The 144,179-nt window shown below is 41.7% G+C and overlaps 3 protein-coding genes and 2 pseudogenes across 6 annotated transcripts in view; 2 read left to right on the forward strand and 3 right to left on the reverse strand.

Moving 5' to 3' along the window:
* Positions 1–10,549: 10,549 nt before the first annotated feature.
* LOC138199805 (cytochrome P450 1B1 pseudogene) lies at positions 10,550–13,269 on the reverse strand (annotated as a pseudogene).
* A 1,064-nt stretch (positions 13,270–14,333) lies between these two features.
* LOC138199806 (cytochrome P450 1B1 pseudogene) lies at positions 14,334–17,338 on the reverse strand (annotated as a pseudogene).
* A 17,143-nt stretch (positions 17,339–34,481) lies between these two features.
* On the reverse strand, positions 34,482–35,638 carry LOC138199650 (adhesion G-protein coupled receptor G2-like). Its single transcript, XM_069151787.1, has 3 exons — positions 35,601–35,638; positions 35,212–35,495; positions 34,482–35,099 (listed from the first exon to the last, which is right to left on the reverse strand). Coding segments are annotated over exons 1-3 (390 nt in total). The 5' UTR covers positions 35,603–35,638; the 3' UTR covers positions 34,482–34,995.
* Positions 35,639–54,680: 19,042 nt separating this feature from the next.
* Positions 54,681–68,676, forward strand: LOC138199807 (bcl-2-modifying factor-like). 4 transcript variants are annotated; one of them, XM_069152020.1, is made up of 5 exons: positions 54,681–54,858; positions 56,791–56,971; positions 57,586–57,788; positions 62,571–62,683; positions 68,615–68,676. In XM_069152020.1, exons 2-5 carry the CDS (start codon positions 56,800–56,802, stop codon positions 68,616–68,618), a joined length of 492 nt encoding a protein of 163 aa, XP_069008121.1. In that variant the 5' UTR covers positions 54,681–54,858; positions 56,791–56,799; the 3' UTR covers positions 68,619–68,676. The 4 variants fall into 4 exon arrangements, with proteins under 4 accessions (XP_069008121.1, XP_069008123.1, XP_069008120.1 ...); XM_069152022.1 differs by lacking the exon at positions 68,615–68,676 and adding an exon at positions 58,544–58,639 and having other exon boundaries at positions 62,571–62,649; XM_069152019.1 differs by lacking the exon at positions 68,615–68,676 and having other exon boundaries at positions 54,682–54,858; positions 62,571–67,609.
* Positions 68,677–136,023: 67,347 nt separating this feature from the next.
* crim1 (cysteine rich transmembrane BMP regulator 1 (chordin-like)) overlaps positions 136,024–144,179 on the forward strand; it is a 31,369-nt gene continuing 23,213 nt past the window's right edge. Inside the window, exons 1-3 of the mRNA XM_069152026.1 lie at positions 136,024–136,701; positions 140,679–140,840; positions 141,075–141,248. Coding sequence (XP_069008127.1) covers positions 136,404–136,701; positions 140,679–140,840; positions 141,075–141,248 — 634 coding nt within the window. The 5' untranslated portion in view covers positions 136,024–136,403. The remainder of the gene's footprint in view (positions 136,702–140,678; positions 140,841–141,074; positions 141,249–144,179) is intronic.

Here is a 144,179-nt window from a genome sequence, read left to right on the forward strand (position 1 = left end):
AGCGGTTAACTCATAAACACGATTGCAACATGTTGATTCTGTCGCAGCGTTTTTTTGGAGCTTCTATCTGTTTTATCTTTTAGGTCCACAGCAAACAAGTCAATTTAAATACATTAATAAATGCAGCTTTAATATTTTTTATATTTTCTATTGACTCGTACATGGTGGAGTCTAGCTTGGTATGAGATCCCAAAGTTTCTTCTGTCACGTACTGTTGAGTTTTCAAGTTGGTTGTACGGTAATACACCCGAATGCATTTTCCCATGTCATCTCGTGTACATGGTGGAACTGACTATGACTACGTTGCAGTTTTAAGTATATTTCTTTCCTCTAAAAAAAAATCACCCGGCGAGCAGAATCTGCACTACTTTTCTTGACTTGTGATAAATCAGCCCGTGATGACCCGCGTGTTGAACCGTCTCCTGGCGGTATGTTATGAAATGAGTAGTAGGTGTGATGTCAGCTCCAGGCCAGATGAAATGGGTGTCCTGGGATGTGAGCGATGGAATTTCGCTTGTTTTTTTTATGTAGTTTTTATGTTGCTGAGTGTGTAGCGACGAGAGTTTTGTCAGCTGGTCGGCCGTCCCTCTGCGCTCAGATGTCCAGGCTGGACCTGAAATACAGATGTGTCCATTACGTCAGTCAGCTTTCACGCATTCATACATTCAATTTGGTCTGCACCGATATTGCCGACCCACCGCAAGTGCAAAGACAGATGTCGAATCCTCATACATGTCTGTGAGCTGTACCCGCTAACCGCTTTATAGTTTGTCCTGGCTGCGTGATAGTTGTCAGATATGCAAGTGCTTTTAGATCTTTTATTAGAAACTTACTCCCTGTAAAAGTCTGTAAAATTTGCAGACATTAAAAGACATGATGCTGAACTAATTATAGGTTAGTCGTGGTGGCTAAGATCATTTAAAAGCAAAAGCAATGAAGCGTTGAGGTTGCAGGACGTCCAGTGTTCTCCTCACAGGACCATAATGACATTAATGTGATGTTTTTGTTCTTTTTAAATTCTTTTAATCATTAAATGTCCCCCTAAAAGACTAAAAGCATTATTCTCTAAAATTAGAAAGTCATATCATTATTTTGAAAAGGAGGCTGCTAAGGGGATAAAGGGATTGGAACAAAGTTATAAATAGACCTGGGTGAAGGTTGGGGTGAGTATTAGGCTAGTTCAGTGTTGCAGTTACAGTTTTTGCCTTTGGGTCACAGCATGAGCATCTGCCAATCACTGTCCATTTCTTTTACCCTCATCTCTGAACAGATATTAGCTGGTCCTCTCTTTTTTTTTTTTGTTCTTTTTTTTTTTAAAGGCTTGCTCTGTTTTGAAAGTCCAGGCACTCTACAGTCCATGTAATTCCCAATTTCCAACCTAACAGCAATAAACAACGAGCGCACATCGTAACCGATCTCAGAAAGCACACATGACCTCTCAAACGCAGGTCTGCATAAACTGTAGGTGGATTTCTCTCAGAACCAGAGGGGGAGGGGGGAGGGGGGTATCTGGGGGAGGGGGGTGTGTAGCTGTTGGCTGCAGCTCCTGGCAGCTCTCTGACCACTGTGTTGTGGAGGGACTGTTGCTGAGACATGAGGGAGAGAAAGCAAGAGAGAGCAGAATGTCTTATTTTTGCTGGCAGTGTAGAGATGTGCTACCTTGGAGGCGGTTCTCTGCAGAGGCCTACATCTTAGTTCCTGGCAGCCGAGCTAGCGGGGGGGGAGGGGAGAGAGGGGGTAAAAGGTGGGGGTGGTATGATGAGGGGGAGTCCGCTGCTGGTGGAGTCATCCAAAGTCCAGACTGGCTTAATGGGTTCTCCTCTGCTATACGATCCCAGTTTGGAGAATTGGAGCAGACACCCCGACTCTGGCTCGTGGACGGCGGCGGCGAGGTGTGAGATGAGGGGCGCTTGTTGGATACTTCTCGCGCTGCTAGTCACAGGTTGTCAAAACCAAACCCACCTGTGTTCGTGCACAGCAATCTGAGTCACCGGTGGTCATTCATACCAAAGCTCTCCCTTCCTCTGACTCATCAAATGGCACTTTTACACCTCTCAAGTGAGACTGCACTTGCAACCGGATGAGAGTGTTTTCCTTTAGATGCAAAGAGCTGCACTGGGCTTCGAACTTAATCCAAGCAAACGGATGATCAAACAGTCTTGATCATAAATTTGAATGTCAGTTGTGTCTTGGTTTAAGTAGCTACTTGGACTCCTCTAAATTTGTTTAGGTGTAACGTTTCTCACTCTTACCAGAGATACTTTTCCTTACTTTCATGAACAAAACCCTTTCTGTCTTTCACCACCACAGTAACGAGAGGAAATTCATAATTAACCCTTCAGCACAAAATTATGAATCCCAACCAAGTCATTTATCTTCATCTAAAGCAGTCGGGATCCAATATTTCTGATGTGATTCTACCAAGTAAAAGTTTGGGCAAGTGGGTACAATTTGCACGAACATGTAATTGTGTCTGAAAGCTGAACTGCAGCCCTGAGAGACCCCACAGCCGTGGTTCACGCAGAGGTAGCTCACTGCAGATGTGTTAACTCCTTCTGTGCCTGAACTGAATTATGTAATCAGCCGGAGCTTCTGCTGTGATGCAGGAGACTTTAGTGGTTTTAAATTATTTGAAGTTTTGTTGCATTGTAAACAAGAAAGCTGTATTTATTCCAAAAATATTTGATCACCACAGCATTTTCAAAGTTCTTGGATTAGGATGATTGTCGGAGTACTGAAGTTGAGCAAGTCAAACCGACTATCTCCAAGTATGGCAAGCAAAGAAGAGAGCTGCGTGCTGAGCTTCATGCACCTGGATGTCTCAGGGTCTGGCACGGGCACCGCTGTCTTACATAATGCTATGAGATCACCCACCAAAAGATTTAATTCTGTAATACATATTTGTTGTCATCAGTCGCACTTGCATGGCTTCACACTCCAGTAAACTCAGCCGCTTTCTCCACATATCCGATCAAGTGTGATCTCGAGACAATGTGCAGAAAATCCTCCTGTTTTTCCGCAAATCTAAAATATTGCCAACCCAAGACTTGGACAGCTCAGATTTATTTCTCTCTGGATTGGCTGTGATGCCGCCGCTGTGTGAACACACTCTGCTGCTGTGTCCTCTCACTTCTTCCTTCTCTGGGACTGAACATGGCTCCTCGCGTTGGAGGAGGACAGGAAAAGCTTGCCAAGTCTTCTAATGCTGGCAGGCTGAGTAAACGGTGTCTCCGGAACCTTGTGTTAGCCCCTGCGTTTCCATAAGTACCCTTCATCCCCACTGTGTTTTTCTTCATGATCCACACCTCCACTCCAGCTCAAGCCGCTCTTCCGGCACCTCTCGTTCCGTCCCGAGCGGCCCCGTGCACCCGTGCAGATGCCTGCATGCTGCACGGAGTCACACACACCAGGGTCCTCCGGATGTATTGTCCTGCACACTAGCTCATAGTGTGATGAGAAAAAAAAAACCTCTCTGAGTTGAGGCATCAAGGCCCGCACATGTGACATCCTGTGGACATCTGTTTTCTGGGAACCGTTGGATGCTCGTCCAACTGAATATTAGTGACGCCTGTGTGTGTCCTTCAGAAATAGGCTGTCGATGTACGATTTAATCATTGGAGGCTGTTTGCCCCTGATGAAAATGTTATGCTTGATTTCCAGTTTCAGCAGGAACAAATGTTTATATAATATTTGACCCACTCACACTCAGAGTGGGAGAGCAGCTTCAGAGAGATGCACAGGCAGATGGAGACAAACTGTCTGATGGGTGTTGAGCTCTCCTGCTCCACCAGTGGTGCTTTCTGATACCCGTATCTACCATACTATTTAGAGCGCCAGAGGAAGAGGAAGTATGTCCCAATACATAGTATCTGAAATGTAGTATGCTGGCCAGCATGCATGTCTGACTGTTCTGACCCTCAACCGCCTCCGCGGCAGAAGGAAGAAGAAAGAAGAAAGAAGAAGAAGAAGAAGAAGAAGAAGAAGAAGAAGAAGAAGAAGAAGAAGAAGAAGAAGAAGCAGGAGGAGGAAGAGGAGGAAGAGGAGGAGAAGAAGAAAAGTGCATACTCCATGCACCAGTACACACTCCCCGAGGGCAGCTGCAGTACATGCTAAAAAGAAAAAGCATGCAATTTGGATCCCAGCTCACATTTGAACTGTTGTCATGACGACGTGTGAAGTCCAGGTAGTTCCTCCTGAGGATTTGTCAGCCGCATCAGGAAAGTGGTTTTGATCATTTATTTACATACGAGTCCTCAACCAACAAGGGCTGTTTGTCTAATCACAAGCAGCCGCCTTAAACATGTCAAAATGTGGAGTGAAGATCCTCTTACATTTTCTGTCTCAGCCAAAGTGCATCCTCATGAAATTGGCACAACACGAAGACAATGTGAAACTCATTTAGGATAACAGGAACTGAAATATAACATCTCAAACTGTCAACGAGAATACGACTTCCAAGTCTTATTAGGAGCAACGTATTTTCAGTGGAGCGGTCGGCTCCCACAGACTGTCCTCCCCCCTCAGTGAGTGGGGAAACTCTGACAGGCAATCAGAGCCCACTACAAAAGGAGAATGCAAAAACAACTGAAAACGAATCTGTACAAACGCAAATAGCGTATTGCTAAATTGTTTTGGTCTGGCGTAAAGCGTTGCCAAGAAGAGGGCTCGAAGGGGGATGGCGTGAAAGCGAGGGATGGAAGGAGAGGAGAGAGCTGAATTATGGGAAGCTTGTTTGACACGGCAGCATGTAAAGAGATGGTTACTATATTATTTTGAACCCGAGTTCAACAGCTAGAATTTCCGACGCAGACACCGTCCATTTTTTTTTTTTTGGGGGGGGGGGGATTATGACAGACAGAAGGATCATTACTCTTCCTTCATCCACCATTGTGCACCGCGAATAATGGCAATTACACCAAGACAATGCAGCCTGGCTCTTCTGTTATGTTCCTGCTCTCTCAGGCTTACCAATGATTATAAGATATTACATATTCGTTGTGGATTCAGATGATTACCCCGGCTGCATGGTGCCAATACCAGTTTCAGAACACAGACGCAGACTGGAGGATTGGCACAGACCAAGGCGGTTCAGTTTGAGATTAACTAGTTATTGTCTGTTATACTTTATACGGCCAAAACTATATAAAAACACACTTTCTATTTTTTTACTTGTGCCTTTGGGTTAAGTCACTCAGTTAAAATTGATGGAAATCTTTATACTACAAGATGAATTGATATTAGACCAAGATGCTTCCAAGTTTAAGACAAAAGGCGCTTTCCTTTCTCCTTTCTCCTTTCTCCTTTCCAATGCATAAAAAAAAAGTTCCAACATAATTTTTTTTCTTAGTTTGACAATGATGAACTTGACTTGCCTGCATCAAGCCCCCAACCTCAACCCCGTCCAAAACCCATCAGCTGCCTGCTTCCAAAGTCTTGTGGAGAGCCTTCCTGTAATGTGTTGGTGTGTGCATTCAAACTTATTTTGTTATTGCAGTTGTGGTTGGCTGTCACAATAATGTTGTTCTTTTTGGATTCAAGAAAAGTTGAAGGGTAGTTTTCATTTTGCTAAGTTCAATTCAAGCAAAAGTTTGACGTTTTGTATGCGTTGTGGTTAAAGAGTTTGAGGAGGTTAACTTTGCTTGTTGGAAACGGGGAAAACCCCCGTCGAACAGAGAATTCACCCGAACAACCTTTTTAAAACAAACTGATTCATACAATATTTTTTTATTTGTTTCCTTGGTAAAATTTTTTTTTTTTTTTTAAATTGCAAATGTGTGTGTTTTGCTGCTTCTTGGCTCGGTGACTCCAGGTTGATAAAGTTTGGAAAGCAGTGGATGTCAAATGCTCTGGTATAGAACATGTTTTCAGAAAAGTGCACGATGTAACTGGCAGCACGCTGGAGCAGTATTTAACAGGAACACTGAGGCCGCAAGGCAAAAAGGTTCTGGTTGGCCGGGGTCTTTCTGTGTGGAGTTTATATGTTCTCTCTGTGGATGGATGGATGGACAGATGGATGGATGGATGGACAGATGGATGGATGATGGACAGATGGATGGATGGACAGATGAATGGATGATGGACGGATGGATGGATGGATAGATGGATGGATGGATGGATGGACGGACAGATGGATGTTTAGATAGATGGACGGCACACTGTGACTTCTTCTGTTGATGTCACGCCCCTTTCATACTAAACTATTTCCCATTTTATTTTTGTAGTTGTCAATCCGTGCTGTCACTGATTCTTTACTTCCTGCCTCTGTTTAGTTTCCCACCAGTTTCTACGACCATCTTTTCCCCGTTTATAAATCAGTCGCTCCGTTATATGCAGCTTTACTTTCCCACTTCGTTGCTGCCAGATTGTCTCATTGCTCCACCAACTCCTTGTGTGTCGTCAGCCTTTTGGACTTTGCCTGCTCTGTTTAACTCGCTGAGTGTCTTTTTTAAGAACGAACCTTCACGTAAACGACTTGATTTTGAAGGCTCACCTGCTCTTGAGTCCAATTCCTGAGTGTCATTATTACAGTTGAAGCCTTTACTTTACGTTTCATGCCAATTTTTCTGGCAGGTCTAATTTGATGATGAGCTGTGATGCAAGTGAAAGAATATGTGTTTTGCCGTAAGGATGTAGTTAGACTTTGTCTCACTTTACTATTGTTTTTTTTTCATCTACAGAGGAACATTCATGGTATAAACACCTGTTTACAAATCTGTATCAATATCAAATCTTTGCAAATTGATGTACACTGATAACCTCTGACTGATGAGGTGGATAACACTGACTGAGTGGCAGATCAAAGTCATTGAAAAGAAACAGAGAGAGAGAATGTGTTTGCTTTAATACAAATAAATTAATCTGTTTTTCCAATGTTATTTCCAACTACTCTCATTTGTTCTCTACAAAGACTTTAATTCATCATCATTCCTGTTTTAAACTAGTTTCAAGTAGCGCTTATCTCCACGTCCTCCATTTATCCTGATGTCTCTCCCCCTCATGCATGGGATATTACTCCGTTGGACATTTCCAAAGTTCTCATGTTACTTAAAGAAAATACACAGAGCAATAATCTGATTTATTTCCTCTCTTTTCAAAACAAATCAGATAATTCTGCTTCTCAGAGACACGTCTATGTGCCTCTTGAAGAGGTTTCAGTCTGGGTTGCACAACAGTGGTGCCAGTGGTTTGTTATCGTCGGCGCAGACACCGCTATCTCTGACGCTGCACAAGATTGATGGCCTCTTGAAGGTGCAGGACCTACAGAGAAGTAGCAGATACTCACTCTGACGGTCCACCAGGACGGATTCATCAGGAGATAAATGAGATCATGAGCTATTTGTAGGAGAAATACTATAGTAATCTAATTTGCTTTGTAGGTTTGGCAAATGAAGAGGGAGTTTTTCCTGTTTGTTTTAGTGAAATCTTGCCAAGTCCTTTTGTACTTGACAGAAAGTAAGGACTATTTAGACACTGAAGAATGGGGAAAATTCAGCCCGTTAGCCTTTCTTACCACGTCACCTTGCTGCACAGGAAAAATGGGAAATGTTAACGCAAACCTCAGCCTTCGACATCAGCATGTCTCGGTGATGGAAAACTGCCGACTACAAGGTGCGAGGTGCAAGCTGTTGCCTCCACGCTCTCCTCCACAACGTCTCATTTCACCCCTGTGAACATCCCATTACAGCGCTTCCTTCGTTGGCAGTCAGTGTGGCCATTGAACATGAATCTTAGGAGACAGCGTTGCTCAGTTTCCATACCAAACAAAGTATAAGTGGCAGACTGTGATGTGAACTCCCATCCATGAACAAAAAAACACATGCTTAGCCATGTTCTCATACTGACCAACCCAGATCACTTCCTCCTGCACTTCCTAAAAATAATTGTTTGTTATATGGAAAGAAATGTGGCAAATGGAACAGCACATTGTGTTATTTTCTATCAAAGGTCCTCTCCTGGCCTCGGTTCCAAAACACCATCGTAGCACGGACAAAACAACAAGCACGAGCTGTCCCACCCTATAATAATGAGTTGGGTAATTGTTTATTGAAAAGGGTCACTTCACATGTCTTTATGATGGTTGTATTCCAAAGCACAGCGAAGCGTCACTAGTTGTTAGACTCTGGCAATAATGTGTTAAAACACAGAGTCTATAGGAGGATACCGAACACGAAGGTGACACGACTTGATTATGATGTCAACTGGAACATTATTCTAAATCCTGCTCAGTGTTTATGTCGATGACACAATTCCACAGGAGGTTCAAAAGAATGGAAATATTTATTTTTTTGACCTCACAATGTGAACATCAAACAAAAACTCTGGAAAGTATTACATTGAATCAAAATGCAAATTACAAGTCTTTCCTGTTTTTTTGTTGTTGGACACAATTACATTCTTTACAAATAAATCCAGGATGAGAGTCTTTGAGAACATGGATTGGCCGTTTGAAAGGAGAAATCAGGATTATTTAGGCTATGAGTCTTTCATGAATATGATGCAGTAGAGGAGTGAAACGTGTTGAACTCGTGGTTATTTTACTTGTTGGAAATGTCACCTTTCTCTGGAGAAAATAAGGGGAAAGTTCCTTTCAATGAGCTTCTTTTTTCCCACAGGCTATTTCTACTTGTTATTCTAAGAGAAATATTTACCAGGTTACTGACATTCATTTAAATGATGAATGTTCTGCTCCGATGTTGGATGCTTTGGGTCATTTTGAATAACACGCAGTTTTTTTTATTTTGAATATAGCTGTGGTCAGTGTGCTCGTATTGCAGGTCACGCTATAGGAAACACTGGCTGAATGAGAATATGAGGCCTTTCCAAGAAACTGCTCAGACACAACTTTCTGCTGCGTATCAGACGGTGATGGCAATAGATGAAAGAGGAGATTTTCTGAAGAGCTGCATTTGTCTGCTTCTAAGTAATCCCACCTCACTGTGGGTCATCTTCCAAACAGAGACTGCAATTTGCATGTCAAAGCTCCAGCAGCGAGGAGGTGGTTTTTTGAATACTTGTAGGAGGTCACTGTGTGGCTCGGTGTACGTGCAGAATGTGAACAACCTCAGAGCTGAAAAACAGCCTCTACACTTTTTTTGGTTTTACTTGAAGGAGTCAAACTCGGTGGCTCGGGGGCTGCGGAGTATGTGCGGGTGACTCGGGGTGAAAGGGAGTCTTTCAGCGAGACACATTTCATGGATGTTTTGGGAAGCAGCGATGGAAACGGGGGAGGTCAGGCGGCCCATTCCTTCCTCTGGGGTCCTTGCGGTGTCGGAGCAAAGAGAGAGATTGAGCGGAAAAGGAGCCTGTAGGAGTACAGAATGTCTTCGGCCTGCTCTGTATCAACCTGAGCCAAAACAAGTTTAACCACAGCGCCGCTCCTGCAAGTACGCAGGTAGACGCAAGACCACTCACCGAGGCGACGCTCCCACGGGACGGGGAAGGGCCAATAAAAGGAAGAGGGATGAAAACTCTAAACTGCTCGCCCACACTTAAACTAATATTTATGGACCATACTTATGTTGAACATTGGGTGGTTCTGGTTTTCCCAAAATAAGTGAAGTCAGTCGTGAGGAAGACTTGAGTTGTTGCAATGGATGCAAATCTCGTGTGATTGTCACTTTAAATCTTATGTCACCAAAGGTGATCCACACATTGATATCCAGGTGGGAGAGAATAATGGAAAGCTTAACTAACATGTCAGTCACTATTGCAAACACAGCTTTAATGGTCGTGACAGAAGAGCGCTGATCATTGCTTAGGTATGCGTTTTTATAACCATTTGGCAGCCAGCCGACAGAAGTTAAAACAGTTCAAATGTGAAATCAGCGAAATATAATAAAAGTACTTGTTCTGCAGAAATATGCCCCTCATGACTGATTACTTATGACATGATTAGATTGTTAATATTGCTGCATCAACATTAAAGCAGCATTTTACTGTTGCAACTGGCTGAACATTTAGCTGGAAAGGTAGTTTAGTACAAAGGTTCTCATGCTAAGGGTCGTGCAAAGTGTGTGTGTGTGTGTGTGTGTGTGTGTGTGTGTGTGTGTGTGTGTGTGTGTGTGTGTGTGTGTGTGTGTGTGTGTGTGTGTGTGAGGATCTGCTGCACGAATTTGTTTCCAATTTTGTGACTTTCCTCTAATAATGACAGTTTTTTGGTTAAATATTGGATAATTAAACTACTTTAGACAAATAAACATGTAATTAAAAGACAGACAGAAGTTTTTCTCTCTAAAGCCAAACTTGCATTGTTTTCCTACGACGTAATGGGAGCTAACGTTGACTTGAATTTCAATGTGTTTGTTCAGGGAACAAAACAAAAAAAGGCACACCAGTCAAAAGCACACCGTGGTCCATGTTAAATATTGACGAGTGCAGCTTGTGGCTGCTTACTGTTGCCTGTACTGATTTACCAAGTTTGTTGGGTTTATAGAACACAAGCATGGGGGGGCCTGTAATCCACATTAATCTTTCACAACAACACAGAGACCAGACATCAGGATCTATTATTATCTGTTTGACCTCTCCAGCCCCTAAGAGTCCCAACACTTTGACTGCTGCTGATACACCCCACCGAATCAGTTATGAGACAGTGCAAAATGTTTATTGTACATTGAAGGCTTCAGTCACATTGTAGAGCACAGACTGTTTTACACTGAATTATGTATTATAAAAACATTATTTAGCAATTGCATAGGCTATAGCTTATGATTCAGACAAAAATGTGGAATGGCTAAATTATCTTGCACAGTAATGTATTTTGTGTACTTAAGGATGACGACAGTATAATTTAATTAGTGGCTTGCACATGATCAGGATACATCAGGGTTATGAGTGATCTACGAGTACATGAATTGCACATGACTTGCACGCTGTATTTAGATGAAGCTCTTGCAAGAAAAAGTTCAGGACATACAAAGATAAATGAGTTTCTGGATGAATAATTGTTCAGTTGAAACCACACAGCTGGCACACAATTCCTCCGCATCAGCGAAAAAAACAAAAGACTTTGACAGAGATGTATTTATCACCACCAGTTTATATTGCAATTTAGCGTGACTGCCACTAAACACCCCTGTATAAATAACAACACATACTCAAGGTTTATGATGAATTGTGTTTTTTGGAACGACCACATCAAAGTTGTCTTGACGTCTTTTTTTATATTCTATTTATATACATTTTTTTTTTCACTAAATCACAGCATTTTAGAGTTAAGGGGTAAAATGACTCACGCGCCTAATGACATTTACGAGGTGATTCTTTTTTAACACGTAAACTGATTAAATATTTTGTGTCAAAGTTAAAAATCAGAATTGAATTGATCATTGTCCATAATTAAAGCTTATTACATAAAGAAATTAAACTATAAATGCTTTTCTTTGAACACATACCTTATATTGCATTGCTGTTCTGTAATTGCAGAATCAAAGAGGCTTTTTACTGACTTTTAAGTAATTCTCCTCTGAGTTTGGCAGTGATCTTATGAGCTAAAGGCTTTAGTGTCAAACCGTAAGAATAGTTTAACGGGAAGTCCTCATCTGGGCATTTTTCAAAGCTACATTGGTGGAGTAGAATTGCAAAGAACAAAAATATCTCAACTTTGGCAATCTGGTCCCCGATGCATCTTCTCTTCCCCGCTGAGAAGATCATAACGTTGTTGGTGAGGTCCTTGTCGAGGGAGCCGTTTTCATCCATGAAGCGTGAAGGGTCAAAGATGTGCGGGTCTCTCCACATGAGGGGGTCGTGGTTGACGGACCACTGATTGATGAAGACCACCGTGTCTTTGGGAATGTGGACACCGCTGACGGTAACGTCCGAGGTCGTGGAGTGGGGGATGGTGACGGGGACGAAGCTGGTGAAGCGCATGGTCTCGTAGATGAAGGCGTCCAGGTATGCCATATGTCTCCTGTCCTCGATGGACGGCAGCCTGTCTCGCCCCACCACCTTGTCGACGAGCTCGTGGAGTTTGTTTTGTATTTCGGGGTGTTTGGCCAGCAGAAGGACGATCCAGTGAAGAGCCGTGGAGATGGTATCCAGACCCGCGCCGATCAAATCGGCCACCGTGGCCTCCGTGTGACCTTTGCTGAGCTCGTTGTCGCCTTCAGCCTTGTTGATGACGCCGATAAAGGCATCGCTCATGTCCCTCGTTACCTCTGGGTCAAAGGTCTCTCTATGATCCTCCACTTTGCTCTTGACAAACAAAAAGAACTCCTGATTCAAGTGTTTAAAGTTTCTGAAGATACTGCGGACCGGATTGGGGAAAGACTGAAGCCATGGCATCACATCCACCAAGCTGCCAGCTCCCACTGTCTGTCCAAACTGATATACCCTGTGCAACAAGGTTCTGAACTCAACGTCGTCGTGTCCGTAACGTTTTCCAAAGCACAAGGCACAAATCACATTGGCGGCAGCTACTGTCAGCTCGTGAGCAGGGTTGAAATACTGACCCTGAGTGCTGAGTTTTAGGACAATCTCAACTAGTTCTGTCGCTTCAGCCACAATTTGCTGCTCAAAAGCTTTTTTGGTGTGGCTGTTGGCAGATGAGAATGCTCTGATTGTTGTTTGAGCAATTTTCCTGTGCATCTTCCACTGTTTACTGTAATTTGTGAAAGTCATACTTTTCCCGTCTGCAATAAACTGAAAAGAGACGAAGTTTGGTCTGCCTGCAAACTCTGTGCTGTGCTGAATCAGAGCCTCACGTATCGCCCTGTCTCCATTCAGAACCACGATGTCACTGCAGCCAAGTCGTATCTGGTACACATTTCCATACTTTTTGGCGAGCTTGGTGAAGGTGATGTGAGGCATCTGGCCCAGCTGCATGGCGTTGCCCACCACGGGCCAGGCGAAGGGTCCCGGCAGCCTTCTCTTGAGCCGGAGGTTCCTGACCCACAGACAGGCTTCCAGGCAGAAGAGGAAAACAAAGGAGGCGACCAGAGCAGGATGGACTTGTCCGCTCCATTCTCTGATGATGCTGCTGCTCTTCACACCAAACTCTGCGTCCATTTGAGCCATTATGTTATCCGGCAGGTTGTCTTATCATCCACTAGTGCAGGTTTCACTTCACGTGGGAAAACATTTAAAATGCTTCCTCTTATTGGAGTCCTAGATCAAAATATAAAGGACGTTTTCTGGTCCCATATTAAAATCAAAATGACAAAATATCGAGAAGAATCAGGTCTGTGAGCAGTGTCACCCTCCCTCTTCGGCAGCTGGTGAGAAGTGCTCAATCAGGTTGAGCGGTTAGCGGCGGTGCAGCACGTCTTCAGATGACCACTTTAGAGGAATGCGGATTCAAGCCTTAACACTTCGCTTATATGTATCTCTATGGTGGGAGGGTTCATCGACTCAGGTTTTTTATTATCTCTCCCCTCCCATTATGACCACTCAGGCCTCCTTCCAGCAGCGTCCCTTGTAGGATGATGACGGAAAAGCAGAGCAGCTACTTCATCTGCCATGTTGCCCAAAAATATAGATTCACAGTTTTGCTGCCAAGGAATGTAACACGTATTAGCACGACACAATTAAAAAAAATAAAATAAACAACTCCACATACTGAATGTGGCCTAAAAGATATTTGTCATAAATGATTTCATATTAATTATTGAATTTTGTATAGGAGTGTGATGGAACTTTAAAGTGTTACCATAAAGGGTAAGTAATGATCAGATTTGTTTTCCTCTGGGGATAGGTGACTTTGCCGTTTGCACTTTCCTATGGATTTTCCACCGCCATCTTAAACATGATTTAGTTTGTATTATTTACAACCAAGCTGTTAATTATAACCATACAGGGAAAAAGGCTGGAGGATATCACCATGAGGGCTGTGGGTTTCAAGATCCAAATACTCAACAGATTAAAAAAAAAAAAAAAAAGCACAATTTATTATGCTCCATAAAATATATATACAACATTATCATTGGCATAATAGACCTTTAAATAAAGATGGTATAGCTGTTAATGTTGTGGCTGCATCAAAATAGTTTTAAAGTGGAATTAAGAGCAGAAATCTGTTTATGTGTGTGCTTTTGCAACAAAAAGAACTTTAAAACAAGCATCAGCTTTGGTTTTAGTGATGTTCAGCCAAAAGCCAGAGGTTTCTATTTATGGAACAATGAGTAATGACAGACATCTAAACAATGGTGTCTGTGCCTATAATGTCACACTGCTGCCACATATCTGACAGCCCAATAAGTGGAGGAAAATGCTTTGGGACTGAGGAAGTAGTTTATATGTTTGGGGAAGTACACGGTTTAGCAGGTTTAAAGGGGTATTTTGAGGAGTTTAGTTCAGTCAAACTATTGAGGCTTAATTGACAATTAAATGATACACACTGACCTTTGACAATTCACTTTATTCATTTCAGATACAGCTTATTTTTCCATTATATAAAGCCCCTGCAGGCCCTGAATGCTAAAGTAGCCATCACAGAATAAATGCTTTAATATTCAAGTCCTGCTGAGTTTATTTTTGTTTTTGCCCTGACAGACAGAGAACACCCCCCCCCCCCGCCCCCTCCCGGGCATTATAACATCAATTCCTGAATACAGAGGCTTAAAAGAGAGTGCAGTGACATCCATGTAGCTTTGAAAAAAGTTTGAAACATGTTTTTGAGTATGCCTCATGAGTGAAAGAAATTTGCTGCATGTGTTTTGCTGTAGTGGTGAGACGTGTGTTTGGCACGCGGAGCTGCCGTGCTCGTACAGTAACGGTGAACCGCGGAGGCATGAAGTTTGTGAAGTGTTCACGGTCCACAGTGACGTCTCCTCTTCATCCTTTGACAAGCGATGGACGCTCCTTGATGAAAGACTTCTTTCTCGCGTCCCAGTTTTTATAAACATGCCACTTTTTTCTCCCTTTGATCAGCTTCCTTTGATTATTGTGTTCATTGAGTACAGTAGATAGTGAAACAGAATAGATTTAAATAACTTCATTGTCATACCTGAAATATGAAATTATAAATAAAAACATTTTGCAACTGCCTTATATGGCAAAGGTTAAATCTATTTTTACATATTACAAATGAGCAATAAGTCATCACGTGACTCGATAACATTCACAAGCATTTCATATACACTTATAATAGTTTACATTGACTTTTACAGAATGCAGCTAATTTCTTTGCACACTGTACATGTAGATGCTCAAAAGTGGATGTAAAAGAAGCACACAACTCTGAATTATGTACAAAATATTATCAAGTATCGAGTATTTTGTGAAGCATAACTTTTTTTTTTATCTTTCCACTGATCCCAACAGTCCACAAGCTGGCATTTTATTTGCAGCCAGACATTAGACCTTTGAAATGATATTCTCAGCCCTGCAACAACAACAGTTCAAATACACACCATGATAAGATATCAATTAAATATCCTTGTTAAATATGATAATCTTACAACAATTCTATTTAGTGCAGGTACATGGATACTCACTGCTTAATGTCACTGGCGAAAAAGTGTTTGCTGGAGTCACAGTATCGGGGGCACATGTTCTTCATGCTGGGGAAACTAAGCCAAGCAGCTTTCCCCTGAGCTTGGTGCTGACGGAGAATCGGAGGGGCTTCAGCACGAGCCCGTAGGAGCAGTCCAGAGTGGGGGGCTCGGAGGGGTTGCTCTCAAAGCTGCACTGGTGCAGCAGGATCGCTGTGAATAAAAATACCTGAACCTTGGCGATCTGGGCACCGATGCAGCGTCTTTTACCCGTCGAGAAAATCATCACGCCGTTGGTTCTGTCTTTGTCGAGTGCCCCGTTTTCATCGAGGAAGCGCGTTGGGTCAAACACGTGCGGGTCCTTCCACTTCAGAGGGTCGTGGTTGACGGACCACTGATTGATGAAGACCACGGTGTCTTTGGGGATGTGGAGACCTTCGATGGTGACGTCGGCGGTCGTGGAGTGGGGGATGGTGACGGGGACGAAGCTGGTGAAGCGCATGGTCTCGTAGATGAAGGCGTCCAGGTATGCGAGGCTGCTTCTGTCCTCAATGGATGGCAGTCTGTCTTGACCCACCACTTTGTCAATGAGCTCCTGCAGCTTGGTTTGCATGTCTGGGTATTTGACCAGAAGTAGGACAATCCACTGCATGACGGTTGACATTGTTTCTTGACCCGCTCCGATCAGATCTGTGACGGTTGCTTCGACGAACTCTTTGGTCAGTCCGCTGTCTTCTCCGTGCTCGATCACACTGATGATGGCGTCGCTCATGTCCCGGGTCACCTCGGGGTTGAAGGACTCTCTGTGCTGCACCACTTTATCTTTCACAAAGGAGAAAAACTCCTCGTTGAGGTTCTTGAAGTCCTCGTAGATGGTGCGGACTGGGTTGGGGAAGGACTGAAGCCAGGGCATGACATCGACCAAGCTCCCTGCGCCTACTGTCTCTCCAAACTTGTTCACCCTCTTTAACAAGGTCCTGAACTCGAGGTCATCGTGTCCATATCTTCTCCCGAAGCAGAGAGCACACATGATGTTAGCAGCAGCTACTGTAAATTCATGAGTCGGGTCAGAATATCGTCCATCGGTGCTCTGACGTAAAATCGTCTGCACGAGTTCCATGGCCTCGGCCGTCACGTGCTGCTCGAAGGCTTTCTTGGTCTGACTGTTTGCGGAAGAAAAGGCTCTCAGGCTCGACTGGGCAATTTTCCTGTGTGCTTTCCACTGTTTGCTGTAATTAGTAAATGTCATACTCCTGCCTCCAGAGATCATCTGGAAAGAGACGAAGTTTGGTCTGCCTGCAAACTCTGTGCTGTGCTGTATCAGAGCCTCACGTATCGCCCTGTCTCCATTCAGAACCACGATGTCACTGCAGCCAAGTCGTATCTGGTACACATTTCCATACTTTTTGGCGAGCTTGGTGAAGGTGATGTGAGGCATCTGGCCCAGCTGCATGGCGTTGCCCACCACGGGCCAGGCGAAGGGTCCCGGCAGCCTTCTCTTGAGCCGGAGGTTCCTGACCCACAGACAGGCTTCCAGGCAGAAGAGGAAAACAAAGGAGGCGACCAGAGCAGGATGGACTTGTCCGCTCCATTCTCTGATGATGCTGCTGCTCTTCACACCAAACTCTGCGTCCAGTGCCATCGTGACCAGCTGTCAGCACACTTGTTTCAAAACTGGGGGGAAAAAAATCTTAACTTTTCAGTTCAGTGGTTTGATATTTGGGGAAGAAAAAATTAATGAATCTCTCGTACATCCATATCAGATGAGACAAATATTTCAGATATGATGATCAGATGCCAGTGAGGTCATTATGAAGTTGTTTTGTCATTAGTCTTTTCACCAATATTTTAGGCTTATAAGTGCCTGCTTTTAGCTACACTCCTGCTTCTTATATGTTTTGCAGTTGGTGGGCAGGGCTCAGGATAACTTTCATACTCCTCCCATTGTGGTAGCCCTGCAGACCCCACGATATTATCTCTGTGCTGTCGGTCGCTCTGCGGAGGCGCGCGCTTGAGAGCGTCGAGGGACACCGTGAGCGAGCAGCGTGAACGACCGCTGCACTCCGTCCACTCCACAGAGAGACAAAAAGAGACTCAGCAACTGGTGACCGATTGAGAAGGAGCCGCGTCGAGCCAATTTGATTTACTAATTGGAGGACAGGCAGAGTTTGCACATTTCAAACTGTGTCTTTCTAATATGATTTATTTTCTGACTGCAGAAGACTCAGCGGGCGCACTCTGGCCAAGAAAAAGTGCGCGCGTACGGTTTGTCCAACTTTAGACTCAGTTTGTTAAAATTGTACAAAATGTATTCAGGCTAAAAAAAAAATTAATTCACGTGAACGAGATTTTATTTTTCCGGTTAATTAGCCTTTTATTATAACTTAGTTTGCATGCGTCAGTAGTTTACTAGTTAATCCTTGTAATCTGTGCGTCTTTAATTAAGCTCTTAAATGTATACTTCGTCTTTAACACGCAGTCTTTTTCTTTTGATTCTCTGTCAAATTCAGTGAAAAGCATGAATCTGTCAGTTTGTCATGATATGAAAAAGTTGCACATCACTCTAAAAACTCATCCAAACACATTTTATACTGAACTGCGTGTCCTGAAAATGAGTTTCAGATTTCTAGTATTTACACAGAAGATAGTAAACAGTTTAAAAAAAAAAAAAAACTGCCCACTGTAAAATAGATGAAAGCAGATAAATTTAAAAAGAAAAAAATACTACTCAAACAGATGAAAAAACATCACATAAATTACCTACAATATTACAGTCATATACATAAAATTAGACGTGCTATTCGCCCAAGCCTCAGGAAGGAAAAATAAGTTGACTGAAAGATTACACAACAAGCTATAACTCAATGTGGACGAGTGATGAAATATTAATACTTACATTTTCTACAACATCTTGTTTTCTTCATCACATAAACTTCTGCTCTGAGAGTTCAGATTACATCACAGTTCAACAAACTTCAGGTTCCCTCCTGAGCAGTGATTGCTGCAGCAAAATATGAGGTTAGATCACAGTTATATTTCACTTTATTTAGTTGTTGTTGTTGTTGTTGTTGTTTTAATAAGTCCACAAAATTTCTTGAATATTGATTGCTAGATAAATTTGTAAAATCCTGTTGATTCTATTAAACTTTCATCAAAGTGATGTTATTTCCCAAAGCAAAATGTTTTCCTCTTTTTTTTTTTTTGTGAGGAACACAGAATTAGTTTCTTGCTTTCCCACCAGCCGTGAAGTTTATTTTTGCAGGGCGGTAATGACCCTAATTGAAGGTACTAAGCCATTTCCGAAGTAAGGTACTAAGTTAGAGGGACAGAAACTTCGCTGCCACACGGGCACAGTTGGTCATTATCAGCAGGAGAGGAAGGAGGTGGGGTTGGGGGGGGGGGGGGGGGTGTGAATGGCGTGATGCTGAAAACGATATAAAAATGTGTTTCACAAGAATCCTCAGATATGCACATTATTTTTTGGACCAAGTATAAAAATGACTACAATAAAGTGGGACGATAATTTATTCTTACACAGTTGAAGTCACTAAGCACACATTACTCCCATCAGTCGAATTATCACAAACAATGCACTATTTATTTCACCATAAAGTTTGTGTCACAGATTATGTGACTGAATCTAAACAAATAATTCACAGCTTTGATATATACTGAATGTTTCTTTATTGATACACAGTCACTTTCCAGCCGTACCAATAAAACTAATCTAACAGGCACTGTGTAATGTGTCACTCTTTCACAATAATGGTGCAGAGCGTTGTACAGATGTTGAGTTTTCAGAAATCTGCCTGAGAGCTGTTTGTCTTGAGAAATGCGGTGTGGCCGAGCACCAAAGCCTCCAGAATGATTCCTCGGTTAACCAGAGACATAGCAATGTCTTCGGATACGCTGCCCACACTGGGGATGACTGTTTCTTCTCTGTTCCTATAGGGGGAATCCCCCCCTCCCTCCCTCCCTCTCCCTCCACCACCACCACCACCACCTCCACCTCCTTCTCCTCGCTCGAGCCTGCTCCTCATACACATGTGGCCACTCGCATCCCCATCACGCTAATTAGAGCCAGGTTTGTGGCTGAGGGGTGGTGGTAGTGGTGGTGGTGGTGGTGGGGGGGCTGTAGTTTGTGTGTATGTGTATGGGAGGGGTAGACGACTGGGTTAGAAGGAAGGGGGGGTATCATGTGTGCGTTTTGCGTGTGTCTGCCGTGTTTGCCTGTGATTGTAACCTGGCTGTGAGAGGTTGGCCCTGACCCTGCGGTGACTCTTGCTGAAGGGGGAGTGGGGTGGGGTGGGTGGGGTGGGGTCTGTAGGCTGCTGCATGTCATGTGCTGGCGGGTGGGCGCTCACTGTGTGGAGACAGGACCAATGGTAGACCAGGCTGCCCCGTCTCTGGAGCTAATCATTGTTTACTAGTCTCATTTCCACTTCTCAGTGAGCTACTGTCACGCACAGGGAGGAAGGAAGAGGGGGTGGGAGGTGTGTGTGTGGGGGGGGGGGGGGGGGGGGGGGGGGTTGGGCAGGGGTTCGGGGAGGTGGTGAGGCAGCGGGGAGAGGAAAGCCAGGGGTCCAACAGGCAGTTGGGGAGCTGGTGGTTCTTAGGAAATAAGGAAGAGCAGAGTGGATGCAGGAATTTGAGTGAAGATTTAGAGACACGAGAGAACGAAGGTGAGCCAGAGACCGAAAAAGCTGCGGCCAAAAACAACCGAGACAAACCAGCAAACAGACCAACACAAACATCCTCTGGGCCGACGCCATCTCAGGCAGCCGGGAGGTAACCACCGGACATCGCCAGTTAGAGATGGTGATGTTTGAAATGAGAGCGCTCTCTCCTGCCAGACCGCAACATGGGGAAGAAGAGATATAGTTGGAAAAGCTGTCGCTGATTGTTGTTTGTGTGTGAAGCCTCAGAAAAGTCCAGCAAAGACACAATTCACTTCCGCAGGGTGAAACCAAACAGACCGGTGGTTGAAGTGGTATTGGGAGCATTATCTTGCATACCTCAAAAAAAAAAAAAAAAGGATATTTCCATCCTGTATCCATCATATGTTGAGGTTACAGACGACTGTTTACAAAAAGGATCATCCCAGTTTGAAATTATAACAATATCCAGATGTTATTTGCTGCATTAATGAATCATATTCTTTACAACAGATCAGATGACTGTGTTTATTGTGAAAGATTATGTGTATTTACAAACCCAGATTTGATCTTCTTATCACTTAACCTTCCCTACAGTTTATTCAGAGTATTTTAGCATCTTTCAGCTCATTGTTTTGGTTCGTCCCCTTTACTGTGTTGTTTCAGTTTCAGTGCTCTCATTACCCTTCTGGCTGCTGCAGGCAGCTGTTTTCAGAGACAGACTCAGTGTATGCTGATGATTCAGCACTGAACAACAGCCAGAACAAGATAAGTAGCCGGTAAACACAGTGGAGCATTTAGAGACTGTCTTTCTCCCCAAAAAAAAAAAACCAAAAAAAAAAACCACAGCCCTGTAAGTTTTTGTGCAACTAGCTTATTACAATTCACACCTCTAGAATTAAACGATCTCAGACAGTTGTATAAATAACAACTATCTGGTGTAGATGCACTTCAGATGCCGACTTTATAATGCTTTTTTTTTTCGTGGACTTGTGTGCAGGAGACGACTGTTCGCTTCTCGTTACCCACAACAAGTCGGGACGGTTATTTTTTTAAACTGTGTTTACTGTTGCAATTATGACCAAAGTTGTATAACTTTAAGGAAGTAGTAACTTTAATACACAGTAAGTTATCATTTTAACCTAAACCGTTATCTTTCCCCATAAACCTGACCAAGTGATGTTTGTGCCTGAACCTAACCAATTTAAGAAACACTCCAGCGGGTTGTATTTAGTCGGAACAAATGATCCATTTGGTCGTTTTGGGTTGCAGGGCTTGTTGAGCAGTTAAAGCTCCAGATATTTCCTTCAGGGTTTAATGGAGTCCAAAGCAGAGCGATGAGAATGCTGAGCTTACTGTAGATTTAGGCGGGAAGAAATAGGACTCCAAAAGGAAGATTATAATGTTTCCATGTCCATATTGTCAGTGATGTGTAATTTAAAACGTGTGGAGCTGCTGTAAAGTGCAATTTGACCTCTTTTTAAATTAAATACCAGTAGAGTGGCACAAGCTGTATTAAAAATGTCCGGCTATAATGATACTTCAACAGTAGAACAGATGATTTTATCCACCATTGAAATGTTTAAAATAATCATTTTTATGTATAAGAACAAATATATGTTAGAAAACTGTAAATACATGCTTAGACATTAGTGTGTTAAATACATTCGTCCACATACAGCAACACTGAACTCAGGCACACAAAGAAATTCAAATATCAAGAATTGAATTATTTGTTTATACTTCTGAACACAGGTTTCTGCTTGGCTTGACAGTGGCTCCAATGTCCTTTATACTTTTTCTGTGTAATAAAAGTTAGAAAATCCCAAAGAGTTCTGTCCATCGTGTTGACCCTCTGTAAAACATGTCACTGCTGAGATGTTTTTTGGAGAATACTTTCCTGGAATGATTTAAGGTCTTTGGTTAAACCATGAAAACGTGGTTTGAGACTCTTTCCAGAAGTTTGATTTTTAACCTTAGCACAACATTTTCATCCACATACTGCCCTTTCATGTGGTCCTCACAGCATCATAGTGAAGGTTAGGCCTTTAATTCAGCCTAGTGACCACCCACACTGCACATTTCTCACACTTGTAATATGGTAGGGTACTTAAGAATTAATCAGAGTCTTCTAAACAGTATGAAAAGTTCTTCGCACCGCAATTTGATTCGAGAACTTAAGGAACAGATTTTCTGCACATGCAGCCACGGCGGGATTAAATGGTCAAAACAAACAGAAATGTAACAATAAAAGTTATTTAACATTTTAAATGTTTGTTTAAATTTCTGCTTGAACACAAAGAGCCTACCAGGGAAAAAAAAAGTTTGAAAACAAATGCTGGTATGTCATAAGAAAGTTGAGGTCACACCTTAATTCAAGCCGGTGCCTTTATTATTAATAAAGTAACTTTATTATTATTAGAATAATATATGGCCTATTTTTTTTTTTTCCTCCTCTCAGATTGGATAGTTTCCCTCCTCACTGTGTGCAGGCTGCGTGATAGATCTTCACTTAAGGTGGCACCCAGGACAGGAGCCATGTATTATGTACAGTATATGGATTTTTCTTTCTAATCCCGTAGAGTTTTCGCGTGCTAGGGGGAACGGAGCGGGGATGAGCTTGCGTGCCATGCCGGCCTGGCGTGCGCGGAGCTCGGTCACTGAACTCCGGCTTCCCCGGGGAGCGGGGGAGGACAGGGGAGGGGAAGGGAGGAGGGGAGGGGAGGACGGGAGGGGAGGTGTGGGACTGTACTGAGTGATTAAAATGAGACGAGGGAGAAAGCACAAGTAGAAATGGCTTCCAGATGACCCCGACTCCGTGAGTTCATCGGAGATACGGTGCGTTACGCGCTTACACCTCCTGTTTGATATAGGAAGGACATCAGCATAGAAAAGTGTGTTGGCCTACTGCTGCTGCAATATTATTAGTTAATCTCAGGCTAAGTGTTGACCGGAAAGAAAAAAAAAAAGAGGGAATTTAATGATGATAAATGTTGTCAAATTACAATCCCAAAAGGTATGAAATAACTGCAGTAACCTGGTTGGAGGCCGTGTTACACCGACTTCTGAGTGAAGCTAAATCTGAATTTTGTTCTGAAATTTTCTTCACACACCCATTTTCAAATTTTTACTTTGAACTTTTATTCGTTGCTGCCTTTCCGCCCAGTCATAACTTGATGTGGGCTGTGAATCATGACATTTTGTAGCTACTTTAGGTTGTTTTTATCCACCAAATTCCTTCTGTTTTGGTTTTGGGGAAAAAACTATTTGGTTCAACAGAACTTTGTCTTTGGAAATGTGGCAGCATTGATGTTGGTGACTCCAAAATTATTACAGTGTTTTCAAGGTGCGCAAAATGTGTAAGCTATATGGAGACCGTTATGTTTTTTTAAGTGTTAGAATTAATAAACATCATCTTCTTGGTCACTTCAGAGAAACTTGACATGGAAATCCAGCTTGAAAAACAAATTGCACAAATTCTATATACAGCTAAAAACTAAAGACGACACAATCTGATTGTTTTCTGACGCTCGTTCGGAGTCAGCATTTTAAAAGAGACGAGATGAAATTAGGTTAAAAATTCAGGCATGTTTAAGTGCTTAAGATTGAGACCTCAAACGTCAGCTTGTGTGCAGTGTAGTCATGTTTTTTTTTCCAGGCTGCCAAGCTTACATATTTGGAAGCTATTGAGTTTATTGTTCCAGAGCTTTACAGTCTTTGCCAGGACCAAAGCGCTCAAAGTGGTTTTCCAGAGGCATGGCTACCTGAATACTCTGCTTTACATCCTTTTTAAACAGGTGACATCAGTTATCATCCAAATTTGTTTGAACAAGAACTTTGTATTATGTGACTTCACTAATATCAATTGTATTTCTAAGTATTTTGTTATTGGATATCGTGCACTGCCCCTCTGAATGGACTATTGATAGCAAAAAAAGTGATAGACTTGTGCTTCCACTAGTATCTTACAAATTATTGTTAAGAAAAAGTCGGACATGCTGTCAGACTAAGTTTGTTTTCAGGTAAACCGCATTGATTTGATTTGACAGAAAAATTATTGCCAAACCTCATGAGAAAGCACCCAAATCTCAGGCAGAGGTTTTTTAAATGTAATTTATTCTGTCATTATCCGAAGGTAATTTAAAATTTCAAAATAGACACAGAACAATCTTCAGTATAATTCACCTCAATAAGAATCTGTCAAGAAACACATAAAAAGAAGAGTTATTCCAATTTACCCTTCTCAACACACTGTTCAGGTTATTTAGGTTACAGTTGGTCATATCGCTGCACACCGAAGCCCCGTTGAGAGAACGACCACGTTAGCTGGTATTCTTATGACAGCTGAATATGAGCGGTTGTCATTAAAACTGTTGATACAGTATGTTTACTTGAACTTTGAATGTGCTTTTCCTTCGACATTAAACTCAGAAAAGTTAACCATGACAACATTTTGTCTCTTGATAGCAAAAAAAATGTATAAAGAGAATTTGCTCAGTTTGCTGTGATAGGACATGAAGTGTAGGTTTTTCATCTTCGGATATGGAACAGGATGTTCCTGTTTCTTCTCTTCACTTTTACTGACTCACATATTTATGAACTGTGTTGTCTCTGTCTGTTTTTGAGACAGACTGTCACAGGCTGCGATCCCTGCAGGTGGGGAGGCTGAGCGGGTCTGATCGGGGCTGAGGAGGCCGGTGGCTCAGCCACAGGCACATTCAACATTACGTGCAGTATGGATACGACCAGCGGGTTGCTCTTCTCATTGTGTAATTGGGCGGATAATGTTCCGTGATTCCCTCTCTTTTGCACCTCCATATGTTCCGCTTGAGCAGCTCGGTGCATTTTAGTATCCTGAAAACGAAGCCGGGTCAGCGAGCGGTCGGGTTACCCCCCTTCACTGCTCCAGTTCTGCAGATGAGCTGATGGCATCGCCACAGCGGCGACACACAGTCCTCCGAGGGAAAAGTTCATCCACTGTCCTGTAGACCCTGTGAAGCCCTGCTGTCGTCTCACTGGTGCACATAAAGTACGACTTATACAAATTATTCACAATTTAATTTACCAATACTCTTATTATGTCAGAGGGGGAAGAATACAATCTGCATTATATATAATTATAAAATACCATAATAAAGGAAAAGGGCAAAAACCTAAAGATTTTTCTTATTGGGCTGAATTGAGAGCAAAGTGTGAAATTAGTGTTAGTGGGTGGCCTTATATGAGGCTTATGTGCTTTATGTACCACACGCCCCATTTGCACATGTATCAGGGATTGTAAATTGCGAAGCAATTACTATGGAGCAGAAACTTTTAACAAGACCAGCAAAGTCGCTTGACTCCCTTTAAATCACAACTGCTGAAGACTGAGTTGCAGTTTGGCCAACTTCGTCCAATTTCTGTGAAGGCAATCTTCCTGTTGTGTTTAAAATATGAGGAATCCTTCTGCAACACGTGTTTATATTGATCCATTTTAATATATCTGGTCAATTAATTTCAGATTGGAATAGATTTTTTAGAAAAAAAACAGTTCTGGCTTTTCATAAACTTGAAAGTTATAATAAGATTTAAGTCCCATGTTGTAATATCACTTTGTACATTAAGTATTGAAGCAGTGTGCTTTGAGTCCAGCTCTGGTCTAATTTTGTATAATCTTGCTCTGCCATTAGTTGGTCGGTGGATTTTTTTTTTAGGGTTTTTAATATTACATCTTTAAATAGTAAGCAACTGAAGTTATCAGAGGTCAACTTCAATAGTTAAGTTTTGGTTTAGTTTTTCTGCTGCCCAGCTAGACTGAATCTCTCATATGACTTGCAGACATTCAGTCGAAGCCCAAATCTCAGACATGCTGCTGAAGTGTTTCTGCTTTTGTCCACGAGCACAGAGAAAGTGATTACAGCATCAAATTCCCTCTCAGTTTCCAGGCTTTGTTTCTTCCCTCTGCCGTGTTCGGAGTCCTCCTCGTCCTCTGTCGGACTGCAGCACACCCGTCCCGGCCCACGTGGAAATAACCCGGGACCGTTGAGCTGCTCAGATGTTTGGCTGAAATGAGCTGTACGAGCATACTCATGTATATGTGTTATCACAACGCAAGCAGACATAAAGATGCTTTTAAGCTGTCACTCATGAGCCCGAGTCAGTCCGAGAGTCACAGGAATTTCATGTTAAGTTCAAACACTACACTCAGTGGGTTTTGTCTATATAAGGCGTTTTCTTTCTGCTGCTAGTCGTGTATGGGGGAATGTAAACACTTAGCGGTTCTATTGTTCAAAGAGAGGCGCTCTAAACTGAAGCAGGCAAATATTTTGTATTATTTAGTGTGATGTTATTTTGCTGATTTCATACCAGGAGAAGTGAAACACTACGAATCACTTGTTTTTACTAATTTTGTATTCTCTCTTCTGGAGCTCTCAGGTGGACAGAAGCTCATATTTCACTCGTTCCACCTCTTACTAGTGGACAGATTGGACGGAGGTGGTGGTGAATTACCACTGAGGAGAGTAAAGATGTCCCTATTCTCTAAAAGGATTGTCAGATTCTGAATAAGTTCAGTCAGTTGGGAAGACTGGAGTCCGTATATGTGGTGTTTTAAAGGAGTTGTGCAGGCATAGCTGGAGCTCTGTCACTGTTTGGAAACAATTTCATAGAAATGTGCGATGAAGACCGATATTAACCTCGTATTTCATGCCTTTTCCTCTCCATTCGATACGTGCCTTGGTAAGTCACTGACATTATTATAGGAAGAACATGGAGAAGAGCACGTATGAAGTCTGAATGTATTTTGTGAAATATTCAGCTTGGCCAAAGAAAGGCCAAAGTCATGTTATTATTGTGTAGTAAAGCTCTTTTAATTGTAGGTTACACATACAACATACATTTTTTTAAAGTGTAGGCCAACAGATAACTTGATGAATGGTGTAATCTGAGATGTGAGTCATCAACAACCCTTAAGTTTGACCCTCTTACCCAACACGCTCTGCTGCCTCCTCTTCTTTCGTTGCACCCTTCAATGAACGTGATGCATTTCCAGATCGCACCGTTTCTGTCGGGGGAAAGTCTCACAAACCACCTAGGAGTCGGAGGAGTTCCTCATGTGCAATGTATTCCACATGCTGTCGGAGGCCGCGAGGCACCGAGTGCCTCACATCTGGCACACACCACCTATCTCACATGTTCCTCCTCAGAGCGCCAGACCAGCTCCTCTCAGTGGAAGGAGGCCAGCCTCATCAATGATCTGATCCTGATGTTTGTATACGTTTCCTAACTTTTAGGACATACAGGGTCAACGATTCAATCAGGGAACATGGAGGGGATCATATTTTCACCAAAACTAAACAATTACCGCTCATAAAAAGCTCCGTATCTAGTAATTGTACTTCATGTGTGTATTGTTTAGGCTATCCTTTGTGAAAGTGAGTTTAAAAAGTGAGTCCATACTTTTGTGTAAACGTGTCTGTATAATTTAACTGGACTCCTTGTCAGATATTCGAACAGCGTTTGAACCCTCGCTCTCTTTCTTACAACACATTTTTTATATCAAGAATCAAAAAGCACTTCACAGAGCGACTGGCAAGAAGAAGTCCGGGTTGGAAGTCGTCTCTTTTATGGTGTTTTGTTATGTGAAGACAATGTGTGGAGAATCTGGTCCAGACATTGTGTTGTTCTCACACGTAGAAGACAACGTCCGACGTGTCCTGACCTGAAAGTCTTTGTCTTGATTTAGGCAGCGGGAGGCTGCAGAAATAGCTTTTGTTTTGTTTGCCATAATTTGATCATAAACAACCAAATCCCTTCCTGGAGTTTGTCTGATGATTTTAGCATCGGCATTTTGTGACAGAAGCTCACAAATTTGGTTGTCTCTCCGGTTCAGGTGTAGATGGACACGTCACCAACGGGCCGACTCGCTCTCAGTGAGTTCTCTGATCAACGACTTGCTCTACTCACAACGTGGCCTCGTTACTCGTTACTTAAAGGTGAACAATAAAATCCTCCCTCTCACTTTTATGCTCTCTGAGGAGAAGGAGGGGATCTCTCCTCTCCTGCTCCTTCTTTGCTCCTTCGCTTTATTACCTCCGTCAGCCCTAATTTGGGTTGATGGGGTGGCTGTTGCATGACAAGACACATGTTTGGGCCCCTGCGTGAGAAGGCTGGCTAGCTCTTGCTGGGCTTGTTTTCTTTGCGTGACCATGTCCCTCCCTCTGGTGCTCCTGGCACCTCCCGGCAAGCTCCCCCCCTGACCCCGTTCATGCCCTCGTTAGCTGGCATGTGGCTGGTTTATTTGCTTTGGCCAGTCGCCCGTATGAAAGGCAGGTTTTGACCACGCTCGGGGAGGGGTTATCTCAGAGTGGAGCAATGGCAGCGGTGTTTGGTAGAGGTGTGAGTGTGTGTGTGTGTGTGTGTGTGTGTGTGTGTGTGTGTGTGTGTGTGTGTGTGTGTGTGTGAGTGTGTGAGTGTGTGTGTGAGTGTGTGAGTGTGTGAGAAGACAACTGGAGGGGAGGCGGGTGGAGGAGCAGCTGAAAGAGCTCCGTGCGTTGCATGTGTGGCTGGTATGTCTGAGTGTGACCTCCCTGCTTGGTCAAAGGGAAATACAGCCCACTGTAACTGCTTTTGAGGAATGACATGCAAAGGCGGGTCACTCAGAGTTTACCGTCCCAGTTGCCGTCCACAGAGAGCGCCGGAGAAAAGGGAGCATGAGCATTGTGGTGGTGTGTGGAGAGTTCACTTGTTCCCACTGATGTAATCCAACAACTGCTCACGCTAACATTCATGTGTCTGCACATTCTCTCTCCTGCCAAATTTCCCCTTTTGTGTTCTCACCGGGTCTACAAATACAGATCGGCGAAAGGGGACAGGATTAACACGAATCAGCAAAAAAGGGTTCATACAGGGCACGAGCGACGCTTCTCCTGCAGTCGCCGCTGAACCCGGACAGTTTCTGTGCACGGTACGCACAGTCCACCGTGGTGATACTTGGGGGAGGAGAACTTAACTTTAAAGTTGCGTCATCACATTATGAACAGTTACAAAAGTGGGTCATTTCTGACAGTGAGGCAAGAACAACAGTAGCTCCACTTTGAACATAAAAAAAAAACAAAAAAACATTTCAAACTTTAGTTTTAAGAACTATTTTCATGTGTAGCCTGTCCAGCAAATGTACTGTATGAGGAAACTTTTTGAAATGTTTTTTACTCATACTTGCGATATAATAAAAAGGTTTAGAAAAACTCGAATGAATGAATGAACAATAGCAAATAGTTTGGTCTGCATTCAGCACATCGTTTTAACACAGCCAGTCTTCTGTCTGTTTTTATTCAGCAGTGTTGCTGAAAGGTTAATAATTGCACTACGGCTCATTTAATTCTAATTTATTGTTGAAAACTACTGTCTCATATTGCATTAGTGATGTAAAAATTAGTTTAACGTCACCTCTTATTTTAACAACACTCAATGGGAACAAGGGAGATCAGTTGCTGTAGTTTTGAAAGTTGTTATGATTTGTACATTGCCTGAAATGATTCAAAGCCTTTAAATTGTACAAAAAAAGAGCAGCAAGAGGCAAAATGTGATTTTCTAATATACTGTATGCATCTACTCTGTACACCATGCGTAGAGAAGCAGGGAACTTCCTACGAGTCCTTAAATTCAGAGAATAGAGCCAGTGAACAGCAGCGGGATGAGGCCCATAAATCAAGCAGATTGTTCTCAGGAAAGCAAGATAACAGCCCGACATAGTCTGAAGTATGTTCCAGATTAACCTCTGCCACCACTTCAGTCGGTACCTCTGCTGCGATTGAATCCCCAGAACTGTGGACTTGTATTCCCGACACAGAGCTGTGAATTTCTGAACATATTATTACGGACCGAGTGCTGCGGTAAAACTTGTCTTTCAATACGTGGACACATACAAAGCAGCTTGTTAGGAAGATGTATTTGCTCCAAATGAACCATCATCAAGCCTATATTATGTGGTTTGTCTAATAGAATTTTGTGAAAAGGGCTGCACCACATATTGGGACAATTCACTAATTACTCGGATGAGCCACATCCTTATATGTTCTGAGACTCCCATAAATGACAAACGAGACATTAAAAATGAGCCATGGAGGAGATGAAAAAACAACCTTACTGGGCTCTTCCAGGAAACAAACTGTTCTGGTGGTCCTTCACATTAAGCTGCCACTAACCCAAATGCAAACACACAGATACAAACAAGATTTGATTAGGATTGGCACGCGAGTAGATGCTTTCCGTGTTTGTCTCCTCATGTGATCTTAATTCATTTATTTACCCAGAAGAACATATTCTCACACTTGGACGTGTAGTGGGACGCACAATAGGGTGATTTAGGGCTCCCTGTGGAGGGAGATGAAGGGAACAGATAGAGTATATTGTGCTGGAGAAACATTGAGGCATAACTGGAATTAAATCCGTGGACTCAGAGGGCACATTTACAGCACAGATACAAAACACAAAACACACTCATACACGCCTTACAACACAAGTTAAAAAAAACCTGGCTCACATTGAGGAAACTTTGAACTACCTTTTAGAGCTTCGTAATGAACTGTGTAAACCTACAACAACCAGGAAACACAACAGTGACAGATTTTCTCCCTGATGTTGCTTATTTGCTCAGTAAATAGACACATCAGCATTCATCTGAGGTCACGTGTCAACCATATGGTGAATGAATATCTGCAGTATGTTCACCAGTCTAACTTGGTCTGTCTGTGTTTGGTGTTCGACATGAAGGATTTTCAAGTCATTTAGAGTTTAGTGATAATTTCATGGTAGTTCGTTACTATAAATGACGCCTTTCACGTTATACGAAATTGTTATTTCATTGGTAACACTAAATATTAATGAGTTCGCCTTTAAGTACCTGTTGCACCTGTTTTAGTACCAATCAATGTAGGACTTGTTACCATGACTACGAAGGTCCTGTCGCTGGTTCCTTCTTACGGTCATATGTTGTTGATAACAGCCTTTTGAACCCACTAAAAGGACCGACTGGTCCATACATTGGGGACATTTATGTGACGATAACCACGTATTCAACAGTGCGATGACTCTCAAACCGGTTCAGAGATATTAGTGCACCCACTCTAGAAATCTTAAAAGTGTACGTCGCGTTCAGCAAGCAAACTGAGTGCTCACTTTCTACCTGCGAAGATTTTGTAATTCTGCAGCATTAAACCAGCGGGCGACTCAATCCCTGCAGTTAACTCTTCATCATTGTGGGGAAGCTAGCACCATTTGTGTGCAGCAAATACCACAAATTCACAAAGTGTGAATTTTAAAGGCCCAAACAGCAGCCAAGTCAACAGCAAGCAAACTCGGCGCAGGATGAGTGAATCCAGACAGCTTTAGATTCGTAACCATAAGCTTTCATGTCCCTGAAGTGTGGGACCCGACCGGTGGTTATGAGGTCTGTTTAAATCCTGCCTGAATGAGGAAATACTTCAGAGTGAGATGCTGGCTGCATCAGTTTCAGACGAAGGTTGATATAATGACATATCCTGGAAAACTATGTATTTATCCTGACAATTTACTTGTTCAACCTGTTCTGACTGGAAACTTGTGTGGAAACTGTGAAACACAACGTTTATTGCTGCCACTGAAGGTTCCCGTGCTTGTGGTTTCATTCAAAGAGTGTAAAGTAACAAACAGTACATTTTCATCTGTTCTCTATTATTATTTGCGTGCTCTTATGGCTGAACAAAACATACCAGAGAATTCCTTTTGCATGAAAAGAACAACACAACTTCATACCTTTAAGTGTCAACTGCATAGTTGACTGATTGTGACTAGTCAGTGACATTTGCTGGACAGATCTGAGTGTCTGAGAGCTCCTCAGCTTTCCCGCTTTTTATTACTTATCAGGGTCTCTGCTTCACAAAGCGGCGAGTGAGTGATGAGGAGCCGCTGAGGTCACGGGGAGACAAGGAGAGCCCCGTTATGTGACATGAAGGGGAATGATCCTTCCTGCTGTTGCACATGTCGTGAGAAGGGGAGACGGGAAACTGCAGGGAGGAGAGGCTTAAAACTCAGAGGTCAAGTTTTAAGTCTGAGCGTTGCACCCTCAGTCACCCGCCTCCCTTTTCTTCTACCCTACCGTGATCCATCCATTTTCTCCGCTCTCCATATCGCCCCAAATGATGAAAGATGTTGATGAACATCATAGACGGAGCTAAAAAAAAAAACGACTTCCAGGCAAGACAGTTCATCTCAGTCATGTTCAGGGTACGTGTCTGCAGCCATCTGGCCACCCTTCCTGAATTACAACAAGGCATTGTGCTGTTTGGAGAGTTTTCCCAGTCATGGCCAGTAACCTGAAAGCACCTTGGACCCCCCCCCCCCCCGTTCTCTCCCTGTTTTCCTGACAGAAGAGGCCTCATTTCGTGCTCCCTGCAAAAGTAACACAGTTTCTCTGACACGCTGCAACTGCCCATCATAAATCTGCACACTTAACTACGGGCCCTCGAATCTATCAGCCGGACTGCTTTGAGTCTGGAGGCCACGTTGTGACATGCACGGAGGCATGAAAAGAGCGAAACAGAGGAGCATAAAAAAGACATTTAGCATTTTCATACCCCCGTCAGCAAAGAAGGTCAAGTTTCGATCTGTAAGTGAGATCCAAGTTGATAAAATACCAGTTATATAGTGTAGCCCAACATTATTATTAAATAAATGAAAGCCATTAAGTGCATGCTCGTTGTATTTGACTGATCGTATTTCTTCTCGACACGCAAAGTTCCACGTGCAAGACCTCAGGCTTTATAGGTCATTGGAGATCGACAATTTGGCTTGAACAGGGCAGGATTCAGTCTAGACTCCGTTTAATAAAATGCATGCAACGCTAATGTCTCTTTTCCTGCACATGAAATATGCCAATCATAAATCCAAACCTATTCACACTCTGTGCTGGGATCAGGAACAGTGTAATTATTCCACTTCTACTGCTACTAATGATCTGAAATCAAAAGTTTGGAGGAGATTTTGTACTTTATTTGCTTCGGCAAAAATTGCTTTTTTAATAGTATGAACAATATAATCTGCTCGCAGCTTCCTCTTCCTGCATCTGTATTTCAGAGCGATCGTGTTTTTGTATCATTGACGCAGTGTTACAAAATCTGGAGATGCATTTCTCCAAGCCACTACTGTACATGTGGTTTATGACTGAGAGCAATTAAGCATTTTCTCAGTTTCCTTCTACTAAAGGAAACACATCTACACATGTTAAAATGTTATTCTGGTGGCCACATTTTCACTCTGGTTACAGTTTTATGGGCTAGCGTGAAAATTGAACATTCCTCACCATTCTCATTACGAAATCTTGATGTAAAATCTTCCCAGACGCCTCAACTTCAGGGCGTCCCTTCATTACATTTCTCAGAGATGTCTTGATTAATGGTTTCAGGAAAGCAATTAAAACCACACATTAAATGCGGACGAGACATTTTTTTGATTTTGTATATTAAGAAATAAAAGGCTGTGTTGTTAATCTTTGGCTCAAATAGACCCATTTCCTGGCCTGTCACATGTGTTGCTCTGGAAACTGATATATCTGTTGATATATGTTTCACCATCATTTACCACAGAGCTGTGATTTGTAACTGCAGCTTGCATACTGACCTCAGTTTACAGATGAAGTCTCTGCCGAGGCTTACCGTGTGCACTTGAACGTGTGGACACACTCAGGTAGACCACAGAGGCCCGCTGTGCTCGGCATTAACGGCTTTTTTGGGGGGGCAACACAAATCAGATGTGTATGGTGGTAATTAGCCACGTTCTTGGCTGGCACGCTGTGGTCATTTTAGAAGATTAATCAGTCATAGATAAATAAACAGACCTTCCTCTCTGAATGACACGCCTCGCGTCAACATGCTCAGAGTTCTGCGAGAAAGAATGGTGGTTCATGAAACATAAGCTTTATTACATGACTTTATTTTGCAGACATTTTTTAGTTTTTTTTTTTACAAAAGCATTTGCACAATTGTCTAAAGGTCCCCATGGTTAGTCCTGAGAAGATAGGAAAACGTCCCCAATTTTATCAAATTAAAAGCATCTATGATCACAAATAAGAGATAAAACTGGGTTCCCTAAAGGAAAAGGAAAAATAAAAAGGCGAAACAGCACATATCTAAGATGATTGAATTCTCTTGATGCATGTTATGTACATTTGGAGAGTAGTTTTAAAATAGTGGCAACTTCTCAGGCGTTTTATCACTATAGGTAGCCATGAGCTCATTTCTTGCCAGCCAGTTCAGCTCCCCGCACAGTGGATACTGCTCTCTGTAGGCACAAGGTAATTATGTACAGGCACGCAACGCGCTAACTGGCTCGCCCCCCCCCCCCCCCCCCCCCCTCCCCACACACACACACACACACACACACACACACACCGTGCAGGGGATGTGAGGGACAAGACTTCCCTTCAACTGGTTTGTTGTCATCTTCAGTCCATGTGATAACCACATCAGTCATAAAAGGCTCATATTTATCTCCCCAAGTGTTTTCGCTCTACATTCCAGTGTATGACTGAAGCTTTGATTCAGGAGGTCTGTGATGCAGTCTGAGTGAATCACAGCCTTCTCTGCGAGTGAGTAATAACCGGCTTCTGTAGAAACATGGAGTCATCCTCACAAATGACTCCCAGGAGGCCGCTCCATCTCCTCTGTCAGTGTTAAACTCATTGGAGTATTAGTCTCAGTGACGGGAAACAAGATTTGTCATTTCAGGTCGCTCAGTCGAGAACGTAAGGCATTTCATTGGAGGAAGGAATCATATGCAAAGTTGCCGGTTACCTACCTCACAAATATACACAATGAAATGCTGCCCTCTTGTGTTACAACAATTTAACCCAATATGTAGTGTCTGTTTCAGGAAGTACAACATAAGCAGCTTATCCATCAGGAAATGTTACAACCGTGTTTGATGTCGCTGCTGCTGTACAGGGTGTTGTCCTCCACAACAATCTTGGTGGAATTGTAATAGTAGATGAACAGGAAGAAACCTACACAAATACAGAGAGCTGGTTAAATATATATATCTTTTTTTTTACATAGAAAACAAATTCTGCTGTTTTGCGTGAAGTTGAAATTGCTGTGTGTCAGTTTAAAGTGTACCTTGAAAGGAGTTGAGGATGGTGAAGATGTAGTAGGAGGGAAGGAGCAGAGGTCCGTGGCTGAAGAAAGCGAAGCCCCAGGTGATGCCCAGCAGGAGGAACAGGCCACAAATGGAGGAGATGTTTTTCTTGGTGTAGCTGTCGTCCTGAACTTTCCCCGCTGCATGCTTCAGCTGAGAAATCTTCCACACGGTAATGATGAATATGCCAAAAGTGAAGATGAACACTACGGCATAGTAGCCAATGTTCACCCACTGATGCACAGCAACATCAGACATCCAGCACCTAAAAGTTAGGATTAAAATATGATCAACTTTAGAACATGAATCTCTTTTTGTGTTAAAAACAACAACACAGTTTTCAGATTTACAGCTTCAATTAGTTACTTACATTTTTTCAGAATCCCCATTATTGGTGTAAATGGCTATCAAACCATATTTTTGCAAGGCCAAAAGAGTGATCACCACCACAGCTGGTGTGGCTGAGGAGAAGGAAAACCGTGTGAACATAAATTCTCTTATGGTTATGGTTCATGTATAAACACATTAGCTCTCTTTACCCCATCCTGTGATGCAAATGCTCCTGATGTAATGTTTTCTTTTAGCAGGGACTTTGATCAGATGAAAGAACAAGTGTAAAGCCTGCATGAAAAACCAGGTGAAAGTGGCCAACATGCTGTAGTGCAGAACTGCTGCCGTGACAACGCATGAACTGAAGTCCCCGATGTTGGCAATGCTCTGGTTTACTAAGAAGGACAAGTTCAGGATGAACATGGCAATGAAGAGGTGGATCAGGGTCGTGGTCCCTTGGCTCGCTTTCCCTTTTCTGTGGAGCAAGATGTGTTTGTGTTAACAAAAGCTGACAGCACGATTAAGTTCAAATTGACAGAACGGGCCTGTGATGCCTGACCTGATGAGACAATGCATGAAGAGAGCCACTGCCAGGAAAAACATCGACAGCCCACAGCCGATTGATGTGATGTATGTCAGGGACGTCAAATCGGAGGTGCTGATGTTTCCAGTTGGAGGCGACTGATCTCAAACAGAGGGATGTGTGTGTTATTCCTGTTTGAAATGTCGGCGGTTGCTATGAAAAAACAGAATTACTTATAATACTATTATATTACCATGAGTATGGCAAAAAATGTTAGATGTGAGCATTGGCACGTGATGCTGTCGATGGTCTCCTCAGTTTGACAGCCGTCTGTGATCCAGACTGGTTCCTCCCCTGGTGGACAGTAGGTGCAATTTTTTTAATTATTATTACAATTATTTATTATTATTTAAAGTGTTAAAAGAATATTTTTATATTACCATTGCCATCCCATGATATGCAGGAAGCGATGCTTCCATTCTGTGACAGAATGACAAAGAAAAATCAGCCTACTTACTCCAGCTAAAGATTATCATCAGTCTTCTATAATTTCTCCTTTACCTTGTCCACGTTTCTGTATTGAATGTCTATGGTGTGTGACAGATTGGATATTTCTGCTCCCATTTCAATTCCCACCAGTTGATTGTCAAGAAGGAAACTGTTGGGATCATCCTGTTGAGAGTGCATCGCCGTTAGCAGCTCTTATTTAATCATTATGTTTCATGTGTTAGTTGGTCAACTTCACTTTTACCTGATACATTCCTGGAAAAAGCATAACTCCAGCAAATGAACCGTTTCTCTGTACTGCCTTGGCAACGGCCTCTTTAGGGATTTGCACCAGTCGAGAGTAGCCCGTCTCCGAATCGCTTTCCAAGTTTTTCTCAAGAATCTATGAAGAATGAAGAAACTTTTATTAAAACTAGACTTATTTCACCTTTTTTGACAATGTAGTTTACTCTTGTATCAAACTGCATACATTGACATCACTACTCGCTGTAAAGCCAAAGTTCATGTTGGTCTGGTTTTGTGGGGGGAGTTTAGCCATCACTCCTTTAACATCACCTATAGTGATGGCCGCTGTGATAGAACTGCCCATCTGTTCCAGCAAGGAGGACAGATTCTTCATAATGTCTCTGTAAAAGAAATATTTTTTTCTTTTTACATCACATCTGCCAACAATGTCCCACTAATATACTGTCTGTAGCAGACTCTACTGATGTGCAATGACTGAGATATTTACGCGGCTTTTTGTGGGCTGGTAGCGTTGTTGCTGTCCGAGACGGGAACAGTAATAGAAATATTGGGGGCTTTTCCTGTTCGCTGACATGACACACACTTCTCTTCATCAGAAGAGCTGAAGATGTAGTCTGAACGTTTCACATCTGCAGCTAAAAAGGCAAACACACACACACACACACACACACACACACACACACGGACAAACAGAGCGTTAGATTTTCACCACCATGCCCTGTTTTTGGTATTATAATGCTTACTGAGAGACAAAGCAGCTAATCTAACACATAATACCTTTGCAAGCCTTTTCATCGTAGTGTGACGTTTTTCCACAGAGACCATCTTGGCTCAGTCTAATATTCTTCATACCTTGAATGTGTTAAAACATGACGTTAAGAGTGTTATCACTGCTACCACATTTGTGCTGAGATGGAATTAAAGAGCTTTGTGAATTTACCCTTATCCAAGCAGTTGTGAGTGCTTAAAAGTAAATCTGCAACACAATAAAAGGTGTTATCAGATGACTGTTTAGAAGAGGAGGAAATAAATCACACCAATAGGGGGCAATCTCTCACTGCTCTGCTTTAGTAAGGGCGTTGTCAGCAGTACCTGCTTCTTTCCAGTAGAAGTCCGATGGCATACATGAAAAGTGATCATCTGGCACCTTAATCACGACAATATCTTGCTTGGATAGAATATCTCTGTCCACAATCAATCTGTATGTGTTTCCAGTTTGATACTTCATTTCAAAGTTGCAACTGAAATCTGTACTGTTACAACAACCTAAAAAAAACAAAAAACACGGCAGAGTCACATCCATCAAATGGCCAAGACAAACAGTTGCATGGTCATTTCCATCAGCCTCAAAGAAGGCCAAAAACTGTACCTGCATGTGTTTGGTTTCTCTGGATGTTAAAGCAGAGTTTTTGTCCCTCGGCCTTTTGATAGACAACGTCTGAAACATGATGTGAAACAGTAACTCAGATTTTTCTTTTCATTTTCAGTGTAAAACTAAAAAAAAATTTTTCGATGTTTTTAAGCTTACGTGATGGGAATAAAAATTCACTTTGCATCTGTTTTGCACTGACAAACAGCACATTTTTGAGTCCGCAGGTCTCACTTGTGTCTGCAAAAAAAAACAACAACAACATGACAAATAGAACAGATGCTTTGTTTCAAGTTAGCTCTTGTTAAACTTACTCACCTGAGCTATTACATCTGTGGTTCTCGAGGAACATCCCATAGAACAAAATCCAGACCTCCACAAAAAACATCCAGCGATGATTTACATCCAGCAGTAACATCGTTTTAAGGTGTAAAGACAACCTATGGTGCAAGTTATTTGACCTCAACCTGACAATATTAAAATGTTTAGGTGCAGCTTAAATGTGTCGCAGCTTCTGTCTCCTGAGTAAAATGATAGTCTGCATTGTCACTCCTCACAGCAAGGCTCATCCACAGTCATGTTACTGTCAGATATACCACTGGTTAGTGTTGGATTTACATTGCAAATAATGAGGGCACGCTTTCCGTAAAACATGTTAAATAACATTTTCCAGTAAACAGACATGCCAGGCTTGCCCTTTGGGATGTTGGATGATGCAAATCCAGGTTTGGTAAAAGGGTTCGTATGTTTTCTAAAGGGTTATACCGTGCAAACGCCCTAAACAAATTACCTTCCACAGTGAGGATATAACATTTTTATGTAACTGACCACAGAAACAGTGGTTAATTTCAGTCACAGACCTAGTATGTAAATACGGTGTCCCTGATGTGCGAAGCACTAAAACCTCATCTAAAGCATTTCCATAAATGGGAATGAATTACTCCAAAAGTTATCTTTGTGTGTAACTACACTGGTTCATCTCTGTGAAGCTGCTGCTGTATCTGACCTGATGAGATTTTAACTACAAGTCAGTGAATGTATCTTTACAAGGTTTTTATATTTGAATGTGATGGAAACTAACCTGATAGTCATAATGCAAATAATGTATATTCACTAGCTCAGTATGTTTTGGATTGTTGAAAACAAAGTGAGTTCAACTTCTAGTTTTCTTTGGGTTTCCTGACTGGGTAGCTGGTGCCGTTAAGCTGGTTACAAACTAAGTTTTCAAATGAGTTATAAAATAAATCCCTTTTTTCCCCCCCACATAACTCCATCTGGATCCAGAGCGGATCGGTGGAGCGCGAGGTGGACTCAATGTGAACCTGAAGTCTGAAAAATGTGCTAATGCTGCCTCCTGGTGTAAAGTTGAAAGTCAACACTAACGGTATTTTGTTTTATGACATAATTTAACACTTTGAATATTACTAGCCTTGTTTGTTAATGTTTATATCTCTGGCTGAAATTGTTTTACGCATCATTGCCAACATCTGATTAGTAAAAAAAAAAAAAGAGTGCAAGCCTAAACCATGAGAGACGTCGCCGAATAGCTCTGGTGATAAACACTGCAAACTGACTGTAAATTGATGGATGACAGAGCCTTTAGAGGAACAAGTCAAACTCCTCAGTGGTCGTTAATGAGTTGATAATGTCATTACAGCCGGCCTGCGAGCCTGCTAAGCCAATTACCGCCCAGCCAGCAGCACTAAACACATTTAAGACCCGATCACAGCCCGAATAGGCCTGGTTGGATTCATTGATGGAGTTTTTATTGACAGTTTGGAGTTAAGTCAAGTTATTGAACCTTGTGGCTAGTCTGGTGATGTCATTGTTACCCTCATTAATGGATTGTCAGCCATTAGTTTACTGTTATCGCTGCATAATGTGAGCAGGTGAGAAAACAAGCTTCTGTCCATTAACCTGTCATTTGCCTGCTTTGTCTAATTTCTGCAGATTAGTCAGTCATGATCTTATTAAGTGATTTGTGTATTTCTTTTTGCTCTGCTAGTCATCAATAAGTAAGCGTTGCCTAGTGTTAGGTCAAAGATAATTAAAGGAATTTCTTTTTCTCTGCAGCCTCCTCACTGTGTAGTTGTTGTTGTTGTTTTCAGGAGCAGTATCGTGGTGGTTTGTGGGGAAGCAGCCGAGGGCTCAGCACCGTATGGCAGATGAATATTTGATGGCCCTTAATGGAGCCTTTGCCTTCATGCCCGTAGCTCTGCTGTTCCCGCAACTCGCATCAGAGGACTGTGGTGGAGCTGTGCGGTTGGCATCCATTTTGGAAAACTTCCCCTGGTGAATTTTGGTTGCCTGTCTGGCACACAACAGCTGCAGTAATTTCATCCAAACAGTTTGGTGTGCTTGCTATGAAGAAGCCGACAACTGATGCCGACGCTCCCTGGTAGAACACGGCGTACCAGAACCACGTCCGTTTGCATCCGGCCCAGCTGCACGTCTCTCCCTGCGCCTTGTCCCTGAACTTGTCATCGCCAAAGGTCAGCAGATCACCTGCCATCAATGAGTCAGCCTCAAGTTACACCTCATCCACCACACATCTGGGTACGTGTGTCAATGTTTGCGTCCGCTGGGTTTAAAATGTTGTTGTCATCAATTCAGTGGAGCAGATTAAGATCTTTCCTGAGCAGGGATATGGCCCTGCTTGTCATTCCAATTAGAAAAGTGACAGTGAGGCAGAGCAGCTATTTGCTCAGTGACCTCATCCTCCATGCAGCCCGATCCATAACTATCTGACATAGCAGCGACTCCCACTAATATTTCACGTTTAGCTCCGTAGTGTAAATGGATCTTGTAATCAAAGTGTTTGGGAGTCTTGAGAATTTCCGATGGAGGGTGTGAGGAAGAGGAGGAGCTGGCTCGGCCTCGTGATGGAATCTGGGATTTTTAGAGGTTGTGTGTGAATGTTTCGAGGCACCTGTTTGCATTGTTTTAGCGTGTTTGAGCCCGTGTACACGATGCACAATCACAGGTGCCCTTCACATTACTCAAGTTATTTCTGATCTGCTCAGTCAGCCAGAGGCGTGGGGGGGGAGGGGGGGGGGGGGGTCAGAGGGGCCAACAGTGCACTTTCTCTCTCAACACAAACACAGACTCACAGGCATGTGCAGCAAGCGCACATCGAAGCTCACCCTTTTTGTGGTATATTTAAATGTATAGGGCAGTGGCCGTGCCTGGGCCTGACTCCTGATTCACCCTGGAGTATGTCTGTCAGCCGGCACAATCATAACTGATGTGGTGCAGCGCTGAGCTCACTGCACCACACTGCTTTACAACCTCAGTGTAAAACCTGATCAGCATGCGGCTGAAATATTTCACATCACGGATATAAATCAATTTAATGCAGCTTGGCTCACTCTTTGGTTACCTAACTACGACCTCAAAACCCACATCAGCTCGCTATGCAATTGTTCCACGTATGAGTGCGAAGAAAAGAATATAAAGTAATTTATGAACTGTGGACAAAAGACAAACAAAAGAGACGATCGAATTTCTCCCACACATTTTTCATCACTTCTCTTTTACAAGGTCACAGGTGACAAGCTTTACTGAGCGTCCCGGGACCTCCATCACCCAACCAACCAAATAAACAAACAAAAACATGGACGGAGCAACATAAAGTCTGTCGGAGTGGAACATCTTTGTGATGCATTTGTCATGAAGAACAGTTCACTTCATTGAAGGTCACCTTGGCACGCGGAGAGGCTATTGTGATTTCAGATCTTTACTTTTTGGTTTCGGTGCCACATGAGAACAATCCCTTCCTTTTTTCATGAGTTGCATCTGATTAGATTACTGCATCGACCTACTTTTGAGCGCACTCGTACCCTCCTCATCCTCCATCACCCACCCACCAGATTTTCAGGCATGCTATGACATCACCAGTCTACAGCCCGTCTCTGAGGCATCTCGCCATGACATCAGTGTCTGCAACCAGGCGGTGGGTGTCTTTCTCCTCCTCGTGACCCAATAACACATCTCTTCTTGCGGGTCAGCGACCACTGTCCGAGTAACTTTATCCTGGTCCTCAGGCTTGGACACAAAGGCAGAGCGCTGAGGACACACTAAAGCAAAGTGAGGAGTGAAAAGAAGTCCAGACTTAAAGTAGAGGGAGGGAGGAGGGGGGGTGATGGGGTGATGGTCAGTTAATCTGTATTCAGGTGTAGGGCCACACTGAGGTGTGAAGGGCCCGGGAGGGAGCCAGAAGGGCAAAGATTAGAAACCGTGGACTCGTGTCACAATAGAGATGTAAACGAGGAGAAGAGTCTCACAGGAGTGTGAAAAAGTGCAGAATGAAAAGAAGGGAATGAGGAAGTGCAGGTGATGACCTGCTGATGACGGGTCATTGGGTGGTCCGCTGCAACTGGTAGGGAGGTGAGAAAGATTCATATCTTGGGTGAGGTCAAACACTATTTATTTAGATATGTGAAAGAGTCATTAAGTCGACTGTTTGTTTCTTCCAGTTTTCACCCTGCTGTGAAAATGTCTAGTTTAAAATTTTGCACGAGATCTGCTTCAGAAAGCTGTGAGAAGGAAACACTGGGTCATTCTATTCCCACAGTTTTACCTTAATGTGTTCAAGCACACTTGACCACATGCCTTCACTGTGTTTTTAAAATACACCCCGCAGGGTCTGAAGGGCAAATAAAGAAAGGAGTGATCTCATTTTGGGAAACACCCACAGATCCACTTTCATTGTGAGCTGACAATTTCATCACACCGGGGTCGAGTTACGAACGTGTGGCCGACAGGATACTTCAAGACAATTTGACTGAACTAAAAAGATAGTTTGTGGTGAGGTGCTTCCTTACAAAGCCTTTATTATGAGTACTTTGTGGTTTGTCGCCATCTTTCAAATTAGCCATTTCTTGCAGCCTGTTCTGTTATTAGCAGTAATGTTGACTGGGATGTACCACCGCTGCCAGGCAGGAGACAGCATGACATCATCCTTTTTGTGTTGTGGTGTGAGGTTGGTGACTGTCTGCTATCTGTCTGAAAAGCTGGCAGCAGCTTGATTTGTCTGTCTGCCTGGTGTCTGTAAGGAATCCCTGCCTGGCACAGAGGCAGTCGGCAAAAAGCAGGATGTGTTGTCATTAAGCATATTGAGGCTCGTCTAAATTAATAGTTTCAGTTGTTTGAAAAATTCATATTTGCTCTTTTCCTGAGAGTTAGATCAAATCTTAAACATCCTTCCGGCCGACAAACGTTCTCATCCGCATAAAGACGGGAAGCAGGTGCAATTAGCTGCATATAAAAAAAATTTAAAAGCCACCTCACAAGATCAAGTTGTAGCTTTATGGGAAGAAATATCCCATAAAACCACAACTTTGTTGTTTTTCTTTCTCTCTAAGAAAAACAATTTAATTTCGGTTTCTGCATGAATTATTTAGAGGAAGTATATAATATTAATTAGGATAATTATTCTCCCCTGATTCTCTCGCTGCCTCTACCTTTATACTCTGCATACAGATGAGAGAGTGATATTGACCGTCTCACCTCGTATCTAATGGAATGAAAATTTGGCAGAATACCAAACTATACCTTAAAAGTGGTCGCCTTAAAATAATGTCACATACAACCTGCAGTTTCATAACATCCAGTGAAATAAAGGATGTAACTGATGGAAACTTTATGATATGAATATGAATATAAATCATAATAAGTAAGATTATTTTTTTTTTGATCACTTACTGATTGCCTCACGCTTAGAACCGTCCATCTGTGCACAGCATGAAGTCTGAAACTGATGAAAGGCTTCATCGGTTTAAAGAAAATGTTGATTGATGGCCACCAGCACTTAGTGATAGCACCAATAACACTAACATATCAGCTTGTCATTTTAAATCCAAATATACGTTCTTTATTCTTTCTTAACAAACAGTTTTCCATCTTGTCAAAGTTAGTGTTTCCACTGTAGTTTGAATTTAACTGTGGAAAGATAATGAAAAGGACACACACACACACACACATTGCTTCTCCCCTCCCTGGGATCTTCCCCTGGCTGCTACCCTGTTGTAAGGCAATGCAAAGAGCCATTCCCAGTTTGACCTTAAAGAGGTCCCTTTGTTGAAGGCGATGCCCTCATTCCTGCGCTGTCCTTCAGCCGCAGGTGGCCAGGAGCTCCCGCTGAGTGCTGGAGAATCCCAGAGTCAGCACATTAGCCCGTCAAAAGGAGCAGATTAGGCCACCAGAGAGAGCTGGAGGGAGAAACACCCGCACACCCACTGAGTTACTGCAGCCCCCCTCCCACCTCCACCCCTGCTGCTTTACAGCTGTAAGCATTTACAGTATGTATGCTTACCAGCTGATGTCACGTCAAATATGTTGCACTGCATTATGTCCACTTGATTAATTAAGACATGAATGCGTAGCAAAGGACTATTTAGGCTTCTGGGATTCTCTTCCTTTGTGCTACTTGTTTACTTCGGCATGTGTCAAAGATCATAAGCTACCAAATGAATGTATTTGCCGATCTTTATTTATGTATTATGTACAGAATAATTAATCTCCCCCAAGGAAATTCTAATTAATATCGAGAGAAGAGGTGGAGGAGTTCAGAATCTTCAGCGAAGTTAGGAGGCAAGTAAAAGTGTAATTTCTTTGACCAGCAGGATGGAAACAAACAAGCGTGACCCTCGATCGAGCTCACACCGATTACGGCAGCAGAGGTAGGAGGTAGGAGGCTCGGGGTGGGAGCAGAGAGGAAACTTTACAGTACAATTGTCTGCTTTGAGAAAAATCAATAACACTGCTTTCATGTGAACTTCACGGGATGGAACGACCCAGAAACACTCACACAGGTTCATTAGTTATTATGCTTGTTTTTTTTTTTCTTTCCAGTACAGCAGGGAGCAGGCTGCAAGCCGTTGCCTTGGGGCAAAGTGAAAGGGCAAAAAGGCAAAACAAGATGTTTTTATTGTCAAGCCTATTGGTGTTTTACAGTAGATTTATTTTCACCACGGGAATGTCAACATAAAATATGCATGTAGATCCATATGTTGAGTCTTTTTCCATGAATATTTAACATTGCAGCCATTCACAGCCATTGTTCCATATCGAGGGACATAACATTAAGCTTTGCATTTTCTAATAACAGTGGAGAGGTCCTAAGTGCAGGGCCAGCCTCTATTTTTCCTTGATTATCAGAGGCAGTCTGATCAATAAATTATAGCGACTGACAAGCTGCATCAAAAGATAGGAATTTCAAAGTCAGCGTGGCTGAAGCCCAAACCAGAAAACAACTTTGTTGGCCACCTGAATCAAAACATGAAAGAACAAAGACACTCTGGGGGGGGGGGGGGGGGGGGGGGGGTATTGATCGGCAGCCAGAGTGAGGTGTGGAGAGTTCAGGTGCATGTGAGTATGGATCTGTGCATCCGCAGTTTGGTGGGACAGATGTCGGGGTTGTGTGGAGGTGAAGGTTCGAGGGTCAAACTCGTGGCAGCTGTTGAACGATGTTGTCTGAAGGTTGCAGAAAGGTTCCTTCTTTTGTTGACGCACGAATTCATCTTTTCAAGAACAATCGGGGTTTCATTTTCAAGCAGCATTGCCTACACATGAAATCTTTTGTCTAACATCGGCAGAGATTTAATTTTTCTTAGGATTGCCTTGAGGATGTTATGTGTGGGCGATGGATTTTGTTTGATTTTCATTATCTGAATTCTCTCCCACTTGAAAGGGGACCCTTAGCCTCCATTAATAATTGACATTTTATTACTTATCCTCCTCACCATGGCAGGCGTGCGCTTTGATGTGAGTCGTGTTGTTTTATCAGTGCGGTACTATATATTGATTGCTGTGCAGATAGGAGCACTATCAAAGGGATTCCTCGTGGGGCAGTCAACACCCGGTCACCTCATACTCCTGGAATGTGGTCAAGCATTCGTCCAACTCGCTATCACATCTCTCCGCATCCCTTTACTACTTATTCGGTTCATCCTGCCCGTGTGCTGCTTATCTGGGTTAAATATTCGCAAAGAATAACAAAGCTGTTGAAATGACATCATCTAAAGTGGAAGGAGAGGATGTGTTGCGGCCACCAAGGGGGCTTCCTCCAAAAGAAACTGCTTGTGCTGGGTGGACTGGCTTTTCTCTTTTATCTGTTATGTCTTGTGTTGTGGCTGGAGATTACAGCGGATGATGATCTCATTCATAATGCTCATTACGGTTCAGCGGAGATGCTTATCGTCAGCTGAGTGACAAACAACGGCCGACAGCATGTAAACAGTGTGAATTACAGTGGGCTGCATCTGAAAAAATATGGTCTCTCTCTTGTTGATTGAAAACAATGTGAAAAACAGATATCGGATTAGGATGCACTGGGATTGATTTACTATCATACCACAGCAGCCCACCCAAACAATAACCAGAAAACAAAGTACAGTCACAAGCGAGCGGCGGGGAATGGCGTTGCAAGATAAACACCATCCACATTGCACGTGAGACGAATTATAATTTCAGGAGATTTGTATAATCCATCCATATTGGCAAACACAGGGCTCCTTTGTTTATTCTATTGAACACTCTCCCATCTCAGTACACTTCATACATTAAAGTCCCATATGCAGTTGCAGCTGCTTTAAAGGCCGGCCATTGATTGTTATTCGACACTCAGAGACCAATTGTCAAAAGCACTTACAACATAACACACAGAGCGGCCATAATGAGCATATCCTATTTAACAGAAGAGAAAATACATAGTGCATTTTCACTAGTGAACACTTAGAGACCATTAGCAGTAGCCCAGTAGTGTAAAAAGCCGGGCGTCTTTCCATCATCGATATCCTATAAGTGAACCGCTGCATAGGGGCCGAGCCGGCTGAAATTCTCCCAGGCTGGTGGTGCTCGCGGTTGTTGACGACTTGTCCGGCCTGACTGACAGCACTTTTGTTTTCCGTGGATTAGGCAATCTGACTTCACTGCGGTCCATGAGGGGGTTCACGTAACGCTGCCTGGAGGTCACTACACCCATGTGACCCCTCCTGTCTACTGGCTGCCCCAATGACAGGCTGTCAGCCGTCCAGACCGAGACTAGGCTGTGGACGCGGTGACCCCACCCTCCTCAGACACACACACACACACACACACACACACACACACACACACACACACACACACACACACACACACACACACACAGATTCAGACACGTGCACATACTTGACACACTCTCAGACCAGAGTGTAAATTTTTAATGGAATATACATTAAGGACCATTCATGGACTGATACATGATGTTTCCCCACAGCTAATATTTCAGCCGACTCTGTATCAGATCAGGATTGAATGATTGATTTTCTATCAGGCTGCTTTTCTTGAATGAATAATTCAGGCTTATAGCTTGTGACACTCGCAGGATATTATGTTACATGCTTTTCATCACAAGATTCTGTTTAATTTTGTAAAACATGATTAGAAAATGGTAAAAAATAATAATAAAGAAATCAAGGCTTCAATCTGATTTAAGATAATTCAATCTGCCAACTGAAGCTTCTGTCGTCGTACTGTAACTGTGTATGTACATCTGTGTGCATGTACATGCTGTATGTTTATTTGAATGTGCTTCGGGGAGCTGGGTGCCAAGCGTACGTGCCTCTTGATGACTTTCTCTCTCGACCTCCTGTCTGTGACCAGAAATGAGAGACGGCAGTGTCTGAGGTCACATGCTGATTACTGGTCCCCACATGGGGTCAAATGACTCTGAAATGTTTTGTTTACACTTCTACAACTAAGCCTGGGCTCCCGACAAAGTATAGTCAACTCTATACGCATTATGTGATGAAAATGTAAAACCATAAAATGTTAAGGAAAAAAAGTCTAAATATGTCATGCAGAAATATGGATGTTCCCTGTTTCTACTATCAGTAATTAGAAATAATAGTTATTTACATATTTATTTACAATGCCATCAATTTCATTTTAATTGTGTATTTTCACCTCCAGATTTATTAAATCACAAAGGGGGGAAAAAAGTGTCAGCAGGAGCTACAGATTTATGTGTTGATTCACAGCTTCAAGAAAGAAGATATCGCAGTGTTTTTGTGTTTAATAGCTCCTGCATCTTTCAGGAGCATCTCCTGTTTCAGCTGGCTAGAGTCCTAGAACTCGCCGAACAAGTGCTGGATAATTATCCGCACTAGTGTTAAGTACAAATTGCACTGACCCGCCCTTGAAAGGACTTGCTGAAGCACAGCAGATACAGTAACTCTCCAGCTGGCTGCTAACTCGCACCGATCCTCACATACAAACAAGCGAAACGCATGAGGGACGAGTGAATCCACGCACACCATGCAGCAAAATCCAAAGAAAAACCTGACACTATCACGAAGCCGCCACCGTTGTAAGATAAGTGAAGAGCATGACTCACTATATTCTGTTTCACGTGAGTGACAATAACAAGGACAGGTGGCTTGGGCGGACGAAAGTCATATTTGATGTCCAACATCAGACTACTTGCACCTGAAGCGTGTGACATCATGATGACTCTAAGCTGATAACCCGGCAACAAACCAGCAGTTGTTGTGAGGATAAAGGATTAGCCTCCGTTTGCTTTTGGTGCTCTTTGAACCAGAAAACCCTGAAAAGAAAAGGATCTCACATGAAAGGACCGAGTTGCTGAGAAAGCACAGAATTGGGGCGCTGCCTCTCATCAAAGACACTTCAAGCACCTCTTTCCAAACGCCCGTTCACTGGGGGTGATAACGTGCTGTTGCTATTTGTCTTTGCAGGTGTGTGTGTGTGTGTGTGTGTGTGTGTGTGTGTACAGTTTTCTCTTCTGTCTGTATGTTGACCATGTCTGTCTGGCATATCAGGTAAGGTCTCTGTCTCCTTCCTACATTGTTGGTGGATAATGAGGTGTGATTAAATATGAATGCTAAGTGTTTGGTGGCTGCAGCCCAAAGCTGAAAGCGGATCCAGTCGGGCCCACAGGCAGCATAATTAGTAGCTGATGATAGATGCCGTTAATGTTGCTTTTTTTCCCTTTTTTTTTTTGCACAGGCTGCTTGCAGACCTCTATGCTGGACCTCCACGCAGCAGCCGGCTGCCTTTGAGCTATCCACAGTTAATTAAATCGCAAATAAATAAATCGTGATGCAGCTGTGGTGATTCTGTACTGTTGTAAAAACCAGAGCACTGATTGTAATCAGCTTTATTCAAAATTGTTTAATGATCAGCAGCGATTAAATATTAAGCCATTTGTTACTGTTATTTGATGTCTTTTTGCTATTCCCTCTGGGATTTCATGTTGAAAGCATGACGAAAATCCTGTGGAAAACAATATCAGCATTTCAAAGTGCTGAAGGACCAGTGTGACGCCTTTAATGGTGGAGAAAAGCCCTTTGTGCACGCTTGAAGGGCTGAGTTGGGTTTTGAGGGCTCTTTGGATTGTCATATCCCTGGTGTGAGATTGACTCATTCATGGTGAGCAGTCTCCAAGTCTTCATCCTCTGCTTCTGTGCTCGCATGGCCGTGGACACCGCTGTGCTGCCTCACTTCAGAGGGAGAGACAGAGTCATGTCCACAGCTGTAAGGACATGTCTGCTTTGAGGTGCCGGGGCTTTAATGTGTGCAGCAGATTAAACAGGGGGCCTTTGTGGAGGCTGGATAACTGGTCAGCTCTCCCACACAGTTATCCAATCTTATCAACTGTGTGCGTGTTGGTATGAGTGTTACGGCTGCTGCCACACATACACCCTCACATTCTCCGCAGAGTGAACAGAACAGCTTGACACTCCAGTCCGTCTCATTAATTGAAGCCGCAGAGTTTTGGAGTCGACTGCTGCCCGTGAGTAGCCGAGAGGCAAAATATTGAGAGAGAGAGACGTGAAGACGGGCTTCTCTGTTTCAATTGATTCTTCTCGCTTTACATGAAAGCATCACCTGCAGTCTGTGACTTGCTAGACATCAATGTGTTTTAACAACGATATAAACCGCAATGTACCATGCAGGGCTGAGCAACGTGAGGACAGCAGTCGCCTGCAGTGAGGATCAAATAATGATTGTTTCGACAAAGGGTCAGAAGTTCCACATAATGTCTCAGTTTCTCGGTTCAGAGAGAAATGAAATGAGCATGTGTAAGCTAGTACAGAAATGTCTGTATCTGTGCGCAGCAGAATTAATGTTTAAAAAAAAAAGTCTTTAGAAAGGATGTGAAAAGACATCGTAATTAACAAACATGTCACTCAGTGCCGCGGCGTGTTACTGTCGTGTAACAGGCTCATGTGTTGGCTACACAAACAGTACTTGTTAGCAGGATCCGCTCATTGTGAGTTTTAGTGTTTATTTTTTTTTAAATACAGAAAATCACCAGACATTTCCTGAAAAATAAATTTTAACAGGACGTTTGAGAGTGATGGTGTCATCATCGAGAAGAAAGATGTTCCTTACAGTATGATGCAATGAGCTCATTCACTGAACCTAGAACATGATGCATTTTGATGCATTTTTAAACTCTGCAATGGAAAAAAAAACAACAACAAAGCTTTGGATTTCTGTATTTCTTTTTAGTGTTGTTTTTTTTTAAGTGTGAAACAATCCCCTACAATAACAAAGGCCTTTGTATGTGAGCCACTTAGAGAGTGAGAGGTTTGGCCAGCAGTCTGCAGCCAGACGGGGATGTATGATTACCAGACAGCCCTTACAAAAGGTGGCCATTTGTGTCAGCACTCTCAGTTACAGGCGGTCGGATCAGGTGTCATTGCTTCATAACTAGCCTCACCTCCACAATTTCTAAAAGAGGCTGGGTTGAAGCACAAAATTACCCCACTCCTCCTCTCCACGCCTGCTACATTATTCAATGTGTCTTCACCTGAGAGGACCTGTGAGAGGTCGCTCGCTGACGGAAAATTAACTTTACTTTTACCATTTGTCTTCTTTTCATGCAGCTGTCATCCCTGACTGTGGTGTTACCTTCCATTGCAGATAAAAATCAGATCAGGTAATACGGCCAGAATAAAGGCGCACACTGTACACGTAGTGTATTTCTCTGGGCCATTTGACTTTAGAGAAAAATAGCAGGACTTTGATGGTGATAACAGACCTATAGATATTCCCACAGGAGTTTTACACAAATGCCGACGTGGATGTGTGTGTATGTGTTTGGGTTCTTTTATAAGGACCAGTTTGAGTTTTACACCATCAAAGTGGGGATATTTTAGGAAAGTGACAACATTTTAGCAGGTCATCACTTTTTAAAGGGCTGTTTGAGGGTTAAGACTTGGTTTTAGGCTTAATTTTAGGTTTCAGTTTGGGATTAGGCAGTTAGTCGGTGTTCAAATTAGGATAAGAGGCTATGAAATGCATTATGTCAATACATGTTCTCACAAAAAAAATACCCATACAAACAAATCTGTGTGCTCTTTGGTCCTAACTTTGCTGACTATGTCATCCAATTTAATTCTCAGAAAAATCAGCAAGATATGTGAGTACTAGAGGTCAAAGAAGTCAGAAAAACAAGCCCCCGTGTGTTATCAGGTCACCATCGTTGGGTCAGGGTGCCGCACATGTCTCCTCTAACTGGCTTGCAGTCAGGATGCAGTTGCCATGGAACATGTCCAGTTGGAGCAAATGAAATCCCTCCTTTCTAGTTTCCAGGCAGGGTTCACATTGCTGAGAATGTTTTGGTGGGAGAAAATGTGTGTGTGTGTGTGTGTGTGTGTGTGTGTGTGTGTGTGTGTGTGTGTGTGTGTGTGTGTGTTGTAATAGATGTGTGTGCACACTCATATAAAGAATAAGATATCAAGAGGGAGAATGGGCTTTTGAGGTTACAGAGGAAGTAGGGCATGTGATTGTGCAGCCATGTGTGTGTGTGTGTGTGTGTGTGTGTGTGTGTGTGTGTGTGTGCGCGCGCGTGTGTGTGTGTGTGTGTGTGTGTGTGTGTGTGTGTGTGTGTGTGTGTGTGTGTGTGTGTGTGTGCGCACGCATCACTCTTCAGAAACAGTTTTCTGATGTAACATAAACTGATGCCTGCCTGTTCTCTCCCAGGCTTCTCAAGAGTCTATGGGAACTTGTTTATGAACACTTGCTTCCACAAAGCAAAACACAACTCAATGACACTATTGTTTGAGAAAGAGAGTGACATCACAGGCGCCATATTTTTGACATTTTGACATTGTCATTTCAGTGAGAGGTTCACTAATGTAATTTCTCAGTGTGCACTTCAAAGACGTTGAGACATGTCTTTCATCACTGATAGACATGACTCGCTTAGTTAAACCAACAGTGTTAAATTAAAATTTTATGTTCCTAGATATAGGCAAGAGCTGCTGTGAATTTATCCATATTCATTATTTATGCTTTAGAGGCCTGTTTTTGTGGCCCACTGAGAGCTTCTTTATGGCCTCAGTGATTTCTGCAGCTACTTTCAAACACAATACATCACACACTAATGTTCGATAATGAATAACTTAGTTTGTTTTCTTAAGATATATAAATATATACATATATATTGTCATCAATACTGTACACTCAGGGTTTTCATGAACATTTTATAGGATTCTTTCAAATAATAAATCAGCTCAATAACAAATTACCATGAAAAAGTAATCTGATAACTATCTCTCCCTTTTTCATAAGCGATAGGACAATGAATGGTACATTAACTTTCAATGACCTGTGCTTAAAAGGCTTCTGTAGTAATTACAGGCATTTTCTTGGCTTCTTTTCTTTAAAGTGTATGAGTGTGTGTGTGTGGGGAGGGGGAGGGGAGGGGGTCGCCTTTGTTTGCTGAAAAGCACAAAAGAAAGCTGCAACTAATGCTCCCATGTCTTTGAGCCTTTTGTTGTTTACAGTGGCCACTCATGCAAGAAGTGATCAAGTTTCTGATATCACAGCTCATGAGGAAACCAACCCCACCTCCCAACCCCACCTCCCCACCTCCCCCTCCCTCCGCAGTGCGTCCCCACCTCTCTGGAGAGGCTGCAGGTGGGACAAAGGCCAAACCTACAGATCCATCCAATTTACTACGCAGGACAGCGGAGGCAGGGAGCCGTGACTTCTCACACAGATCAGTGGTGAGACCTGATCGCAGCTGACGGACGGGCCGAGAGAGGGAGAGGAGATGGGGGGCGGGGTGATGATCTGTGAGAGAATGCAGAGGGTTGGTCTCAGCTCCAGCTGTCCCGGGGTTTATTGATCAGTGATAGCCCTGACGGGGTTGGATAGGGGGGTGGGGGTGTCACCAGCACCTGCCCTGCCCTCCACAACAACATGCCTGCAAGAATCAATACAACATGGACTTGGTTAACAATTAGCTCACTGTACATGAATAAAATGAATATTATTATTATTACTGAGCTAAACAGTGTTTTATATAAACAATGCAATCGATGTAAAGGGAAGAGATTCTGATAAGATAGGCCTTTATTCATCCTCACAGGGAAAATTCACTTTTTACAACAGCCAAACATCGCAAGGAGTGATAAAAAAAAAAAAAAGAAACCCTAAATTCAATCTCTCAGAAAATATATACACTTATCAAAATATCAAAAAACGTATTTACTTGTTTACATGCACGTGTGTAGTATTATGTACTGGCATTATACACCGTTTTTCACAATGTCTACCCACCAAAGACAGTTAACAGCTGTCTTTGTAATTCTCTATAATAAACTTTTTCAGTGACGCATTGACATAAAACTTCTGATCGTATTTTTCTGTATTTTTTTCATTCATCCCAAACTGTATTTATTTATTTTTTTAGTTTGATTTAATTTGTTAGATTTTTTGTGTGTGTATAGTCTGTGTGTATTTATTCTAAAATAATTTACTTTTTTTTTTTTTTTAATCTATCTTATTTCTTTTATCTTATACGTATTTGTAATTTTTTGTAAATTGTGTGCACTTTTTGTTTTTTTTCTTGTGGGATTAATAAAGTCAATCTTATCTTATCTTATCTTATCTTATCTTATCCAGATTCTTTACTCAAGTAAAAGTGCCAATACAGCAACGTCAAACTTCAGCATGTTCCTCTGCAGAGTTGTGCATGGAAATTCACACTTGCACAGAAATACAGTGAAGTGGGAGTATGAAGTCGCCTGAATCAAGTGAAAGCACACGAGTATTTCAAGTCAGTACCTCCAAATTTTAACTCTCGTACAGTACTTGAGTAAATGTACTTCGTTACTTTCTCCCGGTACTTTAAAGCATGGCTAAACGAACCCTCCACATGTCAGGCCGATCAGATGAGCACAGTAGTAGCCTGAAAGCCGTCTCGTGCTCTGGGGAATTTCCCGTCCACGTGTCTGAATACGCGACACAGAAGGCGGGATAAAAACAAAGTCGGCCATTGGCCACAGCGCACGAGTGTAAATACGCCTTAAAGGGAAGTGCTCCGCCTCGGCAGGGACGCAGTGCGAGTCGGCAGACGGAAACGCGGCCTGCTTTAAGGAAAGTTTATTTACTAAATGCTGAACACCACGCCCCGGCGGCGGGGCCACAGTGGAGCTGACGTCGGCGAAACTAAATCGGCTTGTTGCAGCTTTCCTCCCAGAATGGAAGCAGTCGTGGAGGTGAAAAGGACTAAACTTGCTTGACTTGGCAGGATATTGAACTTGTTGTCTTTTTTTTTTTCTTTCTTTCTTTTTTCTTTTTCTTTTTTTTCTGGGTATAAGACAGTCCGTTACAAGGAAGCCAATCTTCGTGGTAAGTTCACGAGCCAGAAACCCGCTGTGAAGTGTCCTTTATCCGGCGGACCAGTGCGCGCGGGCTTTAACAGTAAATAACACGCGCGTCTTGAGGAAGAAACGACGCTCTTCAAACTGACGCAACAAATGAAGTGTGGACATGTTGTGCACATCGCTGCTGCGGTGACACGTCAAAACAGACCGACCGAAAAACGGCGTGTCGTTTTAAACTCGGGCTGTCATTCAGCAAACATTTGAATTATACCGGCTTTCCCGGTTTGCAGAGCTCCGAGGGTGAGTGGGCTTCACGCTGCATGGCGGTCATGTTTCGGCACCGTGTTAAAATGTTTTTCTTCATGCACACCAGAAGCCGATTCAACGCGTGTATGTTTGCACATTTCACACTCTGTGTTCTCCCCCCCCCCCCCCCAATCTGTTTGTTTTTTTATTTTAATATTCATCCACACAACTGCATTTTCGCACGTCACGTTTTAATTGTTAGTCGTGAACGAGCGCCACTTCTTGAAATATAAGAAATGTCGCGAGACTCTGCCACTTGCTTTTTGAGCTCGAGGTGGTTATGCGTCATTGAAGGTCCAATTTAAGGTTAATGGCGCGATGTGCTGCCGTGAGTAGAAATAGTTTGAAAACAGAGCTGCCTCCCAGCCTCCCCCCATCTCCCTGAAGCTCCTTCCCTTTTGTTCGGGTTATTTTGTCTGCAGCAGGGGGAGCCACTGTCTGACACAAACACTCCGCTCCCTGCCTGGTCAGGAGGCCAACAGCTCACTATATCTGGAAGTTGAATGTCGTTTTGTTTTCTTCTCCTCCTGAGCTCATGTTCTTACTCTGTGTTTGTCAAAACAAAACATTAAGTGGTTTTACGCACAGAGTTTATTGTGAGCGGCGGTAATATCGTGAGCTCTGGGCATGCTGGAGAAAAAGGACAATCTGCTTATGTTGGGTGAAGAAATGAAAACTCCTTCTCGGGGAGCTGGCAAGCTGACAGACCAGGCTAGGGAGAGTGGCTTAGGATTTTCCTCAAAGACTGTCATTATCCTTTTGCTGCGGACCCTAATTTGGAAGTGTGGTAGTAGTATAACCCTGTATTACAACTCAGTGGTGACTTGGGCTTGTGCTCGCGAGGCAACTTGAATTTCACCCATATTTTGATAACTCTTTGACCCACCAAATGATTCGGGGTTGAGTGAAATGGAAAGATAGCCAAGTGCATCCTTGAGATCTACCACACTGTGGTAAGATTGTTTTAATGAATCATAATGAGGCATTTTATTATTCTTGTCGTTGCATTTCCATGGAAATATCTCTATAAATTGTATTCACACTGAACACTGATACTTGCAATGGTTTGCATTGTACTCTATATTAGACAACTCCTGTCCAGAGGGCTGCTTAACACACACACACACACACACACACACACACACACACACACACACACACACACACACACACACAAAAGACTGAATCAATCTACCTCTCATTTAACCAAGTCAGCCAAACTCCCTTTTATGTAACTGAGTCGCATAACCGCAGCGAATTGTGTGGTTTTTTTCACTGAGTTGAGCCGAGCCATTTGTCTAAATAAGCACTGAGCTCTTTGCCACAAATGAAGGCAAACCGTTTGCTCAATTTCTCCTCCCCGACTCATCCACTGTGGTTTTATTGATTTGAGGGCGCTCATTATAACCCAGACAGGTTGTCTATAATGATAATGAAGGCTTTGGACGAATGAACCAGTAATGAATGTGTCTGAGATCATCCCATCGGCTCTAATCCAGACTTGTCCAAGGTTACTATTATTTGTGAAGGGAACCTGGGACACAATGGATTTATACACTCACTGCTGGACAAGTATTCTATATTTAGATTTAGAAGTAACCTCTCTCTCTCTCTCTCTCTCTCTCTCTCTCTGCTCGCGCTCATTTTATAGTGCCCCCGTATGGACGATGAGGAGGATGATGTGTTTGAGCCAGACCTCCACTGCTGGCGCACAACATTCAGGGAGATAAAGTGTGAAGACCGGGGCACACAGACACCTGGTCCTGCCCTGGTATCGAGCAACGGCATGCTGCCCTATGGAGTCGCAGAGGAGCCCAGACCACTCTTCTACGGTGAGGCTGACGACATACTGTGTTTCCAAAGAGAAAAAGGAACCTTGCCTTGTGCGTGACAACCAGTGTTATAAAACTGAAACCACGAAAGCGTGATGTGAGATTTTCTGTGAGAAATGGCCAACAGTATTCCTGCACTGATCTCACTCCTGGCGCCCGATAGTCGTCATCACGGAGGCTTTTATGGTCTGTATGTAGTGTACCCAGCTGCTTTGCTATTCAAAAGGCGCCAGCCTGGCATTGTGACTGAAAGGACGTGACAGAAGTGCTCACCTGCGCCACAGCTCTTCAGTGAACTGATTATCAGTGACAGCAAAGTCAGATTGGCGCCATATACGAGCAATCATACCAAAGTAGCTCCGCAACAACCGTCTGACCTTCTGAGTCATGTGAGTTCGTTGTGTCAGTGACTTATGAGACTTAAATAAAATGTGAAAACTGTGCTTAAATCCAAACAGTCTGTTTGGTCAGAGGATAATTCAGCAGCATTTGGCTGATCTTTGTATCGGTAGCTAAAAAAAAATAATTAAATATGCATGTCAGGTGTCATTTGATGTATTTGCACTGTTGTGTTGTTTACAAAATAATAAGTAATCAGCTTTGACCCTCAACAGGTAACGCAGGTTTTCGATTGCACTTCCCAGCACGCTTTGAGCTTGTTCGGGATCAAGACGTGAGACAACAAGAAAGAGAGGAGGAGGAAAACGGGATGGAGCGGCTGCCCCGGCAGCAACATGTGGCGCGCAGCGTGGAGGCCTGCATCGGACAGAAACTCCAGCTGATCGGAGACCAGTTTCACCGGGATCACCTACAACTGGTGAGGAGGAAACGATGCATCCTGCTGACTGTACACAGGACAGACACTTCGGCATTCGACGGCAGTAAACAAGCATAACTGAACGGGCACACTTTAGCACCGTGTTGCCGCTCAGGTAGTCAGACCATAATATCCCTTTCATTTTCTAATTTCACTGCTTGCTGTAACTACTACAGGGAAAATTAAACTCTTAATTTTTGGGATCAACTCCAGATGAAACACGGAAAGGCAGTGAAGGCAGGGAGATGGACTTTTATACAAGTTCCTGAAACAACATACCGACAACCATATGAGAAAACAATGCCTTAAAGTCTTTTCTGTAGTTCATGCTGCACGTAAAGTCTGCTGTGATTAAACCCAGGGTAAGTGTGTCAGGTTAAGAGGGTGTTTCTAATGTCATAGCCTTAAAAAGTACAGTCCTCCCATCAGGAACACCATCTGCACACTGTTTTAAAATCAATATTTGGATCTCATGTTGATCTGACAGAGATTAATGGTGGGTCAAAAGTTTGCTCTCTTTTATTGTGCTTGCTCCTTATTTGTTTTGGAGAGGCTGTGCACATGCAGAACTTCAGCCCAGAGTCTCATCCCCCCCCCCCCTCTTTTCCCTCAAGCCAAAGACATTGCAGAACCAGGTCAGCCCTTCCCCCACCTGGCCAACCCCCGCCACCCCTCCTACCCCCCCTCCCCCCCCTCCCAACCTCCATTGCCTCCTCTTCCTGTTTATTTCTCTCTCCTTTCTCCTGTTTCCTCAGTGTGCTGGCAAGTGGCATGGAGGATGCCTGGTCTCAAACAGCACACTGTGGTCCGGGTGACGGTGTCCACTGACTTAGTTTGCTGCTTTCGTGATGGTGTGTTATAAAAGCATGACCTACTGTTACCTCTTTGGCTTCAAAATACACATCAAACCACTGGGAGACTTTCTGTAGAGTGCAAGACTTCTGTTGCACAGGTGGTTAGCAGTCTAACACGCAATATTTATTCACATTTAAACACGCACGCATCCACACATACTGATACATCCAGGAAAAAAGCAGAAGTGGCAGGAGTAGGTAAACATGTTGTAACCCGAAGCTCAGCACGTGAGCCCAGAGGGGAACAGCTGTGGTTCCAGGGAGTCTCCAGTCAGCCCCTTCCCTCGTCAAGGAGTGGCCACAGGAGACACCCAAATAAGAGGTCTACACGGGGGGGGGGGTATCTTTAATAATAGTAAGAGCATGTATATGGGGGGGGGGGGTGGAAATTGAACCTCAAACGATCAAGTAACAACCCTCCTCAGTTATCTTAAAACCTCTCTGCAATACATAATACAAAAGTTTTTATTCTGTGAAGTGCAAAACAGATTCACATTTTCTGGTGCTTATCAAGGAGACGTTATTTATACCCCTGCAGCATAGTACGACTTGTGTATTGTGACACTGCCGATGCACACACACCACCAGACTGTGACAGGTGGGCTGTTGTGATATGTGTGTGTGTGTGCGGCCGGGATCTACTGACGCACAACGGAGGCAGGCCCGGGTCAGGGGATGAGGAAGTGGCTTTTGCTCCCTTTGCGGGTTGAGTAAACAGCAGAGAGGACAGTCAGAGTGAAATCTGAAGTCACATCCTGAAGAAGAGATTCGTGTGAAGCTCCTCAGTGACTGATTCATCTATTATCTACACCGGCTTTATCTCCAACAGGGTCCATTTTTGTAGAATCACCAATTAAGCTGAGATGCATGTTTTTGGACGGTGGGAGGAAGCCGGAGTAGCCGGAGAGAACCCATCGGGGCAAAGAGGGGAGAACGTGCAAACTCCACACAGAAAAGCCTGGAATCGAACCCGTGACCTTTTTGCTGTGAGGATGAGTGACTGAAAGAAATAATAATATTTTTGCCTACGTCACGAGTCAGTCAGGCAGTTAGAGACGAGTACAACTACTGTTGACGCTTGTCCTTTAAGTCGTGTGTGTGTGTGTGTGTGTGTGTGTGTGTGTGCATGTGTGTGTGTGTGTGTGTGTGTGTGTGTGTGTGTGTGCGTGTGTGTGCGTGTGTGTGCGTGTGTGTGCGTGCGTGCGTGTCTGGCTGCTACAGAGGGATGTTTGTACAACCCAAACAGTGATGTAGGGTTTTGGATGCGTGATTCCACTGCAGCCTCTGTAATTACTATTTCTGGCTCTGGTTGTGCAATTCATTGTATTGTGCGTGCATGTGTTCATGCTCATGCATGAATACACCCATACTTGTTTTTCTGCTTTTTGCCATCTCTCACTTCTCGCTATCACACGGTCTGACAGTCAGTACAAAAACTCCCACAGCTTAATGGCGTTACTGTTCATCAGCTGTCATTCTTGCTGCTCCTGTCAGTAGGCGATTTATTAGGCGAGTTATTTAATGCAGACACTTGTCCCGTGTGCCTTTGCTTGCCATCATCTTGATAGATTTTGGAGCAATGTGGCTGCGAGCGTTCGCCATGGGAGCCCGTGGCCCCCAGCGAAAAGAGGGATTAGGTAGCGAAGGAGTGCTGGTGGATGCTGACAGATAAATTGCCCCTCAGTCAAAAGAGGTCTGGAGGGGACTCTGAGGTCCCTGGAGGATGGCTGACATTAGCCGGCCCGCCATTTGAGACAAGGCAATAATGACAGTCACAATGGCAGGAAGACAGCTCCAGCCTGCACAGGGCAGGGAGCAGAGTTAGGTTTCATCCCCATGTTTTTTTAAGAGAGACGACTCCTGGTTTTTTCGATATGAGGTGTTGAAAGCAGGGTTGAATATCTCCTGTGTGTGCGGCTGAGTGTGCATTTGCACGCACTGTTCGTGGCTTTATCTCTTTACTGTTCCAGCGAGGGCACGTCAATCTCTCTTTTCAGCACTCAGTCGGGGGGGGGGGGCGTGGGGGGGGAGAGTGGAGTCGTGCTGGAAAAAAAACAAATATTAAATTTTTATTCATTCTTCTTTGAGGATTTGTGTTGACGGGAATGTCTGTCGGTTAGTTCTGTTCTGGATTATCTAATAACCTCTGTTATTTGTTTGTATTTTTCCTGGGTCCTTCTCTCCTCGCTGATATGACTAATGCAGAGTTTCTTGTTTTGGAGGCTGGCCTGTTTACTCAAGTGATAAGGCAAGGCCTTGACAGACAGCCTGCATGTGACACTGATAAAGCACATCAGGCTTGTGTCAGAGTGACGACACAGACAATCTGGCTAAACTCTGTCTCTCTATCGCTAAATTTAGAGCCTCAGTTTGACAGTTGGTGGCGTGACTCATGACTAAGTCACAACAGGCCTCTGCACATCTCTTTTTGTTACTCTTACTCTTTGTGTTTGTCTAGTTGTCTCTCTCTCTCTCTCAGCCCAACAGAGCAGAGGGCACGTGAACATTGTGTTTCTGACTATAAAGATTAATTGTATCTCACGCAAACTCAAAACACAAAAACTCTAGCATGATAAATCCCTCGGTTGACTCATTTTTAGTCCTGCAGCTTTTACCGTCTAATGTTCAAATGCTGAACACCATTAAATATTACTCATGTTGACCTACAATATACATGTAATTGCACGTATGCTGCCAGTTTGCCTTCCTGTAGTAGACTGTAGTCTCATATGATTTAGTTTGAAATTGAAAAGACTTAAGGCACGGCAGTGTTTACCAAGTCGAGCCCGACTGGCTGCCAAAACTGCAACATAAACGTATCACGGTGAGCTCATCCACTCTGTGCTGCGTAGAAATATTGCTTATGTTTTCTGAAGCAGACATTATTATATTACTATATCCTTATCAAAATATATGCAGGCAAGATTTCATGCAACAGAGAACTTCCCAGAACTCTTTACCTTAAATTATTTGATTATTTATTTTTGTCTTCTATCGAGCAAAAAGTGAGTACGAGTAAGAGACACAGATGCTGGTTGGAACCTGGCAAAGCTTATGCAACACCCTGCAATGTTCACCACAATTAGATAAGAGTATAGAAACACAGATGCTTATTATCACAGTGGCAATTCTTGACTTGTTAACTAGGTCAAGGTTTGGACGCCACGTTAAGTCTTCTAAATGTGGAAATCTAATCTCTGCCTTTAGATATTTGGGCTTTTGTAAACAATAGTACATTGTTGTCAAGAGAGCGTCGTACACTTTCATGCATTGTTGTGAAAAAAAAAAAATCCTCTGGAGTCTCCCTGGTTGTCCTCAGATTACGAGCCTCGTGGTCTGAAAATAGCCGGAGCGTTATCAGGTGTAGTAGAGCCTGTCTTTTGTCTGCAGATGAGCTGCCGGACTACTGTACCTCTCTCATACAGATACGTGTTTTCCAGAGACTCCCTGCCTCTCATCAAGAGCTCCCTAATCCCATTTGGTGCAATTATCTTATCTCAGCTTCTCAATGGCAGAGATAGCATTATCCCCCTAATCGCACACAATCCAATTGGCTCGCAAACCCGAGCGAGTCTCCTCCTGAGCTGCTGGTCTCTGCCAGAAAGATTAAGAGGAAGTGTGACCGTATGATGAACGTGTTTATGGTTTGGAATGTGTGTTGGGATCCCGCTCACAAAGGGAGGCCTCTCTAATAAGTATCGTTGGGGACAGAAGCAGACTGTTGTGAAAATACCGGCGTCGTTCGGGTGTCTGGTTCCGTCTCGTCTCAGTTGACCCTTTTCACCGTGCTCGCTGTCAATCAGCGTACATCACAGCCAACGCAAACTAAACCTCAGACCCAAAACCCAAACTAATGACTGTTTCTAGCACTGCATGTTCAGCTTCTACAGCGTGCAACAACGGCTGTATGTTCTGTCTGTTTTTTCAGTATCATCGAAACCAAAGGAACCGGGGGCCGCTGTGGTGGCGCCTGGCCGCCGCCCTCCTCAGCCTTCTGTTTGACCGGGGGTTCATAGCTGGAGGAGGAGGTGCAGGACAGAGGTGAGGGCATCTTCACCTTGCGCACCCCCCCCCCACCCCGCCACCCCCCTTTTCTCCAACTCTGTGCGGAACTGGACTCCTAACGGCACTGTCAAATCTAACACGGGTCTGTTTGGGGGAGAAAAGAAAGGAGACACAAAGGTCACCGCGGGACGGAGACAACCCACTTTTATACAAGGTCGTGTGTTTTTTTTTCTTTCCAAGAAGATGCCATGATGCTCCGAGATTCCTCTCAAGGACAATGTTCATAATTTGGCGTACATGTGGTGTAGTAGTTTTGTACAGTACATTGTTCTTGTTAAATTTTTTGCACTTCAACATGTATCCATCTTTAATGACCTCCACACACCCTGGGAATGCCTTATTCAGTGTCTTCTGCCAGAATGAGTATTGAGCAATTTTGACAGGCAAAATGAGATGGTTTTGGAAATGAAAGGAAATGTGGTGTGACATTTTCTCCTCTGAAGTTTCCCAGGTGACCAGTCAAGTCGATTTACTAACTTCCAAAGAGGCAACTTCTCAGAACAAAGCATTTTGCACCTCACCTCAATGGAACATTTGATCTTCTCTTATTTTGTTTTACTTTCTATTTTTCTTTTGTCACTCCCTCATTTTCTTTGGTATGGTATTAAGTTTGAACATAATCCCTCGGTATCATTCAAAATATTGGGAACAAACTAAAGTCAGACCCTCTGGGAGTTTCTTTGTAATTGTTGCAATCAAAATGCTTTTTACGGTGCAAGAAAACCCCTGCAATTTAAAAAAAAAAAAAAAAAAAAAACGTACATAAAAACGTTTTAAATTCATTATAAATATTAATTCAATAAATACTGTATGCAGAAAAACTAAACAAAATACATCTGTAAGGGTGTATAAAACCTCATTTAATCCATTCTGAACAATTCAACTGATGCAGGGATAAGTGATGATGATTAGCTTCATTCTCACATTAAGACATTTTCTATAAACTTTGAGAGAAAAGGTTGAAGAGCCTTACTGACTGGAAATGAGTCATTACTTTTGTTTTGATTGAAAGGCTTACGCTGTGCAGTAATACCTTGAGCACAGCTTCTATTGATTATCTTTAATGTGGAAAAATAGCAGGGATTTTGCAACATTGCAAAAGATTGGTTGAATTTGCAAAGTCACAATTTCCGAGAGGGACTGTAAAGTTTCTGCACATGGAAAAGTTGTCACACTGTGAAATCTTATCTAAATACCTTTTCATATGCACAGATAGCTGGAGGCGAGCCTGTCTTTAGTCATGTGCTACATTTCAAACATTTGGGACTTTTTGACGGCCCGAGACGTGTCGAGGTGGAGTTAGCAGTCCTGAACATCGCTGTCTGGTCAAACAAGTCTGGTGACTACACGCAAACCAGCCCAACATCAAAGAAGAAGGAAGCCGCATGTCACGCCGTTAGGTGTTGCATGAACTGACAAGACTGAGCAGTAACAAACAAGCAGTGGAAAACTACCGATAGGCTCACGAGTTTATTGACATGTGGACATGAGTCATCCAATTATTAAGATAAATCTCTTCCGACCAGATCTTGGATGAGATTTGTTTGCCAGTGAATGCATCATTAGGATTCTGTGTTGCCATCTTATTCCTGCCGTAAGAACAGCTGCTGTCCTCATGGTTGAAGAGTGTTTGTTATTGAGCAGCGTGGTGCTCATCGCTCCACTTATTCTAATGGTTATTACTCACAGATATACGCGAGGGGTTAAATGACGTCTGAGATAGCACACTGAAGAGATATCCGTGTTAAAATCACGGGGTGCTGACTTTTGCATGCATGTAGAAAACGATTGAAGTTCTTGCACAGTGCACAATCCTAAAACACAAGAGTCAGTCACATTTTTTTCTGAGCAAAGGAACGCATTTATTCTCACCCACAAATAATCAGGCAAAGTCAAGTCTAGCATTTTATTATTTTTTAATTTCACCAGATATTCAGTTGTTAGTTCTCAACTTCCCTTTGTTTTAGATGTGTTCTTTGGATGTGATTGTTTTCTGACCTCCATGCCCTTGAAGTGGAGCTGTGGATCCACTGTTTTTGCACTAGACCTCCTCCCTTCAAGACTTCAGATCGTTGCCGAGCTAACCTCTCGTCTCGTATGAAGGTTTTCAGTTGTGACTTGTTTTCTTGCCACCACATTTCAGATGTATTCATTCACACGTCCAAGACAAATAATCAGTGTTGAGACCTGACTGAACACAGTCTGGAATCTGGATCGGATATCGGTTCTGGAAAAATTCACTGACCAGTGTTTCAGACGACAGAAGAGTTTTAGAGTTTCGGGCCGGTGCCTCGACTAAACGGTTTTCCTGGTTTGCTTTTCACAGCCTCTGTTTTCTGAACACCAAAACAATACGGTGCAACCAATCTGGGATACAGAATCTCCTCCTCTCAGGCTGCCTTTATGGGGTTTTACATCATCTGATCTTCTGTTGGGTGATCTTGTATTGTCTTTGGTGCACGTAGAAACCACCACTGTCTCAGCAGACAAACAGTCTCTGAATTGAATCAAAAGTGAAAAAGACTGTAATTATTGTTGAAATATGAATATGTTTAAAGACACTGTTGATGCTGTTTATGTTTTTTTTCATTGAAGAACCCAGGCCAACGTTTGGACTCAAGGAGCAGTACATATCAGGGGTCTGTAATTACTTGCTTCTTACAATGTGTCAAGTTTATCACTGCATAATTAGGGGTTTCTCTCATTCTCTCTCAAGATGTCTCAGGGATGGACTTTGTGGGCTACTGGTAACCTTGAGAATCTGCTACGTGGTTAGAAGAAGAGCAGTGGTGTCACCCGTTTATTTATGATGAAACCTCTCCAGGTCTTGTCAAGTCTCTTTATTTTCATTTCATCTAGAAATCACCCAGCACACACAAAGGTACAGTTGGACGGAGGAGTCGGAGGCTGACTCACCGGCTGTGGTGGTGACGGGGGCTACTGAGTATGTAGTCGTAGGCGTGCGAGGTGCACTGAATGTGGTTGTGGTTATAGTTTCCTGCGGATCCTGAACGCTGAGCCAGTCCCCGTAGCGCCCCGTCTCACCATTGGCTCTTGACTTCCTCTTTGTGCTGCTCCTTCATGACATGGTTATTGTTCATCAGTTCATTTTCTTTGTAATTTATTTTTTCCTTCATATTTATTTTTGGTATATTTGCCCATTTCTACTGTATACACCTGTGTGTGCAATCACTTATTTTCCTTTTCTTTCGTTCTTGTTTTTGGTGGTCTTGGACTTGTATATGCTTCAGTTGTTGGACTTGGCCTTCACTGTGCCTGATATCGCTTCTCGTGATACTCGACCCAAATTCTGCTCGTTTAGTGTCACTCATCTCTCGTAGGTTTGAACCGTTTGAAGTCAAGTAACGTAACTGGTGGCAGGTTTGACTGCTAACTGCACGTTCATGAGTTTCACTGCTTCCACCAGAGTGAAACGTGACCGTCGTAACGTACTGAATTCGTGATGACTTCAGCTGTTGCTCTTCTTGGAGCAGAAAACTACAAACCGCCTTTCCAGCCTTCACGGGTGGCTGTTTGATTCTGAAAAAAATAGGATTTGGGTGGAGTATTTCTCTTCAAGAGGTTTTCCAGGGATGGGCCGAACCAATTCAGACCTTTCTCGCGATATTGTCACGCCCCGATTCACCAGTCGTCATCGGTAGATTCACGATATGTGGTTCAGGAAAGCAGCAGCTTCAATGCAGCTCAAAGTTTCAACAGCATACGACCTATTCCTCATGAGTCATCACCCATCCCGCCCCTCACTGAAGACAAACACCACGTTAGAAATACTTAAAAAGGTTGCCTTCATATTCAACTCAAGTCACAGGGCGTTAGTTTATGTTTTCAATCCTGAAATCTTAATCATTGTGTTGTAATCAATATGCACTGGAAAGTACTTTGTTTCTGTAAATCCCATCGGTCTCTGTGTGTTAATGTAAAGTATATACTCTGGATTGTTCTCTTGGGTTAATCTTGCCTCGTGTCAGCCGTATATATCTGTGCATTGACCAAGTAGCCTCTGGTATGATGGCCTGTTTGATTTATTGGAAAGGGAAACAAGCCGCCACGGTGCCCTGTAGAGTTTTGTTAGAATGACGTTCCCAAACTGCACTCATCACATATGGGAGAGCAGAGAGTCCCAAGAGTGGGACATGTATTTTATGGAAACCGTCAGTGTCTTGAATTTTGTAGTCCACTTTATATAAATTTGAAGTTTTTTTGAGGAAGGTTTTGATTTTTGAATTGTTTTTTTTTTACGATAACATTTCTTCATGGTCTTTCTTAACTTTTTAAATTGTATTTTCTTAAGAAAAAGGGTCTGCTTTTTTAAGGACAGTTCATGCTTGTAAGATAATTTTTAATACGAGTAGGATCCTTTTTGAAGTCCAAGAGTCAAGAGCATCTTTTTTTTTTTTTTTAATGAAAATGAACTTGCAACATTCCTTGCACATCTTACTGTGATGGATACGCAAAACCAAGCAAACCAAAATAATCCACGTTTGTGGTTAATTTGGCTCATCAGCTTGTGGCAATGAAATACTGCCCTCTTTTACACAACAGATAACGTGTACATGTATTTCTAAAAACCCTCGAATATGCCTTTAACTGCTCAGTTTCAACGAAGTCTTGATTATCACACGCTCTCTGTATACCAAGAAATGAGACCCAGCGAAAATGTAGCATTTTTGTAAACATTGACTGTGTGTTTTCGAGACTCTACTGTGCACTCATTTTTTTGTTTATATATATTTTTTGGTTGTTGATATAATATGGAAGTAAAGACAATTTGTTATGTAGTGCAATATGCTGTACATACAGAGCTTTGCTCTACGAATCTTTTTCTTGCATTTCTTGTTGTTTATTGGTACTTTTTTTTCAATAAAATTCTATTGAAGGTGACCCGTTGAGTCAAGTTTTTGGTTTTTTTTGGTATGATCAATTTTACATGTAGCATCACAGTTGGCTTTTACTGGACCACAAACTGCAAACAATGGCAGTTCAGCTCTTTTTAAGACAAACAAAACTCCTCATTGTTCTTAATATGGAAAGAATTTGGGAGAAACCATCTGAGGATTTGGAGTAATCACACCTGCAGGTACGAGCATCAGATCAGGGAAGCGTTACAGAGGTGAAATTATTTTATTTTTTTTAAAGTCTTTCATATCCAAAAGCTCTTGTTTTTCTTTTCTCTACATCTTCAATTCAGACCTTCTGCTTCTGGACAAAACAGCTACACAAGAAAAACGAATTCCCCCCCGTTTGCTCTGCTCCCACTCGAGCCTGAGCTTTTATTTTAAAGACTCTTGTATTGTGAAAGTAAGCTGCGATGGATTAGCCAACTGTCTAAAACTAGCCAGGCATGAGAAGCCAGCCAGGCGTTTGGCAGAGACTGTGCCCATCATATCCCCCCTGCTGTTAGGTCATTAATTTGGTGGGAGCAGTGGGGCTCCCAAAACTCTCCAATAACTGCTGTCTGAACTCCACACACACACACACACACACACACACACACACACACACAAGCACAAGCAAGTGTTGCATGACAACCGAATGAACCCGTGTGTTCAGAAAATGAGAAGAGTTACTGTCACATCCTAAAAGGTTACGGCCAATCCTGCTGATCCTGCAGATTAGTTACACTGCGGCATGGATGCCCTGGAGACATGGGAGTGAATGATTATCCCTGACACGTGTAAACATTGAAGTTTAGTGTGTAGTAGTACTGTGTGTTAAGTGGTGCAAAAGAGCCTTCTTTGCACAGTGTTTAGAAATGTATTAATTTTATGGAGGATATATTTTTCCTATGAGACCGAGACAAAGCTTTATGTGAAACTAATCACACCCAAGATTATGTTGCTTTTTTTTTTTCTTCTTCTTCTTCTTCTTCTCCTCTCGACAGAGCAGATAACGTACAGTCTCCTCCCTCGGGGCTGACGCGTGGCACTTCTATTGTCGTACATGCCAGGTAGAGTTTCTCGCTTCGCCGACACCTGACTCACCTGTTTGGCCGCTTGCAGCCAAAGCGCTGGCTTGTCTGCGGCCCCCCGCACCCACCGACACATGCACACAAAGAGCGTGACAGAGGATGTGGTTGAAACACAACAACACCGCCTATCCTAGTCACGGTTGGCTTAGCGTACACAACTGCTCAGCTCTCCCCTCCTAATCCTGCATCTTAGGTGTTATAAGTGTCGAACTTCAAGCCTCAATAGGAGCTAATTAACAGTGCTATTTATACAACTGTCAAAACATGTAACGATCTGCCCTGCAGAGAGGGTTGCTTGCTTTTTTTCTTTTAGTTTTTTTGGGTTAAATATTACCAAATTTGAACCAACAGGCAGCAGTGTGCCGATACGTCCCCCGTCTGTCTCGCGGGTTGTTTACCTCGGCTTCATGGCTCCTACGATTCTCTCTCTAGGATCAGCACTTAAATGGGGAGAGCGTTGGCTTTCCCTGGTCCCAAACAATGGCTCCTCTGTTCCCCTGGCCTGGCCGCCTGCTGAAAGAGACACCCATTAGAGAAGCGTCTATCTCTGGGGTCAGGCCCAGGGGTCACGCACAAGTACGGCTCTTGTTTATGTCTGCGAAGCCAATCAAAACACTGCGAGCCCACGTCGTTAACTCCTACTTGCCCGGCTCGCTGTTGTTCAGCCGGCTGAAGAGCAGCTCGAGTCACAGAGAGCCGTTAATTCACCCGCAGCTTCAGTGTGTCTCCTTCATTTAAGCAAAAGTGATGAATCACTGACTGAATGAAGGAGCTGCACGAGAGAGAAGAACAGCAAATGAGCACCGACGGCACCTGTTCTGCACCGCAGCTCCCCCCCCCCCCACCACCACCACCACCACCTCCACCTCCCCATCGACCCTGAGACCTGCTTCAAGTACCTCTTTACTCCAGCACACACACACACACACACACACACACACACACACACACAGGCAATTACTAAACGATCGCGTGTGCGCTCACCCTTTTCATTGACCTCTAATTAAATGTAGATTTGGGGAATTACATTAAAAAGTCTGCGACTTAATTTGAAAGGGAAATCAAACAGGCTGACCAGAAAAAGTTACAGCTTCATGAAAAGTTTTCATCTTCTCTTTTCATCTTTGTATCTTCTGTCATTAGTGAGGAAGCCTGGTTATGAGTCACGGCCCACTTTATGTCTCCAACTGGAAGTGATGGGCTTCACTGCCCCGGTACCGGTATGGTCGGTGCTACACTGGATCAGCTCTGGGCTGCTGTGATTGGTTATTTAACTGTCAATCAACAGATCCTTAACCTTAGCCCTTCGGCAGCATAGTAACCAAATCACAGGCAGAGCATCTGTCCCGCTGATCTCAGCACTATCAGTGTTGGAGACGGATTTAATTCGTGTAGAATATCTGCTTCATTCACTAATGTCCCATAAATTAAAACAATCATCGCCGTAGCGATCTGTGCACAAGTGACTTTCATGAGAAGTTGATGCTTTTTGAATGGGAGTCAAAGGAGCTGGAGGCTTTTTGGAGCCAACCTCTAGTGGCACTCGGTGGTATTGCACTTCATGCAATTAAAAATACCCCCCCCCCCTCCACACACACACACACACACACACACACACACACACACACACACACACACACAGTACCAGTTGTTATCGTCCTAAATAACCTGAACCAGCGTGGCTGGAAACACTCCAGTCTTGTTGATGTTTGCAACAAAACACATGTTTGAGCTGAGACATCTCTCACTATGGTAAGAAGAATAAAGAAGATATCTGCGGGCTGCGAGCCTCCAGAACACTAAACCACTCCCACCTCACATCTCCCCAACAATAGTGACGGCACCAAAATCACTGCAGGCGCACAACTCCGCCTCGAAAGAAGTGAAATGGCAACAAAACTACTGTGTACTTGAATATTCAGCTTCGTGTCCAAAGGGGAAGAAAAAAAACACAGTATTTAGAAAAATGTTATAAATCTGTAAATACTTGCACAGGAAACATAAAGAATAGAAAAGAATAATATTCCTGTTGGAGGAGGTGGAGGAGCGCCACCTTCTCAGTCCTACATATATCTGTTCCATTCTTCATCCCCCCCCAACCCCACTTTTTCACACATCTGGTGCTCAGGCAGGCAGTTGTCATGGGAATGAGCAGCTAAGCCAACAGTGTTGCATGTTGCTGTGCAAGGGAGGGGGGGGGGGTGTTGAGCTGGGCATGCCGTGGGCGCAGCAACTCAGCAAACCAACTCCGACCCCCTTTTCTTTCAGCTGTGACTGAACACAGCTGACCTCCTCTGACAAAAAAAAACAAAACAAAAACCCTCTAACTACCGGCTACCCCCCCCCCCCTCCAACAACTCTGCCCCTTTATGACGAATGGAAGGACAGCGAGCAAAAAATGATTTCCTGACAGCAGATCATCACATTCACGGTTCCAGGTTTTGTCATTTTCTCCCTTTTGAAACCTCTTTGCGTTTTTACGCTGCGTCCAACTTCTCCTTTAATCTGCTGCGCTCGGCTGCTTCTTTTCTTTACTTTCTCTGTTAGAGGAGCTGTTGGGCAATCACCATACAACACTGCGAGTTCCCTTTGTTTACCAAGAGCAACCCAGCAGAGCGCAGCGCTTTGTTGAGCTGCAGTCACTCCCGGCCTCACAGCTGTGACACACACACACACACACACGCACACGCACACACGCACACACACACACACACACACACACGCGCGCACAGAAATCTCTGACTCACAAACACTAGCAGTATCCTGTGGTCAAGGGGAGGGATTTCAATCCTCGGAGCACAGCTCATGAACCTGCTGAACTCGTCCTCTCCGTCTCCTGCTGGCTATTGTTCTCTCCACTCCACTTTTCCAACTTTATCAAAATCTTCATACGTATCCGGGACCATTTGGACCCAATTAAAAGATACACCCCGTAAGCCTGCACGCAGCGGGCAGCTGTCTCTCCCCACGTGTGAAAATCCATTCACTTGGCATGCGGCTCAGAAAGAAACAAGCCGGCCTAATTATGACGGGGGGTGTCACTCAGTAGACAGTACATAAACAAGCGGGTCATTGTTGGGAACTAATTGGCAGGAAAGAGATTCCTGCAGCCCGATCCAAAATGAGTTCACGGTGGTTTTCAGAGGGCGCGCGAGGAGCCCGGTGCGCCGGCAGGCCTGATGTGTGCAGTAATGAGAGGAGAGCTGCCTCGAGCCCACTTTCCAGCGCGTCTTCGCAACCGGTGCCGGATGGCGCCTCGGAGCTACGGAACCGGCCCGGTTCAGTGGGTGCGCTGCTTTCTGGCCCGGCGGGTTGGCGGGGCGCCAGAGACGTCAAGGCAGGCGGCCTGTCTTGTTAGCACACCTCACCTTGATAACAGGAGTGTGGAGAGAAGGATGAGGCCGGGGAAGAAAAACAAGCAGGGCACCAGGGGTGGGGCTCTGGGACAGTCGTGTGTGTGTGTGTGTGTGTGTGTGTGTGTGCGTGTGTTTGTAGGTTTCAGTGCGTGTGTCGGCTCACACAACGGACCTCCTCCAAACAGTAACAACTGCAAAAACATTGGGTCGAGTGTTAAACTCTGAGCAGTTTTTCCGAGCTCATGTTTCACAACAGAGCACCAGGTCCTCCCTCCCTCCCTCTCTCTCTCTCTCCTCCCTCCCTCCCCCTCTCTCTCCTCCCTCCCCCTCTCTCTCTCTCTCTCCTACTTGCCTCCCTTCCCCCACTTCTCCTCTTCTCTGGCTGATTGGCCTCCTTTTCCAGCACTCCCCCACTATCTGTATGTCTATCACATACACAAACACACACAAAACTTTTCAACCCCATACCCTCCCTCCATCCTTATGTACCCCCCTCCCCGCCCCTCCCACCCTCCCCCCTGTTGTTGCTGACTGACAGTGCTGATTTACAACAGGTTTGGCCGGCTGCCAGCTCATCTCAACAATCGCATGAGCTCCAGAGCCGACTGACAGAGCCAAGTTTAGATGACAATAAACAAAGTCAGCGATCTCCTTCGCTTCTCTTCTTCCTCAAATTTCAGGCAGCAGAGAGAAAAAAAAGAAGCAAATTTATGAAATCTGCGTAAAAGTTTAGCGGGGTTGAAGGAGCCAAGGTGGACCGACTTCTGTGGCCCAGATGTTTCCCCGAAAGGCAGCTGGAGGTGCCTGTTCAAGCTGCCCGTTGAAAAGCGGTGGAGGGTTGTACATGGGACAACAGCTACAAACATACAGAGCACACCTGGATGCACACCTGGATGCACACCTGGATGCACACAGTGTTCCCTCTGCTGCCAGACTCCGACTCTGCTCCACTGATTTGTTCAGCGTCCTCGGCTCTCAGCTCTCGTTGAGCTTTTAAAAAGATGCTTTCTGAGTGTTGGAGAGGACTTTTATTTTTATTTTCGTATTTGGTTCAAAGTATTGAACAAGAAAGAGTGAACGTTTTTATCCGGGTGGAAGACTGCTACTATCAGACGGTGGACCTTCAGGGACAGATGGACTATTGGGGACATTTCATGCTCAGTGGGTGCTGGTGGTCAATTTCTAAGCAGAGACACGTATCGATCATTGTGATTGATTGTTCATTTGTTCTTTGATGCTTTAGTTTGGTTATTTTGTTAAGATTTTCTTTCTTTTCACATTTGTTTCCTTTTTAAATGATGTTTTAGAGTGATTTCTGTTTCCTTGCAATGGTGTTAAAAAACAACAACAACAACCTCCTTCTCTTCTCTCCTCTCCTCTCCTACTCCCTCCCCCACCCACCCCCACGACGCCTCGGTCACACCAGCTAACTGTCGCTATCCCTGTGTGCTGATTGGCTTAATCGATTGCCCAGAGGACTGTGGGTAAACTCCTGAACCCGTTCTGCTCAAAGAGAAAGCTTGAGACATCTGGAATTGAGAACCACCTGGGACCGAAGCTCGGAGAAGGAAACCCGCTCCGATTGTCTGTTTTCTGGCTGCTCATCATTAACCTGAGCTCACCTCCATCCTGCCGTGGGAGGACATGAAAACCCTGTTTAAGATAAACAAAACAACAGATACACTAATAACTTTGGGGAAATGGGACAGTGGATATTTTGTGAAGGGATTATTATAATATCTGTAATGATGCTGTAATTATATTCTTGTTTTCAAAAACTTTTTTTTTATATATCTGCTGTTTTGGCACAATGGCTCCATTAAAAATCTGAATATGTGACAGGCGGTCCCAGCAGAACCGCATCAGGGGAGCGCAGTCGAGCAAAAACAAGACGAGCCACTGCAATGAACAGATTTGCTCATAAATAATTCCCTTCCAAGACAGTTGAATGCATTTCAAATGCAGACAGAGATGAGGGTGGGCTGGAAAACAAACTAACAGCATCATCTGTAGCCGTGTGTACAACATTTGTCTTTGTCCAACCCAACAGTTTAACTGATTTAAAGTGACGATAAAAATAGCTCATCGCTTCTATTCTGCTGCTGGATGTTGTACAATGGTACAAATACTATTATGGCCACAAGGGTTGACCTTAATTCCTTGATCTTTCTCTCGGTGCTACATGCAGAGCGCTGAGGCTCATGCGGTGTGGATGAGTTGGTTCTGTCATGTTTATGTTGATGTCAGATATTTGGCTTTCCAGCAGAGACTTTGCTGTTCAGAGAAACTCGCTCTGAATCGAATCCCAAAGTCTGACACTCTGCGCACGTACTGACATTTCAGCAGCTTCAAGTCAAAGTGAAACTCCTGCAGGGATGTGAAAGGCTGATCGTGGTGTACTTCGGCGTCTCTGTACGCAGACAGACCGAGCAGCGCTGCAGACTCAGGGAGGGGTTTGGTGAGACTGTGGCTGATGCAGTGTTGCGGTGCGGTGAGGTTTGGTGAGGACGGGCCCTGCCTGCAGGAGCGGCTGCGACGCCGGAGAGAGACGGCGGTGATCCTCGTGGTCGCAAGCAGACGAAGTGCGGTCGCCGAAATTCACCACGCCGGGGCCAAAGCAGGCGGGGGCCCCTCAACTGTAGCCTGACCGCTCTGAAAGCCACCGGCACACCATGTCATTACATCTTGTTGAGCATTATAACATGGCTGATTGTTTGAGTTCAGCATGCACGGAGCTGCCAGCGTGTCACAGTTGCAGCGGAGGGACGTCTGAAAGCCACAAGTCTCCTCCTATCTGGTTTATATAAACCCGGCTTGCTTTGCCAATGACAATGCAAAACAGCGAGCGGGTCAGAGTAGAAAACACAGATGTAAATAACTCCTCACCTCCGGCTTCACTGATAAGAAGACGCCCAACGCCGTTGTTTTTCCTCTGACCTGTGGTAGTTGTCTGGATCACAGTCTGTCTCGTACTCGAAAAACAGAGAGAGTTATTCTACCATCTTCACTGTCGTTATCTTACCTCCAGCATGTCCCCTAATGGGTTTACACTGGAAATCAAGCAGATTAAGAGCATTAGGGTTTAATAAATCCAGTCATGGACGTGATAAAGACGGGGCTGGGGAACCTAAGCTGCAGCCAGTCCCTCCCTGCTGGGCTCTAACATGGGAGCGCTGCTCTAATCTGGTTACCAGCGGAGGGATTTCACGCAGGGAAAAATGACATCACCTCTTACACTCTTACTGGTAAAGGTGAAAAACAGATGCAGTCATGGACACGGGGAGCATTTCTATTGTCCAGAGCAGAGCGATGCGCTGAGCGTTTACAGCGGAATCAAACGACGGAAGGAAATCCACATGTCTACGGGGGACGAAACTTAGTAAAGACTTGTAAAATAAAAAAATGTCATATGAATGCTTAAGTATCTGCTAAGTTTGTAGCCATGGCAACGATAATAATGTGGAGCCGTCGTCTTGTTTCATTTAAGCTGGTTGCCCGATTCAACACACTGTCACACTGTCACACTGTATCATTTAGCGAGCCGGTCTCAGACAACTCATTCAAACATGTTGCTCCCTCCAAAACAGATTTCTTGTAAAGGCCATTCCACCTCAGTAAATAGAGAGCGCCGGGGGATGAATGCCGACTGCTCTCTTGGGCCCCCAGACAATACTGACTCCTACAATGGCTTGAGCTGGCACACAGATTTCAGTAATTAGACTGTGACTGTCGCTGGCAGGGGGCCAGGGCCGGAGCCGGAGGAAGGGGGTAAAGCCAATGTCGCCCACGCGCGCGCACGCACACACACACACACACACACACACACACACACACACACACACACACACACACACACACATGAATTCACACACACCCCTGTCCACACACATGCACTGAATGCCCAATGCTTTCCATGTTAGCCTCGATGAGCTACTATCCCACAACCCCTTCAGTCCCCCCCCCCCCCCCCCCCCCCCCCCGTTCTATTTTTGTGCTGTTTTTACGGGCCTGAGTTGGTTTTGTTTACTGTTGGGTAATTTGGGAGAGGGGTTGGGAGGAGGGGGACTGAGGGGGGGTGGCTTTTGGAGTGGGCGGTGGGGGGTAATTACAATGACGGGGAAAACAAACAGGATGGAGGGAAATGGGACTCAGCCATAGTCACATGGGAGCTATTTATTCACTATCGGTCCAATAGGATTCTTTGTTTTCTTTGCTTTAGGATGTTTCGGTGGAGGTACAGACAACAAATATACTGCGGACCAGTAAATCTGCTCAATCATTAGTGGGCAATAAAAAAAAGTGGAGTCCTCTCGGCTCGTGATGTAATGTGAAGTATTACCACGTACGTTTTGCTTATTATTTCAATTCCCAAAAAACAGATCAGTGCGCCACAGTTGAACGGGCGTCTGCAGAGTTGGTTGCACTGCAGCTGGCTTCATATCTGCTCTCCTCTCTCTCAGACTACCTCCATGAACTCGGGCTGAACCGTCCCATTCTGCTGAGGTTTTACGACATACGTATCACGGTCGGTCACCCCAAACCAGCGCCGGTTGGCAGAGTGGCGTCGAGTGGTTAACAACACAAGACAAACTATCCAGATACGATCTTGAACTCTTGAACTTATCGCAAATACACGGCGGGCGAGCGGGCAATCAGTCTCACTCTGTCTCTTTAAATCTGTCTCTGTCTCTTTTTGTCTTCCAGGCTCACGGCAATTCAAGTTGGCAGTGAATTCTCTGGCCCAGACAGACAAATAAAAAAATGAGGAACCTGTATGTCTATGTTGTTACAGTGATGTTTCATTGCAAACATCCTGGCTGTTTTAATGAGTTAAAGTGGGCGAGAGTCTGGACAACGTCTTACCCACTCCAGCCTGGCGTTTTCCCCCGGGGGGGGTGGGGGGGGGGGGGTGGGGGGGGGGTTGTCGGCAATCCCCGGCTCTCACGCACCCCCTGGATTAGAACATTAGACATCACAAGTAGGGAACAAGACAGAAATACGGTCAGTGTGTGCGACCCCTCCTCCACCCCCGCTGACCCCGAGGTCCTCCGCTCAGCGGTGACCTCTGCTCACCCTCAGCTCCGCTCGCAGGGATCGGCTTCTCCTGTCCGTCGCTGACGCACAGAGGCGACGGCTGCAGTTTGTGCAGATAAATATAAACAAGGACAATTAGATTCACAGAGAATTTCTTTGTTGACAAGATTTTACCCAGAATTTCAGATGAAAAGTTGATTCCTGGTTGCCAGGGTAACGGGTGTGGGTAAACTACTTAAGCTAATTGCTGATAGTCCGTTTAACGTGCTGGCAGGAATTGTCAAATGTCACGTCACGTCTTCCCCTGTAGTCTTTCCTCTTTCTCTCCCTTCACAATCACTTCTCTCACCTATTTGCACCACAAACCCAATTAATGTTTGCGGCACAGGCCCTCGTGTAGCAGTGTTGACCAGCGGCTGTATTAATTCAATGTCATGCTGCAGCATTGGAACAATGGAAGCTGTGGCAGCTGGGCCTCTGAGAGCAAGAAACAAGAGACCTTGTCTCTCTTTTTCTCCGACTCTCGTTCTGTTTTTGTCCTCTCGACAACTTGGCTCACGTGGTTCTCACACCCTGAAACCTCATGCTTTCAATCACACCCGTGAGGTTTGAGTACGTTACAATGAGCACCAGCTCCCTGCAGTCTGCAGAGCCAAGTCATGCTGCTGTTGCTGCATCGGGACAAGGAGGTTTGTGTTTGGATTAATGCGATAATCAGCACAGAGAATGCACGTTGGGATTATTTTCATGTTGTATGCACCTCGTGATCTTGTCGGTGTTTGTAAACAAGGCGTAACAAGTATATAATATAAATAGACATCATGCGTAATTTGCTGTAACGCTGCTGAAGTTTTGATGCATAGTTTGTAAACAGTCTGATGTGTTTACACGGATGGTTTTATCCACAGTAAGCCTGTTTATTCAAAGTGCTTTACTGTTTGGTAAAGTGTTGATGCCGGAGGGCTGAACTTCTACGAATTACCAATAAAGGGTTAATGACTTGACCTTTGGCGACTCTCTGGGTAAATCAAGCCTGGCAATCCCCCGCAAAAAGTGGCACTTCATCTGCACAGCTTAGAGTCCTCCCCTTCCCCCAATAACTTCCCGACTACCTCCGTGTAACATCTACCCGACACCCCGCGGCCAGCCTCTTTATCTGCTGCGCTGCTACAAACACCTTTATACTGGTGAGTCCATAAATCGACCCCAATCCCTCAGTGCCCAAAGGCCTGTGAGGAGGTGTCAGCCAGAGTTCAATCACATGCTTAAGCTGCCATGATTTACCTGTCGAAGCAAGAAGCCACCATAAAACAGCTCCTATGCGTTATGTCCATTCCCTGAGACGTCACGATACTCGGCTTTGTGTACATTCAACCCCTTTTGAAAACGGGATCCGAGAGCGCTGAATTCAAGTTTTTCTGAAATTTGAAAGACCTACAGAGCCTTTGCACAGGTTATATTTCTTTTGATTAGTGTAATGCGTTTCATTTGCAGCTGGCAGCATGTCACCAATAGTAAAACGGGTCAAACAAGATTTTCTCTGGCAACTAAGAGGAAACAAGATACAGAGGATGATACGCAAGAGTGTTGCAATGACTTTTGGTTCAAGCAAACACTCCCAGTTCAGAGAGTGCACCTGCCATTCATCAGTTCTACAGCTTTGTCAGATAACATCGAATCTTTATAAGAAAGTAGAATAAACCTGTAATGATTCCAAAATCAATTGTAATCATTTAGACAAGAAACAAGAAAAGAATCTGCTGTAGGGTTTGTTTTGCCTTTGAGGTGATCACTGATAAACTGAAGCCAGAGATGGATGGGATGATGTTGGTTTGGATTTTGGGCTACTGGCTGTCCAAAGCCTTCTGATCGTCCATACTGGAGCCATGCCTGATGATCATCGGATTGCACAGAGAAAAGATCAGTAGATTAGATCCACTATACTCAGACTGACAGGGTTTGTGTAGCGATTGCTGATTTAACCGTGTGCACTGACCTTTTAGCTACGGCTTCTTTTTTTCATAGCCTCCGTATTTAATCAGAGCCTCTGCTTAGTAGAATTACAGTAAAACACATTATGTCTCTTACGCTGCCTGCCTCTCTCTTTCTCTCGTTGTTATCCTCTGGTGCGTCCGAGCTCGATCTGCAGAGTTAAACTAAACAAGCTGATGTCTTCCTGGCCAGCTATTACTGCTGGAGGAAGCCAGCAGAGGCTCCGGTCTGAGGTAATCACGCCACCGGGATAATTGCACTCTGTAAAACACTAACTGGATGTTTATATCCAGGCCCAGAGGGAAGTCATTAATGCCATCTTAATCAAGGGTAATAAAGCTCTTTTCTGCCTTTCGGGATGGAACGACCTTGACTTGATCTCTGACGCGACGCATGGGTCAATTAAAAGACTCTATCGTTGGCCAAACATGTTTTCACAGCCACAAACAGCATTAGGTTTCAGCCTCACCTCTGTGTCTTGATCTTTGGCACAAAGGAAATCAGATGATGGGTATTGTCAAAGTATACTTGCCTGCACTGGCATACATGCAGGATTATGTGTTTTCTTAAACTAGTTAATCATTTCTCTGCCAAACCAAAAACAAACTCCACCCACCTTCCTACCTACTCACACACACACACACACACACACACACACACACACACACACACACACACACACACACAACCACACACACACACAACCACACAACCACAACCCTCTTCTCTTGAGATACTCCTTTCACTGTGGCAACATCTGTAAACAACAAAGTAGAGAACGATGAATAATTCATCAACAGGTCCTCTGTAACTTTTCCATCCGCACAGTGCTACGATAAATAATTCTGGGCACAATGATGGTGGAAAATGATTAAGCGAGACGAGCATTTCTAATTAGTTGCCTCGACCACTGCGGCAGGAAAAACAACCTGCCAGGGTTAGACCAACCCAGTCACACAGTGACTGTAGCTTCGGCTTAGAAAGAATAACAGTGGGTCAGAGAGGGAGCGAAGGAGCGCACACTGATATGAGTAATGGCAAACAGCTGCTCGGGCCAGCCGCTAAAAATACACACACACACACACACACACACACACACACACACACACACACACACACACACACACACACACACACACACACACACACACACACACACACACACACACACACGTGCGTAACAGGCGTGTATGTGCGTGCATGTGGCTGTACTAAAACTACAATTGGCTGCAAGCTTCATTTCATAGATGAAAGTATAGATTGAATTAAATAGATAAGACAGTTTCATAATTAGTGCTGCAGTGTTGCAGTGCACCCTTATGTGGCTCCATTTTCCAATAATGGAAGAAGTACTTTAAGTAAAAGGAGCAAAAATACTTTACTACAAATAAATGTACTGTTTTTGAAATGTTACTCAAACATGTCCTGTGGAGTTTTACTGTAAAGGTACGAACACAATTCTGAATCCATTTTCTTCCTCATAAAACATTTCCAGAGCTATTTTTTTTAGATTTTAAACTCCTGCAGTGTTTACATTGATTTTAACTCCAACCTCTTGCAGCCTCCACTAAAGATCCACTTTCTCCCTTAACAAGAAGTCCGACAAATGTTTCTAATAATGGAAAGTTTACACATCGACATTCGCACGTCATCCGATGTAACTGCTGTCCGTTGGCTAAAAGCGTCGTAGTAAGAAAACCTTGAGCGGAGTTGAAAAGCCTTGAATAAAAGGTTGGTTTTTTTTGTATTTGTATTTAGTGTTATGACTGAACTGTGAGGCTACACGTCGGGACGTTTCCAATGGCCCGAGGGTTGTTATGAATTATTCATACGTACAATTGTTGGCTAAAATATGTGTAAAAAAACTTTCAAAAGATGTGTTAAAGACCTCGAGAAGAGGGCCAACAGAGACCGCAGATGTAGAGGGCCCAGAATCTGGAGCTAAACCTTGTTGTTGGAGAAATGTGGTGCAGTGGAGGTATAAAGATGGAAACAAATGGAAAGTACCACAAAATGACATTGAAATGCAAACCCTGAGTAAATGTAATTAGATCAGACTTTCAATGGCTGCTGTTTTCATTCACAGCACTGCTGTAGCTAAATGAAAAGACAATCTATTTACAGTGAAATTATGTAAAAATGCTGGTTTCGGGCTGCAGTTTCATCTCTTTCTGTGTTCAGCTGTCGGCTGGAACCCCGCGGAAAAGTCCAAAGTTCCAGTAACAGGATCTGGAGAGGTAGGGTCTGGACCCCAGGCAGCAAAAACAATCATCTGGCTTCTACTGGGAGTTAGGAGCCAGTCCTCCGCCAAAGATAACAACTCTCTCATCAACCACGGGAGAGAGAGGGGGAGAGAGAGAGAGAGAGAAAGAGAGAGCAGCGAGGGGGAGGAAAAGTGTTTATCTCTTGTGTGTTGTGTAGGTGGCTATCAGCGTTTACGGCGATGCCTCACTTGCGGGATGGAAACGTTGCAGGGGATCATGTGCAACCACAAAAGTCAGCCTCGTGACCTTTTGTTCTGTCACTCAGAGGAACACACAAACTGTCAAACAATAAAAGCAGCAACAGGAGGTATCTCTCACTGCCACTGCCGACATCCTCCGTCGCGCGCGCACACACACACACACACACACACACACACACACACACACACACACACACACACACACACACACACACAACCGTACCCACACCAAAAGAAGGAAAACAAGGTTTATCGAGGACGTCGCTTTTTCTGGGAATGAAGAGCAGTCTGTTTGCATCCTCACAGCTCACACCAGACGCCTATCTGTCGGTTAATGTTGTAAAAAAGGATGATAAGGTCAACACATCATGGAGGCTATAAAAAAAGCTATAAACACGCATGAGGACGTGGTGACTGTGCATGTTTCTGGATGGAGACTTCTCAAAACAAACACAGATGTAAGCAAGCAAACAAACACAACAAAATCCTGTTTTCTTTAAAATCTCTTTCCCTAAATATAGTATGTGTGTGTGTGTGTGTGTGTGTGTGTGTGTGTGTGTGTGTGTGTGTGTGTGTGATTTCAGTCTAACTAAAGGGATTAGGAAGGCCTGTCTTAAATATTCTGTCTGGTTTCCCCTGAGGCTCTCTGGTGAGGACAGATCCCTGCTGGAGACCGACTCTTGTTTGTATGAATCACAGCGTGTGTGTGTGTGTGTGTTTGTGTGTGTGTGTGTGTGTGTGTGATCCTGTGTGTTTATTTGTATCGGACTTTGTTAGTGCCTGCCACTAGCTCGTTTGCCTCGCTGTCCATCTTTTCCCTATTCCACAGATTTCACCCTTATTTTGGTGTCTTTCCGGCCGACCTGAGTCCGTGTCGTTTCCATTCATCACCAAAGCGTCTAGTCGTCACTTCTGATTGTCTGAGTCGCATCCAAAGCTGCTGTAAAACTCACCTGCCACCCAACACCAGCGCTTACGTGTTATTGAGCGACTGCTGTTCGGCTACCGTTTAAGAAGAATTACTGAGAGCACTTTAACAAAATATCACAAGTGGCACTTATTTATTTTGCCCGAGTGCCGACGAAAGCGGCCGCCGTTTGGATTTTTAAAAGGACCTGATTACCCAGAAATCAGTAAAGTCAACACCGCTTGTTTCTGAGATGCCTGTCTGTTAGCAGCTGGAGGCGGGAAAGGCATCTCTCAGCAGCCTGTTCACATATTGTTCCGTCCAGTATTCTCTGGACGGACTCCAGTTTTATGTCCTGACATTATGAACTAAAGTCATGATTGATTGTTGTGAACTCACCACCGCTGCCAGTATTGTGAATGCAATTTTGTCAAACTTTTCCCTGTTGAACTCCCACTTGGAGATTTACAGTAGATCAAAAAAAAAAAAAAGGGCTGAATTATTAAATAAACATCTTCAATCTCAGGGCTGCATCTCTCTCCCCCCAGGAATTACAGTGATTATTTCACTTTGTGTCACTTAGTGGCTCTCGGTCGTCCTGTAAAGCACAACCTCTAATGGCTTTCTGCTTAAGTGTAGCTGACGAAAGAAAATTCTGACACTCCTCACGTAGAGAGAATAAAAGGTTGTTAAGAGTTCAGCAGTCGGACAGACGGAGGTAGAACAGGGTGGTGTTGTGAGAAATCTCTGTGGTCGAGAAACACCGATGGTGAATGTGTGTGTCTGTCTGTCTATGCGTGTCCTCAGCAGAGGCAAATGCGACCCAGTTAAGTTGCATCCTGCTGCAGCTGACACAGAAAGACTCTAATCTCCCCTGTGGATCTGCAGGGCCTCTGATGAAGGGGTAAAGTCTGCGGTTATTTCTGCCTTTCATCGCGTCTCAACCTTCGAAGCCACGGATCCCCTGACCCGACGATGACTTTGACGCTACGCAGTCTCGATGGTGAAGATCATTCGTTTATCGTGACACTTTGCTCTGTAGATCTGACGGTGAGATCTCAGTCTGTACAATTTATCATGATTCAGACTGAGTCACGGTGTATTTAACCCCCCCACCCCCACTCCCACCCAGCCACCCCGACCTCATCACAGACACACTGCATACAACATCACAGGCGGCACAATGTTGAGTTATTGTACAGGGACACAGTGAGTGTTTTCAGCTCGACTGCAAAATGGATCACAGCAGTCAGTACGAAATGACTTAATGACTTTTACAATATTGGTGAATCTTTGCTCAGATTTGGAACAAGCTTTCCTGAACAACACCTGTGGTCTGTTTCTGTTCATTTCATGAGTGCCAGGTCACAGTGTTCAGGTTCGGGCCGTGGCTGCTGAGAGGATTTGTCATTACAGCAGGGACGCATCCTGCTGACTGACTGACCCTGGAGGAACGTGTCATAGTTTAATTTTACTGACTTTTTTTTTATCACTTTTTGGACGACATGTTATAGTGTGACTTATTTTCATATTTTAGACGACATGCTACAGTATGACTTTTTTGTGATATTTCGGACGACATGTTATAGTATGACTTTTTTATTACATTTTGGACGACATGCTATAGTAAGACTTTTTTGTCACTTTTTGGACATGTTATAGTATGACTTTTTTATCACTTTTTGGACGACATGCTATAAGTATGACTTCCGTTGAAGCTATGTCATGCAATACAATGGTGCAGTTGTCAGTGTCTACGTCTTACAATCTAGAGGTCCTTGGTTCGATCCCGGCCTGGGACTTTCTATGTGGAATTTGCATGTTCCTGCATAATTAATAATATAAAAGTAAAATATGTCGTCCAAAATATGGAGGACTAACTTATGCATGTAGTCCATGATGTAAATCAAACATCATGTATGCAGTCGTAAATGTAACAAAGTCACACTCCAAGCAAGAACATGCAATCCACCACAGACAGAGTTCCAAGCCCCTGATCGAAGCGAGTACTTCCTGATAGTGAGATGACGACACGAGGGACTGCAAAGTTGTGTGGCCTTTAGTGCATGTTTGTCTGACTTACATAACTTATATGACTTTTAAACATTTTATGGCAGAAGGTACCATGGTGGAGTGGTTAGTGTTGTTGCCTTCCAGTCAGAAGGTTCCAGGTTCAATTCTTGCCCTTGACGTGACTTTCCATCTTGCATGTTAATGTCATCATTTCCAGAGCGAGGCTCGAACCTGGAACCTTCTGACTGGGAGGCAACCATGCCAACAGCTGCACCACTCTGCTGGCTACTTTAACGAAAGTCATACTTATAGCATGTCGTCAGAAATAGCACGTATATCATATTTCTTTAATGTTGTCCAAAATGTGATAAAAAGTCATACCATAGCATGTTGTCCAAAGTATGACATCATATTTTGAACGACATGCTATAGTATGACTTTTTGGTCATATTTTGGACGACATGCTATAGTATGACTTTTTGGTCATATTTTGGACGACATGCTATAGTATGACTTTTTGGTCATATTTTGGACGACATGCTACAGCATGACTTTTTGGTCATATTTTGGACGACATGCTATAGTATGACTTTTTGGTCATATTTTGAACGACATGCTACAGCATGACTTTTTGGTCATATTTTGGACGACATGCTACAGTATGACTTTTTGGTCATATTTTGGACGACATTCTATAAGTATGACTTCCGTTGAAGTTATGTCGTGCAGCACAATGGTGCAGTTGTCAGTGTCGTCGTCTCACAATCTCGAGGTCCCCGGTTCGATCCCGGCCTGGGACTTTCTATGTGGAATTTGCATGTTCCTGCATAGTAATAAGTAAATTAAAATATGTCATCCGTAACATGGACGACTAACTTATGCATGTTATCATGCATGTAGTCCATGATGTAAATCAAACATCATGCATATAGTCGTAAATGTGACAAAGTCACACTTCAAGCAAGAACATGCAATCCACCACAGACAGAGTTCCAAGCCCCTGATCGAAACGAGTACTTCCTGATAGTGAGACAACGACACGAGCAACTGCGGAGTTGTGTGGCCTTTAGTGCATGTTTGTCTGACTTACATAACTTATATGACTTTTAAACATTTTATGGCAGAAGGTACCGTGGTGGAGTGGTTAGTGTTGTCGTCTTCCAGTCAGAAGGTTCTAGGTTCGATTCTTGCCCTTGACGTGACTTTCCATCTTGCATGTTAATGTCATCATTTCCAGAGCGAGGCTCGAACCTGGAACCTTCTGACTGGGAGGCAACCGTGACAACCACCGCACTGTTGATCCCTCTTCCCTAACATGTTTAAAAGTCATGTAAGTCAGACAAGCATGCAATAAAGGCAGCAAAATGGTGCAGTTCCAAGCCAGCGCTGACAGGGGGCCTGGAACTTTGTGTGTGGAGGATTCTTGTTGAATGAAATGTTTTACATTATGGACAACAGGCATAAGTTAGTCATCCATGTTATGGACGATAAACTGGACTTTTAAGTTATTAGTTTTGCAGAAGGATGCAAATACAACATAGTCTGTCAGAGGCAGGAATTGAACCAATGACCTTCGGACTGCGAGACAACAACGCTGACAGCTGCGCCACCCTGCTGGCTAACTTAACTTTAACGAAAGTCATACTTATAGCATGTCGTCAGAAATAGCACGTATATCATATTTCTTTAATGTTGTCCAAAATGTGATAAAAAGTCATACCATAGCATGTTGTCCAAAGTATGACATCATATTTTGAACGACATGCTATAGTATGACTTTTTGGTCATATTTTGGACGACATGCTATAGTATGACTTTTTGGTCATATTTTGAACGACATGCTACAGTATGACTTTTTGGTCATATTTTGGACGACATTCTATAAGTATGACTTCCGTTGAAGTTATGTTGTGCAGCACAATGGTGCAGTTGTCAGTGTCGTCGTCTCACAATCTCGAGGTCCCCGGTTCGATCCCGGCCTGGGACTTTCTATGTGGAATTTGCATGTTCCTGCATAGTAATAAGTAAATTAAAATATGTCATCCATAACATGGAGGACTAACTTATGCATGTTATCATGCATGTAGTCCATGATGTAAATCAAACATCATGCATATAGTCGTAAATGTGACAAAGTCACACTTCAAGCAAGAACATGCAATCCACCACAGACAGAGTTCCAAGCCCCTGATCGAAACGAGTACTTCCTGATAGTGAGACGACGACACGAGCAACTGCGGAGTTGTGTGGCCTTTAGTGCATGTTTGTCTGACTTACATAACTTATATGACTTTTAAACATTTTATGGCAGAAGGTACCGTGGTGGAGTGGTTAGTGTTGTTGCCTTCCAGTCAGAAGGTTCCAGGTTCGATTCTTGCCCTTGACGTGACTTTCCATCTTGCATGTTAATGTCATCATTTCCAGAGCGAGGCTCGAACCTGGAACCTTCTGACTGGGAGGCAACCGTGACAACCACCGCACTGTTGATCCCTCTTCCCTAACATGTTTAAAAGTCATATAAGTCAGACAAGCATGCAATAAAGGCAGCAAAATGGTGCAGTTCCAAGCCAGCGCTGACAGGGGGCCTGGAACTTTGTGTGTGGAGGATTCTTGTTGAATGAAATGTTTTACATTATGGACTACATGCATAAGTTAGTCATCCATGTTATGGACGATAAACTTGACTTTTAAGTTATTAGTTTTGCAGAAGGATGCAAATTCAATATAGACTGTCAGAGGAAGGAATTGAACCAATGACCTTCGGACTGCGAGACAACAACGCTGACAGCTGCGCCACCCTGCTGGCTAACATAACTTTAACGAAAGTCATACTTATAGCATGTCGTCAGAAATAGCACGTATATCATATTTCTTTAATGTTGTCCAAAATGTGATAAAAAGTCATACCATAGCATGTTGTCCAAAGTATGACATCATATTTTGAACGACATGCTATAGTATGACTTTTTGGTCATATTTTGGACGACATTCTATAAGTATGACTTCCGTTGAAGTTATGTCGTGCAGCACAATGGTGCAGTTGTCAGTGTCGTCGTCTCACAATCTCGAGGTCCCCGGTTCGATCCCGGCCTGGGACTTTCTATGTGGAATTTGCATGTTCCTGCATAGTAATAAGTAAATTAAAATATGTCATCCGTAACATGGACGACTAACTTATGCATGTTATCATGCATGTAGTCCATGATGTAAATCAAACATCATGCATATAGTCGTAAATGTGACAAAGTCACACATCAAGCAAGAACATGCAATCCACCACAGACAGAGTTCCAAGCCCCTGATCGAAGCGAGTACTTCCTGATAGTGAGACGACGACACGAGCAACTGCGGAGTTGTGTGGCCTTTAGTGCATGTTTGTCTGACTTACATAACTTATATGACTTTTAAACATTTTATGGCAGAAGGTACCGTGGTGGAGTGGTTAGTGTTGTCGCCTTCCAGTCAGAAGGTTCCAGGTTCGATTCTTGCCCTTGACGTGACTTTCCATCTTGCATGTTAATGTCATCATTTCCAGAGCGAGGCTCGAACCTAGAACCTTCTGACTGGGAGGCAACCGTGACAACCACCACACTGTTGATCCCTCTTCCCTAACATGTTTAAAAGTCATGTAAGTCAGACAAGCATGCAATAAAGGCAGCAAAATGGTGCAGTTCCAAGCCAGCGCTGACAGGGGGCCTGGAACTTTGTGTGTGGAGGATTCTTGTTGAATGAAATGTTTTACATTATGGACTACATGCATAAGTTAGTCATCCATGTTATGGAGGATAAACTTGACTTTTAAGTTTTGCAGAAGGATGCAAATTCAATATAGACTGTCAGAGGAAGGAATTGAACCAATGACCTTCGGACTGCGAGACAACAACGCTGACAGCTGCGCCACCCTGCTGGCTAACATAACTTTAACGAAAGTCATACTTATAGCATGTCGTCAGAAATAGCACGTATATCATATTTCTTTAATGTTGTCCAAAATGTGATAAAAAGTCATACCATAGCATGTTGTCCAAAGTATGACATCATATTTTGAACGACATGCTACAGTATGACTTTTTGGTCATATTTTGGACGACATGCTATAGTATGACATTTTTATGATATTTTGGACGAAATGCTATAGTATGACTTTTTTTTTATCATATTTTAGACGACGCTATAGTATGACTTTTTTTTTAATCATATTTTGGACGACATGCTATAGTATGACTTTTTTTTTATCATATTTTGGATGACATGCTATAGTATGACTTTTTTTTTATCATATTTTAGACGACATGCTATAGTATGAGTTTTTTATCATATTTAAGACGACATGCTATAGTATGACTTTTTTATGATATTTTGGACGACATGCTATAGTATGACTTTTTTATGATATTTTGGACGACATGCTATAGTATGACTTTTTTTTTATCATATTTTGGATGACATGCTATAGTATGACTTTTTTATCATATTTTGGATGACATGCTATAGTATGACTTTTTTTATCATATTTTGGATGACATGCTATAGTATGACTTTTTTATCATATTTTGGACGACATGCTATAGTATGACTTTTTTATGATATTTTGGACGACATGCTATAGTATGACTTTTTTTTTTATCATATTTTGGACGACATGCTATAGTATGACTTTTTTTTATCATATTTTAGACGACATGCTATAGTATGACTTTTTTTTTAATCATATTTTAGACGACATGCTATAGTATGACTTTTTTATGATATTTTGGACGACATGCTATAGTATGACTTTTTTTTATCATATTTTAGACGACATGCTATAGTATGACTTTTTTATGATATTTTGGACGACATGCTATAGTATGAGTTTTTTATCATATTTAAGACGACATGCTATAGTATGAGTTTTTTATCATATTTAAGATGACATGCTATAGTATGACTTTTTTTTTATCATATTTTGGAGAACATGCTATAGTATGACTTTTTTTTATCATATTTTAGACGACATGCTATAGTATGACTTTTTTTTATCATATTTTGGATGACATGCTGTAGTATGACTTTTTTATGATATTTTGGACGAAATGCTATAGTATGACTTTTTTTTTTATCATATTTTAGACGACGCTATAGTATGACTTTTTTTTTAATCATATTTTGGACGACATGCTATAGTATGACTTTTTTTTTTATCATATTTTGGATGACATGCTATAGTATGACTTTTTTATGATATTTTGGACGACATGCTATAGTATGACTTTTTTATGATATTTTGGACGACATGCTATAGTATGACTTTTTTTTATCATATTTTAGACGACATGCTATAGTATGACTTTTTTTTATCATATTTTAGACGACATGCTATAGTATGACTTTTTTATGATATTTTGGACGACATGCTATAGTATGACTTTTTTTTATCATATTTTAGACGACATGCTATAGTATGACTTTTTTTTTAATCATATTTTAGACGACATGCTATAGTATGACTTTTTTATGATATTTTGGACGACATGCTATAGTATGACTTTTTTTTTATCATATTTTAGACGACATGCTATAGTATGACTTTTTTATGATATTTTGGACGACATGCTATAGTATGAGTTTTTTATCATATTTAAGACGACATGCTATAGTATGAGTTTTTTATCATATTTAAGATGACATGCTATAGTATGACTTTTTTTTATCATATTTTGGAGAACATGCTATAGTATGACTTTTTTTTATCATATTTTAGACGACATGCTATAGTATGAGTTTTTTATCATATTTAAGACGACATGCTATAGTATGACTTTTTTATGATATTTTGGACGACATGCTATAGTATGACTTTTTTTTTATCATATTTTAGACGACATGCTATAGTATGACTTTTTTATGATATTTTGGACGACATGCTATAGTATGAGTTTTTTATCATATTTAAGACGACATGCTATAGTATGAGTTTTTTATCATATTTAAGATGACATGCTATAGTATGACTTTTTTTTATCATATTTTGGATGACATGCTATAGTATGACTTTTTTATGATATTTTGGACGACATGCTATAGTATGACTTTTTTATCATATTTAAGACGACATGCTATAGTATGACTTTTTTATGATATTTTAGACGACATGTTATAGTATGACTTTTTTTATGATATTTTGGACGACATGCTATAGTATGACTTTTTTATGATATTTTGGACGACATGCTATAGTATGACTTTTTTTTTATCATATTTTGGATGACATGCTATAGTATGACTTTTTTTTTATCATATTTTGGATGACATGCTATAGTATGACTTTTTTATGATATTTAAGACGACATGCTATAGTATGACTTTTTTATGATATTTTAGACGACATGTTATAGTATGACTTTTTTATGATATTTTGGACGACATGCTATAGTATGACTTTTTTTTATCATATTTTAGACGACATGCTATAGTATGACTTTTTTTAATCATATTTTAGACAACATGCTATAGTATGAGTTTTTTATCATATTTAAGACGACATGCTATAGTATGACTTTTTTATGATATTTTGGACGACATGCTATAGTATGACTTTTTTATGATATTTTGGACGACATGCTATAGTATGACTTTTTTTTTATCATATTTTGGATGACATGCTATAGTATGACTTTTTTTTATCATATTTTGGATGACATGCTATAGTATGACTTTTTTATGATATTTTGGACGACATGCTATAGTATGACTTTTTTATGATATTTTGGACGACATGCTATAGTATGACTTTTTTTTTTATCATATTTTAGACGACATGCTATAGTATGACTTTTTTTTTTCATATTTTAGACGACATGCTATAGTATGACTTTTTTATGATATTTTGGACGACATGCTATAGTATGACTTTTTTATGATATTTTAGACGACATGCTATAGTATGACTTTTTTTTTAATCATATTTTAGACGACATGCTATAGTATGACTTTTTTATGATATTTTGGACGACATGCTATAGTATGACTTTTTTTTATCATATTTTAGACGACATGCTATAGTATGACTTTTTTTTTAATCATATTTTAGACGACATGCTATAGTATGACTTTTTTATGATATTTTGGACGACATGCTATAGTATGAGTTTTTTATCATATTTAAGACGACATGCTATAGTATGAGTTTTTTATCATATTTAAGATGACATGCTATAGTATGACTTTTTTTTTTATCATATTTTGGAGAACATGCTATAGTATGACTTTTTTTTATCATATTTTAGACGACATGCTATAGTATGACTTTTTTTTTTTAATCATATTTTGGACGACATGCTATAGTATGACTTTTTTTTTTATCATATTTTGGATGACATGCTATAGTATGACTTTTTTTTATCATATTTTGGATGACATGCTATAGTATGACTTTTTTTTTATCATATTTTAGACGACATGCTATAGTATGACTTTTTTTAATCATATTTTAGACGACATGCTATAGTATGACTTTTTTATGATATTTTAGACGACATGTTATAGTATGACTTTTTTATGATATTTTGGACGACATGCTATAGTATGACTTTTTTATCATATTTAAGACGACATGCTATAGTATGACTTTTTTATGATATTTTAGACGACATGTTATAGTATGACTTTTTTATGATATTTTGGACGACATGCTATAGTATGACTTTTTTTTATCATATTTTGGATGACATGCTATAGTATGACTTTTTTTTTTATCATATTTTGGATGACATGCTATAGTATGACTTTTTTATGATATTTTGGACGACATGCTATAGTATGACTTTTTTATGATATTTTGGACGACATGCTATCGTATGACTTTTTTTTTATCATATTTTGGATGACATGCTATAGTATGACTTTTTTTTATCATATTTTAGACGACATGCTATAGTATGACTTTTTTAATCATATTTTAGATGACATGCTATAGTATGAGTTTTTTTATCATATTTAAGACGACATGCTATAGTATGACTTTTTTATGATATTTTGGACGACATGCTATAGTATGACTTTTTTTATCATATTTTAGACGACATGCTATAGTATGACTTTTTTTAATCATATTTTAGACGACATGCTATAGTGTGACTTTTTTATCATATTTTAGACGACATGCTATAGTATGACTTTTTTATCATATTTTAGACGACATGCTATAGTATGACTTTTTTTTTAATCATATTTTAGACGACATGCTATAGTATGACTTTTTTATGATATTTTGGACGACATGCTATAGTATGACTTTTTTTTATCATATTTTAGACGACATGCTATAGTATGACTTTTTTTTTAATCATATTTTAGACGACATGCTATAGTATGACTTTTTTATGATATTTTGGACGACATGCTATAGTATGACTTTTTTTTATCATATTTTAGACGACATGCTATAGTATGACTTTTTTATGATATTTTGGACGACATGCTATAGTATGAGTTTTTTATCATATTTAAGACGACATGCTATAGTATGAGTTTTTTATCATATTTAAGATGACATGCTATAGTATGACTTTTTTTTATCATATTTTGGAGAACATGCTATAGTATGACTTTTTTTTATCATATTTTAGACGACATGCTATAGTATGAGTTTTTTATCATATTTAAGACGACATGCTATAGAATGACTTTTTTATGATATTTTGGACGACATGCTATAGTATGACTTTTTTTTATCATATTTTGGATGACATGCTATAGTATGACTTTTTTATGATATTTTGGACGACATGCTATAGTATGACTTTTTTATCATATTTAAGACGACATGCTATAGTATGACTTTTTTATGATATTTTAGACGACATGTTATAGTATGACTTTTTTTATTTAATCATATTTTGGACGACATGCTATAGTATGACTTTTTTTTATCATATTTTAGACGACATGCTATAGTATGACTTTTTTATGATATTTTGGACGACATGCTATAGTATGAGTTTTTTATCATATTTAAGACGACATGCTATAGTATGACTTTTTTTTTATCATATTTTGGAGAACATGCTATAGTATGACTTTTTTTATCATATTTTGGACGACATGCTATAGTATGACTTTTTTTTTAAATCATATTTTAGACGAAATGCCATAGTATGACTTTTTTTTATCATATTTTAGACGACACGCTATAGTATGACTTTTTCATAATATTTTGGACGACATGCTATAGTATGACTTTTTTTTATCATATTTTAGACGACATGCTATAGTATGACTTTTTTATCATATTTTGGACGACATGCTATAGTATGACTTTTTTATCATATTTTGGACGACATGCTATAGTATGACTTTTTTTTTAATCATATTTTGGACGACATGCTATAGTATGACTTTTTTTTAATCATATTTTAGACGACATGCTATAGTATGACTTTTTTATCATATTTTGGACGACATGCTATAGTATGACTTTTTTATCATATTTTGGACGACATGCTATAGTATGACTTTTTTTTTAATCATATTTTGGACGACATGCTATAGTATGACTTTTTTTTTTATCATATTTTGGATGACATGCTATAGTATGACTTTTTTTTATCATATTTTGGATGACATGCTATAGTATGACTTTTTTTTTATCATATTTTAGACGACATGCTATAGTATGACTTTTTTTAATCATATTTTAGACGACATGCTATAGTATGACTTTTTTATGATATTTTAGACGACATGTTACAGTATGACTTTTTTATGATATTTTGGACGACATGCTATAGTATGACTTTTTTATCATATTTAAGACGACATGCTATAGTATGACTTTTTTATGATATTTTAGACGACATGTTATAGTATGACTTTTTTATGATATTTTGGACGACATGCTATAGTATGACTTTTTTTTATCATATTTTGGATGACATGCTATAGTATGACTTTTTTTTTTATCATATTTTGGATGACATGCTATAGTATGACTTTTTTATGATATTTTGGACGACATGCTATAGTATGACTTTTTTATGATATTTTGGACGACATGCTATCGTATGACTTTTTTTTTATCATATTTTGGATGACATGCTATAGTATGACTTTTTTTTATCATATTTTAGACGACATGCTATAGTATGACTTTTTTTAATCATATTTTAGATGACATGCTATAGTATGAGTTTTTTATCATATTTAAGACGACATGCTATAGTATGACTTTTTTATGATATTTTAGACGACATGTTATAGTATGACTTTTTTATGATATTTTGGACGACATGCTATAGTATGACTTTTTTTATCATATTTTAGACGACATGCTATAGTATGACTTTTTTTAATCATATTTTAGACGACATGCTATAGTGTGACTTTTTTATCATATTTTAGACGACATGCTATAGTATGACTTTTTTATCATATTTTAGACGACATGCTATAGTATGACTTTTTTATGATATTTTGGACGACATGCTATAGTATGACTTTTTTTTTAATCATATTTTAGACGACATGCTATAGTATGACTTTTTTTTATCATATTTTAGACGACATGCTATAGTATGACTTTTTTTTTAATCATATTTTAGACGACATGCTATAGTATGACTTTTTTATGATATTTTGGACGACATGCTATAGTATGACTTTTTTTTATCATATTTTAGACGACATGCTATAGTATGACTTTTTTATGATATTTTGGACGACATGCTATAGTATGAGTTTTTTATCATATTTAAGACGACATGCTATAGTATGAGTTTTTTATCATATTTAAGATGACATGCTATAGTATGACTTTTTTTTTATCATATTTTGGAGAACATGCTATAGTATGACTTTTTTTTATCATATTTTAGACGACATGCTATAGTATGAGTTTTTTATCATATTTAAGACGACATGCTATAGTATGACTTTTTTATGATATTTTGGACGACATGCTATAGTATGACTTTTTTATCATATTTAAGACGACATGCTATAGTATGACTTTTTTATGATATTTTAGACGACATGTTATAGTATGACTTTTTTTATTTAATCATATTTTGGACGACATGCTATAGTATGACTTTTTTTTTATCATATTTTAGACGACATGCTATAGTATGACTTTTTTATGATATTTTGGACGACATGCTATAGTATGAGTTTTTTATCATATTTAAGACGACATGCTATAGTATGACTTTTTTTTTATCATATTTTGGAGAACATGCTATAGTATGACTTTTTTTTATCATATTTTGGACGACATGCTATAGTATGACTTTTTTTTTAAATCATATTTTAGACGAAATGCCATAGTATGACTTTTTTTTATCATATTTTAGACGACACGCTATAGTATGACTTTTTCATAATATTTTGGACGACATGCTATAGTATGACTTTTTTTTATCATATTTTAGACGACATGCTATAGTATGACTTTTTTTTAATCATATTTTAGACGACATGCTATAGTATGACTTTTTTATCATATTTTGGACGACATGCTATAGTATGACTTTTTTATGATATTTTGGACGACATGCTATAGTATGACTTTTTTTAATCATATTTTGGACGACATGCTATAGTATGACTTTTTTATCATATTTTGGACGACATGCTATAGTATGACTTTTTTATGATATTTTAGACGACATGCTATAGTATGACTTTTTTTTATCATATTTAAGACGACATGCTATAGAATGACTTTTTTATGATATTTTGGACGACATGCTATGGTATGACTTTTTTATGACATTTTGGACGACATGCTATAGTCTGACTTTTTTATGATATTTAAGACGACATGCTATAGTATGACTTTTTTATGATATTTTGGACGACATGCTATAGTATGACTTTTTTATGACATTTTGGACGACATGCTGTAGTATGACTTTTTTATGACATTTTGGACGACATGCTATAGTTTGACTTTTTTATGATATTTTGGACGACATGCTATAGTATGACTTTTTTATGACTTTTTTATGATATTTTGGATGACATGCTATAGTCTGACTTTTTTATGATATTTTGGACGACATGCTATAGTATGACTTTTTTTTTATCATATTTTAGACGACATGCTATAGTATGACTTTTTTATGATATTTTGGACGACATGCTATAGTATGAGTTTTTTATCATATTTAAGACGACATGCTATAGTATGAGTTTTTTATCATATTTAAGATGACATGCTATAGTATGACTTTTTTTTATCATATTTTGGAGAACATGCTATAGTATGACTTTTTTTTATCATATTTTAGACGACATGCTATAGTATGAGTTTTTTATCATATTTAAGACGACATGCTATAGTATGACTTTTTTATGATATTTTGGACGACATGCTATAGTATGACTTTTTTTTTATCATATTTTAGACGACATGCTATAGTATGACTTTTTTATGATATTTTGGACGACATGCTATAGTATGAGTTTTTTATCATATTTAAGACGACATGCTATAGTATGAGTTTTTTATCATATTTAAGATGACATGCTATAGTATGACTTTTTTTTATCATATTTTGGATGACATGCTATAGTATGACTTTTTTATGATATTTTGGACGACATGCTATAGTATGACTTTTTTATCATATTTAAGACGACATGCTATAGTATGACTTTTTTATGATATTTTAGACGACATGTTATAGTATGACTTTTTTTATGATATTTTGGACGACATGCTATAGTATGACTTTTTTATGATATTTTGGACGACATGCTATAGTATGACTTTTTTTTTTATCATATTTTGGATGACATGCTATAGTATGACTTTTTTTTTATCATATTTTGGATGACATGCTATAGTATGACTTTTTTATGATATTTAAGACGACATGCTATAGTATGACTTTTTTATGATATTTTAGACGACATGTTATAGTATGACTTTTTTATGATATTTTGGACGACATGCTATAGTATGACTTTTTTTTATCATATTTTAGACGACATGCTATAGTATGACTTTTTTTAATCATATTTTAGACAACATGCTATAGTATGAGTTTTTTATCATATTTAAGACGACATGCTATAGTATGACTTTTTTATGATATTTTGGACGACATGCTATAGTATGACTTTTTTATGATATTTTGGACGACATGCTATAGTATGACTTTTTTTTTTATCATATTTTGGATGACATGCTATAGTATGACTTTTTTTTATCATATTTTGGATGACATGCTATAGTATGACTTTTTTATGATATTTTGGACGACATGCTATAGTATGACTTTTTTATGATATTTTGGACGACATGCTATAGTATGACTTTTTTTTTTATCATATTTTAGACGACATGCTATAGTATGACTTTTTTTTTTCATATTTTAGACGACATGCTATAGTATGACTTTTTTATGATATTTTGGACGACATGCTATAGTATGACTTTTTTATGATATTTTAGACGACATGCTATAGTATGACTTTTTTTTTAATCATATTTTAGACGACATGCTATAGTATGACTTTTTTATGATATTTTGGACGACATGCTATAGTATGACTTTTTTTTATCATATTTTAGACGACATGCTATAGTATGACTTTTTTTTTAATCATATTTTAGACGACATGCTATAGTATGACTTTTTTATGATATTTTGGACGACATGCTATAGTATGAGTTTTTTATCATATTTAAGACGACATGCTATAGTATGAGTTTTTTATCATATTTAAGATGACATGCTATAGTATGACTTTTTTTTTTATCATATTTTGGAGAACATGCTATAGTATGACTTTTTTTTATCATATTTTAGACGACATGCTATAGTATGACTTTTTTTTTTTAATCATATTTTGGACGACATGCTATAGTATGACTTTTTTTTTTATCATATTTTGGATGACATGCTATAGTATGACTTTTTTTTATCATATTTTGGATGACATGCTATAGTATGACTTTTTTTTATCATATTTTAGACGACATGCTATAGTATGACTTTTTTTAATCATATTTTAGACGACATGCTATAGTATGACTTTTTTATGATATTTTAGACGACATGTTATAGTATGACTTTTTTATGATATTTTGGACGACATGCTATAGTATGACTTTTTTATCATATTTAAGACGACATGCTATAGTATGACTTTTTTATGATATTTTAGACGACATGTTATAGTATGACTTTTTTATGATATTTTGGACGACATGCTATAGTATGACTTTTTTTTATCATATTTTGGATGACATGCTATAGTATGACTTTTTTTTTTATCATATTTTGGATGACATGCTATAGTATGACTTTTTTATGATATTTTGGACGACATGCTATAGTATGACTTTTTTATGATATTTTGGACGACATGCTATCGTATGACTTTTTTTTTATCATATTTTGGATGACATGCTATAGTATGACTTTTTTTTATCATATTTTAGACGACATGCTATAGTATGACTTTTTTTAATCATATTTTAGATGACATGCTATAGTATGAGTTTTTTATCATATTTAAGACGACATGCTATAGTATGACTTTTTTATGATATTTTAGACGACATGTTATAGTATGACTTTTTTATGATATTTTGGACGACATGCTATAGTATGACTTTTTTTATCATATTTTAGACGACATGCTATAGTATGACTTTTTTTAATCATATTTTAGACGACATGCTATAGTGTGACTTTTTTATCATATTTTAGACGACATGCTATAGTATGACTTTTTTATCATATTTTAGACGACATGCTATAGTATGACTTTTTTTTTAATCATATTTTAGACGACATGCTATAGTATGACTTTTTTATGATATTTTGGACGACATGCTATAGTATGACTTTTTTTATCATATTTTAGACGACATGCTATAGTATGACTTTTTTTTTAATCATATTTTAGACGACATGCTATAGTATGACTTTTTTATGATATTTTGGACGACATGCTATAGTATGACTTTTTTTTATCATATTTTAGACGACATGCTATAGTATGACTTTTTTATGATATTTTGGACGACATGCTATAGTATGAGTTTTTTATCATATTTAAGACGACATGCTATAGTATGAGTTTTTTATCATATTTAAGATGACATGCTATAGTATGACTTTTTTTTATCATATTTTGGAGAACATGCTATAGTATGACTTTTTTTTATCATATTTTAGACGACATGCTATAGTATGAGTTTTTTATCATATTTAAGACGACATGCTATAGAATGACTTTTTTATGATATTTTGGACGACATGCTATAGTATGACTTTTTTTTATCATATTTTGGATGACATGCTATAGTATGACTTTTTTATGATATTTTGGACGACATGCTATAGTATGACTTTTTTATCATATTTAAGACGACATGCTATAGTATGACTTTTTTATGATATTTTAGACGACATGTTATAGTATGACTTTTTTTATTTAATCATATTTTGGACGACATGCTATAGTATGACTTTTTTTTTTATCATATTTTAGACGACATGCTATAGTATGACTTTTTTATGATATTTTGGACGACATGCTATAGTATGAGTTTTTTATCATATTTAAGACGACATGCTATAGTATGACTTTTTTTTTATCATATTTTGGAGAACATGCTATAGTATGACTTTTTTTATCATATTTTGGACGACATGCTATAGTATGACTTTTTTTTTAAATCATATTTTAGACGAAATGCCATAGTATGACTTTTTTTTATCATATTTTAGACGACACGCTATAGTATGACTTTTTCATAATATTTTGGACGACATGCTATAGTATGACTTTTTTTTATCATATTTTAGACGACATGCTATAGTATGACTTTTTTATCATATTTTGGACGACATGCTATAGTATGACTTTTTTATCATATTTTGGACGACATGCTATAGTATGACTTTTTTTTTAATCATATTTTGGACGACATGCTATAGTATGACTTTTTTTTAATCATATTTTAGACGACATGCTATAGTATGACTTTTTTATCATATTTTGGACGACATGCTATAGTATGACTTTTTTATCATATTTTGGACGACATGCTATAGTATGACTTTTTTTTTAATCATATTTTGGACGACATGCTATAGTATGACTTTTTTTTTTATCATATTTTGGATGACATGCTATAGTATGACTTTTTTTTATCATATTTTGGATGACATGCTATAGTATGACTTTTTTTTTATCATATTTTAGACGACATGCTATAGTATGACTTTTTTTAATCATATTTTAGACGACATGCTATAGTATGACTTTTTTATGATATTTTAGACGACATGTTACAGTATGACTTTTTTATGATATTTTGGACGACATGCTATAGTATGACTTTTTTATCATATTTAAGACGACATGCTATAGTATGACTTTTTTATGATATTTTAGACGACATGTTATAGTATGACTTTTTTATGATATTTTGGACGACATGCTATAGTATGACTTTTTTTTATCATATTTTGGATGACATGCTATAGTATGACTTTTTTTTTTATCATATTTTGGATGACATGCTATAGTATGACTTTTTTATGATATTTTGGACGACATGCTATAGTATGACTTTTTTATGATATTTTGGACGACATGCTATCGTATGACTTTTTTTTTTATCATATTTTGGATGACATGCTATAGTATGACTTTTTTTTATCATATTTTAGACGACATGCTATAGTATGACTTTTTTTAATCATATTTTAGATGACATGCTATAGTATGAGTTTTTTATCATATTTAAGACGACATGCTATAGTATGACTTTTTTATGATATTTTAGACGACATGTTATAGTATGACTTTTTTATGATATTTTGGACGACATGCTATAGTATGACTTTTTTTATCATATTTTAGACGACATGCTATAGTATGACTTTTTTTAATCATATTTTAGACGACATGCTATAGTGTGACTTTTTTATCATATTTTAGACGACATGCTATAGTATGACTTTTTTATCATATTTTAGACGACATGCTATAGTATGACTTTTTTATGATATTTTGGACGACATGCTATAGTATGACTTTTTTTTTAATCATATTTTAGACGACATGCTATAGTATGACTTTTTTTTATCATATTTTAGACGACATGCTATAGTATGACTTTTTTATGATATTTTGGACGACATGCTATAGTATGACTTTTTTTTATCATATTTTAGACGACATGCTATAGTATGACTTTTTTTTTAATCATATTTTAGACGACATGCTATAGTATGACTTTTTTATGATATTTTGGACGACATGCTATAGTATGACTTTTTTATCATATTTAAGACGACATGCTATAGTATGAGTTTTTTATCATATTTAAGATGACATGCTATAGTATGACTTTTTTTTTATCATATTTTGGAGAACATGCTATAGTATGACTTTTTTTTATCATATTTTAGACGACATGCTATAGTATGAGTTTTTTATCATATTTAAGACGACATGCTATAGTATGACTTTTTTATGATATTTTGGACGACATGCTATAGTATGACTTTTTTATCATATTTAAGACGACATGCTATAGTATGACTTTTTTATGATATTTTAGACGACATGTTATAGTATGACTTTTTTTATTTAATCATATTTTGGACGACATGCTATAGTATGACTTTTTTTTTATCATATTTTAGACGACATGCTATAGTATGACTTTTTTATGATATTTTGGACGACATGCTATAGTATGAGTTTTTTATCATATTTAAGACGACATGCTATAGTATGACTTTTTTTTTATCATATTTTGGAGAACATGCTATAGTATGACTTTTTTTTATCATATTTTGGACGACATGCTATAGTATGACTTTTTTTTTAAATCATATTTTAGACGAAATGCCATAGTATGACTTTTTTTTATCATATTTTAGACGACACGCTATAGTATGACTTTTTCATAATATTTTGGACGACATGCTATAGTATGACTTTTTTTTATCATATTTTAGACGACATGCTATAGTATGACTTTTTTTTAATCATATTTTAGACGACATGCTATAGTATGACTTTTTTATCATATTTTGGACGACATGCTATAGTATGACTTTTTTATGATATTTTGGACGACATGCTATAGTATGACTTTTTTTAATCATATTTTGGACGACATGCTATAGTATGACTTTTTTTATCATATTTTGGACGACATGCTATAGTATGACTTTTTTATGATATTTTAGACGACATGCTATAGTATGACTTTTTTTTATCATATTTAAGACGACATGCTATAGAATGACTTTTTTATGATATTTTGGACGACATGCTATGGTATGACTTTTTTATGACATTTTGGACGACATGCTATAGTCTGACTTTTTTATGATATTTAAGACGACATGCTATAGTATGACTTTTTTATGATATTTTGGACGACATGCTATAGTATGACTTTTTTATGACATTTTGGACGACATGCTGTAGTATGACTTTTTTATGACATTTTGGACGACATGCTATAGTTTGACTTTTTTATGATATTTTGGACGACATGCTATAGTATGACTTTTTTATGACTTTTTTATGATATTTTGGATGACATGCTATAGTCTGACTTTTTTATGATATTTTGGACGACATGCTATAGTATGACTTTTTTTTTATCATATTTAAGACGACATGCTATAGTATGACTTTTTTTTTTATCATATTTAAGACGACATGCTATAGCATGACTTTTTTATGATATTTTGGACGACATGCTATAGTATGACTTTTTTATCATGTTTTAGACGACATGCTATAGTATGACTTTTTTTTTAATCATATTTTAGACGACATGCTATAGTATGACTTTTTTATGATATTTTGGACGACATGCTATAGTATGACTTTTTTTTATCATATTTTAGACGACATGCTATAGTATGACTTTTTTATGATATTTTGGACGACATGCTATAGTATGAGTTTTTTATCATATTTAAGACGACATGCTATAGTATGAGTTTTTTATCATATTTAAGATGACATGCTATAGTATGACTTTTTTTTTTATCATATTTTGGAGAACATGCTATAGTATGACTTTTTTTTATCATATTTTAGACGACATGCTATAGTATGACTTTTTTTTTAATCATATTTTAGACGACATGCTATAGTATGACTTTTTTATGATATTTTGGACGACATGCTATAGTATGACTTTTTTTTTATCATATTTTAGACGACATGCTATTGTATGACTTTTTTATGATATTTTGGACGACATGCTATAGTATGAGTTTTTTGATCATGTTTTAGACGACATGCTATAGTATGACTTTTTTTTTAATCATATTTTAGACGACATGCTATTGTATGACTTTTTTATGATATTTTGGACGACATGCTATAGTATGAGTTTTTTATCATATTTAAGACGACATGCTATAGTATGAGTTTTTTATCATATTTAAGATGACATGCTATAGTATGACTTATTTTTTATCATATTTTGGAGAACATGCTATAGTATGACTTTTTTTTATCATATTTTAGACGACATGCTATAGTATGAGTTTTTTTATCATATTTTGGACGACATGCTATAGTATGACTTTTTTTTTTTAATCATATTTTGGACGACATGCTATAGTATGACTTTTTTTTTTATCATATTTTGGATGACATGCTATAGTATGACTTTTTTTTTATCATATTTTGGATGACATGCTATAGTATGACTTTTTTTTTTATCATATTTTAGACGACATGCTATAGTATGACTTTTTTTAATCATATTTTAGACGACATGCTATAGTATGACTTTTTTATGATATTTTGGACGACATGCTATAGTATGACTTTTTTTTTTATCATATTTTAGACGACATGCTATAGTATGAGTTTTTTATCATATTTAAGACGACATGCTATAGTATGACTTTTTTATGATATTTTAGACGACATGTTATAGTATGACTTTTTTATGATATTTTGGACGACATGCTATAGTATGACTTTTTTTTATCATATTTTGGATGACATGCTATAGTATGACTTTTTTTTTTATCATATTTTGGATGACATGCTATAGTATGACTTTTTTATGATATTTTGGACGACATGCTATAGTATGACTTTTTTATGATATTTTGGACGACATGCTATAGTATGACTTTTTTTTATCATATTTTGGATGACATGCTATAGTATGACTTTTTTTTATCATATTTTAGACGACATGCTATAGCATGACTTTTTTTAATCATATTTTAGATGACATGCTATAGTATGAGTTTTTTATCATATTTAAGACGACATGCTATAGTATGACTTTTTTATGATATTTTAGACGACATGTTATAGTATGACTTTTTTATGATATTTTGGACGACATGCTATAGTATGACTTTTTTTAATCATATTTTAGACGACATGCTATAGTGTGACTTTTTTATCATATTTTGGACGACATGCTATAGTATGACTTTTTTATCATATTTTAGACGACATGCTATAGTGTGACTTTTTTATCATATTTTGGACGACATGCTATAGTATGACTTTTTTATGATATTTTGGACGACATGCTATAGTATGACTTTTTTTTTATCATATTTTAGACGACATGCTATAGTATGACTTTTTTATGATATTTTAGACGACATGCTATAGTATGACTTCTTTTTTTAATCATATTTTAGACGACATGCTATAGTATGACTTTTTTATGATATTTTGGACGACATGCTATAGTATGAGTTTTTTATCATATTTAAGACGACATGCTATAGTATGACTTTTTTTTATCATATTTTGGACGACATGCTATAGTATGACTTTTTTTTTAAATCATATTTTAGACGAAATGCCATAGTATGACTTTTTTTTATCATATTTTAGACGACATGCTATAGTATGACTTTTTCATAATATTTTGGACGACATGCTATAGTATGACTTTTTTTTATCATATTTTAGACGACATGCTATAGTATGACTTTTTTTTAATCATATTTTAGACGACATGCTATAGTATGACTTTTTTTAATCATATTTTGGACGACATGCTATAGTATGACTTTTTTATCATATTTTGGACGACATGCTATAGTATGACTTTTTTATGATATTTTAGACGACATGCTATGGTATGACTTTTTTATGACATTTTGGACGACATGCTATAGTCTGACTTTTTTATGATATTTAAGACGACATGCTATAGTATGACTTTTTTTATGATATTTTGGACGACATGCTATAGTATGACTTTTTTATGATATTTTGGACGACATGCTATAGTATGACTTTTTTATGATATTTTGGATGACATGCTATAGTCTGACTTTTTTATGATATTTTGGACGACATGCTATAGTATGACTTTTTTATGATATTTTGGACGACATGCTATAGTATGACTTTTTTATGATATTTTGGACGACATGCTATAGTATGACTTTTTTATGACATTTTGGACGACATGCTATAGTCTGACTTTTTTTTATCACTTTTGGGACGACATGCTATAATATGACTTTTTTTTTTATCATATTTAAGACGACATGCTATAGTATGACTTTTTTTTTTATCATATTTAAGACGACATGCTATAGCATGACTTTTTTATGATATTTTGGACGACATGCTATAGTATGACTTTTTTATCATGTTTTAGACGACATGCTATAGTATGACTTTTTTTTTATCATATTTTGGACGACATGCTATAGTATGACTTTTTTATCATGTTTTAGACGACATGCTATAGTATGACTTTTTTTTTATCATATTTTGGACGACATGCTATAGTATGACTTTTTTATCATGTTTTAGACGACATGCTATAGTATGACTTTTTTTTTTTTTATCATATTTTGGACGACATGCTATAGTATGACTTTTTTATCACTTTTGGGACGACATGCTATAGTATGACTTTTTTTTTATCATATTTGAGACGACATGCTATAGTATGATTTTTTTAACATATTTTAGACGACATGTTATAGTATGTCTTTTTTTTTAATCATATTTTGGACGACATGCTATAGTATGACTTTTTTATCATATTTTAGACGACATGCTATAGTATGTCTTTTTTTTTTTAATCATATTTTAGACGACATGTTATAGTATGACTTTTTTATCACTTTTGGGACGACATGCTATAATATGACTTTTTCATATTTTGGACGACATGCTATAGTATGACTTTTTTTTTCATATTTTTAATAACTTTTTTAGGACCTGACATGTATGTCTCCATTAGGAAACGAACCTATGACCTTTTCACTGGGAGGCACCATCACTAACCACTACACCACTGTACCTTTGACAGTATGGTTTTCTTGTATGCTTTTGAGGACATGCTTTAAAATGACTTTTTTTGCGATTTTGGACGACGTATTTTAGTCTGACTTTTTATTCACATTTTGGACGACATGCTATAGTATGACTTTTTATTTTTATTTTTTTGAGGTATTTCCCGACCTCCTGCCTCCCCGATGTGCAGCATGCGAGGGTCCGCATATCACTGCTTGCAGTTTTAATTTTTCTTCTCTCGGTCTTCTCCGTCCTCCGGAGCTTGCCGGGTTTGCCCAGACTGTTTTGATTTCGCAGCGGGTGAGTGGCAGCCTCGACCCCACCTGACCCATAGCCCTGCTTCTGCTGATGTCAGCATCTTGCAGCAGATTGGAGCATGCAGTTTTTAAACAAAGCCCCAGTCTGGAGCCCCAAGGGGGGGGCTCATCCACTTCATTTCTTAAAGGGGCCATACACCAATTCAACGAGTGGCAGTTTTTGGCACTCTTTTTTTTTCATGCTCATTTTCTCCCAACAGATCACTCTGTTTTCTGTTTTCTTTGTTACAGACGCAGTGTTTTAATCAGTTTTAGCATCAGATGTCTGTGTTTATGGTCACAACTTGTTGCTTAAGCAAGAAGAATCGTCAGGCAAAGCACAACAAGTGACAGCACATGCTGGATGCCGTGCCTGGTCAGGATATCCTGCCGTGCCCTCTTCTAGTGTGAATGAGCTCTCTGTGGAGGAGGAACCGGCAGCGTTATGAGACCTACTCATAACTTGTCCTCTTATCACCGCTCTTTCTTCTCTCCCATCTTAGACACACTTACCCACACTGATTGCATTCATTAGATTTATTGCCCTTTTTTTTTTTTTACATTTCAAAGCCAGACGTAGTCAACATATTCTTGTTTTTTGCTTCTTTCCTGTCTTGGCCCGAACTCTGACTGTCTCACCCAATAAATGTTTAACCTCTACCAGTTAAATCAAGTTTAATAAAGCTCTCTCTGGATTTTAGCTCGTTGTCTAACATATCCAGCAGCTCACCCTGGAACAGGTTGAGAATTACATTGTGATTGAATTGCAACACAAGATGTGTAAGAGGTCTGTTTTGCGCCAAGACATTTGTGGTTCTCGCATGCTGCACTTTGTGTCTGTGGTCAGCCAACACTTGGAAACAATAAAAGACTCACACACTGTCATTGTGATTCATGACAGACATTGGTGCATCTGATTTTGAAATAAGAGGTAATAGAGACAGTCTGCACAGGACAGGAGGAGTGACCACACAAAGGTTGGGTGGGGGGGTCTGCTGGGTTAGGTCAATGTAAACATCCCATACAAAACACACTTCACACACACACACACACACACACACACACACACACACACACACACACACACACACACACACACACAGAGAGACTGAGGTCATAGTGCTGGCATGTCGCCTGCACCTGACCCAACTTTATTGCCCCTGTGTGCCTTCCCTGACTGAATGTGCTGTGTGTGGAGGTTTTGTGTGAACAGCTGGCTTGAAGACTTCAGGCTCCAGACTCAGATCATCTAATATCTCCTGGCTGGCCCTGAGGTCTCAAGTCCTGGGGAAACACCATCCATAAAGACCCTCTTATCTGGACTGGGCCCCCTTTACATTGCGCTGCTAATAAAACACCACAGAGACTCTTTGACTGTATTCTAAATCCCGGCCATATTTTAGATAACAACTCCACATCAAACGAGTGAGTCATCGAGGGTTTTGCCATCTTAATCTCTCTGTTATTTGTTTGGTTCAGGCTAACGCTCATTCCTCCAAATGAAATTACACATGATGAATCAGTTTTTTTCGGACAACTGTCCCCCTCGATTACCCTGGCAACAAAACAGGGTCTTTATTTTAGATATGTTGCTTTGATAGCCTCCGAATTCTTTCAGGCTTTTAAATGCAGAATGAAACACATAAGTCAAGTTGACCTCTGCTTACTGTATGGCCTTTCAAATTCAATCAGTCACACAGGATGATTTAAGGACCCACCGCTTCAGTGTAATGGTAGTATTACACAGATCTCTGTGAAGCACATAAGAATTCATTATCTAACACTGGCGCCACTGTCTGTAAAACCACACAACACTGCTGACCATCCCATCATGAGTTTCACATGAGTTTTTGATTAGAACACTGTAGATTGGTGCACGTGTATCTTAATTTGGGTAGTGAGTAAAGCATCGTCATTCGTAGATTTAAAGGGGGAATACTGAAGATATTCAAAGCATCTTTTGACAAAATTTAAATCTATTTAACGTGTTACCTTCAGTAATTTTCCACATTTATCAGTGTGACCGACAGAGTCTGCTTTTGCTGCAAATTGTGTTGGCATGCACAGCAAATGCAACAGTTCAGTATCACAAGGGCAGATGTGATTGTTGACGACCGTGTTTAACAATGCAACAGGAGTGCTGTGTGTACTCATAAAGTATCAACGAGGCATGTTGACTTCACTCGTAATCAGGCCGCACAATTAATCATGATAAAATCGCGATCTCGATTCGTGCCTCTGTGCAATTTAAGTTTTAGTTGACAATTATTCTGCACATTTTCATTCAGGACGTCAGCTACATCAAAACAAGCCCTCCCACTCTCCCTCAACCAATAATAAGGCGGCGTTACTGTGTGTTCAGACCAAAGCGAAGCGAATTTTCATCTCATATAACTCGCACATGCATTAACTTTGTGTGTAATCTCTCCACAGGAATAATTCACTTCGCGTTTGGCCTGAACACATAATTACACGGAGCAGCAGAGACCAGCAGCAAAGTAAACTGAGCGAGAGACACCGACAGGTGTACATCATTCAGAAAAACACGGGTTCAAAGGTTAAATAAAGGACAACAAAGAGACTGAAGCTGATTGTTTTCTATGTTCTGGGATTCATTAAGTTAAAACAGAGTGTTTCCTTTCTGTTGTCCAGAGCTGCTATGCAGGTATCGTGACAGGTAACCTGCCTGCTCGCTGATGATTACATTTCACCTCACAGCACCGCGAGGGAAGCTGAGGGCAAACTGCCAGACGTTGTAATGATTTATCCGGTGTTTAAATACGATGTAATCTTCTCTGATATTCATCAGTGATGATACATGATTTGAAGTCTGGAGGGTTTTTGTTCAGTCTGTAGAGTTTCAACATTAAAACAATGTTATAAACAATGTTTTTCGAACAAATACGGTCCAAATTATTACTTATAATTTGAAAGGGGTTGCTCATAATGACAAACTCACCAAGAAGAATTAGTACTTAACTTTGCAGTTTCACTCTTTTCGTAGCTTTTAGCTCGTTTCTGCGCGTTGTTTTGGTTTTCCAGCGTGCAACTTCACTGTTTTTGATGAACTTACATTGCTGTCAAAGTGTTGTTGTCAGTCATAACAACCTGCTGATTTCAGAAGTAAAAACTTTAAAAACGAACTCTACGTTACACCGCCCAGTACCGAACAGCAGATAGACAAAGTTACACTCCTCATATGAGTCGTTAAAGACCAAAAAAAGAGCTAAATGGAGAGTAAAACATCGGATTTACATTCACCAGGTTTCCAGAAAAAATTAAATGAATGCCAATGTTGCTTGTTCGTAACATGAGCGACTTTTCGCTAGCAACAAACTGTTGCGTTTATAACTTGTTTCTGCTGCCCCCAAGTGGTAAACAAAATACCCAATGTCGCTTTAAAAAGTGGGGTTCCCAGTTACAGTATGTAAACTTAGATTTGGGTGGTGCTCAATGCAGCCTCTGTTGAGGCGACCACAGACGTCCTCCACTGCAGGGTTTGGGGATGATGATGATCTTTCATGGCTATAGTTATGGAGGGAGGGGGACTGACACTTGACCTTGTGGTCCCAGACTTGTTTTTTTAGCCTTCAGGCCACTGCTGCTGCATCTACTACAATACATAACTCTTCTGTGTCTGGCCTGCCTTTCTTCCTCCTGGCATCTCTCCAGTGCCTGAAGCTATCTGAACTCCGTCATCCAGCCGAATCTCAGAGGAGGCAGGACGATTGTTTTGGATCCTAATGAGTTGCTTATAAAAGATACGCTTCCTGTCTGTCCTTCCCAACATTTTTACAACCACAAATAATCCAAAATAAATTCCATCAGATAATATTAGGTAAATATTAAACGATTCTTATAAAGTAAATACTCTTTCTTTCTGAAAAGAATCTGTTGTAAACTTTACTAATATTTTTTCCCTTTAACAGCTGCCATGCTTTGCCCTTAGCAGCTCTACCAAAGGGCTTCATGGGAACAAACGGGGTGAAGGTTGAAACAGTGAAGAGAGGCGATGGCAGTGTGGTGGAGGAGGGTTGCTGCTTTTGGCAAAAAGCAGAGAAACCTGATCCATGATTAATAAGAAGCCTGCAGCAATAACACAGATTCATTGAGCCATTCCAGAATAAAGGGGCATTTTAAGTGTGTGTGTACACTAAAAGAAAGGCAAACATGGACCGAGACACTGTTTAACTCTTATGAACATTTACAGTTCTAATGAACAAGTGATGCAGTCTTTGTATTTGGACGTATTATTTTGTATGTGATTCTGAGGGAGCTACTTTCTTGTATTTTTTTTCTCATCCTAATCCTGCTGCTGAGGGTTGTTTTTTTTTTATTGTCCCAGCAAGCTGGGCTTAAAACAGCCTGTCACCATTTGAGCACAATTAACATTATAAGCATGTAATATTAAGAGTCATTACAAGGGGGCCATTAAATGGCAGAGGTGGTAACCGCAATGTGACTCAGCAGACACAGATTGGGTGTACACACACACACACACACACACACACACACACACTCACACACACACACACACACACACACACACACACAGACGGGGGTAATCAAATCTCCCAGCATAGTGAGCAGTCCTATAGCTAGTTTCATGTCCTGACATGTACCCTGACCTCAGCAGGGAAGCAGCCTGCGGCATGAATCCACACTTTAATGAGATCTAACTCAGACATGTTGCATCGGCTACAACCTGCTACTGCCAGCCGCCATTTTCACTGTGAATTTAAAACCCAAAATTAGAGTGACGTTCCTCAATTTCCAAAAGGTACCCGCTTGTAATGAAGTTTCAGGCAGACGAGAACTTCTCCAGAGGGGTTGTGTGACTGACGTACGTTTGCTTTTGAAAGAAGTTCGGCGATGGCCTCTCCTCCAGCTCCAGCAACAATGTGCAACATAAAAGCCAGCCACTTCAGAGAGCTTGTTGAGCTTTCAACTTCAACACAAGCCTTCTGAGACCTCCACTCACTGTCAGAGCGCAGAACAAAGCACACCATCCACATGGCAGCCATTGGAAACATCAGGCTGCAGTGTGTGTGTGTGTGTGTGTGTGTGTGTGTGTGTGTGTGTGTGTGTGTGTGTGTGTGTGTGTGTGTGTGTGTGTGATAAACAGTGGGGATAGCACACTGCATTAATGGAGATGTAGTTTCTTGAGGCTGCTGTTTGTTGGTGTCTGACTTGACTGTTAGTTCCCAGATTCTGTTACAAACTGCGTCAAAGAAACTGCAATAAACACAAGGCTTGCCCATTAGCTCGTGGTCCTGCAATGATGCATAATTTTACAATTTAGAATAAACAATCCTGCACAGATGACTTACCTTCATAAACGGCATTCTTTATTAGACTATCCACGTCATAGCTTTAAACTTAATGAGCAAATGCAAACGTCATTAACGGGATTCCAGCTAAGAAAAGAATGCGTGCAGGAGAATAATGAGAACGCAATGAGTTTACAATCTACATAAGGAAATCATGTTAGTTGAAGAAAATGACAATGACAAAACTTGAAAACAACAATGACCAAGAATACTACAAACACACCTGACTTAAACTGCAGTCCAATCTCATTCAATCTAATTTGCTTTTATGTTGTCCTTGTCCTGGATGCAAACACGTCTTCAAAGGGAGTATTTGACCCATCTTCTGCCTCCCTCCACCCACCCACCACACACACACACACACACACACACACACACACACACACACACACACACACACACACACACACACACACACACACACGCTCTGTACCCCAAGCCAACACACTTTGGTTTTTAAAATCTCCTTGAAGATGGACACATCAAAGACATCCGTTGGCAGCAGTGACCTGGTCTGCCCACTGTGACTGGAACCGAGTTTCTTTAAACAAGCCCCGCTCCGAGCTATGATTCTGCAGGTCACCTGCCTCACCGCAGCCGGGGTGGAAGGGTGGGGGGGGGAAGGTAGAGGGGATGTACAGAATGAGAAGCGGAGGTTTGGGGATGCATTTCTTTTACCACTTCTCACACCTGCAGTGGTGCAATTTCCTTCACAGTGCTCAAGTTCCTGTACTCTTGTGTCTTTTAGACATGTAGCCCTCTTCTCACCTCCCCCGCTCCTCCTCCTTCTCCTCTTCCTCCTCCTCCTCCACCTCCTCCTCCTCCTCCTCACTTCATCCTTCTCTCTTCGCCTCATCTGGGCAGCATTAGCAGGGCTGCTGACACGCATGACTCTGATAGGCGATCAGGAGACATGCTAAGTGTGCCAATGGAAAATTCTACTCTGAGCTGAAAGCTGCAAACCCCAAAACCAGGCCACAGCAAGACTGCCACCTGGCTCTGCTTGGTATTTGGACCAAGGACAGCAGAAGAGATGTCCCAGGGGAATGATAAGGAAAGTTATTGAAGAAGAGAGAAACATACAGGACTTTCCCCCTAACACAGTGCTGTGAGTGGTGGATTGGGCTGACAAGAGGTGGGTCCTGGCCTGTCACTCAGGTTGATGCATTAATCTGTTGACAAGCCCAGCTGCTCCCACAGCTCAAGTCTTCCCAGAGAGCCTCCGCTCGCAGCAAATTGGCCGTCTTCTCCAGTCAGAGCTGCTTGAATCAGATCTATGGGCTTAGCTGTTACCTGAGGCAAGGCAGGCCAAGAGGCCGCCTCCCTCCCAGCCCGCTCTCCTAAATTATAGCCTTGCTTGGTTCATAGCGCCTGAGGCCATGTGTGTGTACAAATGCAGTGGCTAACTTGTTGCTTTACACATAAACACAAAGTGCAGGCAGCAACACATAGAAAAACACAGAAAGATAGACAGGGCTCCTTTTTTTTGTCCACTTATCTCTGAACAGACTGTTCTAGATTAGCAGTTTCAGCGGCCTTGGACGTCCTCCCCTCCAGACAAAACTGTGCGCTGTAATTATCCTGTAATATGGCTGAAAGCAGTAAAGACTCACTTCTATGTTGTATATTCCTTGAGGAAGAAGTCTTGCGCCTTCCCACAACCTGCACACCAATGCTCATATTCACAGTGTAACTACAACAATGTGATCCTGTGAATTATAGATATTATATATCATTACAGCTCAGTAGAGTATGATATTTCCAGCTGTCATGTACACTATGTTCAGCAGCACTTTTCACAGCTTGTAGGGCATAAAATGAGAACTGCAAAGCTGTTCTTAAAGAAGGGTTACATCTGGTCCACGATTTCTCATTGTGCACAGAGGAGTTGACATAAAGGAAAAAGTCATGATATTTTTTTTAAGATGTGAATACCGCTACACAGAAATGTGTATTGCATCATTTCTCTGTGATAGTTTTCCTCAATACTATCACTGTAGGCGTTATTCAGAAGTAACTTGTAGTTTGTTTCTCGATGTCTGCACCTTTATATACAGTTTATGGTGCACACCGATGTGAAAGCTGACTGCAGCATTTTTATATACTTAGATTTCACTGTGCAAGTAAACTAGAGCTCGCAGCAGTCTTGGGGAGAGATTTGGTTGGATGTCAAAGGTCAAGGCAGAGAAAAAAGTCTAAACTTATCTCCCTTTAGCCTTTATGACTTATTGGTATAAACTCTACATTGTTATTCTTCTTATTTTCTGCACATGTGTGCACTGAAAAGACCTGAGACCTTGAAATTTAGGAGTTGTGGGTGCAGTTCATTTTGGCACATGATTGAAGATATTTGCATGTTGTCCCTTTCATTATAAAACTTAAAGGTAGCAAGTGGGTTTTTGCATCACCTAATCCACTATAGCAGCACTATAAGCTTTGTTTTACCAAGTGCATTTTGAAATTATTATTGCAATAGTTGAAAATATGTTTTAAAAAAAAGCATAGTTTTTAGTCAAATAACTGCCCACCACTTCCTACCACTACCTAACAAATTCTACCTCCAATCAAAGTCCAAGTTACACAGTTGAATTATGCAAAATATGTCATGTTTAAGTCATTACATGTATATAAGTCAGTATACCCAGTTTAAAAGCATTTTGCTGAAAATAGTCTCTTTATTACAGGTTAGATAATCTACTCAGTTTTAAAAATAGCATTTGTTACATATGAAGCCAGCCACTTAAACCTTTCCAGTTCTCCTGATATGTGGTTAAGGTTTACAGCAGCTACTATAATGTCCGATAGCCGTTTGAACAGAGAACGAGCCACCATACTAAAAACCCATCAGTCAACACAAATCACATGAGATCACTGCTACTGGCAATAAACAAATGTTTTAGATAATAAATTGCCATCAGAGCTAATTTATTTAACAATGCAAGTTATTAGCCATCCATTTAAGATCTATTACCTATGACAGAAAGCCAAATACTTTATATGTTGACAAGTCCAGTACAGACAGTATTTACTGCTTGTTGTTATCTTGATTGATGGAGTGACTGAGCGTGAGGCCACCTCTGCCCTAAACCCTTCACTCCAAACAAAGAGATACCGGTTGAACGACTGAAAAGGCTCCATGTGGATCACAATGAAAAGAAAGAGATAAGCAAAGCACATGACAAGAATGAAAAGGAAGTAAAGTAGAAAAAGAAGCTTTGACTTGACAGAAGAAACCAAAACCAAAACACTTTTATTTAATCTCACTTTAAAATAGTTTTCACTTTCGCAGCGTTTATTTAATTTCAACATGTTACTGTAGGTTCATTAAATGAAGTACCAAGTCCTGTAACTTAACTGCATACGCAAGCAAGACAAAGGAGAGTGAGGAACGAAGAAAAGGGGGACAAAAAGAGACAGATAGGCGGAGAGAGATGTCACAAACAGAGACAGAAAGAGTGTGTGTACAGTCAGTGTTGTCGAGCTCTGGTGTCTTTGATGTCAGCCGAGCAGTGCCCACATGTCCAGCCCCTCTCTGCCAGGAAATTACAACTCCGTCCCCCCGGAGCCCTGCTGACTGCTGGGAGAAACACTCCGTTTGATGTTCTAAAGAGGGATCTCCAATGCAATTTAGCCTTTCATCTCTTCTTTTCTCTTCTGTCTGTGATTCATCCAGACTTCAGCAAAGTTACCAACATTTTCACAAGTCATAAAAGAAAAAAAAGAAAAAAAAAAGAAGAGGTAAATGGAACTGTAAGAAAGGTATCTATAACCTCTTTTCCTTTATTCGTCAGACAATCGACTGATGGTCATTTGTTGTGATTATTCCACCTATGAATTAACCTTAAGGTCCATTGAGTAACTGTTGTAGAGCTTTCAATCACATCAAAATTCACTTTAAAGCTGCAACAGCCAATATTTGTACAGCAACATGATTATAAGACCATGTGTAAACTAAAGGGATTATTTGACTCTGTATTGTACCTCAGCCTGAACATATTTCAGTTTACACAGCAGTCTCTCTGCTCTCATTATCAGTGACCGCTACCTAACCAGCACCAAACAGAAGGCAGACAAAGTTAGCAACTAGCTGGCGAACATTAAAGAACCACATATTTTTTATGGGAGTTGATGGGGAACAAAACTGAGCTAAAAAAAAAAAAGAGATCAGAAACACAACTCAAGTAAATGACAAAGTGGCTCCATGCTTAGTCTATGCAAATAGGTCCAAGAAATCCTTGTCGTCATGGCAACAGTACTCGTAATTTAAAAAAAAAAAACTGCACCATCTCACGGTTGGATAGGGAAGCAAACAGAAGTCTCTTGCACTCGAGGCTGCTGTTGTATGAAACCATTCGGCCAACCTGCCGCCTCACAAGGACAAACGCATCATACAGAAGTCCTTCCAACTGCGTCACCAGATTGTCGTCTCCTCTGGTCAAGTCCAGTTGTATTTTTCCTCTGAGCTTGTGTTTGGACCCTCACCCAGCTGATCAGCTGGTGTACAAACTTAATATCCAACATCTGTCTTATTTCTAATCACACTGGTGTACTTTAGAAGGGCCTCGCTTTCCAATTTTATACCCGCAGCAAAAAAAACAACAAAAAGAAATACGGCTTGTCAGGAGTAATAATCCTTTTACAGCGAGGCAAAATAAATAAATGTGACCAAAGCAGATGAACTGATTGTTTGGAAGAAAAGGGAGACCTTTCATGACATGACCACAATGTCACCACCACTGCTGACAATGTTTTATTCGGAGACCCAGGTTTTTCTTTTACTGCTGGACCTCTGCCTGGCCTCATAAGAGTTAAGTGAATAACAGCCTGGCTGCGGTTGACCCTGGCAAGCATTAGACCCGTCCCCTCTGACTTTCCACAGAGGAGCCTAAATAGCCTCTTTGTAACCCTACAAGCATAAAGCAGAATATATCAGACTAATAACCCTCATGGTGAGATGGCTGCCTCGACTTCAAATACACTCAGAGTTGCAAAGCGCAGGCACACTGCTTGTGTGCACAGTCACAACAAACAATGTAATTATCAGGTCAGAGAGAGTGCTGTTGAATGATGATCAGGCTGACAATATTTGACAGCGTGCAGGTATATCATCATTACCTAAGCCAAATAACACCAGTCCATCCATAAGTGAGTTGTGCTGCTCCTAATTGTGTACGATAGGACCGTGGAGTCAGGGGATTTGTTTTGAGTTAGCCTCAACCTGAAACATATGGAACGGCATAATTTCTTGGCAGGCTTATGGGGCAAGTGTCTGACCTCTTGCTGCGGTTCTTTTGTTCTGAGAGGGGCTGGGAGGTATCGGGGGATTGCTTATCACTCTGACGCAGGATGCCAGCAGGGGTTCATGGCGCGAGGGGAAGTGACAGTGTGGCACTTGTTTGTTTTCGTAGGGAATGAGGCGATATCATGACACACGGCTGTGCACCTCCACGAACAAACCAACAGCAATGACGTCCCCAAAGATTGTCAACTGTTAGAGGTGGTATTGTTGTCTGCTGCATATTTGGTGGAGTAGGCGATGGTGTTCAGTCTTGGGGAGGGCATTCGTGGGGAACTATTTGACTACTCTTTGAAGACCGTGTAACGACCTGGCAGAGTTTGCACATGCAACTCATTTTTATTAGATTTTTTTCAGGAGTTCCTCACATAACGTTTTGACCTTCGTAGTTGTGCTTGTATGTTTTCACCACAGCATTTAATCTTTTACTGGAGCCTGGTAGTAACACGTCCTTCTCCTTCTTACACTGTTCAATAGCAGTTGACAAACAGCTTTTAGGTGCATTACCACCACCTCCTGGCAGCAGTAACACGTTACTACCAGCCCCCGATAAAAACAAGGGAAATAAGACAACTTTGATAACTGTTTTTTTGATAACTTCAACAATCCTGAACCTTCCTTAATTACGTTTAGCTGTTCGTTGTTTAGTGTCGTTCTCCGTCTTCACCTCAGTCTTAACAGCACAAGATCTTCAGACATATGGAACAGGGCAGACAGTGTCATGTACTGGTTTTGGGTGCATGTGCTAGGTGAGGGGATGTGGTTCTCAGGTCAGGCTGAGACACTGAGACGTAGGGGTGATAATCTCACTCTGTCACAGGTGCATTTCCCTCGAGTAACTGTGGTTTTACACTTGAGTCACACAGCTGTGTTTGTTTGCATTCACGCTAACAAAAAGACGGCAGCTGCTGGAACGTCAGTAAGAAGCAGAGCTGCAGTTCTGGTGACCAAACTGATTTTTAGAGTTTATGGTCAAACGGACAACTAACTTTTGCAGTTGTTGCTATACGCTATATACACACTATTAACCCAAGTCTGCAGAATGTGTTTTGGTTAAGGCCTTTGAAATTTACTGTAACTTAACTTTCCTTTCTGATCATTTTTTTAAGTACCAATTCAACAATGCAAAAATATTCCATTACAAGTAAAAGTCCTGCAATCAAAAATCAACTTTAAAAAAAGCACATATATTCAGATAAGACTTTGTTCATCCTCACATTCACTATTATCAGAAACCAAAATTACTGTTTCTATAAGGAAATATTTGATCAAATATTGAATTATTTGATTATTGAAATTTCCTTATTGTGCCAATTGAAAATAAAATCATTTAATCACACTTTAAAACTCATTTCATGTCATTTTCTCCTAGTTGAGCGAGTTTTAACAAAAGAGTAGTTGAGTATAGTGCTTTTGGGGCTGGGGGAGGGAGTCAATGACACAACTATATAAATACCAACAATTTGCCCACAAGGCAAAGCATCCTGGGAGATTTTCATTTCACATGCAGAAAGTGGAAAAAAAAGTCAAAGCCATAAATGTCTAACCAGATAAAAAGCTGCCCAAGAACAAAAGTGTCACATTTTGGGTAAAAAAAAGAAAAGAAAAGAAAAGTCCATTAGCTCATAAATCATTATTGAACATGTTTGTCCTGTGACTGGTCTGCACTGAAAAGAGAACGGAGTTTAAAAGCTGGTCAAATGTCTCCTCCCCCGTGACCTCTTGACCCCTGCTCCCCTTTCGACCTCAGACCTGGAGGTCACTTCGTTGACCTCACCCGCTTTAGCTCAGCAGGCTAATGGCCTGCCACTGTCACTGCCTGCCACAGTCTGACAGCTCCATCACACCGGGGCGACGGGGCCAAGGAGGTTCAGATCTCTGCGTGCATTCGTGTCACACAACGCAGATTTTTGTTATGCTAGAACCACACATGTACAGAGACGCTACAGTGACAGACGTGAACACAGAGGGATTGTGTGTTTATCGTCGATGGAAACATGTGGAAGCATGTAAGCCACAGAATATTAAAACAAGGGCGACTGTGGTGGTTCCACAAATGGCAGTGCAGAAGGAGAATTGTGTGTGTCTGTGTTAAGAGGTCCTGTGATGCCGAACAATGGTTCCTCTTCATCTGGTCATGTGGTGTGTGTGTGTGCACGTGTGGTTTTGTATGCAACTGTTTGAAAGTGTGTGTACATGTCTTTCTCTCTGTGTGTGTGTGTGTGTGTGTGTGTGTGTGTGTGTGTGTGTGTGTGTGTGTGTGTGTGTGTGTGTGTCCCTTGCGGTGCAGCTTGGTCACATGAAAATAGTGCTAATGAGGGACTACTGTTCACAGCTGGCACCAGTGGTCAAACCTCTGCTGCACACACACACACACACACACACACACACACACACACACACACACACATACACACCACCAGAGATTAGAAAGTCTGGCAGTGAATAATGACAGTGGGCGAGATTTTCACCAGGCCTCCTGGAGAAGGGTCATCCTGTCATCACATGACGGAGGTCACTTGTTTTTGTGAGGTTCACAAGGAGACGGATGGATTCTTAAACGTGCAGCTAATACCTGTAAATGCCAGTAATCCTTTTATATTCTCTTTAATTGTTCATATAAGACCTGTCATACGTACTGTACTGTGGGAAGTACGAGTTGCTGTCATGATCTCCGCTGCAGATGTATTCAAATGTTATCTGTCCCAGTACACAAACGGCGGTGTGGTCATGTGGTGGGTGTGCGTGTTTGTCTGTGCAAATGACAACTAGCTCAAAGTCAAACTTATCAAACATTTTCAAACAATTCATCGAGTGTTCAGACTTTAGACTCAGAGTTAAGTTGCCAAGCAACTTCCTAAAACAGACCAGAATGACAATGAAAGGCAACGTGACCAAAACCAAGACAGCTGAGTTAATCTGCTATCAAGCTTTGGCTCGGATTCTAGAGCAAGGTGCCCCCGAACCCTCATAGTGCACAGCAGTTGAAGGCTTCTTCCAGAATTTGTAGAGGTGAACGACCGTAAAGTGGATCTGCTGGTTGAGGCCGTGTGCATAAGATTTCTCATGACAAAGTTCCTCTTGCAGCAGCTTCTGGACGTCACAGACATCCCAGACATCAAATACCTGCCAAAGAGTCTTTCATGTGTCCAGTCCAACTTCATTTAGCTCCGCCAACATGGTGTCTGTCAACGTGCATCACCTTTGCCAGCTGTTGCTACAGTGAGGAGGCCCTCCGTGACCTCAGTCAGAAGAACACATGACAAATGAACACTTCCCACTGTTCTTGCAGGATGATTTGTTCGGGCTGCTCAGTCTGACTTTATCTTGTAGCACTAAAGTTAGCCGAAGCGTCGTAGCTGCTAGCAGAAGGAGAGTCTTGTTCTTCACAGGCGGTCGTGCTCGGGTGGATTTTCGGCGAGTTTGCTTGCTCTCAGCGACATATTTTAGCACCAAGCGTCGTCTGACACGCTCACCGCGTTTCTCAAATTGACGTAATGACAACAAATAAAACCAAAACGTCACATGAGACTGCAAAATGTCTGCAGAAGAAAATACAGATCATTTACTATTATTATGATGAAAAGGGGGCAACAAGATTACATAATCAAAACAGTGCTTCACTGACCAATATATATATATGTATTTATATATATATACACACATTTCTAAAACTTATTTTCTGTTTTGAAACCATATGCTGATTTTTCATTGCTGCATCTGTTTATAGTGATTTTGTGTCTTTGTTCACGTGTATCTCTTTAAGGCATTTCTGATGCTTTTTTTTTTTTATTTTTTTTTAATATATATTTGACCTTTCTGGCTGCAGATGCGTCCATAAGGGAATATAGAAACAGTCAAAACAGGATCATTTGTAGTTCACACTGATTGCATACACTTGCATTGCCTCACACAAACACACACTTGGACATATAAGTCATTCATAAGTCATTCGCTCATATTCACATGTGCATCAGTACATAGTTAAGGGCCTTTCGAGCTAGCCAGTAATCACAGTCCCATTAGGAGACTTTTGGCCATAGGGGGTTGTTTTAAAAAGCTTAATCCCTCATCCCAGCAGGGAGTATCGCTGGCCGCTGCCCAGCGTCCAGGTGATATGTTCGAGGAGGGCAGTGGATGCTGTTTGCTGCGTATGTATGAGTGGATCTGGCTCACAGAGTTTCTCATTGGAAACTCGCCAGCTGACAGCATTTGGCAGCGCCTGCTGAGTCTTTGTGTGAAACTTTCCTCAGCTAGAGAACCAAACACACTGTGTAATTGTTGTTCGTGTCAGACACAATTGACTACAATGTGCAGTTATTGCAGCCAGATGAAGATGGATCTCCACATTTCAGTCATTTTAGAAAACAAAGCATTGTGTTATTTTTTCTTTCTTTCTTTCTTTGCTCTTCTGGTGCCTAATTAGAGAGTTAGATTAAAGCAGCCAGCATGACTCAACAGCAGCCATCTCGTCCCGGCTCCTTTTGATGGCAGAGATCCGCTACTTTAATTACCAGTCTTCATCCATTCATCTCTCACTCAAATCGCTCCACGGTCACATGATGGGGATTAGCTGCTGCTCGTGGTCATGGTTGGTTGTTTGAAGATCACACAGCTTCTGAAGCACTGATCACACAAAAACACCAACTAACAAAACACTTTCCCTCATCAACACATTATACTGCCTGATGCAACACAAAATCTTTAAGAAATCAAGTTTTTTCAAAGATTTGTTTTTGTTTGATCTTATCTTTGTTCTATTTATCAAAGTGCATATTTATGAATCTCAGGCTGGCCAAGCAGTGCAGACAGAATCAAAATAAATGCAAAATATTTAACAAAACTGTTCCATAAAAATAAAGTTATTCTGTTTCTGACTCCTCTGAATTCAGCTTGCTTCTCTGCATCCTCTGCTGTCCTTTGTGTTACATCAGATCTGGCAAAGAAACACAAGCAGTCGGTCCGTACAGTACACCGGTCAATGCAGAGGAAACCCAAATGAATGATTGTCCCTCAGCAGTATATGCTAATGAAAACCATACACAACTCCAACTGCCAGAGGGAAGATGTGCAGTGGAAACAGTAGATGAGCCGCGAGGCCGCGAGTGATACATTACCGCCTAACCTTGAGGGACTGCTCGGCTGATGGTGGGATCAGAATAGTGCAATCAATGCCACATGCCGCAAGGAGAGACTGCATGCAGGGTGGAAATCCATCACATCTCCATGACAGGACAGCCCGAAAATTATGTTTCTGCTAAGAAATGTGGTGATATGAAGTTACTGCGTGTGAACGTACACATGCGTGCCGAAACAGAAATACAAAACAAGTGAATCAAAAAAAAAAAAGCGAGTGATGAAGGGCCATTAAAAACATGTGTTTGGGGCAGTGCCATGCAGCCATTGGTGCCTGGAAGAGATGTCAGAGTGTTTTTGCAAGCCTGCTCACTGGCTCAGGGTTTCATTTGGGGAAAGAAGTGACAAAGAATTAAGGCCAGAAGAGTAGATATGCATCGGGGGGAGGACGGCCTGGCAAGCTTTGGTCATGGGGATGTGGAAATAAACTTTTACATCCCCAGCTGTTTTATAGTGCCATTTACAAGAGAGCAGGTGCAAGGCTATTAAAATCTCCCTTTACTGGTAAAATCACATCAAAATGAATCGCACAGCCGGCCTGTGTGACGACAAATAAGAAGTTGAAGCAGGGCAGTAGCAAGTGAAGATGATAAGCAGGGAGGAGGAGGAGGAGTCACTGAGGGTACAGGAGGTTAGTGCTTGTCGAGTCGAATCACCTTTAAGTTCACAAACTTATCTGGAAGTCTGATTCTTTGTTCTTTTCTGCACAAATGAATGTATATCTCCTCACATAAAGTCAGTTAGGTGCAGAGAGAAAGGCACTCCTCTCTCAAGCAAAGAGCTGTGATTGTGTCAGGCATCCTGCCAAAGGGAGGGGGAGTGAAAAAGTTTAGGCTGTGGGGGGAGGGGGGTAAGGGAGGGGGGGAGGGCACAGGTGCCGAGCCTTAAGCCTGGGGGAGGAGTGGAGTGAGGAAAAAATCAGGGTGAGGCAAGTGGACACATTATAGGAAAGAGGAGAGAAGGAACCTTATCCTTCGGTCTGTTATTCTCCTGTGAGGATGAGTAACCAACGGCCAGTGCACATTTTTATGACTCCTTAACAGCCAACGGCCTCAATAAGGCCGACTGCACGCCAGAGCTGTGGCAGAAAAGGCTAAAAGGGAATTGCGTGACATCCGAATGTCAACAAAAGGAACTGAAGTGTTTTCTAAAGATATCCGAGCCATGACATATACTTGCCCGCTGCATGATAAACGCTTTCCGCAAGCTTTTCCCAGAGAGAAGCAGGAATAGTTCTCCGAATATAATGAAGTGTGAAGATTCTTTTTTATTTTTACTGCCGACTTTTTTTGAACTGATTTTACTTGCTTCTCTGTCCTCCACTCAAGTACACACACATGCACACACTTTAAATTAGCTTCTTTCTAAAAGAGAAAGGGAGCAGAGAGAGGAGGGGTTGAGAGGGGGGAGGGAGGGGGAGCGGCAGGGGGAGGGCGGGGGAGCGGGGGGGGGGGGGACATGCTGGTAGATTGTATTTGCTCAGCAGAATTTAATATGAGCGAGCTGGAGGTGCTTTTCTTCTGGGGCCAATTCCCTGGAGACACATCCATCTCTGGGAGATGGTTGGGAGGACAAAGGAGGACTGCCCCCAAGGCTCAGCCCAGGCGTGCTAAACACACATACCCACACACACACACACACACACACACACACACACACACACACACACACACACACACACACACACACACACACGGAGCATGATCGCGCACACAGATATCAACAATTCCAAACACACACACATAGACATGCTCATATTCACACAAGTGCAGTGCTCAGACAGAGTCCGCCTTGTCTGACAACAACTACAGACTTGAAACAGAGGGAGGAGGAGGAGGCAGCCCGGCAGAAAGAGAGTTGAGAGGGACACTGAGAGGTATACTATAAAGTAAATGGATGGACTCCGGGAGAAGGCATTTAATAGAAAGCGACATGTTGGATGCTGGGACTTGAAAGGAGAGGGAGGTTGTGTTGGTGCTTGTGAGAGAAACAACAAATGGAAGAAGACGAAAAAGAAAAGTGAGGTTGGAGTAAGCAGTAATGCTCCTTGACAGCCCTGTCAGACCGAGGAACAGCAGTAAGACATGTTTATATGTGGAGTTGTGGCAAGCGGCTTGTGCTGTTCTTCACCTGCTTATGGTCAGTGGCTGTCAATCATCTCTGGCATGCGTCTGACAGCTCGGCAAACAACAGAACATTTCCCTGACATATCAACAGAACTGATAGCTTTAAAAACAGAAATACAAACACTCCAAATGTACTCCATAAACTCACCTCAGCATATCCAAACCAACTGCAACCTATTATAGGAATCTAACATGTAGTTTAGGGAATTGGGTAATTGTGTTTTGGTTAGTTAGTATAAAGAGTCGCGTAATCACTCTGGTGCGAACCCCTTGGAGAATTGTTGCCCTGGAACAGCCCCTAGCAATGCTTAGTTCATTTCCTGATCCTGGTGGAGGCAATGAGGGATAATAAGCTCTACGCTACGCTTACTGCGCTTGATGATGTGGTCGCACGGCTTCTCTAATACTGCAATCAGAGAAGGGTTTGGAGAGAAAAGGCGAGACAGAGAGCTGTCTCAGTAAATCCCTCTTTTTTTGTTATGATGGATGTGACGGATAAAGAGAGTTCCTCCGGAGACAACTAGGAAAACTGTGTTGAAAACATGTCATCAAGACCACAAGATGTGACGCAACCCAAAGGAGATTGCTCATCTTCTCGTCTGAAGTGGTGGCTGGAGTGAAACATTAATCTGGGGGGGTAGTGTGGTGTAGGCTGGCAGTGTGATAGAAAAGCAACAGTCCCCCGGAGGAATATTGGCAAGACATGCTGTTCTCAAAAAGGATCATATTCCTCTACTCGACAACGCTGTCAGACACTTGTGATTGGTTATGATTGCACTGTCAGTCAACAAACCTTGTATCCCGTAAAGTCTCACAATCATTTTTTTGTTTTTTTTCAAAACAATTACAACAAGCTGCAACACGTAAAAAGCTGCTGTACGGATGTTAAAATAGAAATACTCCAACAAAGCGTGATAACACAGAAACCAATAAAATGGGGGATGTGAGTGATTCATATTACAATCCTGCAGCTTGAACCAAACTTAAATGTGATTGCTACCGCAGCCTCACCCTGGTCCTCCCTCCGGTCCTCCCTCCCCCCCTCAGCACTCCCACAATCATGAACAGATCCTCGGGTTATTTCACAAACTCTGCTGCCGCCTGGGTCACATTTACCCCGGCCCGGTCGCCGATACCCATGACCAACCTGATTACACACTTACCCAATTACCTAGTGAGACTGAGCAGGTGGGCGAAAGGGGCACACACTCCTCACACACACACACACACACACACACACACACACAGATACTGTATATGTGCCTGGACGTGAGGTTAACAGGAGGCTAGAGGGGTCGTCAAGTGCACTGAAAGTGCTTGAATGGATATTGACAAAGAGTTGTGTACAGGCCTGGCCTCTTCCCAGCTGGCTTCCAGCCGTGGTACAGGTGCCACACTAGATCACCCCTCTCCCCCTCCCCCTCCGACCTCTCCGCCCTGCACCCCCATACATATGGCTCTCCAGCTAGAGCCTCCACAACAGGTGCAGTAGGTTAGACTGCAGGCCTGGACATGAGAGGAAACAGACTGTTATTGTGGGCCTTCCTTCCATCATCTCTTCTTTTTTTTTGCAATCCCCCCCCCTCCTCCCCTCCACCAATCCCCCCTCCCACCTCCAGCTCTCCTCATCCCGACAGCCCGAGGGAGCAATCGAGAGGTCCAACCTGAACGTGTAACCTGAGTGCAACTCTTCTGTATTGTGCAAGGATGTTGAGAAGAGGAGGGGAAAGCGGGGGACATGTTGCACACGCAGAGGATTGGGATTGTTTGTGTGTAGACGTGTGTGTGCTTGTGCGTTTGTGGTGTATTTTGGAAGCATTAATGCGACCGTGAAATGACAGATCTCCAACCTACGGCTGGCACTGGCAGGATTAGACACACTGCTTTTACTCGCTGACAGTTTGATGGTAATTCATCCATCTCGGGGTGCACTAACAGCGACAATCTAAAAATGCAAAACTGTGAATAAGCGCCGTCTTTATAAACTGTTTGTATGCACACACATGTGCATGAAGAGTTAAAGCTCCAGTGCCAACAAACTTTACCAACTCACATTCAGTGACTGCTCTCTCTACTGTATTTTTGCACTGGAAAACTTTGCAGCCTACTGCATTTCATTATGAGAAATCCAGATGTGCTTCTTGGCTGCCAGTGAATGTCTTCAGCTGTGTATGACACTGTTGTTGGCCTCCCTGCACAAAGTGCAGACAGAGAAACGACGCCTCAGGGCAAGACTTTCTGCTCCCTCTCTCTGACTCTCGCTCTGCCAACTCTCCTTCTCCTTTGTCTCTTTCTTTCACCCCCTTCCACTTACATTTCTGCACCCTCTTACCTGTCTCACCTCTTATCTTTTTGTTACTCACCCTTCACCCTCATCTCCCTGTCTTGCTCTGTGTCTCTGCCTGGGGAGACGAGGCTGGTCTGACCAGTGACAGGTAGTCAGAGGGCATGTGGGAGCCGGCTCCAGAAAGTCTGCCCCTATACCTACTTTGACACTGGCTCGCCCTCTCTTTCTCTCCCTTATTCACTCACACTCACACACAGTCATTTACTGCCTGCATGGTGGACCCGTCATGTCAAATGTCAGCGAACAAATTACTCAAAGGAGTCTTGAAAGTTCAAAGAAAGCAAAGTGTTGTTAGCGCCTGTCGAGCCAAACACTATCTCAACTTAGTCATTGTTTTAAATGAATAACACCCATCAGTTTTGACATTTACAGTGAAGACATGAAAAACTCCTTTTTCAGTGCATCTTCTTTTTTGTCCTGAAACCTGCAAAGAAATTATGCAAAAGTCAAGATTAGTAAATTGCCAAAAGTATAAGAGATTATCATGTTTTGTCAAACTATACCAGTAAATGAGATGAGACTGTTTAGAAGCAGGTTTGTGGCGGGTGAAGGAAAAACCGCAAGAGATTTTATAGTTGTCTTTGTTTAAACATTGGTTTTCTTTATAATGAAGCACACCACAGATTATTTTATGCACATCTTTGAGCCCCCACACCAGTAAAATGTATTGCTATGTAGTGTTGTGGGATCAAGAAACTAAGTTACAGGCATCTGGTGACCTAAAAAATTAGAGTGCAGTGGGTAACTGTAAGGTCCTGGATCTGATTTGTGGCTGAGAGTAATTTGTTGTCTTCCATATCCCTCTTTTCCTCTCAACCCTTTCTCTCCGGTCTCTCACCAGACAAAAAAAAAAGAAAAAAGACTTTGTTTGTTCAGCTGGCTGATCAACAATTATCAATTTGTGCCATGAAATGTAATTCTTACTTCTTCACAGTTGTTAGTGACCTTAAGAGACCCTGAATATTGGATACTTGCGTCACTCTGCCCTCTATTGAGAAAAATATGCTATTACACAATGAATTTAATACGATTATTGTGCAACATGTGTAAAACGTTTGACCACTTTAATGTCGTACTTTTAGGCAATACTTTTACCATGCATTTTCCTCTCATCAGCTCAAAGAAAACAGTTGACTGCTTCTCGCATTAACGTGTAATTCACAGAGAGCAGGATGCACCAGAACACAGCGAAACCAAGTCCTGCTTCAGTACTCTCATTGACCTCAACCAGACAGGTCAGCTGTCATGGCTGCTGCTGGGCTGCACATTGATCAGATCAGACGCGGCTGACACACCGTCTAGACTAAGAGCAGACCCCTTCCTAGTATTGTTTGTTGGTGGTTGGTGGAGTGAGAAAAACAGGAAGAGTGTGTGTGACTAAGCCAGTGAAAAGCACCGGGCCCAGGAGGAATAAAGGCTTCCTGCCTTTAGATGTTTCTTCTCACATCAGCTTACCGGCAGGCAGGCAGAAGTATTGCCTTGAAGGTTGATGTTTTGTGTGATGAAAACACTGTGGGATGGATGAGGTGTCGACAATGCACTGCCTGTATTCAGCCACAGAGGGGCAGCACTACACTAAGATTCATTTCTGTCACCTGTATACTCACACTTTCAAATCCCCCTCATTTTTTCTGTTTAATGTAATAATTATATTAATTATGTTTAGACATTTTATTCCTTTTATCAAAGAGTGAAGAGGGAACACAGGTAGAGAAAGACAAGGGAATGACAAGCTATAAAAGTGCCCAGCCTGGCTTGTACCAGGAACATTGCGCTGACAACTGAATCTAACTTGATGAGCGTTAGATGAAAAGATTGATGCCACTCATCTGTCAGTGCAACAGGAAGTTGGGGGCGAAGCTTAGCTTAAAGACTGGAAACAAGGGGAACAACCAACCATGCTTTCAAAAAAAAAAAAAAAAATCACAAATCCTATCCTACCAGCATCTCTAAAGGTCACGAAATACAGCTTTGTTGTTTATCAGCCATAAATCAGTATAATGTTGTTGTTTAATTAGTATAAAACCCAAAGCTGTGGTTTTAGATGTCCCAGACTGTCTCTATAGGCTGGGTGCATTTGCTTCTTTGAGTTTTAGACTCTCTCATGGTGATGACAGCACTGCAGGAAGTCAATTAGTGAGCTTTCAAGGTGCTTGTAGGGGGAATTTCTTTACCTTTGGACTGAGCCAGACTGGCTGTTTCTCCCCTTTGCTGTCTCATGCTGAGCTAAGCCCACTGATAGGCTGAATGGTATCAATCTTGTCATCTAAAGTGAATAAACTGTGAACTATTTCTTTAAAACCCCATTGGCCAACCTGAAAAAAAACCCATGCAAGGAACTGACAGTTGAAAGAATTTGTATTACTGACTAAGTTTATGGATTCACGTAAGTATTTTGTACCAGCGCATACCTTTCACTCTCCCTCTCATTTGACCTGTACTTTCCTTCAAGTACGCACATGCCGGCAATGTTAATGATGTCAACTTGTAGCTTCACCTTCATAAAGGTCAGAGAACTCACACATTTCTGGCATTCTTGCTCCTGCCGCCTGTCCTTCCCCCCTCAAAGACAAGAGTAAATCTGTGTCCCAGACATAACATAAAGCAGTGATCATTTTCCATGCGCAAGGTGGTTGTTTCAGCCCAGTGTTTGAGTTAGTGGCACTGTAATTATGAGTTTACAGCTGAAACACAGGTTGTGACATTCCTCTACCAGCTGGAGGTCTGTCTGTAAATCTGGCACCTTTACCTGAGGACCCCCCCGACCCCACCCTCCGTCCCCCCCAACAGCCCACGGACATCGCTGCAACCATCTACGTACACAGAAATGTTTGTGTTTCACCATGTTTTGATCAAGGTGAAAAACAGCAAGGAAACTGAGTCGATTATATTTTATGAGGAGCCTCGTCAGCTTGATTAATTTGAACCCGATGAACAGGGCAGATTTATTTTAGGATAATGTGTAAATATTTGATGAGATGGCTGCAGAAGACACACTTCTCTTCGCTCATATCCTCGTGAGTAAAACAGTTCATAATTTACTTGTTTGTATTACTAACCGGGTGAAATAAAATATGCACTTTGAGGTTTTAAGCGTCTGAAACATTTGATATCTGAAGATTTTAATAAAACGGGGAATGCAATTTCTGAGATTCAGCCATGGAAATCATTTTGAGATGGAGCTGCTGTTTTTTCAGAGACAGAATCACTGGCGTTGTGCATTTTGTTTGTATTTTTTGAAAAAAAAAAAAAATTTCTTTCCTTGCATGATCTGAAACTTTAAAACAGGAAAGTAAAAAAGATTTTCCTATATTTTGTATTTTGAGCAATGAGCTCAGGACCCCCATGGCTGGAGAAAGTTTGTTGGTGGCCTACGATCAAAAAGAGGCCACATGCAAGACAGTAGAGCAATTAGCATGCGTGGTAAGTGAGATATGTCCTTATGCCATAAGATGAACATTTGTTTGAAAATGTTTCTCCCAAATGGACAGCAAACTCTGAAGGAGAAGATTAGCCAACTTTCCCTTTGGAAATCATTTAATTTGTGATGGAATGATGGAATACAATATAACGCCATAGAAACTACGCCTCAAGCCCACAGAAACATGTTAATGATAAAAAAACGTATACACACGAGCAAAGAAGACCGTTTCAAATCATTTACACGTCAAAGATCGGCAGCTACATCGACTCAATATGACCGGGCAGAAAATCTGGGTTAGAACCTCGCCCTCTACTCATTTACTGTAACTGTAGACCTTTCGAGGCTCACTAGTGCAATTGTCTCTATGATCTCATGTATGAAAAGAAAGCAGGTGTTGTGGGAATCGGGCACAAGGGTTCTTTAGTTCCAATCCACTGAGGAATTCACCATCATCACGTAGATTTGCAGATTAAAAGTTCTGAGAGGGCCACTTAACGTTCCACTGGAGCACGACCGGGGTGAGCAAGTATGCCACTTATAATTGTCAAACAAGCTGGTGGCCGCAAGGTCACAGGATCTCCTGGTGGAAGGGTTGGAGGGAAAATGAGAGGCCCAGAGCTGGGCATAATCTGGAGCCAGAGGATTTGAGCCATGACTGTAGGAAGGGTCTGGGGCTGAGTCATAAGGACTGTTGATGCCAATCGAACCCAGAAACCTCATGTGTCATTACAGCTCTTTCAAACGGTGTTTCTCTAGTTGTTAATAGAAACTGCTGCCGGCCTACATGTGTCGCAGAGTCTTTTTCTCATGTAACACCGACTCAGACTTTGTGACTTTATCTATGGCTGATGTATGTTTCTAAGACTTTCAGTCTAAACTTATGCATCGTGGAGTTAAACATCAGCAAGGCAACATGCTCACAGTGACAGCGCAAAACAGATTGAAGTTTAGAAGTTACAAGGTTTGGCGATTACCGTCTTTGTTTAGAATGTAAATGTGCTGTTGTTGGTGGGAATGCATGTACTATTGCAGGTATTTGGTCAAGAACAAAAGTATTGGACAAACTGAAACTTTCTGGCCAGATGACAGAGCTATTTAAAAAGTTCAGGGATCATATTTCAGCTGTTACGGCACATTTCTTCTTTGGGAGGACAAGAATGTCGGGTCCCTAATTTCATGGTAATCCATCAAAAAATGTCAAGACGTTTCACACAAAATAACAAATATCAACTTCATGGTGGCGCTAGAGGCAATTTGAGGGGATCATCACCAAAGCCATGAAGGTAGAATATCCAGGAACCGTGAACATCCAGTCTGGCATCAACACCAAATGATCCAGTGCTGGGTTTGGCCCCACCGAGGTGTGACGAGAACACGCATGTACGGAAAATGGTCGTGTGACAAAGTACCGTGTGAGAAGGTCCACGTCAGGAGGAGGTTGATGGTGGTTGGATGGAACCAACTCAGGACTTTCACCCAGGAGATGTTTGAATCCACGAGAAAGTAAAAGTTCACGTGGAATTCTTTCTAATAATGTAAGCAAGTTACTTAAATAATGTCACATATCTAACTCGCGTACGTTAAACAACTTATTTGGTGTACGAAATGTTACTTAAGTAAAATGACCCAATCCGTTCTTTTCCTAAACCAAACCATGTGGGTTTTAGTGTCGAAACCCACCTTAGGCCAAATGTAACACACGGGACGGGTGTATTATACTCTTTGGTGTATATCCAAGTCCATTTAAACTTGTAACAATACAAAGCTTTGACCTGCTGGTGAAGAAAAGGTCAGAGGAGCATTGAAGTCAGTAGATTTCATCCTCTGGGCAACATGAGTAGTAAATTTCACACCATTTCCCAGCAGTGGAGGGACCAACAATCAAATTGACATTACCTTCTCTAGATCCACCCAGCTAGCATGGCCAAAAAAAAGTTGACTCATTCCAAGTATTCGTGATGGTTAAAGGGTTCATCCTCGACACTTGTCCACTAAAATTTAATACACCAGATAACACACACAGCAGTGATTTACATGTCAATTTTTGTGATGTACTACTCACTATATGACCAAGCTTCTGCCAAAATTTATGTCCTTTTCAGGGAAAACAAGAATTTCACAGACTACAAAGCTACCTAGCCTACCTCAGCCTCGGGCCCATTTGAACCCGCTGAACCTTTTTAAAGTTCAAGCAGGAAAGAAGGAGGGAAGCGGTGCTTGTGTATCACTGGGCTGCTACTCCGCCGTTGTGATGGCTCTGGGTGGGAGGGGGCCGGGGGGAGGTTGCGAGACAGAGAGAAGAAGACTGCAGGGGACCTGATGGTGTCAAAACACATTATTATAGTCCCCGCAAGAAAAACAGCAACTGGCCCAGACCTCACACAGAGAAACAGAAAACAGAGACTGGGGGCAGCAGGGAGGCGAAAGAGAAAGAGACAATGACAGCGGAAAATAGAGGCCATAGAAATCGAAGAGGACAACATGGATAAGTAGTTGTGAATTTCTCTGGATGGCAGTAATGGAAAAGAGAAGTAAGGATTTCTGTTCCATAAGGACATGTACAGCTGTCTGTTAAAAAAAAAAAACATGTTGCATCTGTTAATCCTATGGCTGATTTTCTGAAAGGTTTTCATTTGTTCACACCTCTTTATCATGAATCTCAGGGTTTGTTTCAGTTATTTTGACTGCCAGTATAAGAAACAGATGATCTCATCTGTTCCGAGTTTGAAACAGGCTGGTCATTAGTGTATGTGTTGCTTAGCCTCCAAACTAAATGCTCCATGTTTCCGCTATTTAGTAGATTTCTGAATTGCTTTGAAACTCTTTCAACTGTCAGCATGCATTGCCATTATGCACCCCCCCTCCCCCCGCTGGCCCAGATCACTAAAGTACGGTCCAGCCCAGCACCCTGTGCTCAGAGATAAGCTAAACAAGAGTGATAGCCAGCACAATACACTGATACTTGGGGGGGAAAATCCCGGCGCACATCCTGAGGACTTGTAATCAGGTGTGCCGCACGCTGTCCACTCGACATGCATTCAACACTCCGTATCACACTCCACGTTCGGCCCTTTGTCACCATCAGCCTTGTGTTGCTGCTGCCACAGTTAGTTCATTTCTAAACCATCATTCACACTCATCTGCGTACCCAGAAACACCTCCTCACCACCAGCCTGACGCCTCCACAGCAGCAGAGTGTAAATCAGCTGCAGCGGACGGTCGGGTAACGACGGGGTCGCGAGGCAGACGGAGAGGTCATCTAATCTGCGGGACAGATCACCCACCCTGACCTCTCACTTGATGGGGACACGAAGGAGTGGGTCACCTAAAGCCGTGTTCTTGAAGCCTGCATCACAGTTATAACACCAGAGCCTGCGGTGGAGGAGAGAGGGAAGCTGGTGACTCTGCTGCTGTATTTTCTCAGAGATCTGTGACTCAGGACATCATTAGCACACACACACTACACTTATTCAAGCTCTGCAAAACGCCCTTCGCTGCCCCACCTTTTCCCGTTTGCTCTGTTCAGAGACTCGCATGCGATGCCATACAGCTCCCAGGGACATGGCGTCGCAGATGGTGCTCTGGTTATAGAGAACACGGCACTCAGCAAAATCTAATTAGCTGTGTTTGGATGTAATTTGGCATTTCTTTGATGGTAAAAACAAATGGAGGCTGTTTGACGTCGGACATAAAAATGGGAAAGTTTTCCGAATGCCACACTAATGCACCATTTCACACAGGGCATAAACTGTAATAATGAGTGTAATAAGGGTGTATCCAAGTTTGGTTTAGTCACTGCTGTTGATTGCTGCCACTCAGAGAGAAAGGCCCCTTTTACGACCCTCTGGAGCTTTTGTATACTCTAAACTGCTAAACAGATAGAAAGAGCAGCAGAAGGTGTGGTGGTGACCTTTCAGCTGGCCAAAGAAACAAACCCCTGGTCCATGATAGCAGAACGAGAGTCCTGTGAAAGTAGCCATCTGGCACTATTTGAAAGCCCATCACCCAGGCAAATAGGTCAGTGCTGCTGGACCGCAATCTCGGCAAGTGCATGGAAACTGAGGCTCTCCAAGGTCCTGGTCTGATCTGTCATCAGCCAGCATGGGTGTCTGGCCAGCGGTCAGTGGGCTGACCCATTTGACGAGAGCTTTAAGGAGGGGATGGAGAAGGGAGGGTGGAGGGAGAAGCAGAGGACAAGAGCCGAGTTGTGTTGCAAGGGGCTGATTATGCGTGCTACGGGGCCGGTTTCCTGGATGTTGTGTTTGTGTTGGAGCGGGTGGCTCCAGGCAGATGTTGCAAATGAAGGAGGTGCTGTTGTGTGTTGACATTGTGGGGGAAATCATCCCAGATGACATTTGATTGGTGTTTCAAGAGGAAATGTTTCCAGTATTTTACCACCCCGACACGCCAGATAAGAGATCGCATCACTGGTTCTGAAGACAAACTGTCGTTCCACCCTGGGAAAAATGTCCACTTTGCTCGTGAAGCAAAAAATAGTGGGGCAACACGATTGCTTTTTCTGCGCCTCAAGTGTCTGTGACACCTTCACAACCAGCCTCCAGCTGTGCCCACTGCCCACACACATAGAGACCATCCATCTGCCAATGTAAGCACATAAACACTGCTTCAACAAACACCAGATGACCTTTTACCTTCCCAAAGCCACCTAAAAGCACAAGTAAGCACACAAACACGCACAGAAGGGAAAGCTGTGAGAGGATACATGGCTCCGTAATGGTTCCTATGTTTAATTATGAGGCTTTGACAGACTTCATGGCTGCATTGTTAGAGATAAAGAACAAAATAAAGGGAAAAGAGCCTAATGCAGTCTGTAAAATCAAAGATATTACGCAGGCTACACTACACTTTACTCCTATTTTATTAGGGAAACACAGAGTGATCAAACCCATGGCTACTTTATTTATTATCTTTATGACACTAAAGCAGGGATGGAAGATTGACTCATTCTCGCTTACATTGGAGTAAAGCAACACCTCAGGTAAGTTGTTCTTTGAACACATTTCAAGTAATTTAACAACTTCATCCGTTTTAAAAATGACAAATGGCTAATCACGGCACATGAATTCTTCAAATGACAAAATATGAAGCACAAAATGGAACTTGCATTCAAGACATTCAAAGTTGCATCATTGCGCAACACAGAGACGAGTTGCGGGGCAGGGATAAATCAGTTCAAATCCTCCCTCCTTTCGTTCCTTGTGACTGGTCGGTGCCTGTGTCAGTCAGGGGGAGGGGTGCACCGCTAATTTCTATGTGCCTGTATGTCAATTTAGGACTCAGATTGCGTTTTTGTGTGTGGCTGTCAGTAGCAGCAAGCCTCAGTGGACGTCCACAGCCTCGGTCTTGGATTTCTACGTGTATTTCCCCAGATGAGACGTTTGGGACGCGCGTCTACCTGCTCACATTGAACCTTTGTCTTTGGATATTGCTGCCACTTAAGACGCATCCGCGCACACTTGTGCCTCGTGGTGCATTTGCTTCTGAAGTGAGCTGCTGTGTGATAAACAGCACGCCCGAGGGGAAGACTCGTCCCAAAACTTCACGGAAGACTTGGCAACTTTGGAGATACACCTAGAGGTGGACATCGCGGAGAGTTCATGTGGTTTATCATCTGACAGAAGCGGACCATTTCTCTGGAAAACTTACTGAAGGTTTTTTTTTTTTTTTTTTTTTTTTTAAACATGTTCGGCAAATGCTCCGTTGTGTTGTTGAATGTCCTCTTTCTGGCGCGGGCGCTCTCGGCTCATGAGTGCACGCCGTGTAACCTCCGGACATGTCCAGTCAAATCCTCGCACGGCTGCGAGGGTGGCCGAACCTTGGCCAGAGATCCGTGCGGATGCTGTGATCACTGTGCCCGGCTGGAGTGGGAGTCCTGCGGCGGCCAGGACTGGGCGCACGGTTACTGCGCCCTGGGGCTGACCTGCGCCGCTGTCAACCAGACCGGAGCTGCCACGATCCCAGAAATTGGAGTTTGTAAAGGTGAGTCTCTCGCGTGATTAAACCATATGACACAGAGAGTAGAGAAAAGGTGTTCATTCTGTTGCCGAGTGTCCTTCAAAGAAATGCTGGTGCCCAAAGGCAACCATACCCTTCTTTTAGTTTTCTTGAAGGCATCACTATTCAGATGTCAAATAAGCCCTGACTGCAATGACTGTTAGTCTTTACCTTGTTGCTGGCTGCCTGGAGCTGCTCCCCAGGTCTGAGGGACTCTTGACTGCCAAGAGAGGAGTCATGTTCAGCTGCTCTTTCTTCTCCTCAAAGCTTCATTCACTTTCAGTTCAGAGGCATGACAATACATCTGGCAGCAGTGATTTGGCACAAGGTCTCAGCTCTAGTAGGACCTGTTCTTTTCGCTTCACAGCTCAAGGACACATTTACCAGTGAATTAAGAGATAACACAAAAGAGATATGACAGAATCTGTGTGAGGGCCACATTAAATATGACCTTTGTTGTGACCAATAATGATGATTGCATTTTTAAGACTGGAATAAATTGTAATTTCAGAAATAAGCTGCCATTTTCTTGTGTGTATTGTTTACTCGGCTGGCTTGAGTGTATGTCTCAGAGCTCTAATGGTTTGACAGCATGATTGCAAAAGTCCCCAGCAGATTTTGATTTACAATTCTGTGAACCACAGTGCTCCACTGTTCCTGCCAGCAGAGCTGGGCTGCTGTGGATGTGCTCATTTTATGCACAATCTGACCAACTTTCCGAACTTTAAAGAAATGTGTGTGTGTTGGGGGGGGGGGGGGGGTGTTAGGGGATGAGGTTCTCGGTAGTAATGAAAGGAGAAAGCCCCTGAGGACCAAATAAGCAGTGGAGGGACCCCCACAGCTCCTTCACCTGCACTCTGTCCAGCCTGTTTTGGGATGATTGAAGAGGACTGACAGGACTGCAGGAGAGTGTGCAGCGCTCAGTGGATGTCTGGATTTCCTAAACCTGCCCTTCCATCATCCCTCTGTGGGGTGGTCCACGTCAGGGCTCCACAAGGATTTTGCAGGGGTCTCCAAACCCTGGGCTATCCCAGGAGACAATGCTGCTGATTGTGCCTCCTATACAGGTTAGGCGGGCGTCTGGTGGACATCTCTTCTGCAAATTAACATCTTTGTAATGAGCGGGAGACCTAATGGCTGCTCTGATTGAGTCATGCTTCTGATCCTGTGGCTCCGGGGGCCTCAGAGCGTGCTGCTGACCTCTAAATCAGACACAGGTATACACGTAGCCGCAAATTCCCAAAGGGTTCTAGTTGGGGGTAAATCAACACCTCCCAGTGTGTTTTCAGGGGCCACGGTAGGCAGGCTGCTGGAGGCTGATCCCAGATTTCCCTCCTCAAGCTCCAAGAGTCTTAAAGTGATTAGACCTGCAATCAGGAGTGGGGGGTAAATGTTTCCGCCTTTCTGATCCTTTGTTTTTCTGCTCACAGTTTGGTTTTCTGGGTGGTCACAATATGCAAGTGTGGAGATGTAACAACATTATAATGCAGCAGGTGACATGTGGCACATTATGTGAGAGGGATATCTTGGTCATCAGTCGGGCTTTAATGTGTTAATGTTCAGGTCCAGTAGTCATTGGACTTCTGTTTTCCAGACCTGAAGTTGTTATGCGAGATACTGGTATTTCAAAAGAGCTGGAAATGTGCTGCAATTTAATCTTCGTGGGGAGGTGTTTCATTCCAAGCTTTGTTGCCTGTAAATATCACAACTTTTGAGGGCGTATGGACCCAAAGAAATGGTAGCAGCGTACCAAAAACATTATTAGTTATTGGAATTAGTTTTTCTAAATTGGCATTTCTCACTGAAGCTGAACCAAAACATCTTGAAAAGTGAATGAAATATAGCACCTTGTGAGTATACAGGCACCTGTTCTGCTCTGGTTTATGCTATTGACATCTCAACCTGTCAGTCAGGTGAAATCAGTCGCAGATAAAAAGTTTGGTTTTCATGCCCTTGGTGTTTTCCTCCGTCCGTCCTCCCGTGGCGAGTTTCTTCAAGCTCCAGAGACACTTAACATAACATGTAACTGAATGCTTGTCTTACAGGGACGCCATGTCCACTGCAATCCTTCACATGCCTTCTACTACTGCTCCCTTCCTCTGGTATTATCTAACGTTTCAAAGACTTCCTTTTTAGCTCGCTATCAGCCACAGGGCCTCTAGAGGTCAGCTTTCCCATCCTGGCTCTGGATGCCAAGACAAGCAGTCTCGGTGGCTGAGAGAGGAATCCCCCTGGGATGCAGCCATAGACTTTGGCCAGAGTCATGCCAAGGCAGATAATAGATAACCAGGCTCGACCAGAACAGACTAGGGTACCAGACTGAGACAGACCAGCCGAGAACAAACTGCGCTCACTGGGTTCAAGCTAAAATTAGTTGATGAGACAATGTCTTCAGTGTCCAGCCTTTCATTGATTGTTTTGACTCCTACCTCCTTTTCTTCATGCCAGATTTAGCACCCAACACAGACAGGCGCTACCACCATCTCAAATGAAAATACCCTCCCAGGCACAGGAAAGCCTCAGGATGGAAAAAAATGTGGAGGTGAGGATCATTTTAAGGTGAAAGGAAATCACAGGGAAGGTTTCGGTGTGGTTTATAGAAAAGGCTGCCTGTGCTGTGCTGTGCCAGCCCAGTGGCCGTCTGGGAGAACTATTAACAGAGCCGCCTGGCTCAGGTTTAAGGTAATATTACCTTCATTGCGTCTACTGGCTGGTGTTTACTGTAGAGCACCGTCCATCGCCAAGAAGTCCGAGACACAACCGACTCTAACTTATGGAAAGCATTTTGAAGGATGTTTTCTTTTCAAGTCACACTGATTCACTTCTACAGTTGATTTGGTCACGACCAGAGATGGCCCATTGTGAGATATGTTTCGAATTAATGTGTTTCATCTGAGGCATTGAAAAGCAAAGCCATGGTGTTTCATTTCTTTCCATTTGGTTTGAGTCATCACGTTAATGTTTCTCTGACCTTTAACCCTCTATGACTGTGGGATTATCACTGTACACTTTATTTCAGGTAGGATTGCAACAGTAGTCAGGTAGATACACTATATTGTTTATGTTGGATAGTTAAACCTTTAACACCTTTTCCTCTGGTGCATTGTTCTAGTTGTTTGGAGAAGAAAGCCAGAGTATTATGATAAGCTTCAATCACACTTCTGTGCTGTTGATTTGAGGCCTGGGAGCTAGATGCTTGGGAAGGGGTTACTCTGTGTTACAGTTTGTCTCATCCTGTTTACTCTGCTGCCAGTCTTATTGCCCTTGGACAGCTATGAAGGAGGGTAATTTGTGGGTATACGTGTGTGTTTATCCACGCATGATTGTGAAAGGAAAACTACGGGTAATGTTGGGGCCCTTCAAATCCCATGGTCGTGGTGGAGACTCGGCTCACACGGCTCTAACGTGACACTTTACTCCCTCGTACATTCCTTCCTATCGTAAAGTTCCATCCAAGTCGGGCTAAGCCTCGGAGTGCCATCTTCGGGGAGAGGGGGGCGAGGAGGTGGGGGAAGGCTCACTAGGAGAAAGAACAATATGTGGGTATGGCGTAAGTGGCTTTGGTACAGAAGAGGCGTTGCAGCGGCCAGCAGAGATGGAAACCCTGGGAGGGCCCCATGCTGTGGAACAAAAGCAAACAAATGGGCTCAGTAGCTGAAGTAGTGTGGCACAATGAAGAGGGAGGAGGGATGGCAGGCCAGAAATACACTGGTCACTTCAGTACTGGTCATGCCAACGTAATGTGTTGCAACAGAGGCTGTAAGCTGGTTAACCTTTCTGCAAAATCAGGAAACAAATCTCAGTTTCTGGCAATATTTCTCCCTTGATTATAATTTACCTTTAACTCGGTCCAGTGATGTTTTTTTTGTACCCCATTTAAATTGTTAAAACGGAGTCCGAGTGAGATTTGCAGTTTCTTTTTGTATCCTAACGTCGTCTGTTCCCACTGCTGTCCCCCACAGTGCTATCCGACCACCCAGAGGCAGGTCTCGTGGATGAGCGCTGTCCGCTGATGACCGGCTGCGATAGAGCAGGAGGTCAGTGTGTGTGTGACGCCCGTCACTCCTGCCTGGGCTCTTTTACCTACACAGACCAAGAAACCTGCATGAAGTCCAGCAAGTCAGGTGAGCCCACGCTTTCCATCTATGTACGCACACATGGGCACAGAGTGTGAGTAAGAGGGAATAATGCTAACCATTGACAGAAGCTAATCCATAACAGATGTGGCTCCCGAGGGAACTAATGCTACTTGCATATCATAGTGATGACACGCATGCTGAGGCTTTGTGTTGTGGTTCCACACTCACCGTTGTCTGTGACTCATCGATGACGGCGGCGTGTCCACGGTTGGATTTCAGACGGTCGGAGACACGAGCACCGGGAGAGACACAGAGAGAAGTACGTGGGACCGTCCAACCCGGCGTGCATGTTCTCGGGGTGTAACCTGACCGCCGAGGGCTGCGTGTGCGAGTCACAGAGCTGCCACCACCACTTCGCCTACATCAACCGCAGCCAGTGCCAGGAAGCCGCAGGTAACCTTCAGATGACCTGCAACTGGAACTGACAAGCACACAGTAGCTCTACTCAGCTCAGACTATTTAGCGCCTTTTAAAATAGACTCTACATTTACATTACAGAATATAATGTTTCTACATGCCTAATGTAGGCGTTAATATACAGTAAAATGCACTTTAAGGCTCAAACGTTAAAAATCACGTTTGATAGTACAGTTAATCTGTTGTACCTTTTCTACTGGAATACATCATGTCACCTATCATGTCCCAGTCTAGCGTCATGCACAGCACCTCCAATAGTGGTGTGCAGAGAGCGGTAAAATTAGAGTTGGAGGAGGAAAAGAAACAGATCAAGAGTAAATGCCAAGAAAACTATAGGGAAAGAGAGATGGTGTGAATCTGACCGACAGAAGCAGAACCAGAGTCTACTTTTTTTTTTTTTTTTTTTTTTTTAAAACAAAAAAGGAATTGCCAAGACTAACGATGGAAACATGGGGTGGTGGAGATCCTCGGGCGCAGGACAGAGTCCTTAAGGTGAAAGTGAATAGAGTGCAGCATGAATGGTTCCCCTGTGCTCGAAGGTGAAAAGGAGAATCCTTTGAATGAAGATGACAAGAATGTGTGTTTACCTCCGCTCTTAGCAGTCTCTCTGATTGACACTTCGAAGTGAAAAACGTTATTGGCAGAGCGAGTGTAGTTTCCTCATTTGGATTGTGAGGTGTCTGGTAGATAGGCAGGCGCTAAGTGGTGGCTGCCTCCTGATGGACACTTTCAAAATAGGACGAGACTGCCACTGACTGAACTGCTGCATCTGTTGTGTAGAGCTCCACTTACTCGGCACGCTTTTCAAAGCCAGAAAACTGGAAAGTCTTACTGGAACCTGAAGAACAATAGATCGGTTCTACAGTGAACAGATTCAGTCCAAAGCATGTGACGGTGACTGCTTGTGTTTTTCAGTTGTTTTTTTTATGTTGCTCTCCTATGAGCCTAATGGCTCTCACTTTCTTTGCTACATTGCTGACATTTCCGACAAAGAACGGCTGTTTATATAGGCAATACTCTGGCAACAAGCAACGGAGACATATTTGAGTTTATTTAGTCTGCGTCTAACAGCGAGGTTATTACCGAGCATCTACAATACAGCTGTGTGATGCTTGTCTTGAGCCATTTATGCAGAAGATCCCACAGGAAGCGTGTTCATCAAACATGATATTGTTTAAACGTATCATCAAGTCGAGTCTCGCGCTGAAAGATAGACCGTTTGTCTTCTCTGCTTTGTAACTCATCTCAAAGCCTGAGGCCAGCGGACGACAGCTTAAACTCACACCAGAAAAAACTGTAAACAACATTTCTCAGCAGCTTATGAGTTCTCACCGCAACACACACACACCCATCTGATGGCCCCTCATTAAGTAAGAGACCGGGATGTGTGCCTGTCTTAAAGAACATATGTGCAAGGAGAGCAATGCATACATACACGCATTTAATGCATACATCAACACATGTTTGCAGCGAGTCTACATATGAGAGCATCTGTGTCTGTGCGTGATAATTATATTGTTTGTCTCAATGTCGACATTTTTTTTCTTTGTCTGTCAATCAACAGGCGCCCAGACGGGGACTCTGTGGTTAGAATCCTATTTGCTTAGTCCTACTGGTCTCCGTGGCGACCGTGTCCATCAACCCCTGGTTGTCTTCAGACACAAGCGGTTATTAGAGGGTGACGGCAAATGTAGCCCGTAAACAAACATGTTCTCACGGCAAGAGAGCTGCGCTGATCGCACAGATCTTGTGTCCCGACACTTCAAGAAAACCTGTTTTCTGACATCAGACAGAACTTCACTTCTTCGGACCTGTAAATTCACACGGTTGTGGTTTGTCCCGGCTGTCTTTCGACTTTTCCTCTGACTCACCCAGTGGTCTTGTTGGTTCGTCACCCTGCTGTGACTCCCCGTGATCTGCTGAAACTCAACGTCTTCTCTGCTTCGCTGTTGTTGATGTTGGATCACCTCATGATGCACCTTGTAGTTTTAGTTGGATCCTGATCTCTGCTGTTGTAAATAAATGCTGATTTAGCGTCAACAGGGTGCGTCAGACATGTTACCCACAAGTCTGGGAGGAAAGTGGATGCGATAAGTGAGGGAGGAGATAGGAAATCACAACGGAGACTAATGATTTTGTTGAAGTATTTGTGTCCAGGCCCCAGGGTCGTGGTAGGGTGGTGTTTGGTAAATTAACATTTTTTCTAGGATGGTTTACATATTTCATTCATGATAAGGCCCCTAACTGTTATTTTAGAGGAATTCCCCTGCCGTTGCTCACTGACAGGAACACGCAACAGCAGTCCGCGCAATTTCCAAGTGTTTAGGTGATTCATGCCACTGGTATCACTTCATGCTAACTTAATGTAAGCCATGCTGAAGCAGTCGAGACTTTCTCTTTACTTCCTTTCATGGCTTCTAATGGGAACCAACTAAAATCTCTGCCTCACAGGCATGTGGTAATTCACAAGGGGTTCGGCCGACTTAGAAGCAGTGCCCACTGTGATGCCAGGCATAAACTAGCCTTGCTCTCAGAAGTCTACGTGCCCACCTATGCCACCTCCGGCCTGCCTCTCTCTGCCCCTGTGAAAGCACTGTTAGTTCTGCTTGGCTGCAGCCTCTTTGTGGCAGGGCTATTACTGGCCGAGCCAGACCGCCACCGGCTGGCAGGGGCACGAGACGTCTCCGTGCTGAGTGTTTGTGTGCCGTCTGCGGAAGCTGTGGCCTCGCTGTACCCTCCAAGCTGCTCGTTTCCTCAGTGCGTGCATTCTTATATGTGCGTAGAGAGTGATTTCAAAGAGGAAACAAAACTCCTGTGTGGCTATTGAGACAAAGAACTTTCCTCAAAGGCATGTTGGGCTTGCTGTCAACCCGCTCACTAGTCTTGGTCAGCCTCTAACCAAAGCAG

This window comes from Embiotoca jacksoni, unplaced genomic scaffold (genome assembly GCF_022577435.1).
Source record: "Embiotoca jacksoni isolate LCO1_2020_lvr unplaced genomic scaffold, fEmbJac1.0.p SCAF_18, whole genome shotgun sequence".
In the NCBI taxonomy this organism is placed as follows: Eukaryota; Metazoa; Chordata; class Actinopteri; family Embiotocidae; genus Embiotoca; species Embiotoca jacksoni.

Bases quoted from the DNA above. Each gene is read 5' to 3' on its own strand.
- LOC138199650 (XM_069151787.1), bottom strand. The intron at 35,100-35,211 runs GTACACTTTAAA...GTATTTGTGTAG, and splicing joins CATCCTCAACTCCTTTCAAG to GTTTCTTCCTGTTCATCTAC.
- LOC138199807 (XM_069152020.1), top strand. From the start codon at position 56,800: ATGGACGATGAGGAGGATGATGTGTTTGAGCCAGACCTCCACTGCTGG. The intron at 56,972-57,585 runs GTGAGGCTGACG...GACCCTCAACAG, and splicing joins GCCCAGACCACTCTTCTACG to GTAACGCAGGTTTTCGATTG. The intron at 57,789-62,570 runs GTGAGGAGGAAA...CTGTTTTTTCAG, and splicing joins ACCGGGATCACCTACAACTG to TATCATCGAAACCAAAGGAA.